The 122,498-nt window shown below is 40.3% G+C and overlaps 1 protein-coding gene, 2 long non-coding RNA genes and 1 pseudogene across 6 annotated transcripts; 2 read left to right on the top strand and 2 right to left on the bottom strand.

The window, feature by feature from the left end:
* Positions 1–23,667: 23,667 nt before the first annotated feature.
* LOC123331365 lies at positions 23,668–28,014 on the bottom strand. The gene is made up of 2 exons (XR_006547953.2): positions 27,950–28,014; positions 23,668–24,035 (listed from the first exon to the last, which is right to left on the bottom strand). It is a non-coding gene; the product is annotated as an uncharacterized LOC123331365 (long non-coding RNA).
* A 2,285-nt stretch (positions 28,015–30,299) lies between these two features.
* Positions 30,300–69,868, top strand: LOC112581638. Its single transcript, XR_006548095.2, has 4 exons — positions 30,300–30,509; positions 64,098–64,230; positions 68,848–69,042; positions 69,739–69,868. It is a non-coding gene; the product is annotated as an uncharacterized LOC112581638 (long non-coding RNA).
* Positions 66,393–66,943, top strand: LOC102406768 (annotated as a pseudogene).
* Positions 68,840–121,787, bottom strand: MINPP1 (multiple inositol-polyphosphate phosphatase 1). 4 transcript variants are annotated; one of them, XM_044935384.2, is made up of 5 exons: positions 120,785–121,785; positions 117,648–117,845; positions 113,914–114,011; positions 105,963–106,096; positions 68,840–69,204 (listed from the first exon to the last, which is right to left on the bottom strand). In XM_044935384.2, the coding sequence occupies exons 1-5, from the start codon at positions 121,419–121,421 to the stop codon at positions 69,126–69,128; spliced, it is 1,146 nt and encodes a 381-aa protein (XP_044791319.1). In that variant the 5' UTR covers positions 121,422–121,785; the 3' UTR covers positions 68,840–69,125. The 4 variants fall into 4 exon arrangements, with proteins under 4 accessions (XP_044791319.1, XP_006073056.1, XP_006073057.1 ...); XM_006072994.4 differs by lacking the exon at positions 68,840–69,204 and adding an exon at positions 82,960–84,569 and having other exon boundaries at positions 120,785–121,779; XM_044935385.2 differs by lacking the exon at positions 68,840–69,204 and adding an exon at positions 84,519–85,315 and having other exon boundaries at positions 120,785–121,784.
* Positions 121,788–122,498: the final 711 nt, after the last annotated feature.

The following is a 122,498-nucleotide window of genomic DNA, read 5'->3' as shown; positions in this document are numbered from 1 at the left end:
AGCCTGTGTTCTGCAACAAGAGATGCCGCTGCATTGAGAAGCCCTGGCACCACAACTAGGGAATAACTCCTGCTCGCTACAGCTAGAGAAAGCCTGGACAGCAGCGAAAACCCAGCACAGCCAATAAATAAATAAAAAAATTTTTTTTAAAGCTGAAACAGAAGGAAGTCAAGTGTAACTGTAAGGGTAACTTCCTGGAAAAGGAATATATGATTGTTTAGACCTGGGGGAGGTTTTGAGATCATTTGTCCAGTTTCCCTCTCCATGTATTTCACAGATGGGCCATGTGGTGCTGAGAGAGGAAAGGTAAATTGTCTGGTCACCATCAGGGGCCGTGCTCAGTCTCAAACCCGGGTCATTTGGCTCCCCAGATGCAGTCAATCACTCAGCCTCTAGATCAGTTATTTCAAAGCCCCCATGATAATTATAAACTGGACTGTTTTATCTTGTTTCAGATTTATTTAATTCTCAGAGTACTTCGGAACAGATATTCTTTCATTGCTTCCAAAGACTTGTGGAAATAGGATGCCTCAGCTCCCTTGGACCCGAACTGCATTAAGATCCTTTAACTTCATAGATCATTAGTGTAGTTGTAATTCAGCCTGACAACCCATTGAAAAGTAAAATAATCATTCTTTTTTATTTTTCCAAGGTCTTTCTTTTAATGGTGATGTTTGGAATTCTCTTTCATCTTACTATGCTCTTTCTTCTGGGAGAGGACACTGCTTCACAAAGATATGAGCAACTAGCACTTAAGTTTTGAAATCTGTGACTCTAGCACATCAGAACTGGAGAAGACTCATTCAGGGAAGGAAGGCAGGGTTGAGATCTGTCTAGTCATCTGGACACAGTCTCCGTAACTTTCTCAGTAGTGTTGCCTGTGAGACTCCACTGGAAGACACTGTGGCCTGCTGGTATCAATTTAAAATCCTTGATGCTGGTCGTGACATTTGCACGAGGATAGTAAGCTTTTCTTCCTATTTTCTTTTTTCCCTTCCAGGACTTGGCTTGGCTTTAATAACTAACTTAATGAGGTTGTGATTACTACTTGGGCTTTTCATTGTTTAGAAACAATGGAGTCAACTTCCCCAAATAAACAAGGGAAACACATATACAAAGTGAGATGTTTATGCCACAGATTCTCCAATACACTTGGCTGCTGCTAAGTCACCCGTCGTGTCCAACTCTGTGCGACTCCATAGACGGCAGCCCACCAGGCTCCCCCGTCCCCGGGATTCTCCAGGCAAGAACACTGGAGTGGGTTGCCATTTCCTTCTCCAATACATGAAAGTCAAAAGTGAAAGTGAAATTGCTCAGTCATCTCTGACTCCTAGCGACCCCATGGACTGCAGCCCACCAGGCTCCTTTGTCCATGGGATTTTCCAGGCAAGAATACTGGAGTGGGGTGCCATTGCCTTGTCCACCAATACACGTTAGGGAAGCTCATCACATTTTGGGGGGTCTAGCTTGGAGGCATCTTCCCTGGGTTGGCCTTTCCAAAGGAATGCAGCTGCACTGCCGCCTAGTGGCTGTAATGCATGCTGCTGCTGCTGCTGCTGCCAAGTTGCTTCAGTCGTGTCCGACTCTGTGCGACCCCATAGACGGCAGCCCACCAGGCTCCCCAGTCCCTGGGATTCTCCAGGCAAGAACACTGGAGTGGGCTGCCATTTCCTCCTCCAATGCATGAAAGTGAAAAGTGAAAGTGAAGTTGCTCAGTCGTGTCTGACTCTTCGCGACCCCATGGACTGAAGCCTACCAGTCTCCTCCGTCCGTGGGATTTTCCAGGCTAGAGTACTGGAGTAGGGTGCCATTGCCTTCTCCGGCTGTAATGCATAAAAGAAACCTAATTGTTGAAACGTCCCTGGTGGATCAGATAGTAAAAGAATCTGCCTGCAGGAAACCCATGTTCCATCCCTGGGTGGGGAAGATCCCCTGGAGAAGGAAATGACAACCTACTCCAGTATTCTTTCCTGGGGAATCCCATGACAGAGGAGCCTGGCAGGCCACAGTCCTTGGGTTGCAAAGAGTCGGACATGGCTGAGCGACTAAGCACTTCCTAAGCCTTCTGGAGAGGTATAGATGGTAGAGAATCTGCCTGCAATGCAGGAGACCTGGGTTCGATCTCTGGGTTGGGAAGATTCCCTGCAGAAGGAAATGGCAACCCACTCCAGTATTGTTGCCTGGAAAATTCCATGGACATAGGAGCCTGGTATGCAGCAGACCATGGGGTCATCAAGAGCTGGGCACAACTGAGCACACACAAGTACCTGTACAATAATAAGAACAGCAATCCCCTTGGGTCAAGAAATCCTTACAGAAAGTTCTTTAGGATTCAAATATTCTTCCCAGTCTTAGGCACAGATAATACCAAGACAAGCAAGACATGGTCCCTGTCTTCAAGAAACAATCAAAAGGAGACAGTCTCTGCCTCCCAACTCCACCCCGATACACTGCAATATATTACTGCATAGGTACATGCTAAGTCACTTCAATCTTGTCTGACTCTTTGGGACCCTATGGACAGTAGCCCTCCAGGTTCCTCTGTCCATGGGATTCTCCAGGCAAGAATACTGGAGTGGGTTGCCATGCCTTCCTCCAGGGGATCTTCCTGACCCAGAGAGTGAGCTCATGTTTCTTACATCTCCTGCATTGGCAGGTGTGTTCTTTATCACTAGTGCCACCTGGGAAGCCCACAGTATATTACTGGGACAGGTACAATGATACATGGATAACTTAGACATTTTAACTTAAAAACACATGCACTTCACTAATCTTTGAGGTAGGGCTAAAGGCTTATATTGTGGTGTGGGTATACTGATGGGAATTCCCAAAACCACTCTCCAAAGGCATCTTCAACAATTTCCAGTTTGGAATTTTATAAATACTAAGGGAGGAAACAATTTGAGAGAAGATTTCTTCAAGATGTCTATATACTCCTCCCCCATCTTTATCTGTTCTCTTGCCTGTCCCTAATTCAGCTGTACACATTTTTAGCAGCTCGTCTTTCCAAAGCATCCATCTGTGCTCATGGAAAACACATCTCTTTGTTCCCCACTCATATACTATTCACTTAAGTCGCATCTAAGTGAATTACTTAGTTACACTAACAGGTACAAGTGGCATAAATGAGTTTGAGAACAAACACAGTGGATCTCAGAAAGCACCCAGCTCCTAGGGAGTGCAAGTGCTGAAGTGTGTGGGTGTCCCATTGTCAAAGAACACTGAGTGTGCTGTGGGCATCCGTCGTTATCTTTCCCTGAAGAAACGGAGAGCACAGATTAAACTGGCCAGTAAATGAAAAGGAAGGATATTGTGGGGGCACAGAGGAGGGGATATCCAGTTCAACTTTGAAAGGAGGGAGAGTGGAGAGAGATGCTAGGTTTTTACTTGGCAAAAATGATACATAAACTGAGACTAGAAAGCCCTCCCCTCCCCAAAGTAGGAGCATGTGTAAATTTGAAAATTTAAAGGCAGAGAGCTGCATGAAATAACATGGTGTGTTCAGGAAATTATAAGTATCTGTATCGCTGACTTTAGGAGAAACAGTAGAGGAGCTGGTGGAAGGGCGGAAGGCTGTAATAGAGGACGTGCCATGTACAATCAGGGAGCAACTTCGCATGTTCTCTTTATGCCCATCAGGGTGCATTAGCCATGTATCTATTCATTAGTCACAGAGACACTTGCTGTGCCCAAGGATGAGAAGGAGGTGAAGGAGATGGATATGTACACAAATAATTCCAAGGGAATGCCTGAAGAAAGATCAAGAAGCAACAGTTAGAACTGGACATGGAACAAAAGACTGGTACCAAATTGGGAAAGGAGTACGTCAAGGCCTATATTGTCACGCTATTTTTTATCTTATATGTAGAGTATATAAGATATAAGTTCAGTAACTGAACTGAAGTTAGGGGGAAACTGTGTGCATACATACACACACACACACACACACACGAGACAAAGGTGATGCCTATGAAGAGATCAGTGGCTCGTGGTAATTTAACCTGCATTTCAAGGCTAAGAGAAAGCCAGATAGGAGAGTGATCTGTCACCCCACCAATGGTCCAGGCTGCCTGGGCTGATGTCCCCAGCTGCATGAAGCTCTCACTTCCTAGCCTGCTATACCCTATGCCTCCTTCAAGTGCCCCAGCCTGTCACTGATGACCCAGGTAGAGTAGAGAAAAGCCACTGACACCCAGACTGCACAACCACTATGACCCAGTCACCAAAAGGCTGCTCACGGAACTTAAGCACCAAAGGAAAAGCCCACACGCTTCCAGGCAGAAGTAGAGCTCTTCGGCCATTTCCTGGGTGGAATCTAGGACACAGATTTTTGTCTCCTCTTTGTATTATTATTATTTTTTTAATTTTATTTTATTTTTAAACTTTACATAACTGTATTAGTTTTGCCAAATATCAAAATGAATCCGCCACAGGTATACATGTGTTCCCCATCCTGAACCCTCCTCCCTCCTCCCTCCCCATTCCATCCCTCTGGGTCATCCCAGTGCACCAGCCCCAAGCATCCAGTATCATGCATCGAACCTGGACTGGCAACTCATTTCATACATGATATTTTACATGTTTCAATGCCATTCTCCCAAATCTTCCCACCCTCTCCCTCTCTCACGGAGTCCATAAGACTGTTCTATACATCAGTGTCTCTTTTGCTGTCTCGTACACAGGGTTATTGTTACCATCTTTCTAAATGTTTATTAATATATATACACATTTTAGAAACTAGAAACATTTAGGGTATTTAGGGAAATTCAATCCAAAATTCAACAAACCTCAGTGAAAACAAGTTGTATTTGTTTAATGGTTTGAGTCTATTAACTAGCTGCATTTTCTGTCTTCAATCAGTACAGTTCAGTTCACTCAGTCATGTCCGACTCTCTGCAACCCCATGAGCTGCAGCACACCAGGCTTCCCTGTCCATCACCAATTCCCGGAGCTTGCTCAAACTCTTGTTCATTGAGTCGGTGATACCATCCAACCATCTCATCCTCTGTCATCCCTTTCTACTCCTGCCTTCAGTCTTTCCAGGCATCAGGGTCTCTTCCAGTGAGTCAGTTCTTTGCATCAATCAGGTGTCCAAAGGATTGGTGTTTCAGCCTCAACATCAGTCCTTCCAATGAACACTCAGGACTGATCTCCTTTAGGATGGACTGGTTGGATCTCCTTGCAGTCCAAGGGACTCTCAAGAGTCTTCTCCAACACCACAGTTCAAAAGCAGCAATTCTTCAGTGCTCAGCTTTCTTTATAGTCTAAATGTTACATCCATACATGACTACTGGAAAAACCATAGGTTTGACTAGATGGACCTTTGTTGGCAAAGTAATGTCTCTGCTTTTTAATATGCTCTCTAGGTTGGTCATAGCTTTTCTTCCAAGGAGCAAGCATCTTTTAATTTCATGACTGCAGTCACCATCTGCAGTGATTTGGGAGCCCAAGAAAATAAAGTCTGTCACTGTTTCCATTGTTTCCCCATATATTAGCCATGAAGTGATAGGACCAGATGCCATGATATTAGTTTTCTGAATGTTGAGGTTTAAGCCAACTTTTTCACTCTCCTCTTTCACTTACAACAAGAGCCTCTTTAGTTCTTTTTTGCTTTCTGCCATAAGGGTGGTGTCATCTGCATATCTGAGGTTATTGATATTTCTCCTGGCAATCTTGAGTCCAGCTTGTTCCTCATCCAGCCCAGCATTTCACATGATGTACTCTGCATAGAAGTTAAATAAGCAGGGTGACAATATACAGTCTTGATGTACTCCTTTCCCGATTTGGAACCAGTCTGTTATTCCATGTTCAGTTCCAACTGTTGCTTCCTGACCAGCATACAGATTTCTCAGGAGGCAGACAAGGTGGTCTGGAATTCCCATCTCTTTAAGAATTTTCCACAGTTTGTTGTGATCCATACAGTCAAAGGCTTTGGCATAGTCAATAAAGCAGAAATAGATGTTTTTGTGGAACTCTTTTGCCTTTTCAATGATCCAACAGATGTTGGCAATTTGATCTCTGGCTCCTCTGCCTTTTCTAAATCCAGCCTGAACATCTGGAAGTTTTTGGTTCATATACTATTGAAGCCTGGCTTGGAGAATTTTGAGCATTACTTTGTAGCATGTGTGGTGAGTGCAATTGTGCAGTAGTTTGAACATTCTTTGGCATTGCCTTTCTTTGGGATTGGAATGAAAACTGACCTTTTCCAGTCCTGTGGCCACTGCTGAGTTTTCCAAATTTGCTGGCATATTGAGTGCAGCACTTTCACAACATCATCTTTTAGGATTTGAAATAGCTCAACTGGAATTCCATCATCTCCACAGCTTTGTTCATAGTGATGCTTCCTAAGGCCTACTTGACTTCAAATTCCACGATGTCTGGTTCTAGGTAAGTGATCACACTATTGTGGTTATCTGGGTCATGAAGATCTTTTTGTACAGTTCTTCTGTGTATTCTTGCCACCTCTTCTTAATATCTTCTGCTTCTGTTAGGTCCATACCATTTCTATGCTTTATTGTGCCCATCTTTACATGAGATATTCCCTTGGTATCTCTAATTTTCTTGAAGAGATCTCTAGTCTTTCCCATTCTATTGTTTTCCTCTATTTCTTTGCATTGATCACTGAGGAAGACTTTTTTATCTCTCCTTACAGGTTCTTTCTTTTTTTTTTTTCTTTCTATTTTTGTGGCATGGAATTTTTATTTTTATTTTATTTTTATTTTTTTAATTTTATTTTATTTTTAAATTTTACATAATTGTATTAGTTTTGCCAAATATCAAAATGAATCCGCCACAGGTATACATGTGGATGTGGAAGATATCTTGATCCATGTGACTTAGAGGCATTAAAATAGTAGAAAAATATCCAACTGAACTTAGTAGAATTTTTAAATCTTTTAAAAATTATTTCTTTATTTTGGGCTCTGCTTCATTGCTTCTTGGGCTTCTCTCTAGTGGCGACGAGTGGGGGCTACCTTTGGTTGTGGTATGCAGGTTTCTCATTGTGCTGCTTCTATTGCGGAGCACAGGTTCAGAGCCCGCAGGCCTCAGCAGTGGTGGCACATGGCTCAGTGGTTTTGGCTCCTGGGCTCTAGGGCACAGGCTAAGTACTTGTGGGCCATGGACTCGGTTGCTCCACGGCATGTGGGATCTTGCCAGCCCAGGGATCAAGCCCATGTCTCTGGCTTTGGTGGGTGGATTCTTCTCCACTGAGCCACCAGGGAAGCCCCAAACTTAGTAGATTTTACGACAATATTTTAAAGGAAGGAAGGCAAGAGGGAAGAAAGGAAAGAGAGAAGGAAAAACAAGAAGAAAGAAAGAAGTGGAAATTGTGATATTTGGCTTAAAATTGAGAAAATATCATAAAACATGACATATTTCAAGAAATTAGAGTTATAATTTGAGAAAAATGTTTATAATTATAGAGGGACAAAGATATTCCATTTAGTAATAATTTATATGGGGTTACATGGTAAATGCTCTCAACATAACTGATAAATATGGTGATGTAGTAAATTCAGATTATAATTATTAGGCAATATCATAGATACTATAAATGGATGGCTAATTTGTAAATGATTGGAATATAATATGTTAAGCATAATTTATTAGTGGGTCACAAACCTTCTGGAAAGATTTATAAATTTGGGCATTCACATCATAGGAAGATAAGCAATAAAAACATCGATATAATCTCCTATTCTTTCCATCTCTTTTATATAAAAGTATAAAAATCCTTAACAGTCACCAACTTATGAGCCTCAGGCCTCCTGAAAGTATTATAAGAAAATTCATATGAATGCTAAGCATTTTCTTAAACCATAATAGTTCTACGTATATATTTCTATTTTTCAAATGTCTTTAGGTGCTGCAGTAAAGAATAAAATACACAATGTTATCAAATTCATTTCCTTATCTTCATATAATATTTTCAATCATCAAATACTAAAAATGCAGCTATAATCATAAGGGTAATCATAGTCTCCTAAAGAAAAATGGGGCAATAGTCCCATTAAAATAAAAAATAAACATTGGCCCAAATTATTATATGTACTACTGAAACAAACTTAGTTTTGAACCTTGAAATCTCCTTATTCTTAAAACACCTTCTTTCCTTCATTAAACCCACTCCACCCATCCCACCACATAACTTTTTTTTTCCTCTCACTTTTACTTTAGAAAGAAGATTCTGTTCTGAATAGGGGAAGCTCTTTTCAAGCCCCAGGGGTTCTCAAAGTTCACTGTGTATTACTAATATAACCATCTGAGGAAACCACACACCTCATTAAACCAAAATCTGGGGATGGGTCAAAGGTGTTGGTAGTTTTCAAAGCTTGTCTTTTTTTTTTTTTTTTTTGGAGTATAGTAGCTTCACAATGTTGTGTTAGTTTCTGCTTACAGCAGAGTGAATCAGCTATGCATACACATCTGTCCCCTCTGTCACCACAGAGCACTGAGTGCCCTGTGCTATACAGTAGGTTCTCACTAGTCATCCATTTAAAAAATAGTAGCCAAGCTTGTCTTTAAGAGAATCACTGGTTCTCAAAATCTAGAGGGTTTGTGTGAAATTACCAACTGCTGCCCCTCCCTCACCCCCAGAGTTTCCCACCTGGTCTAGCGTAGGTTTCATTTCCAATCAATTTCCAGGTGATCCTGATGCTGCTAATCCAGGAGCCACGTTCTGCAGATCATTGTCTTAGGTATGGGTCTTACAACTCACCCACTTGTTTTAATTTTTTATAGGAAATTTTAAAAGTAAGTAGAAAGAGAAGAAATAGCTATGTTGGAGAGATAACCTTGAATAATGTTCTTTAAAATTATCCCACTACAGTGAATAAAATGTCTTATAGGATTAATGAGGAAGGAAGAAGACCTTATCAGAAATTCTCAACACTGACTAATCATTAAAATCACATTGGACGCTTAAAAAAAAAAAATTCAGGTGTCTGTACTTCTCTCTCTCCCTCTAAATCTACAGAGTTCTGGGATGGGGCCCAAAATAGGCTGTGTTAAACCTGGGGGTGATTCCACTTTGCAGCCAGGTAGGGAACAACTGGGTTTCCCTGGTGGTTCAGATGGAAAAGAACCTGCCTGCAATGCGGGAGACCTAGGTTTGATCTTTGGGTTGGGAAGATCCCCTGGAGGAGGGCATGGCAACCCACTCCAATATTCTTGCCTGGAGAATTCCATAGACAGAGGAGCCTGGCAGGCTATAGTCCATGGGGTTGCAAAAGAGTCAGACATGATTGAAGTGACTTAGCATGTACATATGCAGTAATATATTGCAATGTATTGTATTATTCCCTCCTCCTCTCCTTAGGCTGATAATCTCTACTATTATAATACATGTAGCTTCTTATGTGTAACTCACTTGAGTTTTTTGCCCCTTCTAGTAAAGGTTAAGTTTGCATTGTAAAATATTTACCTATTTGACTTACAGTTGAAATGTGAAATTTTGAGATATGTGAATTCTTTGATCTAGCAATCCCATGGATGATGTGAGTATAAGTGAGCAATATGCATGATTTTTATGTTATTCTTTGACTTTTCTTATATTTTCTTAATTTTCTATGAGTATGCATAATTTTTACCTATTAGGAAAAAAGTGCTATTAAAATAATTGCTTTTACACCAGAGGTTAGAGTACAGTTCAGAACCATTCTTAGCTCCTTTGCATCTATTGGATGAGTCTGGGCTTCACCAGAGGTTAGAGTACAGTTCAGAACCATTCTTAGCTCCTTTGCATCTATTGGATGAGTCTGGGCTTCACCAGAGGTTAGAGTACAGTTCAGAACCATTCTTAGCTCCTTTGCATCTATTGGATGAGTCTGGGCTTCACCAGAGGTTAGAGTACAGTTCAGAACCATTCTTAGCTCCTTTGCATCTATTGGATGAGTCTGGGCTTCAGAGTCTTTACTTGAATGAGAGGAACGAGTTTAGTTCCATAAACTCTAACACCATTTACAAGTCTGAGATGTTTTATCTCATTCTCTGTGCCTTTCTGCTGTTGCCAGAGCACTAGGTACATACTTTGTCATGGTGCCACCCATCACAAAGTAACTTCTCCTTTAATTACCTGGTGTCTGCCTTTTCCTGAAGGACTTGGGCATCTTAGAGGAAGGAACAGTCTTGTTGTTCCTCTACTTGCCAGGAGCATTCTGGTTTCAAGAGACAAATATTAAGATATTACTCAAACTGACTTAAGCAAAAAAAAAGGAGGAGGGGAGAAACTAATTAGTATTAGCGCTAAAAAGTCCAGGGGCAATCTAGTTCAGGTGTGACTGGATCTAATATTCAAACGATGGTACCTAGACTCTGTCTCTGCTCTACCTTTGTTTCTGTTGGCCTCCTTGTCAGGCTACAGGCAGCCTCACGTTCTCATAGCTTCAGTTTCCTTTGTAGGGAGTTCTTTATCTTTTTGGTAGTTCCACAGAAGCCCCAGCTTACTTTTCTTGAGGTCCACACACAGCACTATAGCCAGGAGCTTAGAATTGCCAGGTACCCCTTCTGAAACCATAGTTGGTGGTGGTCATGCAGGGACAGAGAGTAGGCTAGTCTCTCCTGAAGGAGCCACATGAAGCAGGAATAGGGAATGAGTGGTTTCCCAAAAGAAAATCAAGATGCTGTCACCATGAAAAGGAGAGATGAATTCTGAGCAAGTAAAAACGATAACTGTACCTCTTTTCATTTGTATCTTTAGCACCTTGCACCTTGTCTGGTATTAACTGGATGCTGCTGCTGCTGCTAAGTTGCTTCAGTTGTGTCCAACTCTGTGCAACCCCATAGACGGCAGCCCACCAGGCTCCCCCGTCCCTGGGATTCTCCAGGCAAGAACACTGGAGTGGGTTGCCATTTCCTCCTCCAATGCATGCAAGTGAAAAGTGAAAGTGAAGTTGCTCAGTTGTGTCCGACTCCTTGCGACCCCATGGACTGCAGCCTACCAGGCCCCTCCGTCCATGGGATTTTCCAGGCAAGAGTACTGGAGTGGGGTGCCATCGCCTTCTCTGATTAACTGGATGCTGCTGCTGCTGCTAAGTCACTTCAGTTGTGTCCAACTCTGTGTGACCCCACAGACGTCAGCCCACCAGGCTCCCCCGTCCCTGGGATTCTTCAGGCAAGAATTCTGGAGTGGGTTGCCATTTCCTTCTCCAATGCATGCAAGTCAAAAGTGAAAGTGAAGTCGCTCAGTCGTAACCGACTCTTAGTGACCCCATGGACTGCAGCCCACCAGGCTCCTCCATTCACGGGATTTTCCAGGCAAGAGTACTGGAGTGAGGTGCCATGAGGACTCACAAAAAGCTTGTAGAATGAAGGACCAATGTAAATTGTCACTTTTTTCTCCACCAAGAAACTTAAATCTCACCAAATTCTGATCCCTTGGGTGGCCTCATGTTTTCTGATTGTAATTGTGGCTCAGTCAGTTTTTCAAATAGTTTTTAATCTTAGCTACTAATAGAAATTTGAAGGTTTTTTATGAAGTCATTTTCCTCTTCAGCCTTTATTACATACTCGTTTTCTAAGAATCAAATGAGAATTTCTATTGGATTAATATAAAATGAGCATGACCATCATAATTCTAAATTCCAATACAGGCAATATTATTAATTGATTTACATTTTGTCTTTGAAAAACTGTTGGAAAATTTTTTCCAGTAGTATGTGGGAAATAGTCCAACTCAAACATAGACTGCTTTACTTAAAGACTGCAAAACGCTTTTGCCAGAAAGGAAGAAGAAAAAAAGAGCAGTAGAAACTCGATTCCTCACAATTCTGCTTTAATATAGATAAGATGCAGGATTTTTTTTTTCCTCTTGTAATTGAACTTCCATATTATTGGGTTTTTTTTAAGTTTAATACAAGCACGTGTAAAACAAAAAAAAATCAAGCAGTACAAAAGAACATGCAACTCTTCTTCTATCCTTGATTACTCATCACAGAGGCAAGCCCTACTAATAGTTTTTTATGTGTCTTTCTAGAGATATTCAATACAATACTTATAAGCATGTCTATATGTACTTAACTCCATAGCTCCCCTTTCCCTTTTTACATAAACGGTAGGGTCCATGTACCCACCATGTTCCTTGTTTTGTTCATTTAATATACCTCAGAGAGAGTTCCATATTAGAAGATGGCTTCAGATTGTTCTTTTTTATTTCTTTTTAAAGAAATGAGCTGGGTTTTTGTAATATATAATTTTATTTATTTATTTTTGGCTGTGCTATGTCTTCGTTGCTGCATGGACTTTCTCCTGTTGCAGTGCGTGGGCTACCCTTGCAGCAGCTGAGTAGTAGTGGTACACGGGCTTAGTTGCTCCTCGGCATGTGGGATCTTCCCAGACCGGGGATCAGACCCGTGTCTCCTGCGTTGGCAGGAGGATTCTTAACCACTGAACCACCAAGGAAGCCCCACCTTGTTCTTTTTAGTGACTGCATAGTATCTTAATATAAGACTATACTGGAATCCTCTCAACTACTCCTCTGCTGATGGGCTTCTAAGTTGTTATGGTCTTTTGCTACCTCATCAATAAGGGCTTTCTGCTTCAGCTGACACAAAGTGTTTTCCTTTTATTAAGACGCATCACTGGGGAACATCCCAAAGAATAAATAAAAATAAGAATAACAAAAACTCTAAAGCCATGGCATCAGCAGGGCTTTCCAGGTGGCCCTATTGGTAAAGAATCTTCCTGCCAATGCTGGAGATGTAAGAGATGCAGGTTTGATCCCTGCATTAGGAAGATCCCCTGGAGGAGGGCATGGCAACTCACTCCAATATTTGTACCTGGAGAATCCCATGGACAGAAGAGCCTGGTAGGCTACAGTCCATAGGGTCACAAAGAGTCAGACACGACAGAAGCGACTTAACACTTCATGCATGGCACTGCAAAGTACCACTTTGTAGTTCTAGGTAAAGTTCTGAATCCCCTAGTTTTCCTGGCAAATGGTACCTCTGTCCTCATACTCTATTTCTACCTACTCCTGTTGGATGATAAGGGGAGGAATATTATGTTCTTCCTGAGGTCATGATCGACCTCCAGTTCTGGAAACCCGCTACTCCCCAGAGTGGAGCCTGACACTCTAGATCCAACCAGATTGAACTCAACTGCTCTTCTGAACTGCATGACCATGTCACTTTGGAGTGTGAACACTGATTGCTGTGTTTTGTTGTTTTTTGGTTCTTTTTGTAAGCAAGTACCTGACTTAAGCTTCAGTTGCCACAGAGAGGCAGCCACTTCAAAGATGGCTATCTGGAATAAACACATTGCCAGTCATGAGTTGATAAAGAGCCAGGCCACCTCCCTTATTGAGGCTCCTTTGTTTTAAAGATCTAAGTTATTTTGGAAGGTATTTGGGGCATTTGTTTTTTCTCTTCATGTGATTTAAATTCCATTCTCATGTTCTAAATTCACCAATAAAGGATGAGCCCTCCAAACGTTAGGCCCTCACGCTTGACCCCGGTAAAAGCAGAATCGCAGGCCCTCACACACACCCTCTCTCTTTTCCTGCCTGGGACCTTCTGGTGTAGCCCCAGGTGTGCTGTGTAATTTCCAGGTACTGTAAATAATAAACCTTTACTTTTTCAGAGTTTCCAGGTCGTTATTGTGCAAAGACATCTTGCCATCACAATGAGAACCACAAGGGCTGGCCCAGCCACACCATTGGTTATGGATAGGCTGAGACCAGCACGTAACATGTGCCAATCAGGGACCGGTGTGTGAAATGACAGGCTAGGTGGGGCAGACCTGGGCAAGCTTCCAGAACAGTGACGGTGGGAGAGTCATCAAAGTGGGACCACTTCCAGAGTGGTAAACTGGGCTCTGCGCTCTCACACACAACTCTTTCCTTGGGAGGCGAACTTATGAGCTGCCACCTCAATCATTTGGAGGGGGTGGGGGCTTTGACCTCTTGGACATGTCTGAGGTCTTTCCACTGAAGCTTACTCAGCTTTCTGTGAGTGGGTTAGAAACTTCACAATGGAGTCACATCATACACACGTTTACCTTGCAAGAATTCTATCATGTGTCCTGAGCAAAAAGAGAAAAGAATTCAACTAATGCAGGGAACAGCCCTCCTATTCTACCCAATGAACATCTGCCCAGAAGTGGATACAGCTGTGCCTAAAACTGGCAATGCTGCTCGTCTGAAAACTTAAGGAAGGCTGTGTGAGTGATTGCAAAGGTTTGATCCAAAAAGTCAAACCGTTTTTCCTGGTGTTGGGTATAACAGTGGAGATAGAAGAAAGGGAGGAATTCATTGAGAGTAACCAGTGAAGAGTTAGGCAATCTATTAAAATTATCTTCAACATTGACCACACTAAACCATGTATTTTTATGGAATTATAGTTGGTTTTGTATTTGAAGGATTTTCAAAGTTACCTTTGACAAGATATGAACTGCCCACTTAACATGGTTGAACTTAAAACACATTAGGTATGACCCACCATCAGAGAAGGCAATGGCACCCCACTCCAGTACTCTTGCCTGGAAAATCCCATGGATGGAGGAGCCTGGTAGGCTGCAGTCCATGAGGTCGCTAAGAGTCGGACACGCCTGAGCGAGTTCACTTTCACTTTTCACTTTCCTGCATTGGAGAAGGAAATGGCAACCCACTCCAGTTTTCTTGCCTGGAGAATCCCAGGGATGGCGGAACCTGGTGGGCTGCCGTCTATGGGGTTGCACAGAGTCGGACACGGCTGAAGCGACTTAGCAGCAGCAGCAGCAGCAGCATGACCCACCATATTTCACTGAAATTTCTCTGAGGCTTATGGAGATGAAGTAGCATGCCAAAATTCACAGGCCAATATCTGTCCAGAATTCAAACCCATGCTGCCAGCAAGGCCAAAAGATGTAGCCTCTGATATGTACTGTGTCCTCTTTTATAATTCCATTACCTACGTAACTAGGAGATTGAGGGTGGCTCTGTGGTAACTAGCCAACTGGGTCTACTGAGGACTAAAGGGTGTCCTAGGATTTAAAATTAGGATTGTCTCAGGCAAATTGTGATGGTTACTTACCTGATTTGGGTTTTGAAAGGCTCTGAGTCACATGATGTGACCGTCCCATTTCATTGATCTTTCTATTTGGAATGTTTACTCTGATATTCTGTGACTGGACCTTGTTCTGAGTGATAGATTGAAGAATAATGCCTTGAAATTTAAAATAGGCCATTAGAATCTATGAGACCTAAGACAAGCCATTTACAATGAACTTTGAGCTCTCTATTCAAGTTTTTATTGAAGTGTTGAACTCTATAAAAATCAGTACTTTGATAATGTATATAATCACTGACTGATTCATATGCTGAATAAATCTGTTCCCATGGTTGGCTAGAGGCCTTGTTCTGTAACAAGGTGAACAAAGCTAGTGACAATGTATTGCAAAATTTTTCCTGTGAGAGGGGAAACCAAAGCAGAAAAAAACTATGTGATATATAGGAAGTTCTTCAAAGTTATACAAATGGCCAATTAGACATGAAATAATGTTTAATATCATTTGCCATCAGGGAAATGCAAGGCAAAACTACAATGAGATATTCCTTCACATCCACGAACATGGCTCTAATAAAAAAGATGGACAATAACAAGTACTGGGAAAGATATGGAGAAATAGGACCCCTCATACTTTGTGGGAATGTAAAACAATGCAACCACTTCAGAAAACAGTCTGGCAGTTCCTTAAATCATTAAGCAAACAGTTAGCATGCAACCTAGCAATTTCACTTCTAGGTATGTACCCAAGAGAAATGGAAACTGATGCTTACACAAAAATTCACATATAAATGTCCATAATAGTGTCATTTGTAAAGCCCAAAGGGTAGAAACTACTCAAATGTCCATCAGCACTGGATAAAGAGGGACTTCTCTGGTGTTCCAGTGGCAAAGACTCTGTGCCCAATGCAGGGAGCCTGGGCTCAATCCCTGGTCAGGGATCTAGATTTCACATATCACAACTAAGAGTTTACATGCCACAACTAAGACCTAGAGCAGCCAAATAAGTAAATAAGAATTTTAAAAATAAGTTAATTAAAAAATAATAAAGAAAAAGTGATCTTTTCATATAATGAAATATTATTTAGCCATAAGAAGAAATGAAGTACTGATACATGCTGCAACATGGATGAGCCTTGAAATGTTATGTTAAGTGAAAGAAGCCAGACTAAAAAGGCCACATACTGTATGACTCTGTTTGTATGAAATATCCAGAATAAGCAAATCTGTAGAGATAAAAAGTAGATTACTGGTTACATGCTGGAGGATGGGAGAATTATGGGGTGATGGTCAATGAGTGCAGAGTTTCTTTAAGGAGCAATGAAATATTCTACATTTGATTTTGGTGGTGCATGTACTGCACAACTCTATAAATATATTAAAATCCATGGAAATGTACACTTTGAATGGGTGAATTTTATGGTATATAAATTATATTTCCAAAATTCATTTTAAAAAGAAAGAAAGAAGAGATTGTCCTAAGCCTTGCTTCTGTTTCACTGTACAGCTAAACCTCCTGACTCAACAAGATTATGTCAAACTCAAGCTCAAAAAGTTGACACCTCATCAGCTCCTCCCTCCTTGTCAGCTGGGGAAGTTCCAAGGATTTTGAGTTTCTTTCACCATGGAGTAAAACTAAATGATGAATCACCTACCCTTCTACTACAGGCAATGACAAGCCTGAATATAACTTGTTTGCTGAGTTTTTCTTATTTTCCAGGGTTTTGGCTGAATCTATAGGAATATCTTTAAAGAACTCTGTCCCATCCAATAAGAATGAGATCCTGATGCTGGGAAAGACTGAGGGCAGGGAAGAAGAGTGCGACAGAGGATGAGATGGTTGGATGGCATCATCGACTCAATGGACATGTGTTTGAGCAAACTCTGGGAGATGGTGAAGGACAGGGAAGCCTAGCATGCTGCAGTCCATGGGGATGCAAAGAGTCGGATGTGACTGAGCAACTGAACAACAAATAGAAAGGAGAGTTTATTTATGATTTTAAAATAATGCTTAATTTATTCTCTATACCTTGAAAGTTAGCAAGAAATAAGTTTGGTCAATCAAGGCTATGCTGCCTGCTTTTTTACAGAAGTCAAGCTTCTTCCTTTGGGCTCAACTGATGCAAGATTTCTGACTACTCATCCTGGGCAAGGCTCAAGATATAACTGTAAAAACACCATCCTCAGTAAAGGGTTTGCTAAGCAAACTGACATTACAAACACACTTTCAAGGACTCATGAAACCAACTTAAGAGAACAAGTTATTTTTAAAGTTCTCCAGAGGGACACAAGTAAACAAAGTATGAATGCCTATTCCCTAGCTGGTGTCTGTCTGAAAACATAGTATGGGAACTAGGAGTTCATTCTTGTTGTAGGTAATTGAAAATATTTTTAAAAACACACCAAAAAACAGTACCTTTTAAAACTTTTAAATAAAAAAAAATGGATAGTCTCAAAGCCATTGAGGTTCCTCTTTTCACTTATGCAGAATGACTTTTCTCCTAATAACTCCAAGTTAATGAACACAGTTATTTAATATTTTTTAAAAAAAGAGTATTTCATGCACAGGCATGGGAGGGGCTGCACGTGTAGTCGATACAAGCGTGGGTGGTGGAGTCGGATTCTCTGGGTTTGAATCCTGACTCTGCCATTTGCTTATGTACTTAACTTCTTTGAGCCTCATTTCCTCATCTAAACAAAAAAGAACAGAGCAATATTACCAGATTTATAGGTTGTCCTGAAGGTTAAGCAAGTTAATATATATGTAAAGAGCTTAGCATCGTGTCAAGGGCTACATGCATTAGCTTCATTGTCATGACTTAGTCAACTGGGCGTTGGGCCTAAAACAACAAATTAATCTTAACAGCTCAACCTCCCTTTTTTTTTTCTTGCACTCCTTGGCAATTTGTAAAAGAAGCCAATAATTAGACCATGGATATGTTTAGCTAATGCTTTCTCATCAGAATTCTAATATAAAGAAAGGTGTCCATGGCCAAATAGGTTAAGGAATGGAATGGATAAGTAGAACTAAGGTTGAGAGTATTTTGTGGGTGGGAGCAGGGAAAAGTTCACAGAATTCCACAGATGATTTTTTTTTTCCTTACTTACTTGGAAAAAATCCTACAAATAAGTTTGAGACCTTCATATCTCCACCCTTTGGGGGAATGTTTATATCTAGTGTGAATCTACCTAAATTAGCATCTCTGAGCTTGTCATGTGACAAATGAGGTAAAACAGTTGCTTCCTATTAGAACAGCTTTTAAAGATTTTAAATATAGTTTCACAACTCCTATTAGACACAGATGTTTTTTATGATGCAAGTACATCTATGTTCAACTTATTAGTATTTTATTTTTGCTTCTTCTCAAAAAATATTCCCAACATGGCTGGCTCATCTTAATGGAGACAAAAATTTCGCATGCCAGTGTGATTAGAGAAGTGAGTTGTGAATCCAGGTGGAAAGCTGGGGTAGGAGGGCCAGATTCTCATTTTGTTTACGGCCCACTTTGCACTTTATAATGCAGTCACATTTCAGGATGGAATGCATATAATTGGTCTCACAATTCCTTTGGGTGTTTTCATTCATCTGTTTATTCTCTATGAAGATGGACTGAGTCAATGTTTACATTGCAATTCTGAAATAACACCATTCTTTTCAACTTCTTAGAAATATGGAAATATCTTTGGTTCAGAACTCAGAATATCTAAGAATGATATATTTCTTCCAGAAAGAAAAAAATTCAGTGTTCTAATTCCCACCCTTGAAAAAACTGGGTGTCCTTCTCAAAGGACAGTGCAAATAAAATTACAAGGGATGCAGATGTAGGGTTAACAATTTGCCCAACAGGCAAAAAGGAATAAGTTATTTTGAAATTTCATAGATCTGAGATAGTGATCTGATGCATTGCTAGCCATTAGAGCTGAAGTACGTTATTATTTTCAAGCCACTCAGACCATGGTGATTGAGTGAAGAGGGAGCACAAATCTGGGCTGGAATCCCTGCTGAAGAGGGTGGGTCTACTTGATTATAGAAATGCATGAATGCTATAGTCAAGGCTTGCTTTATTCCAGAGCTGAGGTCAGGAACCTTTTCCAATAAAGTACCAGAGGATAAATATTTTAGATTTGCAGACCATACAATCTCTGTTGCAATCATGCCATTCTGCCATTATAGTCAAGAGCAGACCTAGACAATATATAAATGACCATGAGTGGGTTTCAGTAAAAGTACTTCAGATCAGATCAGTCACTTAGTCGTGTCCGACTCTTTGTGACCCCATGAATTGCAGCACGCCAGGCCTCCCTGTCCATCACCAACTCCCGGAGTTCACTCAGACTCACGTCCATAGAGTCAGTGATGCCATCCAGCCATCTCATCCTCTGTCGTCCCCTTCTCCTCTTGCCCCCAATCCCTCCCAGCATCAGAGTCTTTTCCAATGAGTCAACTCTTCTCATGAGGTGGCCAAAGTACTGGAGTTTCAGCTTTAGCATCATTCCTTCCAAAGAAATCCCAGGGCTGATCTCCTTCAGTATGGACTGGTTGGATCTCCTTGCAGTCCAAGGGACTCTCAAGAGTCTTCTCCAACACCACAGTTCAAAAGCATCAATTCTTCAGCGCTCAGACTTCTTCATAGTCCAACTCTCACATCCATACATGACCACAGGAAAAACCATAGCCTTGACTAGACGGACTTTTGTTGGCAAAGTAATGTATCTGCTTTTGAACATGCTATCTAGGTTGGTCATAACTTTCCTTCCAAGGAGTAAGCGTCTTTTAATTTCATGGCTGCAGTCACCATCTGCAGTGATTTTGGAGCCCTGAAAAATAAAGTCTGACACTGTTTCCACTGTTTCCCATTCTATTTCCCATGAAGTGGTGGGACCGAATGCCGTGATCTTCGTTTTCTGAATGTTGAGTTTTAAGCCAACTTTTTCACTCTCCACTTTCACTTTCATCAAGAGGCTTTTTAGTTCCTCTTCACTTTCTACCATAAGGGTGGTGTCATCTGCATAGCTGAGGTTATTGATATTTCTCCCGGCAATCTTGATTCCAGCTTGTGTTTCTTCCAGTCCAGCGTTTCTCATGATGTACTCTGCATAGAAGTTAAATAAGCAGGGTGACAATATACAGCCTTGATGTACTCCTTTCCCGATTTGGAACCAGTCTGTTGTTCCATGTCCAGTTCTAACTGTTGCTTCCTGACCTGCATACAAATTTCTCAAGAGGCAGGTCAGCTGGTCTGGTATTCCCATCTCTTGAAGAATTTTCCACAGTTTATTGTGATCCACACAGTCAAAGGCTTTGGCAGTCAATAAAGCAGAAATAGATGTTTTTCTGGAACTCTCTTGCTTTTTCCATGATCCAGCGGATGTTGGCAATTTGATCTCTGGTTCCTCTGCCTTTTCTAAAACCAGCTTGAACATCAGGAAGTTCACAGTTCACATATTGCTGAAGCCTGGCTTGGAGAATTTTGAGCATTACTTTACTAGCATGTGAGATGAGTGCAATTGTGCGGTAGTTTGAGCATTCTTTGGCATTGCCTTTCCTTGGGATTGGAATGAAAACTGACCTTTTCCAGTCCTGTGGCCACTGCTGAGTTTTCCAAATTTGCTGGCATATTGAGTGCAGCACTTTCACAGCATCATCTTTCAGGATTTGGAATAGCTCAACTGGAATTCCATCACCTCCACTAGCTTTGTTCATAGTGATGCTTTCTAAGGCCCACTTGACTTCACATTCCAGGATGTCTGGCTCTAGGTCAGTGATCACACCATCGTGATTATCTGGGTCATGAAGATCTTTTTTGTACAGTTCTTCTGTGTATTCTTGCCATTTCTTCTTAATATCCTCTGCTTCTGTTAGGTCCATACCATTTCTGTCCTTTATCGAGCCCATCTTTGCATGAAATGTTCCTTTGGTATCTCTGATTTTCTTGAAGAGATCTCTAGTCTTTCCCATTCTGTTGTTTTCCTCTATTTCTTAAAAGTACTTACATATACCCAAATTTGACTCTCATATAATTTTTCACATCACAAAACGTTATTATTCTCTTGATCATTTTCAACAATTTGAGACTGTAAAAGCCATTCCTAGTTTGGCCCATACAAAAAGATACAGGCTATATTTTGCCAATTTGTAGTCTGGATTTAAGATAATAACAGTGTAAATTTTAATAATGAATATTAAACTTGAAATGAGTCATGTTTATAGACATTGTACATAGCAGCAAAAAAAGAAAAGAAAAAAGGAAAAAACACTGAGTGAATATTCTTCCACTATTCAAAAGCTTTTATTCAACAGGGAATAAAACATCATTGATGAACAAGTGACACAATGCAGCACACATAGTGCTGAAGCTGGAAGAGGCTTCACTTTGATGAATAGAATTTGTGTGAGGGTGAGAAATAGTTTAACAGTAGAGCACATACCGATGTAATGATAGTACATCTATTGAGAGAAGAGTTAGCAGATTAGAATGCAATCCCATTTCTCAGCCATGCTTAGATTAAACCCACAGGTAAAATACAAATTAAGGCATTAAATAATTTGGCAAAAATCACAAAGGCATTCTGTGAGAATCCATTGGCTCTATGGAATCCATAATAGAGTGTATGAACATTTGATATTACTTGTAAGTTGCAACCTCCTGATAGAAGGCACAGCCCTTAGGTTCAGTTGCTCAGTCGTGTCCAACTCTTTGCAACCCCATGGACTGCACACCAGGCTGTCCATCACCAACTCGCGGAGCTTGCTCAAACTCACGTCCATCGAATCGGTGATGCCATCCAATCAGCTCATCCTCTGTCGTCCCCTTCTCCTTCTGCCTTCAGTCTTTCCCAGCATCAGGGTCTTTTCTAATGAGTCAGTTCTTTGCATCAGGTGGCCAAAGTATTGGAGTTTCAGCTTCAGAATCAGCCCTTCAAATGAATATTCAGGACTAATTTCCTTAAGGATTGACTGGTTTGGTTTCCTTGCAATCCAAGGAACTCTCAGGAGTCTTATCCAACACCACAGTTCAAAAGCATCAATTCTTCAGCATAGAGCCTTCTTTATACTCCAGTTCTCACATCCATACATGACTACTGGAAAAACCATAGCTTTGACTAGACAGACCATTGTTGGCAAACTAATATCTTTGCTTTGTAATATGCTGTTTAGGTTCGTCATAGCTTTTCTTCCAAGGAGCAAGTGTCTTTTGATTTCATGGCTGCAGTCACCCTCTGCAGTGATTTTGGAGCCCAAGAAAATAAAGTCTCTCACTGTTTCCATAGTTTCCACATCTATTTGCCATGAAGTGATGGGATTGGACGCCATGATCTTCACTTTTTGAATGTTGAGTTTTAAGCCAGCTTTTTTACTCTCCTCTTTCATTTACATCAAGAGGCTCTTTAATTCTTCTTTGCTTTCTTCCATAAGGCGGTGCCATCTGCATATCTGAGGTTACCTCCATTCATCCCCAACTTTGCACAGGGCACAGAAGCAGGTTAGAGGCAATGATAGTTGATGAAAATTCCTGAGCACTAGTGAAGAAAGTTCCAAAGTTTTGGTGAGCAGAGAGGTTCCAGGAGACTCAGAGAGAACTTGTTAAACAAGTTCCCTCACCCGCCTTCAAGTGCAATGTGATGAGTTCCACAGGCGAAGGCTTATATTTCACAAGCAGCCCCAGCCTGAGGGAAGCCTGAACCAGGCCAAGTTTCCTGGTGCAGTGTCACAGAAATAGCAATGACACACTGGGCAGACAGCTTCCCAAGGCGGGTGGAGCCCTTGTTTGGATGGACTTGATTGGTGTCTTGGGGGGCTGAGGTGATCGGACACTTTGCTGACATTCAGAGCTTCTGATCTGATGTCTGCTGGGTGATGCAAATGTCTCCTGGAATTTCTTTGAGATGTGCACTGGCATCAGAGGTCCTTCATTTCCTGCTCCAGAGAATCTGATACTCTTGCGACAGTTTTCCCTCGTCTGTGCTTCTATAGTGTCTGTGCTTCTTTACCTTAAACCTCTACTTCCTCGTGAATTCCATTGCTTAGTGGCAACTGCTTGATAGTTTTCCTTGGCTTGTCTTTTCACTTCTGCTGCCAATACTGAATTATTTTCTTTCTCACACTTAAATTTTTGTCTTTCCCAAATCAGGAGCAGTTGCCTGGTTCTAGGTGTGCAGACACTTTGGACCTAAGCTTCCACATGGTCCTTCATTCTGTTGTGAGGGTGAGCCTGGGCAGAGCTCAGGGCCATCCTTATGCCCCTACACTGCTCTTGCTGCTACTAAGTCACTTCAATCGTGTCCGACTCTCTGTGACCCCATAGACGGCAGCCCGCCAGGCTCCCCTGTCCCTGGGATTCTCCAGGCAAGAACACTGGAGTGGGTCGCCGTTTCCTTCTCCAATGCATGAAAGTGAAAAGTGAAAGTGAAAGTGAAGTCGTGTCCGACTCTTCACGACCCCATGGACTGCAGCCCACCAGGCTCCTCCGTCCATGGGAGTTTCCAGGCAAGAGTACTGGGGTGGGGTGCCATTGCCTTCTCCGACACTGCTCTTAGGACAATTGATTCCCGTTCATAACATCGCTTTGTCATTACAACAGGACACATGCACATATGCTTTGATTAATCATTCCTCTTTTTTGTCTCTTTTTACCTCTAATTTTCATTTTAGTCTTCAAATAACAAAATAATATATGACTCTCAGTCAAGAGAGTGATAGCAAGGAATACTGCTAGTGATACACTTTTTATTATTACTTTTTTCTTTTTTTTAACTGGAGTATAGTTGATTTACAATGTTGTGTGAATTACTGCTGTACAGCAAAGTGATTCAGTAAACATATATTGGGTTACCTAAAAAGCTCATTAGATTTTTCCGTACCATCTTCTATCTCCTCCAGTAACCAGCTGAGGAAATGCCAGACTGTTTCCCAAAGTGGCTGCACCCTTTTACAGTCGCAGCAACCATGAGGGAGGGTTCCAGTTGTCCGTCTCCTTGCTGACACTTGTTATTGTTGGTTTTGTTGTAGACATCTCAATACAAAGTGGTGTCTTACTGTAGTTTGGTGATATACTTTTCAGTTAAAAAAAAAAGGAAAGCCATGGAATTAGAATAACGAGCCACCAAATTTGAAATCTTTCAAAATGCACAAAAAGCCCTTAAGACTTGTTGCAGCTCACCAGCTGCTTTGTGTTCTCTAGTTAATCCTCTTTTTCTCAAACCTCAGCTTTCAAATTAAGAAAAAAAGTTATTTTTGAGTTCAGGTGTTTGTTTTTTTTTTTTAATTTATGCTTTGCATAAAAATATTTTCTTCAGTTTGAAAATTCCATATGTATCAAATTTCAGGTTTCTGTTGGTTAAAATTTTCTTTCCGGGCAGTGGTGAGAGGAAGCCTAACCTGGGGACCTTGACATAATATGTGACATTGTAGCTATTCAAAACCATTCAAAGTTCCAAACAACTGGATAATAAATAAAACGTGGCATAGAATAATTAGCAAACTAAAAACTATCTGAGATTAGTTTTTGCTGCTGCTGCTAACTCACTTGAGTAGTGTCCGACTCTATGTGACCCCATAGACGGCAGCCCACCAGGCTCCCCCATCCCTGGGATTCTCCAGGCAAGAATACTGGAGTGGGTTGCCATTTCCTTCTCCAATGCATGAAAGTGAAAAGTGAAAGTGAAGTCGCTCAGTTGTGTCCGACCCTTAGTGACCCCATGGACTGCAGCCCACCAGGCTCCTCCGTCCATGGGATTTTCCAGGCAAGAGCACTGGAGTGCGTTGTCATTGCCTTCTCCAGAGTGGAAAACAAACCTGAGGGTTATTTCTGAAAATCCTAAAGCATCCTCCATGCCTTTGTCTGTGGAAACAGGATTCCTTTGTTGAAGTTATACTTCAGCCCCATATTCCACCACTGATCTCATTTTGGTGGCAAAGGTGGGAGAACTAGTCCTTGACTTTCCCTCACGTCACCACCCTGACTGTTCTAGACCACGAAGTCAGAGCTCAGTGCTGAAAAGGGATATGTATGTGTGTGAGTCGCTCAGTGTGTGTGTGTGTGTGTGTGTGTGTTAGTTGCTCAGTAATCTCTGACTCTTTGCAACCCCCTGGACTATAGCCTGCCAGGCTCCTCTGTCCATGGAATTCTCCAGGCAGGAATACTGGATTGGGTTGCCATTCCCATTTCCTTTTCCAGGGAATCTTCCTGACCCAGGGATCGAATCTGGGTCTCCGGCACTACAGGAGGATTCTTTAACATCTGAGCCTCAAGGTAGCTGTGAAAAGGGATATTGAACATATATTTCTCAGAATTGAGTTTATCCAAGATCAGTCCTATGTTAACATTAGAGATCATGGCTACAGATTAAATGGATATGATTTCCTGGTTTGCCAGATTTTTTTTTCTGGTCAGGATGACTAGATGTTAGAATTTCATTAGCCATTAAGGTAGACTCTGTACTGAAAGAACAAAATTTGGGTATTACACAGAAGCAAGAGCTCTGTGTTCAGTACTCCTGGAAGATAAAGGATATATGTTACTTCTTAAAACTCTCCTACAGTCTCATTATTTTTGCAGAAAAGAACAACTCTATAGAAATCATCAGTAGCAATTTCACTGACAACCTAATTAAATAAAAGGGTATAAGTTATTGTGATGTCAGATGGAGCATGAGCAGAAGAAACATATTATTTGTAATAAAATGAAATGAGCAGAATTGAAACAAAGTTATAGGAAACAGAAATATTTCACACAGAATATCATTAAAACCACATTCCAAAGGAAGCAAAGACTTAATATGTTCTACAATAAGCTATTTAATGTAAACTGCGATAAATAATCTACACTATGATAATTAGCAATTCTGAGGCTAGATGCATAATTACCTGAAAATTTCATTAGTTTTCCATATGTTGGAGCATTTTCAAATTTTAGAGGTAAGATTCAGATCATTTTTAATCTATACATTTAAAATGTGAAATAAGCCTGCTGCTAAGTCACTTTAGAAGTGTCCGACTCTGTGTGACCCCATAGATGGCAGCCCACCAGGCTCCCCTGCCCCTGGGATTCTCCAGGCAAAAACACTGGAGAAATAAGCCTAGAGGGTTACAATAAAAATTTCCATTAGTCTTGAACCCTGGGGTAACTCACAGGATCACAAAAAGAGCCTTCAGAAGCATGGTAGTTCTGAGGAAGAGTCTAAAAACTTGACCCTGTCAACTACAAATTGGCACTTGCCAGGGATGCTTGCCGGGGTTCCCCAGTGGCCCAGCAGATGTTAAGAAATACCTCTCAAATCAACTCACTGTTGTTGGGCTTCCCTGGTGGCTCAGATGGTAAAGAATCTGCCTGCAGTATAGGGCATGGCTACCCACTCCAGTATTCTTGTCTGGAAAATCCCATGGACAGAGGAGCCTGGCAGGCTACAGTCCATGGGATTGCAAAAAGTTGGACACAACTGAACCAACTTTGCATGCACACACATGGGTGCTTGCCACCTATCTCTACAAGGATTAAATAATATGCTGCTGCAGCTGCTGACCTTTAACACCTCCTGAAGGAGTTCAGGGTAGACAGCAGAAATGAGGCACTCTGTGCTCAGGGAAAAATTGGCCACACAGGTCTTCGGATAGTTAGATATTCTCAGGAGCTGATTTTATGAGCTCAGTTCTTGTATTTCCTTATATCTAGAAAAACACTAAAATATTTCATGATGACTACTGTTCCTTGTGACTAGCAGAAGCTTCATGAGACCAGCAGAAACTTTAAGCTAGATCTCTCATTGTGTTTGAATACATGTATATCTCAGTATGTGTCTTTCTTTGTCTTTGGGTAGAATTGCTGAGGTTGATTTGTTAGTGAGCTTTACTTTAAATGGCCTAAAGAAAGGAACAAATTAAAATCAAACCATTCTAAATACAAGAGATATTAAGCTAAATGAATTTCTCAGGGAAATATCCAATATTAAATTAGTACTTAGTATTAATATTTAAGCTTGTTGATCTACTTAATATAGATGTGTCTTAAGAGTCATCAACATAATAATCAGTGTAATACTTTCATTGTGCCTAGGTTTAATATAAGCTATTAATAAATAAGATCTTATTATATCTGTTGCAAAATTGTCATCAAGGGAAGTAACTCAATGTGAAGAAACTTTTAAGGAAAGAAAATGTAAATTAAATAAGAGCTTTAGATAAACTCTATTAAGAATAGCTGGGGATTCCCAGGTGGCTCAGTGGTAAAGAATCTGCCTGCCAATGCAGGAGACACAAGAGACATGGATTCGATTCTTGGATTGAGAACAACCCCTGGAGGAGGAAATGACAAAATACTCCAGCATTCTTGCCTGGAAAATCCCATGGACAGAGGAGCCTGGCAGGCTCACAAAGAGTCAGATACAACTGAGTGATCGACCAGCAGAAACATTCACAAGACCAGCAGAAACAGTCTACAAAAAACGTGTGCTTGGTTCATGTAATACCCCTTCACCAAAATCACATCTATACTGACCTTTCCCCCGTGCCTCTTCGGAGCAGTTTCTCAGAGCTATCTGAAATGTTGTCTCCTAGGCTGCGGTCCTCATTCTGTCCCAAATAAGACTTAACTTGCAACTTGCATGTTGTGTGTTTTTTAAAGTCAAAGATGCTAGGAGCTTTCCTTATTTTTTTGTCATTCTCTAAGACATCACTGCTTGGGAGCAACGTGGCCACTAGCAAGTCTGGGTTTATATACGGTGCTTTTCCTTCTGAACCGAGAAGGAAAAGACTTCCTTCCATATCTCCAACAGAAAAATGCAGGAAAAGGATTGAATTGGTTCCAGGGCTGCTTTGGGGCTAAGCCTACCCTGGGTCCCATGCCTACTCTTAAGGTACAGAAGAGAACTGCTAGACCAACAAAAGCATAGGAATAGGTCTTCAATCTGACTCTAAGCCTAGGATTCTTTTGGGGTGCCCTGTACACAACTCTTTTATGGAGCTTACCCACCATCTCAGCTTGGCATCTGGTCTCATTACTTCATGGCAAATAGATGGGGAAACAATGGAAACAGTGACAGACTTCATTTTCTTGGGCTCCAAAATCACTGCAGGTGGTGACTGCAGCCATGAAAATAAAAGACGCTTGCTCCTTGGAGGAAAAGCTATGGCAAACCTAGACAGGGTATTAAAAACAGAGACATTAACTTTGCCAACAAAGGTCCATCTACTCAAAGCTTTGGCTTTTCCAGTAGTCATGTATGGATGTGAGAGTTGGACCACAAAGAAAGCCGAGCGCCAGAATTCCTGCCTTTGGAGAGAGAAAGAGGGACGTGGATACACCACTTGTACCTGTTAATGTATAACATGCTATAACGTCTAAGCAGTAAGGTATTAAAGAGAAACGTTATAAACATGAAGAGAGCTCTTCAACTTATCCTATTTTTTTTGGCCACACTGTGAGGCTTGCAGCATCTCAGTTCCCCAATCAAGGATTGAACCTGGGTCCTGGCAGTGAAAGCCCAGAATCCTAGCCACTAGGCTATGAGAGAACCCCACAACTTAACCTTCTTTAAATGCATCCATTACACTGCCTATCCCCAGAGTCACTGACCTCAAGCACAAATCAAACCATGCCATGTCCTTGCCCAAACTTTTTCATGGCTCCCTATTGTGTCTTTACACTGCTGCTGCTGCTGCTATTGTTAAGTTGCTTCAGTCGTGTCCGACCCTGTGCGACCCCATAGACGGCAGCCCAACCGGCTCCTCTGTCCCTGGGATTCTCCAGGCAGGAACACTGGAGTGGGTTGCCATTGCCTTCTCCTGTCTCTTTATAGAGGCATTCAAATCCCTTAAGATGTGATTACAAAGCTGTATTTCAAGCCTTAGTTTTCCCTAGTAACCTGACCCAGTGCACCTGATGCTGTAGACATGGCCACCTTCCCCTGAGGGGTCCCCACGCGTGACTCACCATATGCCTTGGTTCACGTTGTTCCTATTTTCCAGAACGACATTCTCCCCTATCTCTACTTGTTGAAACACTGCCATTTTTCAATGCCCAAATGTCACTCCCTCTGCAAAGCTTTCCAAGCTTCTCCCCACAAATCTCTCCTTCCTTCTGTTTAAGTTACAGTTGCCTGTGAGGCGCCGTGTGCCCCTCTGCCCTGAAACACATCGACCGGCTTTGTGCCCAGTATGTGCACATAATTAAATGTTTGTGGAATGGTATTAATATTAAACATGTGAAATGGTACGAAGTTTACTAATCTAGCAGGATTGTATTAAGTTAGTCTTCTTCATTATGTCATTATCTTAGCCCTTCTGTTCTTAATCCAGTCTTCCTAAGTAATCAAAGAGAGTTAATTCTTGGTGTGTGGGGTGGTGGTTGTAATGAACTTCAGCTTGAAATACAGCCTTTCAGCATTTACTGGCAGTGGGAAATTCCATGTTATACTTAGAGTGATTCTGGAAACTGATTTGAAATTGGACATTATTCTTTATTTCAAGGAAACATGAATAAGGCTTGTATTTAAAAAAATTGAACTAAATAAATATGTTATGTTTTCCCTTCACACTCTCCCAACACACAGAAATATCTCTGTGTCAAGTGCAATCCTTCCCTTCACAGAACTCCATGAAATGAATCTCTAGCATCCAACTGACGAAACCATTTTGAAAAGGGCTTTAGAACAGTTTGACTCGGCGCTGAGACCTCAGGTCGAGATGAACCAAGAGAGCCTTGTCCAACTGTTGAATTGCTTTTTATGCACTTCATGCTGCCAGAAGCAGCCAAAGAATGCAGCTCAGTGTGTTTCATTACACACTGTGGGTAGCTGGTATGAGTGAGGTTGACATCAGATACTTGCCAGCGAAGAAATCTGCAGGACATTTCCTAGGCTGCCTCAAAATGGAAGATGTGCAGAAATGCAGGTATATTCAGAATGGGTGGGTTTTTAAAGGCCAGAGTTATCATTTGAAACTGTTCCAGAAAGAGGGGCACATCCACATCTCAATGAGAAGCCCAAGAACCTCTTCTCAGGGCACTCGCGCTCACCGCCTCTGTTGTTTCTATGCTGTGGGCTGGAGGCTGGACGTGGAGAGGGCTCACCGCCGTCACCGTCTTTATGGCACCAAACAGTGCAGGTAAAGGCAGAGCACTCTGTAGATAACTAAGCTCTGGGTGATCAGGGAACCCTGTGTACCCCACAGAGCTGACAGAGAGGACAGCCCAGGGAATTCCGGGACCAAGCAAACAGGACAGACTTCACAGATTTCACAAGGCATGTGACAAGTGAGCTAGATTTGGTAGGATAAGCAAGACGTTGCTAGTGGATGGGGGCAAAGGGCAGCCTGGGCAGATAAGAGTGGTGTGTACAGAGAGGCAGAGCAGCATGAAAAACCTGCTCAGGCAAGGGAATTATTAGTGCTTCAGGGAATTGCCATGGAAACATAAAGCAGAAGGTGGTGAAGGGGCAAGAGGCAAGGCTGGTGAGAAAGGAAAGGCTGAGGTCGTAAGAGATGCAGCCAGTCATGTGGGCCAGGAGCCTCAGCCTTGCTCCATTCAATGAAAGGTATGTAAGCCATCATCTGCACGGCCAGATCTATACTTTGAAAACCTTTCTGTGGGGAAGTAGCTGTCCTGACAACCTTGATTTGCTCCTCCAGAACCACCCTCTCCTCCCTACTCTGTGCCCCAGGAGGTTAACCTCGGCGGACAGCATCCACAGGCTCACTTGCTGTGTTTGACAAGCACTGGTGGGAAACCAAAGGGAGCGGGAGCAGTTAGGTACTGTGTTATTTAGGTTCTCCAGAGAGAACCATGTGTGCAAATACGTAATTATATATATTAATATGTGTGTGTAGTTCCATATATGTATACATGTATGCATATATGTATGTTTATATATGTATATATGTATGTTATTTCATCACTAAGTCGTGTCTGACTCTTTTGCGACCTCCATGGGATTTCCCAGGCAAGAATACTGGAGTGGGTTGCCATTTCCTTCTCCAGGGGATCTTCCTGACCCAGAAATTGAAGCCGTGTCTCCTGCATTGCCAGGCAGATTCTTTCCCACAGAGCCACCTGGGAAGTCCTGTTTATGTGTATGTGTGTAAATATATGCATATATATATATGGGGAGAGAGAGCCTCACATAATTGTGGGGGCCAACAAGTACAAAGTCTACAGGGCAGGCCAGCAGGCAGGAGACCTAGAGAACAGCTGTTACAATCTTGAGTCTGAGGGCAGTCTGGAGGCAGAATCCTTCCTTCAGGCATCTCAGTCTTTTTCCCTCTCAAAGCCTTCAGCGGCTCAGATGAGGTCCACCTACATTATGGAGAGTTATCTGCTTTACTCAGAGTCTACAGATTTAAATTTTAATTACATCTAAACAAAGCAATACCTTCATAGCAGCATCAAGAGTGCTGTTTTAGCCAGAAACAGACTCATAGACTCAGAGAATGAACTTAACGGTTGACTGGAGGAAGAATGGGGGGAAGAGATAGTCAGGGAGTTTATGATGGACATGTACACACTGCTTAAAATGGATAACCAACAAGGATCTACTGTACAGCACAGGAAACTCTGCTCAACGTTATGTGGCAGCCTCTATGGGAGGGGCGTTTGGTGGGAAAATGGATACATGTGTTTACATGGCTGAGTCCCTTTGCTGTCCACCTGAAACCACCACAACACTGTTAGCAGCCTATCAGTTCAGTTCAGTTCAGTCGCTCAGTCGTGTCCGACTCTTTGCGACCCCATCCCAGCACGCCAGGCCTCCCTGTCCATCACCAACTCCCAGAGTTCACCCAGACTCAACGTCCATCGTGTCAGTGATGCCATCCAGTCATCTCATCGTCTGTCGTCCCCTTCTCCTCCTGTCCCCAATCCCTCCCAGCATCAGAGTCTTTTCCAATGAGTCAACTCTTCCCATGAGGTGGCCAAAGTACTGGAGTTTCAGCTTTAGCATCATTCCTTCCAAAGAAATCCCAGGGCTGATCTCCTTCAGAATGGACTGGTTGGATCTCCTTGCAGTCCAAGGGACTCTCAAGAGTCTTCTCCAACACCACAGTTCAAAAGCGTCAATTCTTCGGCGCTCAGCCTTCTTCACAGTCTGACTCTCACATCCATACGTGACCACAGGAAAAACCATAGCCTTGACTAGACGAACCTTTGTTGGCAAAGTAATGTCTCTGCTTTTGAATATGCTATCTAGGTTGGTCATAACTTTCCTTCCAAGGAGTAAGCGTCTTTTAATATCATGGCTGCAGTCACCATCTGCAGTGATTTTGGAGCCTAAAAAAATAAAATCTGACACTGTTTCCACTGTTTCCCATTCTATTTGCCATGAAATGATGGGACCGGATGCCATGATCTTCGTTTTCTGAATGTTGAGCTTTAAGCCAACTTTTTCACTCTCCACTTTCACCTTCATCAAGAGGCTTTTGAGTTCCTCTTCACTTTCTACCATAAGGGTGGTGTCATCTGCATAGCTGAGGTTATTGATATTTCTCCCAGCAATCTTGATTCCAGCTTGTGCTTCTTCCAGTCCAGCGTTTCTCATGATGTACTCTGCATAGAAGTTAAATAAACAGGGTGACAATATACAGCCTTGACGTACTCCTTTTCCTATTTGGAACCAGTCTGTTGTTCCACGTCCAGTTCTAACTGTTGCTTCCTGACCTGCATACAAATTTCTCAAGAGGCAGATCAGGTGGTCTGGTATTCCCATCTCTTTCAGAATTTTCCACAGTTTATTGTGATCCACACAGTCAAAGGCTTTGGCATAGTCAATAAAGCAGAAATAGATGTTTTTCTGGAACTCTCTTGCTTTTTCCATGATCCAGCGGATGTTGGCAATTTGATCTCTGGTTCCTCTGCCTTTTCTAAAACCAGCTTGAACATCAGGAAGTTCACGGTTCACATATTGCTGAAGCCTGGCTTGGAGAATTTTGAGCATTACTTTACTAGCGTGTGAGATGAGTGCAATTGTATGGCAGTTTGAGCATTCTTTGGCATTGCCTTTCTTTGGGGTTGGAATGAAAACTGACCTTTTCCAGTCCTGTGGCCACTGCTGAGTTTTCCAAATTTGCTGGCATATTGAGTGCAGCACTCTCACAGCATCATCTTTCAGGATTTGGAATAGTTCAACTGGAGTTCCATCACCTCCACTAATTTTGTTCGTAGTGATGCTTTCTAAGGCCCACTTGACTTCATATTCCAGGATGTCTGGCTCTAGGTGAGTGATCACACCATCGTGATTATCTGGGTCGTGAAGATCTTTTTTGTACAGTTCTTCTGTGTATTCTTGCCATCTCTTCTTAATATCTTCTGCTTCTGTTAGGTCCATACCATTTCTGCCCTTTATCGAGCCCATCTTTGCATGAAGTGTTCCCTTGGTATCTCTAATTTTCTTGAAGAGATCTCTAGTCTTTCCCATTCTGTTGTTTTCCTCTATTTCTTTGCATTGATCGCTGAAGAAGGCTTTTTTTTATCTCTTCTTGCTATTCTTTGGAACTCTGCATTCAGATGCTTATAATTTCCTTTTCTCCTTTGCTTTTCACTTCTTTTCTTTTCACAGCTGTTTGTAAGGCCTCCCCAGACAGACATTTTGCCTTTTTGCATTTCTTTTCCATGGGGATGGTCTTGATCCCTGTCTCCTGTACAATGTCACAAAGCTCATTCCATAGTTCATCAGGCACTCTATCTATCAGATCTAGGCCCTTAAATCTATTTCTCACTTCCACTGTATAATCACAAGGGATTTGATTTAGGTCATACCTGAATGGTCTAGTGGTTTTCCCTACTTTTCAATTTAAATCTGAATTTGGCAATAAGGAGTTCATGATCTGCCTATACTCCAATATAAAATAAAAAGTCAAGAAAAAAAAAGACTGCTGTTTTACCAAAAACTGAGCACCATGGCCTGGCCAAGTTTTCACACGAAGTTACTGCCTTTGCGCCTCCCTGCCAAGCTGCAGGTTAGTACTGGATGTACTGTTCCAGCTGGCTGGCGCTGACCTTCAGCCGCAGCTCTCTCCCTAACCTTGACACGGGAGTGGGAACTGGCACCCTGTCGTCGCTAGTCCTTATCCTTTCTAAACCCTGTTCACAGCCGTGTAAACAGTCCCTTCACAGCCCATCCTCAAGGACACCTCTTTATTACTGTATTTCTCGGCTGTTAGGATCCTGACAGAGACTCTCTGTCACCGTAGGGTTCATAATGTTGAAAAGCAAACAACTCGCGCCCTGCCCCCCGCCTCACCCGGGGAACGTGTGACTCAATCGGATACAAATCTTCACTGGACTGTAAACTCTACAAGGCTGTGGATCGTTCTGTTCAGGGCTCTGTGTGCCTGTCACACAGTTTGGATGCTCAATAATGTTAACTGAATGCATGAACAGACATGTCTCCAACTTCAGGAAAAAAAAAAACTTTTAAAGTTCATAGAGAAGACAGATACGAATCTATGGGCTAGAAGCCCCCAGAGAGAATCTGTTCGACAGGCATGCAAGGTTCTAAAAAAATGAAAATACTAAAAATAAAGGTGCAAATGAATTCAACGAGAATAAAAGCAATTTTCTCAATAGTTCTAAAGAAAGAAGCTTGGCCACATAGGTAGCTTTTGGATAAGGGAACGTTTCTAAAAGAATATGCACAACAGAAACTTAGAAGGGGCAAGATGTAATATTTAATTAAGGACAAATTCCCCCAAGCCAATATCGCTAATCAGAAAAGTATTGGGGAGACTATAATGCAGGTTGCATGAACATATAATATTAAGTGGACAGAAGGACCATGTCAGCGTGATGCTGGAACAGGAGAGAGAAAGAAGGAGGGCCAAAGGGGGATAACACAATCACTCAAGCACCATTTTACAGTCCCCTTTCCAACAAAGTGTTCAAATGAAGTGTGAAAGGCACTTCCACTATAGAGGGGAACTTATGCTCCAGGTGGAGAAGAAAAAGTAAGGATACTTGGCCATGTAAAAAGAACTCATTTTCTCATCTCCAAGCGATGTATAAGACCAAAGGCTAAAAGAAATGGCGATGTGATTTCAGAGATGTCTTCAAACATGGTCCCTCCACCTGGAATAGTATATGTAGGCTTCTTGCCTACCTGACCTTAGCTTTCCCCCAGAGGAGATCACACCTTCCCTGCAAGTCCTTCTGAACCCTCAAGACTGCTCAGTGCCTTTCCCCTGTTCTCCCACTGTGGTCGTCCTCCAAAGCCCAAGAAGGGTATCATGCTGCTTATCACTATACTCCTGGAATAGCTCCGGGCTATAATCTGCCTGATGGCAGAAGTAGATTATTTCTCTCTAGATTATCTCAGAGGTAACAGTCTCTGCAGAGACTGTTCACCACAGTCTCCCCAGTGCTCAGCCCAGTGCCAGCACTTCACTTTAAACTGTCACAACATTGTTTGTTAATCAGCTATGCTGCTGCTGCTGCTAAGTCTCTTCAGTCGTGTCCGACTCTGTGCGACCCCATAGATGGCAGCCCATCAGGCTCCACCATCCCTGGGGTTCTCCAGGCAAGAACAGTGGAGTGGGTTGCCATTTCCTTCTCCAATGCAGGAAAGTAAAAAGTGAAAGTGAAGTCACTCAGTCGTGTCCGACTCTTTGCGACCCCATGGACTGCAGCCTACCAGGCTCCTCCGTCCATGGGATTTTCCAGGCAAGAGTACTGGAGTGGGGTGCCATTGCCTTCTCCGTAATCAGCTATATCCCAATACAAAATGAAAAGTTTAAAAATATATAACAAAAAATAATAGTAACAACCATAATTACTACACCTAAGATACTGTATTTGTTTCCTAAAGCTGTTGTAACAAAGTCCCACAAACTGGGTCTCACAGTGTTGTCTCAGTTCTGCACAATGGAATTCTGAAATCAAAGTGGTGACAAGACCAGTTTCCCTCTGAGCCTAGAGGGAACCCTTCTCTCTTTCCATCTTCTGGTGGCAGCTGTCAAACCTTGGTGTTCCTTGGCTTGAGGCTGCATCACTCCAATTTTGGCCTCTGTGGTCACATCATTCTCCCTATGTCTTTACATGGCATTTTCCTGTTATCACTTCAGTTGCTCAGTCATGTCTAATTCTTTGCGACCCCATGGACTGCAGCATGCCAGGCTTCCCTGTTCATCACCAACTCTCAGAGCTTGCTCAAACTCATGTCCATCAAGTTGGTGATGCCATCCCAACCATCTCATCCTCTGTTGTCCCCTTCTCCTCCTGCCTTCAATCTTTTCCAGCATCAGGGTCTTTTCAAATAGATACATATTATATTGAATTAGTTAATGTTAGTTTCTCAGTCATGTCTGAGTCTTTGTGACCCCATAGAAGCTGGCTCCTGCCAGGCTCCTCTGTCCATGGAATCCTCTAGGCAAGAATACTGGAGTGGGTTGACATCTCCTTCTCCAGATCTTTCTAACCCAGGGATCAAACCCGGGTCTCCTGAATTGCAGGCAGATTCTTTACCATCTGAGCCACCAGAAAGACTCACCCTAACGACTTCATCTTAGGTTGATTGCATCTGCAAAGACTCTATTTCCAAGGGTCAGGACTTCAATATATACATATATGTATTTTTTGCAGGGGTAGGGAGGAGGACCCAGTTTAACCCCAAATAGATACACTGAGAACTTACCGTGTGCAGGGACTGTTCTCAGTGTTTCACATTAACTCATTTAATCTTTACAGCATCCCTGTGAGACAGGAATGACTGCCATGCCCATTTGACAGACAAAAGTAGAGGGAGGTAAAATAATTTGTCCAAGTCCAAACATAAAATAAATGGAGGAGGCAGCACTTCTTTCCCTTCCCCTTCCTCCTCTCCTTCTCCTTCTTCTCAAGTAATTAGAGAGCTAACTTATGGGAATGACCTACGTAGCACTCCTCAAACTTTAATGTGCCTAAGAATCACCTGGGGATCTTGTAGATTTTGATTCAATAGGTCTAAGGTTTTTCCAACCAGCTTCTAGGTACTGCTGCTGATCTGCAAGCCACACTAGGATTACGAAGAGCGTTTGGTTCCCAGGTCTAGCCAACAACAGAAATGATTGGTTTTTGTTTTGTTTTTTTTTTTCAAGTACTAACTCTCAGGACTCACTTAGGACCTACAGACTCAGAGTGGTGGGGCCTGGGAATCTATATTTTAAAGAAGGAGATTCTGAAAGATGATTCTGATGTTGAGGCAAACTGCTGGCCTAGATGAGCTAAATGTTCATTGAATCATCCCTGTTTATATTGTAGCTGAGATCAAAACATTGGAGCTAAATGATGATAATCAGGCCATTTTAAACTGTTTGAAAGTGAAAAGTGAAAGTGTTAGTTGCTCAATCATGTCCCACTCTTTTCGACCCCATGGACTAGGTAGCCCACCAGGCTCCTCTGTCTGTGGAATTGTCCAGGGTTAAACTGTTTGGGAAACTATATCCCCAAAATATGTCAAACCAGAGGCAATCTCTTAGATTAGTGGTCTGACTCTGCACTAAACAAAATGCATATGAAAAAGGACTTCCCTGGAGGTCCAGTGGTTAAGACTCGTGCTTGTAATGCAGGATGCACGGGTTCGAACCAAGATCCCACATGCCTGCCTTATGGTACAGCCGAAAAAAAAAAAAAATAGATATATGTGAGTGATTTAGATGAGATTCCAGAAAATATGCTTACCAAGTTTTTATATGGTGAAAGGATGGGTGGGAAAACTAATGTGATTGCTACAAGAAAATCAAGATTCAATAGGCTAAGAAACTGAGTTAAAAGTAGTAAGATGTGAAGTAGTCATAATAAGGCAAAGCTCTCCAATAGGGTTTATAAAATGATCTGTGAAAGGAAAAAATGGAGAAAACCTGGTTTGATCATTTTTTTTTACGTAAAAGGAACCTAGAGAGTTTAGTTGCTCACTACTTTAATATAAACCAACAGTACAATGAGACTACCAAAATATCTCAAGTGATCGTAGCCTATATTTCTAGCATTCACAACAAAGAAGGTCACAGCTTCAGGATTCCTGAAGAGTAGAGCTATAGTACTATGTTCATGATGGGGAGCCAAGAATTAAAAACGGCATTAGATTATGCTTTGGGGAGAAAGATCAGTTTGGTAACATGGGCCCTAGAGAATTGATGAAAAGAATGGATACTACCCTGAACTGCAAAAAAAGACAAAAGAAGACTTGAATTCCATCTAAAGATACTTGGGAGCTTGCTGTCTGAAAAAGAATGACCTGTTCTAAGTAGCTTCAAAGAGGAAGGACAATGGATGAAAGTTGCAAGGAGGCAATATTTTAGTTAGCATGGGAGGAAGAACATTCTCAGACTCAATCTAATTCATAGTGAAGTGAGATGCTTGATGAAAGATTCAACTCCATGTTCCAGAAACTGATCAAGGAGCCTGTTATAGAAGAAGATTCTTTTCTCTGTTCCAAGCGCTAGGCTAGATGGCCTCTTAAACGCTTCCAGCTGAAAACAGTTTGGGATTTCAATAATGTGTAGAACAAGATGTAGTCATATATTATCAAGGATTTGTTTCATTTCCCAGAAGGTTTTGTTTTCTCTTCCTCTTTCTCAAAAATAGAAATAACTATGTCCAGATTTAAAACCCTTCTTTTAAGGTGGCTTGATGCTGCTCAAAATAATATCTTGGCATAAGAAGAGTATTCATTTGTTTTATTTAATATATGTTGATTATATTTCGTGTCCTACTCTTGTGACCCTGTGGACTGTAGCCCATTAGGCTCCTCTGTCCATGGGATTCTCCAGGCAAGAATACTGGAGTGGGTTGCCATTTCCTTCTCCAGGGGATCTTCCTGACCCCAGGATCGAACCTGCATCTCCTGCATTGCAGGCAGTCTCCTGGATTGCTGGTAGATTCTTTACCACTGAGCTACCAGGGAAGCCATATGTTGATTAAACACTAACATTGACAACAATTAATCATGACAACAGCTAACACATATAGTCTTTGGTCTTAGCTCATGTTAGTCCATTTAACCTTAACCATAACCCAATAAACTATACAATAGTATTATCCCTATTCCACAGATGAGGAAACTGAGTCACAAAGACAGATACTAAATAACTCCCCTGAGGTCACACAGATAGAGAAGAGCAGAAACAGGATACCAACCCAGAGAGCCTGGCTCTAGGATTACCACTCTTAACCACTATAACAAACCATGACTTTTATGCTACATTATAAGATATTGTCTAAGGGCTGACTATCCATTATGCATAATTTCTAGACACCCACAATACTTTATAGGCTCGCCAAATTGTTTCAATATCTTTTATAATGAAAAGAAAAAAATGAACTTGGGATTGAAGAAAATGTTTAATTATTTTTCTTACAGTTTTCATGCCCATGAAAAGGCATTGTTTAGGTGGAGGCCTGTAGGCCCAAAATGTGTAGGGCCCATGAAAGTCGATAGGCTGTCCTGATGGTCCTACCTGTAGAAATTTTAAAAACATGTTTCTCTTTGCAGGCAGTGTTTTATTTATTTTTTTCTGCCTTCTCCCACATCCTTCCATGCAATTTGGTCCTTTTTATTTAATTTTTTTCAATAGCCTGCCACTGAGTTCAGCTTGTAGCTGGGTAAAACGCTGTGTCCCTTTCCACTTCTATCTGCCGGCCTGGAGCCTGTGTACTAGTTAAAGCTGGAAATCCTGACAGCGGGAGAAACTTGGTGCTGTTTTTCTTAGACTCTTCTGAAAGGCAAATGGCCACACTCGTGCTTTTGGAAAGACGGTACTTTAACTTGGCCTTGTGATGAAACTGGTGGTCCTCTTTCTCTGAGGTGACATGAGGGAAGGAGAGTGATGGAGATGGAATTCAGGAGCAGGAGAGAACATGGTCAAAGGCATGAAAGTAGGGAAACAGAGGAGACATTCATCCAGCAGGGGTGTAGGGGAAGATGGGTGTGCAGGACAGAAATGGTTTATTCCACCTCCTTGCTAGAAGAATTGGACTGCTAGAGAGTATGAGGGAAGGCAGTATGCGTGAGGGCAAGCACAAGACCCATTTTGTACTAGAGACGACAATTCGTCTGGAAAGGGAAAGGATTTCCATAGGGACTGATGCACAGAGCCTTAGGGGTTGGAAGGCAGCCAAACTGCTTGTCAGGAAAGGAACATTTATCCTGCCATGGTAAGTGAGACGGAGGCATGACTGCTCTTTTGCAATGCAGATGTAAAACACTTTCCGGAAATGGAAATATTAATAACACAGGCAAGGAGGAATATCTTCAAGGGAAATTTGATCTGTTTAGGGCATTAAAGATTCGAGAAAGAGGATTTGCAGCTGTGAAAGGCCCTAGTACAGCTGAAAGTTTGAGAGCTGCCTAGAGGTTAACAACTCAAAGAATTAGAGAAGAGGAGGATTTTATAGCATGGTCTTAAAAAATCTCTATTTTTGCTGTCCTCAGCTTTCCAATTTAATTAGCATATGGTCACAGAAATTCCAAGGGGGAGGTGGGGACTGGTGCTATTAGAACTTAACTAGTGCAAAAGGCAAGCATTTCTGAAAGAAACATTTTCTCGGTTGTGGTAACTGCCTTAAGAGGGGCCTTCACCGCAGCCCTGCCTCTTCAGGCTTCTACCCTTTGAAGCGCCTTCCTTGAAATTGTCCAAGTCCCTTTGGAAAGGGACTGGACACCTTTCCAGTCTGGGACCTGGCCACTCACCGGGCCATGTATCTGCTTTCTTCTCTGCAGTGTTCTCTGGCCTCTGCGCCATGCCGGTGGTGTCACTCTGACGCCCCAGGAGCTCTGAAACTTGCACTTACGGGGGCCTCCCAGGGGTTTGTGGCCTGGCTCCAGGTCTGGAAGAGGGCCCTGATCATCCCTGACTAGCACCTAATTTTGTATCTTTTGCTGCTTGTTGGATTTACAGTCCTGTGTTGATGTGTGACAGTGAGCATGGAGTAATGCCAACCAGAGAAGCTCATCTGAGCCTCAGTGTTCAGGGTTTTCACAGGGGCTCCATTATGTAGACATGACTGATTGATTGACTGATCACCCACATAGTTAAACTCAGTCTCTAAATTGGCAGACATTTTCCCCACCCCCACCACCAGGGCCAATGTTGTGACTAATTCTCTTTGGATTTTTATTATGACTGCAGCCCACACCCCAGCAGAGCCATCAGGGAATTTTGACGAATGAGATTTATTACTCAGAGGTCCTGGAGGGTACATGACATGCTAGAGGGTGAGACAAGGTCTTGGGTAGTGAGAGAGGGAGGGAGCACGGGCCTGGGGTTCTGTTTATTAGCATGCAAAGGTGGGGTACATAAGGTTTCATGGGTTCACTCTTTTTTGGCAAAGTTAAGGCAGAAGAGTAAGAATAAGGTGTGGGAATGGCAAGCCACTCCAATATTCTCACCTGGAATACTGAACAGAGCCTGGAGGGCTACAGTCCGTGGGGCCACAAAGAGTCAGACACGATTGAGCAACTAACACACACACACACACACACACACACACACACACACACAGTGTGGGAAGGAGAAAGAAGCAGGCCACTCAAGTTGAGGTAGGAGATAGTGGGCCTCTGGGCTGGACACCTGGTATTTGCCAAGTGGAGTAAAGTTCACGCTTTGTTCTAATCCAGACGCTCCAAGGACAAAGCTAGTGGCAAAAGCTGAGCTCTGCTAAAACAAAGAGATAAGGTGCCCACTCCTGAGGTCAAGGAAGATTTCCCTGTCTGCACATGCTCAGGAAGGCTTCTTGGGGGTCCAAAAGGGAGCGGGCACCACACCATAATAAGTGTGGACATGCACCCATAGGCCACTGCGGTGAGATCCATCTTAGCAAAAAGTTGCTCACACATCTTTGGGAAGGTCCATGGGCCAGTTCGATGTGAAGAAAGAAACAAGGTAACTGGCCAAATGTAATCAAAGATCCAGGAGGATGATCCTATAAAAGTAATTTACATCACTACTTGACTGCACTCCTCATTCAGGATGCCGCACTCCTCTCTGGGTGTGTGTCTCTGTCTACCTTCTGACTTACTGCACTCCTCCTCTTTAGAGAGGATTCCCATACCCTTTCTCTCTGGTGTGTATTTCTGTCTTGCTTCTATCTTAAGTAAACAACCTGTTTTCCTGTGTGATTTCCCATTCATTGTACTATGTCCCTAACAATAAACATTGTACTTCTTTTTACAGTTTTTACCTCCTTGAAACTTTCTTGCTTTCAAACAAAGACAAGAACCAGAGCCACTTGCCTCTAGCCTCTAGCTCCTGCTGGTTTGGTGGCTGAGATTCCTAGTTTTCATCCAGGTTACACAGCATTAATTCCTGGGCAAAGAACTAAGATCTCTCTTCAGAACTGCTCACTGCTCTCCCTCTGAAACCAACGTGGTCAATTACCTAGGTCACCCAGGGTTTTCTAAAGTCAGGAATTCATGGATGTTGAGGTGGTACTCAGCTTGGTTCCTTATCTAGTTTTTTCTATAATAACTTCATCAAACAGCTGGCAATATGTTTATGTCTTTGAAATTGATGCCCCTGCAACCAAAAGCTTAATGTCAGGCACTTACATTATATTCAAAAACTTTAGTATCAGGCATTTACACTACAAATTTTCTCCTTGGGGGGTGTTTTTCATCCATACTGTGGCCTGTGTACTTATCTCCCTTTGGAGAGTACTGCATACAAGTGAAAAACTATGCCATTGTCTTTGTGAAAATTTACACATCAAATTTATTAGTAATAATGATACATTTGTGCAAACTGAGCATGTAGTCAGACATTGACTATTTGATCCATATCTCCTAAATTCCTAAACAAAAACTTTAAAAATTTCCCTTAAAATACAAGAAATTATTGTAAAGAAAATATTTTAACAAACAATAGAACTTATTCTCTCCTTTTACAGAATGGAAAGCAAATTCAAGTGAGTCTACACAGTCTTTTCTTGCTGCAAAGATATATGTTTTTAAAGACATAGATCGAAGAAATTATGAGTTGACCTCAAGAACTTGGACAATCTGCTTGCTGCCTCTTCCAAAATATTTATTTATTTTTAAAAACTTATTTTTTCATATAGATGTTTATTGTTTATATACTTTTGAGGAATCAAGTATTATAGCAACACAGATGATGAAACATTAACTGGAAAAACACTTCCAAGGAGAACAGAAGATAAGGCAATCATTAACCCCAGGAAGAGGTCATTATGGAATCTCTGTTCTTTTTATTTTTATTTCTTGATTTTTTTTTGAGGTGCCCTTTCCTTTCCCTCCTTTTTAAAATTTGAAGCACAGTAGATTTATAATATCATGTTAGTTGCAGGTGTACAACAGCAAAAATATTTCTTTAAATTGTGACACATATTTAAAGATAATTTCTCTGTGTTATCTTGGAGTCCACCTTCTTACAGAAATACTAGTGACTTGATCCAGATAAACTTTGTACTATATTCCTTTTTAAAATTCCTGCCTGTCCTTTGTATCTAAAGTAAACAAGGAACGCACAGTCTAGTGAAGACCAAATAAACAACAACAAAGGCAAACAGAATTCGATAAGCACTCTAACCTAGCACCAAAGTTTTTATGAAGCATACAGAGAAGAGGGAATTATTCAAATCGAGAGTCAGAAAAAAGGGCCACAGGAGAAAGTGCTATTTTAGGTTTGCTGGAAAGCTGAAAGAATTGCATGGAGAAGGCAGTTTTTACAAAGACCTGGTTTCCTAATTGATCAGGCCTACAAAAGAAAGTCTGCCCTCAAACCGAGAGTAGTTAAGAATTCAAGACTTTTTTACCCACTGGGGAGAGTGGGACCTGGGCCAGGGAAACTTGGGTCAGATTCAGTTGGTTGAAAAGAGGTTTCCAGAAATGAGAAAATTCCAAGAATTAACTCTTAAGCTTTACTCCTATTGTTTCACAGAAACTGGAGAGTTGGGGTTTTGAGTCACATGGTATAAGTCGACCAGGAGACTGGGTTCAACCATAGGGGCAATCTATCAGTCAATCACATCTACATAATGGATTCCCAAAAAAACTCTGAATACTTTTTTTTTGGCCACACTGTGCATCATGCAGGATCTTAGTTCCCCCATCAGAGATCAAACCCATGCCTCCTGCAGTAGAAGTGCAGAGTCTTAACTGCTGGACCGCCAGGCAAGTCCCTGAATACTTCTTAAATCAATACATTGTACATCTGAAGCTTTTTCAAAAATTAGAATTTTTAAAAATCTCTACACATGGAGACTCAAATGAACTTGTCTGGTTGACATTACTCCATGTACATTGTCACCCATCGATGCCAAGAGAGTAAAGTATCCTGGCTCCAAAGGAGAGGCCAATGGGTGCTCTGCACTGGGGACCCCTCAAACTCTGCCCATGGGTGCTCTGCACTGGGGACCCCTCAAACTCTGCCCAGTGTGTCTCTTTGACTGATTTTAATCTATATCCTTTACTTCTAATCAACCATAATCATAAGAACTTTCAGTGAGTTCTCTGGGCAAGGTATTAAAAGCTCTCATAGTTGCTACTTTTGAAAATATGAGAAAAGAATTTGCTAACCTACTTTTAAAATCTTCTAAACGAAGAGTTTTGTACATATGTGCTAAAAAGGGGGGAAATTCAGCTTGTACCTATTTGTTTGTAAGAACAACTCATAGACATCAGAAAGATGGAAATTCACGCTAGGTAGTCAGTTAAACATTTGGATATTTTTTAATTATATAATTAAAAAATTATGAGTAAAAGGAGCCAATGGTGCATTTCCCCCCCCCCCCAACTGATCTAAGAATCTTTGTGAGTTATTATTTCATCAGATATATACATGAAGAACCAGGTAGTGAGACACATAAACCAATGGAATAGAATTGAGAGTTAAAAAAAATACATTTACAGTCAGCTGATTTTTGACACGCTTACCACAACAATTCAGTGAAGGAAAGAACAGTGTTTTCAATAAAGTTACTGGGACAACTAGCTATCCACATTCAGAAGATAAAGTTGAACCCCTACCACACACCATCTATAAAAATGAACTCACTGGTTTGAAGACCTAGATGTAATGGCGAAAACTATAAAAGCTTAGAGAAAAACATAAGTATAAAGCTTTGGGTCCTTGGATGAAACACCGGCTTTTTAGATATGACACCAAAAGCACATGCAACCAAAGAAATATAAAAGGTAATTGACTTCATCAAAACAAAACCTTTTGTTCTTCAAAGGTCACTATTAAGAAACGAGAAAGGTAACCCATAAGCTTAAAAACAACTGTAAATCATATATTCAAGAAGGGTCTAGTGTCCAGGATATATAAAGAGCTTATTACTCAACAATAAAAAGATAAATAACTCGACTTAAAAATGAACAAAGAATTTGAACTGACATTTCTCCAAAGATAACTACCAATATGCACATGAAAAGATGCTTAGCATCATTAGTGATTAGGGAAATGTAAATCAAAGCCACTCACATTCATTAAGACAGCTATAACAAAAAGATGAACAATAACAAGTATTGGTGAAGGTATAGAGAAATTGGAACCCTCATTACATTGCTGGTGGGATTGTAAAATGGTGCATCCACTTTGGAAAACCACCTGGCATTTCCTCAAATGGTTAAACATTAAGTTAGTACATGACCCAGCAATTCTACACCTAAGTAAATATCCACACAAAAAAAATTTTTTTTGAAGTCCACACAGAAGTTTGTACATGAATGTTCATAGCAGCATTATTCATAATAGCCAGGAGTAGAAACAACACAAATGTGCATCAGCAAATAAAGATAATGTGGTTTATTTATACACTGCAATATTATATCCAGTCATCAAACAGAATGAAGTACTGATACATGCTACAACATGGATGAATCTTGAAAACACTGTGCTAAGTGAAAGAAACCAGACACTAGAAGCCACATATTGTAAGAATCCACGTATGAGAAATGTCCATAATAGCCAAATCCATGAAGACAGAGAATAGATTAGTGGTTGCCAGGGGTCAGGCCAGAAGGGAATGGGGTTTCTTTTTGAGTTGATGAAAATATTCTAAAATTAGATAGTGGTGATAATTCCATGACTTGCTGAGTGTGCTATAAATCACTGAATTGTATACATTAAAAGGGTGAATTTTATGATATGTGAATGATATCTCAATTTTTTTAAGATTTAAAAAATACAAATACTCTACTAATAATAAACTGGACTAATCCAAAACTCTGAACTGCAGTATCACAGAGTGACAAACTGCTTTTTTTTTTTTTTAAAGAAAGAAGTATATTTAATCATACTGCTTTCTAGCAAAAACAGTTTGGTTTTTTTGACCGTTACTAAGTTTTTAAAATTATTTATTTATTTTTATTTTGTTTTTTGACTGCACCAGGTCGTTGTTGCTTTGCAAGGGCTTTCTCTAGTTGTGGCGAGTGGGGTTTACTCTTCGGACAGTGCGTGGACTCCTCATTGCAGCGGCTTCTCTTGCTGTGGAGCACGGCTCTTGCCCATAGGCCTCAGCAGCTGCAGCATATGAGCTCAGTACTTGTGGTGCAGGGGCTGAGCTTCTCCATGGCACGTGGGATCTTTCCAGACCAGGTACTGAAACTGCGTTCCCTGCATTGGCAGGTGGATTCCTATCCACTGTACCACAAGGGAAGGCCTGTGCTAAGTAAAATGTAATTTAAAAATACCTTTAAAATAGTTTAATCTTTATCTTACCCTTTAAATTGTAATTCTGGCCTATTTCATAGAGTACATAAAATAGTAGTGCAGGAGTATAAAGATAAAATTTCTAAATTGTAAATATACACATATTGGACTTTTTTTATTGGAGTACCATTGCTTTATGATGTTGTATTCTTTTCTGCTGTACAACAAAGTGAATCAGCTATGTGTATACATATAACCCCCCGTCCCTCTTGAGCCCCCAATCCCACCCCTCTAGGTCACCAGAGAGCAGCAAGCTGAGCTCCCTGTGCTATAGAGCAGCTTCCCACTAGCTAGCTATTTCACACATGGTGGTGTCTGTATGCCAGTGCTACTCTCCCAATTCTATCCCACCCTCCCCTAATTCCCCCTCCCATATATTGGATATTAATGCACAAAGTTTTTATTGATGTGGGGCACAATCAACAAAATTATAGATCACTGCTTTGGCATCTTGTCAGATGACAGGAAAAAAAAAAAAACAAAAAACAGCCCCAGGGAAATGGATGTAAGAAAATCAGCAAGAGGTACTGACATATCAAATTTTAGTTTATATTCAGAATACCAAAGGAATTTTTATATATGATTAAAATAAAAACTAATCTGAAAGTCTCTATTGGAAAGTTCTCTGAAATTATCATTTCAAGTCATTTCAATTCTTCATCATATGGTGGTAATTTGGTATTAAGCAAATTTCCATTCTGTGTTGCTCCACGGAAGAGGGTCACACCTTATATACTGTGTACCAAAAATACATTCTTGGAGAATAATAACATTACAGTTCTCTCTTCACTCATGTCCCTGACTGCTAGCCAGGCATTGGCAAGCTTTACCAATTCAGTGGGTACCGCAGACGCTGTCTGGGCTAGCGTCAGACTTCTTTTCTCTGCTTGCCCTGGAAAAAGACAGTGGTGTGCCTGTAGTCTGTGATCTGTCTCTTCAAATGTTCGCCTGACCTCATTATCCAGAGCACTGTATAGAGGTAGTCTGCTACACAGCCCCGAGTCTGTGAAGGAGCAGAAAACTGCCTTGGAAGTGACAAAGCAAAATAGAATGCTCTGTCTAGCCAGGCTTGGAAATACAGTTGCCAGGTTGTTATTGGTCTAATGAAAACGCCTGAGCAATGTGCTGGCCACCACCGTCTGTTCCTGAAACACTGCTGTGAACACTTTTATAGAAGGACCAGAAACTGAGAGGAAAGTCTGCTCCTTTGCTAGCATTCCTGCCCACTAGCTGTTCTTCAGGAAGTGCTTTGTAGTTTATGAGTGATCACAAACCTCAGAGCATGGCTGCACCCATCTTCCCACGTTGCCAGCTAGTTGGCCTATAAAGCACGTGTCTTTCTTTCAGTAGGGCCACATTGTGGGAAGACTGCTCAGGTAACTTGTGTTTGAATTTCTAGTCTTCCACCTATTGACCTTGGAGAACCACTCGACTTCTCTGATCCTTGGTATTCTTATCTGTAAAATGGAGGTGAGGGCCACTACTGCGTATGGCTGTTGTGCAACTGAAATAAGATAATACACCCAAAAACAGCACCGTATCTGACACAGAGTAGGTACTCAACAAGTGTTAGATTTCTTTTGTGCAAGTCAGGGGGACAGGATCTGGCGGTTCCTCCTTATTATCCCACAAGCGCTATCGTGACTTTGTTAATGTTGCTTAACCAACAGACAGTCATGTACACTTCTTGACAGGAAACCATAATTTTTTTTTGAATGGTATTTGAGCTTGGATTCTCTTCAAGGCAGAGCCTGAGACAAGACTAGGATGCACGTTGCACATGTTTATTTGGAAGATGATTCCAGGGACTAGGAATGAGGGTCTGAGGAGAGTTGGGCAGAAAAGGAAGACAGGCCAATTGAAGAGTGTGTTATCAAGGTCACTGCTGTGGACAATGGAGGTGGATTCCACCTGGACCTTCCACAAAGCATGCAGAATGCCCCTGAAGGATGAGACGCACCATCACTTCTCTGTCGGTCCTGTGTTGCAGTGGTTAGGGTTTGTGTTAGTCCACCACCCTTCCAAGTTATCCATGTCTGCCAGCCTATTTTTTAAAAAATACTGATTTATCTATCATCTGCAGAGGGTCTTAGTTATAGCACAGGACATCTTCAATCTTTGTTGTGGCACACAGGATCTTTAGTTGAGACGTATGAACTTTTAGTTGCAGCATGTGGGGTCTACTTTCCTAACCAGGGATTCAATTCAGACCCCTGCATTGGGAGCTTGGAGTCTTAGCCACTGGACACCAGGGGAGTCCCTCCATCAGCCTATTGAGTACACCCATGGGTGCCTTCCTGGGTGTTCATTAGAAGGACTGATGTTGAAGCTGAAACTCCAATACTTTGGATACCTGATGCAAAGAGCTGACTCATTTGAAAATACCTTGACGCTGGGAAAGATTGAGGGCAGGAGGAGAAGGGGACGACAGAGGATGAGACGGTTGGATGGTATCACCGAATCAATGGACATGGGTTTAGGTGGACTCTGGGAGCTGGTGATGGACAGGGAGGCCTGGCGTGTTGCGGTTCATGGGGTCACAAAGAGTCGGACATGACTGAGCGACTGATTGAACTGAATGGGTGCCTTCCTGTACCAAGGATTATTGGGAAGAACTGAGTCAAGGCCTGTGTGGAACGCCCACCCCAGCCAGGACTGGCTAGATAATTTGTGGGATTCCAGGGAAAAATGAAAAGGCTGGCTTCTTTGTTTAAAAATTATTGAGAATTTCAAGACATCTACAGAAGAGCACTAAACCAAGCCCTTCTAAATGAGATGTCCTGTGCAACTACATAGGTCCCGTGCCCCATGAACCCAGCCCTGACCCCATTTGGGGGTGGAATTAGGGACAAAGCCAAGTAAATGTGAGTGGAGGCACCATTGATGCCAGAGGCAATGTGCCAAACTTGAGAGTTTGAACTAAAATTGGTCTAAGCCCATCATGGTGATCTCATTTCCCTTCTAGAGTGATTAGGTTAAGGATGGTCACGTCCTGGCCAATAAAATGTAAGAGCGTTAAAGGATAACACCAAAGGGTATTGGGTAAAGGGAAGTGAGCAAAGCAAAAGTGTTTCTTTTGCTCTTTCCTCTCTCCCTTCTACTAGAGATTCTATCCTGTGAGAATATAGTGCTGGGAGATGCAGCAGCCACCTTGTAGCTCTGAGGAGACATTGCAGCTACTCTGAGCACCGGGTCCTTGGAAGACTTTGTTGAGTTTCTGGACCCACTCTGGAACCACTACTTTAGGACTTACTGCTCAGTAACAATAAACATCCCATGAGTAAAGTCACAGTGGCCAGAAGCATTCCGAACTTCTATAACTCTGAAAAATGTATCTTTTCTTTTTGTCCACACATTTCCCACATTCTCTGAAGCAGAGTAAAGGCTTAATAATAATCTGTAGACTATGCTTTGATCAAGCCAGGGCAGATGAAGAATTAGAGAAGTAAGTTGAATGGGTAGAGGAAAGACAGCTCTAATTTACTTTCTCTATCTGGATAATCTGCGTCTTTTGCCTCTAGCTACTTTTAAATTTTACTTGCTGGGAAGAGTGATAAGAAAGGACACGACAGTTGACTTCTCCATGCCCTCACTGGTGGGAATTTAACCACTACTGGATCTTCTTTTCTAGGGTCAAGCTGTTTAAACTTTCTAGAGAACACTGCTGTGTCTGCCTGCCCTGAATTCCCTTCATCTGCTAGTGAATTCCGTGTTATCTTAGAGAACTGTCCAGACTCTTAGCCTGCATTCTTGCTACCACTTTAGAATCAAGGTACCTGACCCTCCTATGACCAAGGTCTGGGCAAATAACCCAGAGGCCAATTGGACTTTCTCTCCAGGAAAGCTGAATCCTAAGGCAGTGCCCTGAACAGATTAGTTCTTGCTGTCTAAATTTTGAGTGACCCAGGGTCCCTGTCCTTGCCGAAGCTTAAACTTAGAGTCTGTGAGCTACCCTATTTTTTTTTTCTCTCTTTACTTTCTTTTTTTTTGCCTGTTACCTGCAATTTCTACTGCACATCACCAAAGAATCAAAGAACCCAAACTTCAAACCCAGAATTTAAAGGAAATGGAAACCCTAAATGTAGATAACATTATCCAGCAGTGAAATATGTATAAGTGAAATCCCTTCCTTTTACATATTCTCTCACATTAACTGAAAATCTATTTAGCAGCCTAATTGCAAAACTGGCTTCAATTATCTATCTTTCCATGTATTCATGTAACTCTGCAATGTGACTTGGTCACTCCTCCCACTAAAAGATGGAGTCTGTTTCCCCATTATTGACTATGGAATGGATTGGCTTTGGGATTTGCTCTGGACAACAGAATGTGGTCAAAGCAGTGAAGCATCTGTTCAAAGGTTAGGCCTCGAAAGGCTGTGCTTGCTTCTGATTGACCTCCTGTGGCCCTGTGACTGCCACGTGAACAAGCCCAGGCTAACCTCCTGTAGGATGTGAGGCCCCATGGAGCAGAACTGATGGATTCCAGCCAGGCCCATCTTAGACCAGAACACCACTGACACTCAGCCTATGAATAAGCCAGTCCAAAAATCAGAAAAGCTGCCTACACGTCTACAAATGCATGCGTGAGTCCATCCACAACCGGAAGAACCATTCAGATGATTAACAACCCCCTGAGCAACAATAAATGGTCATTGTTTTAACCCACTGAGTTTTCAGCGAGTTTTTATACAGTAATAGCTAATTGATACTACCTATAAATAAAGCCTAAGGCACTGCACTGGTATTTAACCAATTATTATGTGCTTAATAAGTACCTAGCACTATGCTCATACATTAGTGCTTATTGAGATTCTCGTGGTAATCCCATCGGTTTATTTATTTATTTGTTTGCTCATTTGTTTAAAAAAAAAATGTGGCCCCTCTCTACCTGCACATTCTAGAGAGGCAAATATTTAGATAGTCATGAGGACTATACTATCAAATGTTAATTAGAAAATTTATCTGGTAACAGAATTTTTTTTTAAATCGGGCATTAGCACAGTCCATCACTTTGCCAAAATCAGGAGATTCTGTTTTAACAAGGTGTTGTGAGTGATAACTGTGGATCTTGGGCCGTGATTATTCCTACCATCGTTCTCCCTTCTTTATTTAGCACATGTCTGAAAAATTGAATGGAATATTTATCTGCCAAGGGCAAGACTTATGGTTCTAGTGAAGACTGGAGTAACTTCAGGTTTGTGAGCCAAACCACAGAACACCCTGAGCGGTACAGATTCAGAAAGCTTGAGTCAGCTCTGTGATCACTTTTGGAAAATTCTAAAACTGTCTATCCATGTAGAGCCAATGTTTAACAAAGGGATTTGGTAGAAACAACTAGGTTTCAATGAAGCAATTCATTTCATGGACTAGAAGGATAGATTTCAGTAATGGGTGTGTTTGATTTTCTCAGGCTTTGAAATAAATTTTTGAAAAGCTGTGTTTTAATCTGGTGCCTAAAGCCAGTAGTTGTAGAGGACAGCAGTTCATTTAAATAGATGAAAAGTAGAAATATATTTAACATAGGCCCATCATTTTTACTATACAAGGTATTTTCTAACAAAATGGAATTTTGAAATCACTGCTGCTTCTGCTGCTGCTAAGTCACTTCAGTCATGTCCGACTCTGTGCGACCCCATAGACAGCAGCCCACCAGGCTCCCCAGTCCCTGGGATTCTCCAAGCAAGAATACTGGAGTGGGTTGCCATTTCCTTCTCCAATGCATGAAAGTGAAAAGTGAAAGTGAGGTCACTCAGTCGTGTCCGACTCTGTGCGACACCATGGACTTCAGCCCACCAGCCTCCTCCATCCATGGGATTCTCCAGGCAAGAGTACTGGAGTGGGGTGCCATTGCCTTCTCCGGTTTCCAGGTTAGCAGGTCTAAATGTTCACTCCACCTAATCAAAACCAGTCTTTCCATGTTTTGTTTTCTTCCATATTTAGAAACAATTAAGCAAAACTCAAGGCTTCTCAGTGTAGCCTTAAGAAACTCAAATTACTTAGCCCTCCCAGCAAAGTTCAGGTTTCAAAATAGGATCATTAAGGGAGGAGAAGCTAAATCTCTTCCAAATCCAATTACAATTTTACCTGATTATTGATCTCAGATTCCAAATGTTAAAGACAGAGTTCACTCTCACTTCTTGCAACTGGTTTTGTGTCACCCTTTAAGCTTCAGAGCAAACATAAGGATGCCAAGAGTCCTGGACATTTTGATTCTCTGTGTTTGTTGTCTTAGACTGCCTTGCTATATTTCATTCGCAAGCTTTTGATGAAGCAAAGTTTTAATCTTGATTTATGTGTCCTTAGCACTTTTTATCAAGATTGGAAAGGGAAGAGAAAAAAAAATAACTTCCTAGTTTTTCTCTGGAGGAATATAATTTCTTACAAGTATTTCTAAATGGGTCAAATGCATTTTATGAATCCATTTCATTCCCAAATGCTATCTTTTGAGAAGATGTAAAATAGAAAGAGAGAAGAGAATATTCTTGGTTCTCCATCCCTTAGAAGCTTCTAGTTCTTAAGACATTTATTTCAATGTAATCTATTCATAAATGTACTTTTATTGTTTAGTATCAATGAATACTGGAAGGAGGAACTCCCCAGTGAGGATATCCTCAAAATCCTCAAGGAAACAAATTTAGATGGGAATAAAATCCACGAAACAATAGAAAGTTTGAAACTAGGACATGCTAGAACTAGGATCAACTAGGAATGTTAAAATGAAAATATAGTGTTGAAATAAAAATTGAATAGATGAGCTTCATATCAGCTTCCTTACTGCTGAAGAATGAATGGGTAAACTGGAAGGTCAAACAAAGTTTATCTCCCAGAATGAAGTTCAAAAAGGTAAAGAGAATGCAAAGTTGAAGAAAAGTTCAGAGAGAACACATCTATATATTTAGTACAGTGTCAGAAGCAGAGAATAGAAGAAATAGTGAAAAGATAATATTGAAGAGATACTAGGAAGAACAACCCAAAGCTAAAGGGGAAGAAATGAACTCTCAAATAGAAAATTCCTATCAAGTGTATGCTACTGCTAAGTCACTTCAGTCGTGTCTGACTCTGTGCGATCCCATAGATGGCAGCCCACCAGGCTCCCCCGTCCCTGGGATTCTCCAGGCAAGAACACTGGAGTGGGTTGCCATTTCCTTCTCCAATGCAGGAAGAGGGAAAAGTGAAAGTGAAGTCGCTCAGTCGTGTCCGACTCTTAGCGACCCCATGGACTACAGCCTACCAGGCTCCTCCATCCATGGGGTTTTCCAGGCAAGAGTACTGGAGTGGGGTGCCATAGCAGAATAATAATAACACACCTGTAGGCATATCATGTAGAATTCCAGAGCATCAGAGATAAAGTGAACATTCTAAAAGCTATCCGAGCGAAAAGACATAATAATACAAGAAAGGAATGACAATGAAATTATCAACAACACTGGAGACCTTCAGTCAATATGCTAAAGGAAAATAATTTTGGACTCAGAATTCTATATCTAGCCAAGTGGAAAGACAAAATAGATATTTTAATACATACAAATATTTGAAAAATTTACTATCCAAAGACTCTCACTGAAAAAACTACACTAGGGTGTACTCTTGCAAGAAAAAAAAAAAGTGAATCTAAAGGAAGGGTGCAAAAAGTCACAGTGAGCAAATAAATCAACAAAAATATAGTAGTAAATCAAAATGAATAATGTTTGAAAAATTATGTGTTTAAAAACAAGCTGGGACCAAAATTTCAGAGAGTAGTAACATGGAAGTTGGGAAGAATAGTGTTCAGTTCGGTTCAGTCGCTCAGTCGTGTCTGACTCTTTGCAGCCCCATGAATCACAGCACGCCAGGCCTCCCTGTCCATCACCAACTCCCAGAGTTCACCCAAACTCACATCCATCGAGTCAGTGATGCCATCCAGCCATCTCATCCTCTGTCGTCCCTTTCTCCTCCTGCCCCCAATCCCTCCCAGCATCAGAGTCTTTTCCAATGAGTCAACTCTCCGCATGAAGTGGCCAAAGTATTGGAGTTTCAGCTTTAGCATCAATCCTTCCAAGGAACACCCAAAGAATAGTGTAGAGAGAAATAAAAGTAAGTCAAGTGTCTTTTTTTGTTTGGAGAATAGAGATTTTGATTAAATTATGTGTTTAAATAAAGCAACCACTTACATGCACACATGCATACACATATATAAAACAGTAGAAGTGGGAAATGTGGAAAAAAGCAAATGCAGTCAACACAATAAAAGATAGGACTAGAGAAGAAGAAATGGAAAAAAAAAAAAAGGGAGAGTCAAGAGAAAAAGACTTTGCCTTAGTGACATTGTCTGAACTCCTGGAATAAACCTTGCCTGACTCTATATGCACTCCTGGACTTCTTACTTACTTGAGTCGTTCAGTCACCCTTTTGGCTAAAATTAGATTAGATGTGTTTTTACCACATGAATTCATCCCAAAGCATCTTAATTAATTCAGTCTTCATATTCATCACCCGTATTTTTGCTTCACTTGCCTTCTTTTTCATGCTGAATTAAACACTCACACTTTACCACAGTGTGTTAAAATTTATTTCTGAAAACTTACAGGATATAAATAATGAAAAAAAAAATCACCCATTGCTAGGTTCCTCATTTCTCTGGCTTTTCAATATTTCAACTTTGCCATTCCCTAGCCCTGCAGAGAGATGCCATCTATTTTTCCATCTCAGAGTCTGGGACACACGATCTTCTGTTGGAAAAGGATTTTTAAGAAAAAAATCAACTTCTTCCACCAAAATTAAGCAAAAATGAAACACAAGTTATGCCATTTATACAGTATTTTCATACTCAGTTTGACCTGAGATGATAACTTGGGGACAATTAAATAGCCATAAAATAAATCAACCTCAGAGAGCCGATTTCACAGGTCTAACATTCCTCAGAGTTCCAAGTAGAGTTTCTAATCAGTTTTATTCACATAGGAAAGTACTTCCAGTCATACTTTTCTTCCTGCTGCACTCACAGGCCAGGATTTTCTCCTGACTGTGTGCAAAATAAAAAATACCCCTTACTGGATCACTCTTTCTCTGTTTATAGAGAACCTGAAAGGGAAAGTGTTAGTTGCTCAGAGGTGTCCGACTCTTTACGACCCCATGGACAGTAGCCCACCAGGCTCCTCTGTCCATGGAATTCTCCAGGCAAGATACTGGAGTGGGTAGCCATTCCCATCTCTAGGGGATCTTCCTGACCCAGGGATTGAACCCAGGTCTCCTGCACTGCAGGCAGATTCTTTACTGTTTGAGCTACCAGGGAAGCCCCTTGTGTATGAATTTCTCACACTTTGTCTGTTCATCAGCTGTTAGATAGTTAGATTGTTTCCACTTTGGGGCTATCATGAATAATGCTTCTATGAACATTCACGTATAAGTTTTGTGCAGACATACCATTCCAATTTTCAAGATGCTTTTTGAGAAACTTCCAAACTGTTCTCCAAAATTACCGTACCGTCTTAAAATCCTACCATAATGTGAGTTTCAATTTCTGCACATCCTCACCTATACTTGCTATTGTCTTTTTTATTATAGCCACTTAGTGTTTAAGAGGTATTTCATTGTGGTTTTGATTTATACTACCTAATGACATGTACTGTTGAGCATGTTTCTGTGAACAATCAGACTGAAAGTAGTGTAGAGATACAGCCAGGTCTCAGAAACAACTGGAGCCAGGGTCACAAATGCAGCCAAGACCCCCCTCTCTCTTTCCTTATCACCTGCTCTGCTTTTCCTGGCAGGTGAGCTGAGTGTTCGTCTCTTTCATCAGAGACAAACTTCTTCCACGTGGCTCCTGTAAGTTCCTACCATCAGACAGGGTCTGATTCCTTTTCTCAGGAAGCTCTGATTCATCTGCCTTGGGTCAGACACTCAGGACTAGATCAGTTAATAGTGAACAGGAAATCAACACAAGACAAAAACATGGCAGCTCCCAAAGGAATCACACGACTGAAAAAGGATGCGTGGTTCTCAAGAATGCCTGTACCGTGCTCAGTTGCTTCAGTCCTGTCCAACTCTTTGAAACCCCATGGACTGTAGCCCACCAGGCTCCTCTGTCCATGGGATTTCCCAAGCAAGAATACTGGAGTGGGTTGCGTTTTCCTTTTCCAGAGTGTCTTCTTGACCTATGGATCAAACCCATGTCTCCTGCATTGGCAGGTAGATTCTTTACCACTGAGACACAAATAGGGAAATGTTATTTCCAATAGAAAGAGGAGAAACTGATAATACGAAATACTATGTGTCCGTGTCACTACTGACTTTGAAGAGCAAAAGGTACTAGATTTTTAGTCTCTCAAAGTTTTATAATGGCCTTTGGTCAAAAGCCTTAAATTTTTTACTCACCTGAACTATTGCCAAATATAAAGGAATGTATAGTTATACTCTTACTGTATATTAGTGATATTCTTGATGTTGGTTGTCTACTTAAACAGCAATATTCCGGGGCCAATGTAACGTTATAACAAAGTTTTTGAAGGAAATGCTACTGCGATAAATGACAGCAGTGTTCTGTGTGTATCGCAACTTCCACTGACTTCACCAAAAAGGCTTCTGATGAAACGAACTCACAGGTTACAGTCAGGCAGCCCGCAGGCCTGACTTCACTTTATAACATTTATTGTTTGACTCACACGATAATTTTTTTTAAGGTGAGTTAGTCTCCTACACTAAAAAATCTGGAAACTTCACACAGAAATCTGAATTTTTAGCTTCTCTTGGAAAATGAAAGGCCCTTCCCTTCCACTCCCATTCCTCTGCACGCATGTGGTTTGTAACCACTGATTCAATTTTTTTTCCCATCTCTAGTCATCAATTGTCTCTGAGGAAGCATATATCAAGTTTCTAAGTCATAGTTACTCATGGCCTTGCTGACCTATAAGGTGATAGGACATAAATGAGGGTTTTGCTTCACAGCTGAATGAGACAAAAATCTCTTCCATAGGTATTTAAAGCTTGTGATCATTTTAGTTTCAGGCTCTTGTATTATAGGAAGGAAAATTATAGAGACAACATAAAATCTCTTCACAAAACCGGGAGTCTGTGTTCATTTTTGGTCTTCTCTCAAAACGGACAACTCCTAGTTTTAATTGCTTACTACTACTCCAGTGTTCTTGCCTGGAGAATCCCAGGGACGGGGAGCCTGGTGGGTTGCCGTCTATGGGGTCGCACAGAGTCGGACACGACTGAAGCGACTTAGCAGCAGCAGCAGCAGCGGCAGAGGATTATATTTATCTAATACTATTCTGTAGTTTCATTATCAATTGTCATAAACCATCTTTAGTAAATAAAATATAGTTATAATAATATAAATATAGTTAACAATACTGTATTTCATATTTGAATGTTGCTATGAAGGTATATCTTTAAAGTTCTCATCAAAAGAAAAAAAGGTTTTGTAACTATGCAAGGTGATGGATGTTAAACTGAACTGTGGTGATCATTTTGCAATATATACAAATGTGGGATCATATGTTGTACGACTGAAATCAATATAATGTTATATGTCAATTATATCTCATAAATTAAAAAAAAAATCTTTTTAGCTTGAAGTACTCTAAACAATTCTGGTTCTAATCTAAGGCCATCTGGTTGTCATCTTACTCTAATTGATGGCAGGAAGTTTATAATCTTGCCCTTTACCTTAATCAACCCAATGAAAGATGGCACTCTGCCGGGGTCCAGCCCCGGCTGATCCAGGGTATTCAAAGGAGAGATGGAGTAGGCGACCTACCTATTTAAATATTTATCAAAGATATAAAGAGTAATAGAATGAGGATAGCTCAGTAGGAAAATTCAGTAGAGAAAAGAGGCTGAGTAGCTTGGTTTACGCGGGAGACCAATAAAACTTCAAGACAAGAAGTTTGCACCACTTATGTAGGCTGCAGGCATCCTTCCATTCTCCTGAAGGAGAGGAGACACTGAGGCCTCCCCAGTAGGATCTTAGAAGCCCAGGCATAATTAGTAAGCATGGCGGGTTCCGCGCTCCAGATGGAGACTCAGCCAGAATTTGAGAGAGAGAGCAACATGGGGAGACCAAGTTTCGGTGAACAAGGCCCACACTTTATTTTCCAAAGTAGTTTTTATACATTAAGTTATGCATAGAGGATAATGGGGGAAGGGGTAGAGTCATGCAGTAAGCCAGGCTTTCTTCCTGCAAACTTATCATATGCAAAAGTTTAGGTGATTCGCATCATCTTCTGGCCCGGAGGCCTGTTAACATTTTAAGAAACTTATTTTTCTCTAAAGGTGATTATTCCAAAGTCAGGCACCAGCCTCCAAAAAAGCATTGGACAAAGCTGCATTCCTATAGGGCAAAGGTGAGGTGGGCTCAGTCAAGAAAAGAATTAACTCAAGGGTCCCAAGGTTACAAACATTGAGGCTACTACTTACATTTCTATACACCCATTATATCAATCAATACACTGCCAAGGACACAGTAGGTAAGGGGTATGGAGACTTAGCAGCAAACATTGGCCCAATAAGTGAAAAACCCTTCACCAATACAATTTATAATCAATCTTTTAACTACTCAAAGGAATCTGTGTTTAGACAGTTTAGAACATCTCCTGCCTCTCACAGTTGGGAGGCTCTGAACAATCACATGTGGCCAGAAAAACCTATTCAGGCAGGCTAGAGGATTTCCAAAGGAGTTTGTAGGTTGAAACACTGTCACACCCAGGAATTATTAACTGGAGCTGTAAGCTAACTCTTTTTTCAGAGAGAGGTAGTGGGGGACAGCCCCCCGTAAAGTCAGAGGTGTAGGTGAAGGCACAAAGCAGAAAGTAGGCAGGCTCTGGTTTTGGGGGTAGATGCTCAAGAATTTCCAGGGGGACTCCTGAGGCTTGATCCCGCCTTTGCGTATGCTGAGCCTCCTTCCTCATGACCTTTGCCATGGGTGGAGTTCCTCACGCTGGCTCCCAGCAGTGATAGAATTCCAGTTGAGCTATTCCAGATCCTGAAAGATGATGCTGTGGAAAGTGCTGCACTCAATATGCAATATGCAATATGCACTCAATATGCAACATGCCAGCTCCCAGCAGCACTCTGTGTTATTAGTATTTCAATTCAGTTTCTTAAGACTCAAGAGGCTAAGGTATTGGGCCGTCTTATCCACTGACTGCCTGAGGTAGACCATGGGCCATGCTACCCAGATCCCTCTGAGGAACGAGTAGTTTATTCCCTCAGATGTTGGGTGTGCTGCTGGAAGATGTGTTCAGCTGTCAATCCTATTGAAACTGACTTCCTCACAGTCATGTCTTCTCCGAGGGCAGTCCACATCTGAAGAATTCTTGCTTGAGATATAAAATCCTGCCCCTCTTTTCCCAGTGTGGGATATCTAAAGGACCATTCCAGCCCCAAGGCTCCCAAGGCCTTCAATGGGAGTTCAGCTTCTGTTTAATCTTGCTTCCCTGCGTCTTTCCACAGGCGTTGACCTCAAGCTCCCTCTAGGAACCTTTGCACCCTAATCTCCAGCGTGGAGCTGGCTTTGCGGAGGCCATCTTGTGAAACTGTTAGGAAGAGGCTGGCTATGAATGAGGGTAGTGCTTCAGAGAGGAAGCGAAGAAATTAGGAAGGCTGAAGCACAGGATTCCTATATGGGAGACGAGGCAAAATAGCAAGTGGGGCAAGTGTCTGAAAGCCCAGCAGGAAAGACTCCATTGATTCTCAACCAGAGCTCCCAGAGAGCAGAAACCAAGCAGTCCTGGTTATCCTTCTCCTGTTTCCTATTAAAGTACTCATGAGCACAAAGAAGATGAAAGTCACACTGGCGTTACCAACTAGGAATGCTCCCCAGCTATCTGCCAGATATCAGGAAGGATGTTTTCGTAGCAAAGCCTAGAATGAGAAGCTAGGGGGATGCACCTTAGAGGAGTTCTAAGTAAGGAAAAGTGAGAAGGTGAATACGGGCAGAACTACTGACTGCTAGAGATGACTGGCCCCATGAGGGCAGAGGAATCAATCCTGAAGGTCAGAAGTCCTCTCTTGTAAGGACCAGGGGATCTGTCCTTTAGAGTGAATGGATTCAGAATAAAAAGAAATCCGCAGGCTAACAAAGACGGGCTAGGTGGCTTGCCCATCCAGTCCTCCAATCTGAGATGCAAACAGAGGATTCTAACACTCACCGTTGCCCCATGATTACAGGCATTCACCAGAGCTGAATATAGTTCTCCCTTTTCAAGGATAATCAATATTTAAAACGTGGTAGGGGAAGCCTATGAAACATTATATAACATAAATGATAGAGAATTTGGCCCTTGAGGTTTTCAGAATAACATGTGTTTGGAAAATATTTCTACAGGAGACCTAATTGATTTTAAAAACCATCAGCTTTGCATTCTGAATAAGATTAAGGAAAACATGGATGTTTGAAATAAAAGATGAACTATGAAATAGATATAACAAACTTACTTTTTTAAAAGGAGCTAATTGAAATGGAATCAGAAATCAAAAACTGTATCAGATGGGACTATTGTTAAAAAAAAAAAGTTAGAATATAATCACATAATTAGTCACACTCCAACAGAGAAGAAAACTGAAGCAGTGATTTGGAGAATTAGCTTGAGAAGAAGGAAGCCATAGAAAAAATACAAGGAAGTAACCTATTTTTTTTCTGAGTAGTCTGATTTTCATCTGTTTATTTGTTCATTGTTTTCATCTGCTTTCTACCTAAAAGATCCACTGACTGGAAATTCAGAATTTATTCTCACTGTGCTCTCACCCCCTTGATTTTATAACTATCCATCAAACGTCACTTTGTGGCATCTGTTTTCCTCACCATGCACAGAAGAGAATGTTGAACGGTTATCTTCAGAATGGCCAATCAGCAGTGCCACCCCCCTGGATATCTATTATCTTAACTCTGTGGTTCTCAGAACACTGGGAGGGAGTGTTCTCAAGGTTACTCAAGATTAAAAAAAAAGGAAAATGGAAATGCTGAGAGTGAAAATGTGATAAATAGGTAGGGCAGAGACTAGATAATAATTCCAGATAAAAATTATTCCTTTTGCTTATGGCAGAAAAAACCATAAGCAATAAATTAACAGAAACAGATTATTAAAAATTAATTAATTAATAGAAAACTTTGCTGATACGAAGATGTGTCACAGTGCATGGAATTCAAGAGCCCATCATATACCCAAACATGAAAGGCAAGAAAAAAGTGAGCACCTAGACATGTCCTATTAAAATTTTTAGTTTCAAAAAATTTTGAAGTGTGCTACATATAGGAGAAAGACATGATGTACAAGAAAAACTGTAAGCATAAAATGAGATGTATTCTTTACCTCTCATGTAGAGATGAAATCATAGACAGGAAGGAGGGCTGTAGAAAGAACAAGGGAGTCAAAGTTTGAACTATTACAGTAATTGCTTGTCACAGCAAGTCCTGGATCCAGGACTGGAGTTACACTTGCTATCTCTGGTCATTTCTCAGGCTCCTTTGAGCTGCTCATCCTTCCCCTCTGCTCTGCCAAGAATGAATGACCTTTCACCAATGCTGTGGTCAGCTAGTACACATTGTATCTTCACAATCAGGTTCAGTAAGGACCAGGCCACATCAGGTTGACCATCCTGAACTCATCCGTCATCACCCCTTTGAGGCACCTGATCTGTTGGATCATCTGTAGTGAGTTTTGTTTTCAGTCTGTGGCCGTAAACAAGCACACTAGTTTGCTATTGCTGCTATAACAAATTAGTACACACTTAAAATTAGTGGCTTAAAACAACTCAACTTTATTATTTTACAGTTTTGTGGATGCTGGAAGTCTGAGATGGGTTTCACTGGGATAAATCAAGGTGTCAGGAGGGCTGCGGTCTCTTTCGAGGGCTCTATAGGAGAATCTGTTTCCCTGTTCTTTCCAGCTTTTCAAGGCTGCCCGCATCCCTTGGAACATGGCCCCCTTTCGTCTTCAAAACTAACTAACAGCAGTTGGCTGAGTTCTCATCACATTGCATCGCTCTGACCTTCCCTTCTGCCTTCTTCTTCTACATTTAAGAACTCTTGTGATTATATTGGGCCCACCTGAATAATCCAGGGTATACTCTTTCTTAAGGTCAATTTGTTAATAACCTCAGCTCTATCTGCTACCTTAATTCCCCTTTGCCATATGACCTAATGGGTTTTAGGAATTAGAACATAGCCATCTTTGGAGTTCCACTATTCTTTCTACTACAACAGGCTTCTCTGGTTTTGCTTCTGGCTACCTTAACTATGTGGCTTCCCAGATGGCTCAGTGGTAAAGAAACTGCCTGCCAATGCAGGAGATGTGGGAGACTTGGGTTTGATCCCTGGGTCAGGAAGATCCCCTGGAAGAGGAAATGGCAACCCATTCCAGTATTCTTGCCTGAAAAATCCCATTGACAGAGGACAGGCCACAGCCCATGGGGTGGCAAAGAGTTGGACACGACTCAGTGACTGAGCACACACACCTTAACTATGCATCAGCACTTCCAGAGAAGATTGGTGATATAAAAAAGGTAAATGTTAACACTCATTTATAAGAGTTTGATGAAGGAGGGGGCAACACATGGCTAAAATATAGAACTAAGATTAAATCAGATAAAACATGTGAAATCCTCTACCCCAGACTTGACCCAGAACCTGTTGATTAAGTGGAATCTGAAGTTGATACCCCAGTTCCTTTCAAAGCATGGCTCCTAGAGTTTGGTTCTTCATCCACTTTTACACAGGAGTCACTATTTCACAAAATTCTCGCTACCATCTTTCTCTTCTCCTCCCCATCATCCCAAAAATATTTTTTTACTTCTCCTTTGAATACATTCAGCATGGAAAGGCTGCCATGGACATTGTGTTTGCTTTATTGCTGTGGAACAAGAGTCTATAATCTTGATCATCACTTTTCTGGATTTTCTTTTGTACTTCTCTGGTGGCTCATATGGTAAAGAATCTGTCTGCAATACGGGAGCCCCAGGTTCAATCCTTGGGTTGGGAAGATCCCCTGGAGAAGGGAATGGCAATCCACTCCAGTATGCTTGCCTGGAAAGTTACACGGACAAAGGAGCCTGGTGGGCTACAGTCCATTGGGTTTCACAGTCAGACACGACTGAGCGACTAACATACACAGCAATGTATCAAAGTGGTTGTTTCTCTGTGGTCCTGCCAATAAAATGTTGTCAAACTTTTGCACGTTTGTCATCTGATAGATGAGAAGTGATACCAACATAGTTATAGTTTTCACATCTCTTATTTTGAATAAGCTTGACCATCTTATCATATTTAAGGGTCATGGAAAATACATTTTAATTTCAATGTATTTGTTGCTTGTAGCATTTTCTCACTTTTTAAAGTTGGAGAGAACAGGATGGGTATGATTAGGTATGAAACCAGTTTATATTGAGCCAAAGGTAATGGCCAATATGTTTCTTAGGGAAAGATCTATGAAGCTTTACTTGAAATATTGCATGGAGGAAACTGTATCCATCAGATTTTAACATGAATTCATATAGTGAATTTCCTTACAGTATCCTGCCCTCACCAGAGTGCTCTTCTTTAGCTATGTATCAGATGCACAAACAGAATTTTTTTTGAAAAAGAAAAGAAATAGATGCTTTGACCCACTAATGGACATTTGGACCCGGAGACTCTGGAGTCCTGGTAGGTTATGTTTTTTTTTGTTTTTAGTTTTCTGGAGGTCTTTTTTGTTTGTTTGTTTCTTTGAACTGAGAAGATGATTCTGTGCAGAAGAATGTACTTGTTCAATAATTATTTTTTGGGTGTCTTCCAACTGCCAGGGAATGAACTGGCTGGCAGATACAAGGAACACAACTGTGATAAAATCAGACACAGCCTCTGTCCTCAGAGACTGGAAAAATATAAACCAAAGATATTGAACAGATTCACATGAAGTGTCACCAGTGCTCTGAAAGGACAGGGGGTTGAGACAGAGTAACCGGAAGGAATGCTTCTGGACAGTATGGTCAGGGATGATCTACCTGACGAGGGAACACTCAAGCTGATATGCAGAAGCAAAATGGGCTTTGGGGCCGTGTACCTAAACTTTTAAGGGCTACCGGAAACATCTGAACAGAATTCACATAAAGTCCTTTGCTCAGTGCCTGGTTCATAGTAAATGCCAGCTGCTATGATGATGATGCAAATGATTTTCTGCTCAGCCAGATCTTCTTCCTCTAAGGTCCATTCCTGACTTAGTTGCTCAGTTGTGTCCAACTCTTTACGATCCCATGGCCTGTAGGCTGCCAGGCTCATCTGTCCTTTATGCCAATAACTTATTGAGTTACAGTTCATTTATTATGAGTTTGTTGTTACTACTGTTGAACACTAAGTCATGTCCGACTCTTCGCCATCCCACAGACTGCAGCACACCAGGCTCCTCTGTCCTTCACTGTCTTCCACAGTTTGCTCAAATTCATGTCCATTGAGTTGGTAATGCTATCTAACCATCCTATCCTCTATCACCCTCTTCTCCTCCTGCCTTCAATCTTTCCCAGCATCAGGGCTCTTCACATCAGGTGGCCAAAGTATTGGAGCTTCAGCCTCAGCAACAGTCCTTCAGATGAATATTCAGGGTTGATTTCCTTTAGGATTGCCTGGTTTGATCTTGTAGTCCAAGGAATTCTCAAGAGTCTTCTTCAGCACCACAATTCAAAAGTATCTATTCTTCAATTATGAGTTTAATATTAAATAATACAGGATGCCCCTTTGGGTGTGAATTTCAAATAAACCACATATAATTATTTAGTAAGTGTATCCATGCAGTATTTGGAATATGTGTATTAATCACGCTTAGTTGTGTCTGATTCTTTGTAACCCCATGGACTGTAGCCTGCCAGGCTCCTCTGTCCATGGAATTCTCCAGGCAAGAAAACTGGAATGGCTTGCCATTTCCTTCTCCAGGGAAATCTTCCTGACCCAGGGATCAAACCCTGGTTTCCCGCATTCCAGGCAGATTCTTTATCAACTGAGCCACCAGGGAAGCCCATTTGGAACATAGTTATATTTAAAAAATTATCTGTTTTTGTATGAAATTCTAATTTAATTTGGTGCCCTGTATTTTTATTCACCAGATCAGGCAATCCTACTTGTTATAGGTCTTTACCTATGCTGTTTCTCATAACCCCTTAAAAAATTATGCAAAGTAAGAATGCTAATTTTATAAATAAGGTACCTGATATTTAGAGAGAGACAGTAATATTAACACCCTGAAGATCATACTGGCATGTGGTAGAATCAGGATGTGAAGCTAAGTGTGTTCAAACATGAAGGCCCTGTTTTCATACTTCTCAAGAAAATCAGTAATTGTCACAACCGTTTTGTCCAGGGCTGAATCAAACTCGAGTTTTATAATGTGAGGTTAAGGGGCATGCTTTTGCAATTCCCAAAACACAGCTCTTCACTGTGCTGAGACTTGGCACCATCGGCCCCTTCTCACCATGTGAGTGCTACTCATGCTTCATGACTCAGCTCAGAGGTTGCCTCACTGAGGAAGCTTCTTGGGTCATCAGAGCTGATCATTCTATGGATCTTCTCGGCACTTGTGCAGTACACTGCAATGATCTTCTTAAGGCTCTGTCTCCCTCAGAAGGCCATGAGTTTCCTGAGGTGGGCACCATGTCGTTTTTCCAGTGCCCAGCATGGAAGCAGAGCTTCAGTAAATGCCCAAAGGCTGAAGCCCAAATCCTGGGCATCCAATTTATATAAATTCTGCCTAAAACACATATGAGATTACTGACTTGTTAGACAATGGATCTCCTGACTGTTTTTGAAAAATGACATCAGAAAATGGAGATTAGAAACTAACTTAAGGTGCGAACATGGCGCTGCGCGCGGTGCAGAGCGTGCGGGCCGCGGTGGGCACCCAGCGCGCCCTGCTCGCCGCGGCCCTGGGGACTGCGAGTGGATGCCGTCCGGGAGCTGCGCACCGGCCCTGATCTGCTGTCGGTGCGGAAATTCACAGAAAAACACGAATGGGTAACAACAGAAAATGGTGTCGGAACAGTGGGAATCAGCAATTTTGCACAGGAAGCTTTGGGAGATGTTGTTTACTGTAGTCTGCCTGAAGTTGGGACAAAGTTGAACAAACAAGAGGAGTTTGGTGCTTTGGAAAGTGTGAAAGCTGCTAGTGAACTCTATTCTCCTCTATCAGGAGAAGTAACTGAAATTAATAAAGCTCTAGCAGAAAATCCAGGACTTGTCAACAAGTCTTGTTACGAAGATGGTTGGCTGATCAAGATGACATTCAGTAACCCTTCAGAACTAGATGAACTAATGAGTGAAGAAGCATATGAGAAATACATAAAATCTATTGAGGAGTGAAACTGGAACCCCTAAATAAACTACTTTGAAACAACTTAATCTAGCATAGTTGTCTTAAATTAGTGGTGGACAGATATTTAGAAAGCAACTTTTAGCAAAAGAAACCACTTGTAACAATGTTTCCTGAAGAAAATACCCCTTAACTTTCTAATGACTTCAGATAAACACTGCATCTTGTTCCACAGCATCCTGTGATTTTTAGGCTAGGCTCCAGTTATAATATTCAGAATTCCTGAAATTATCTCTGGTAAAACTAATTACAAAAATTATGTAATTCAAGGATAACATGGTTATCTTAAACCTTATATGACTTGTAACTTGCTTACAGCTATCCTTGGATTTGGGTCAAAATTATCTTTCCACTAGAAATAACTGCCAGTGGAGAAAAGTTTGTTAGTTGTATAGTGTCCAGTGAAGAATATTACTATCGTAATTTTGCAATACACTGTGTTTGCTGGTGCTATTTTTATACAGTGAAGCAACAGCCTTGCAGGAGAATAAACAATTTAATAATTAAAAAAAAAAAGTAATTTAACTGAATAATGTGAATCTTTATAGAGGCACATTTATTCACTCCATAAGTTGTAAATGATTCTATTTGAATTGTTATAGTCCAACAGCTAAATATATGTTCATAATACAGTCTACTAAATTTCTACATTTTAAATATCTTATGAAATATATTGATAGTAATTAGACATGTCCATAGACCATTTTTCAAGACTTTAATATCTTAGTTTTCTAAGGGTATTTTTTTCAACAACAAAAATAAATATAGCATTAGTATAGTAATAATAATTATAAAAGAAACTAACCTATCTGCTGCTGCTGCTGCTACTAAGTCACTTCAGTCTTGTCCGACTCTGTGTGACCCCATAGACAGCAGCCCACCAGGCTCCTCTGTCCCTGGGATTCTCCAGACAAGAATACTGGAGTGGGTTGCCATTTTCTCCAATGCATGCATGCATGGTAAGTTGCTTCAGTCGTGTCCAACTCTGTGTGACCCCAAGGACAGCAGCCCACCAGGCTCCCCTGTTGATAGGATTCCCAGGCAAGAATACTGGAGTGGGTTGCCATTTCCTTCTCCAACCTATCTAGATATAGACAAGAAAACCGTATCTGTTACTTTACTATTTAACTCGAGAAGAACCTTATCAATTACGCTTTTTTTTAATGATCCTATTTTGCTGTCACCTTTGACATAGTTTTAAGCTGTTTTGTTGCACAGTTATCTTGAATGGAACATCTAAGAATGAATCAGCTTTAGTTAACATTCATAAATATCTGAAAAAGCAGGAGGGAGGAGTAAAGCAAAGATTAGTCTCATTCCTAGCTTGACAAGGTTCAAATTCGTCATTTAAAAAAGCCAATTTTATGTGAAAAATGAAGTCATTTTACATGCTAAAGATACATGTGCTTGGCATATAAGGATGTTATTTCTTAATATATTCCCTTGAATATATTCCAGATACTTTTTAAAAAGGTCTTTTAAAAATGAATTATAATTGTGGTGAATATGGGGCTTCTTGATGTCATTCCTCCTTTGTGGACAGACTCAGTGATCTCCAAAGGCTCCCAATTACATTATTGAAAAGAAATACAGTACTCTTGTCCCTTGGCTGACCTGCTCATCATCTCAAACTGAAACACATATTTAGTGCCAACAAAGAGCTACTTCATTGAGAACAGAAATACATCCATTCCCTCTGGCTTTGAGTTGGCCTAATATGTCCAGGTTCTGTAGCTTTTTTTCTGAAATATTCCAGACAAGAATAATGATGGGTTGATGCCCTTTCCAAAATGATATGTAAATACTATAAAAGGCATCTACTTATACTAGTCAATAAGTGTTTTAGGAATGATAGACAAATTCAAATTTAGATAATTTCTGTTAAGACAAATAATGACCAGATCCAAATGACAACTCTTCTTTGGCAGAAGCCCATTGGGAAAACCTTGAATTTATTCTTTTATGCTGAGGAAGTGACTGATGCAACCTAGGGTGTGACTTCATGTACTGGACACAGCTTTATGTCACAAGGAATTCTGTCTAATGGTGGAATCCCAAACATCAACCACGCAGTCTAAGCAGCATCTTGGGAGCCGAAGCGAACTCCTCCTAGGTCGACGGAGGTAAGCACACTGCTGGCTCTTCCTCCGTACACGTGGGGGAAGGAGAGAGATGCAGGTAACAGGTAAGAACACTGACTGCGGAGTCAGACTGCTGGAATTTGTCTCCCAGATCTAAGGCTTCCTGACCTTGGACAAGTTTGCTCTGAGCCTCGTTTCTTCCAACTATAAAAGAGAAAATGATAACAGTTATCTACCTCATAGATTACTGTGAGGATCAGTGAGACAGGTGGATGATTCAGCTCAAGGCCCAGCAAGGTAAGCACACAATCCGTTCGTGCTTTCCTGCCTGTCAGAATGATGGAAATCAGTGGAACAGTCCACTGGCACGCAGGTAGACAACGTTTCAGCTTCTGACCACAACTTCCTCTGGATTGATTTCCATGAATAATGTAAATCATATTTGAAAGGAGCAGAGATTACAAAAAGGAAGAGATGGCAGGGACTCAGGATTTTAAATGCCTCTATTCTTTCTGTTCTTTCCCCTTGGCCTCCTTTCCACCTTAGTTTCTTGAAGGAAACAAAAACAGACGCACAAAAAACAGGTCAGGAAAATACATGTTAAAAGACTTTGGCCTAAATCCCTATACAGACGAGAGTAAGCTGAGCTGGCCTTTGGGGAAGATCTGTTTCACGTGGCTAGAGGCAGGCCTAGGGCCTAAAAGCAAAGGAGCTCCTTGCAACCCTTTCCTCCCTAAGCCCATACCCAGGATTCTCTGGATCTGACTACTCTAACAGCATGGAAAGGTGGATGTGGGAAGAACGAGTAAGTCAGCAGAGAAGCAACACATTCAAGAGACCACGCATCCCTCACCTGGTGCTCACCCGGTCCAGGCTTTCTCAGCAGGTGAGTGTGAGCCCCAGGATTCCTGGCCTAGATAAATACTCATTGAAGAGAGAGAAAAAGTCAGAAGAGAATGTTATTCGCTCAGTCGTGTCTGACTTTTTGTGATCCTATGGACTACAGCCCGCCAGGCTCCTCTATCTTTTGGATTTCCCAGGCAAGGATACTGGAGTGGGTTGCCATTTCCTTCTCCAGGGGATCTTCCAGACCGAGGGACTGAACCTGGGTCTCCTGCATTGCAGGCAGATTCCTTACTATCTGAACCACCAGGGAAACCCTCAGAAGACAGAGTCAAGAACAATCACCACAGCTGGCTCAGAACTTTAACTTGTTCTATTCTCTTCATTTGTAAGCTCCTATTATGTGCTGGGCACTTATTCCAGATGCTGAAACCCATGCATCCCAGTTTAGAAGTCAATGATAACCAAAAAGAGCATTCAAGCCCTAGACCCTGTGCACCTCAAACTTGCCCTTTTCCTCAGAACTTGACTCCTTCCCTTCATGTTAATGATTTTGCCCTCTATCTTGCAGCTTCCTGAGGACAGGGTGTGAAAGAGGGGAAGAGAGGGACCAGAAGACAGGTTTGAGGTTCCAGAGCTGGCAAATAACAGAGGATATCAAGAGAGGAGATATGTTTTTGATTGCTTTTCCTAGTTTCACTTTTGTCAGTATCAAGGTCAAAAGCAGTGGTCCTGCTGACCCCAGTGGGTTCTGTTCTCCCAAAGCCTCTTTAGATTTTAACTCAAGACACAAAGACTCAGGCCTTCCCTCTCAGTTCCAAGTTATTACAAACCTCACATTTCTGTCACTGGACTGTCCTTTGGCCCCAAATAGAAAATTAAGTTTTGATCTTGATTGGGCTTGCACCAGACCAGAAGAGATTCAGGTAGATAGTCTGTACTTGTTTGCTTTAGGAAATGATTTGCTTGACATCCCAAGCAGGAAGGTTTTCATACAAGAGTAGCTGAGACCAATAATAATCCACTCAAGTGTCATGAGCCGAAGTGAGACCAGGTTCTAGAAACAACAAAAAGATGCTCCACCAGACACTTCCTTTCCAGACTAGTCCCAGTCATCAGCTATACTATGTTGGTCCCCAAATGGAGCTGCAGAATCCATGGAAAGCTCAGGACAAACTCCACTAAATCATCATAGAGCTTGGTTTTTTTTGAGCTGCTCCTTAAGATTCCTATTCATTTATCCCCATGATCTATAAAAAATAAATTGACTTATATTAACATGCTTATATTTTAACTTGGGGAAATTGAAATTCCACTAACCAGGACACTTTGTATTTGAAAACAAAGAACAGAATTCAAAGAGGGTAAAAATCCTCTAGACTTTATGATGTAAGTGTTTTCTTGTTTGTTCTATCATGAACATACTCTCTCTGGAACTCTCTTCATTTCCCAGGTGAGAATAAAAAGGTGTAATGTGAAGAACCTAAGTGACCCTCTTCAAGTCATATAGCTTGTCAGTTGCAGAGGTCACACTAGACTGCAGGACTGGACTTCTGTCTAGGGCTTTTGTTTTGTTCTCAAACACAAGACAACCTTTCTATTGTACATAGACCAAAAATATTCTAAATGAGATGGGAAATTATTTACTGGTTAAAACAAAGGATTTCAAAAGATGGAAAAAACAAAACTGTGGTACAGCCATTTCTAGGAGACATGGCCTAGGAGGAAGCAGCAGGCTGCAGCAGGTCAGGGACCAGGGGACAGTGGATTGAGGAGTCAGGAGGACAGTGCCTGTGCCTATGAATTGCTTGATGATATAGGAGATCCCTGAATATCATTATGAGACATGGATTTGGGCTGGGCATCTATACTACAGCAACTGCAAAACCACTAAACCGAGGTAAGGATAGAAAGATTGAAAAAAAGAAAAAGAGGAAAGGAAGAAAAAGACATAAATAAACACAACTTCTACGCTAAAGCCAAAGGCATTTCAAATGAAAAGAAATCTAATTTAGAAAAGAAAAACAAACAATAAAATCAATAACAAGAACATGAATTCATCCTGGATAAATAATTTTATGTTATAGGATGACAAAAACTTTATAATAGATATTTAGAATGCCCAAAGAGACAAACTGAAGGTTAACTTTCATTTTAAAAGAACAACAAAAGATGAAACAAGAAGAAATAAAGCAGGTGAATATGAAAAATAACCACTTAGAAGTACTGGAAATTATTTTTAAGTAGTCTTGAAGTTTTTAAAAAGTAGTAATCAAATTAAAAAACAGAACAAAAGGACCTCACCATATTGGGTAAACTCTAGGCTAGACACTAGTACAGAAATTAGAAAGCAGCAGCAAGGGGCAAAGGGTTGAAAAATATATAAAAAGGCTGTGAAGAGACCTGGAGGATCAATTTACAGGTGAATAGATTGAAAGGGTCCAACATACATCTAACAGGAGTTTCAGAAGAGGAACTCATTATTTCTTGTAGCTCTTCCATAAATGCCCAGAAAGGGAGGAATAGCATCTCTCCCTCATTTGGCCAAGCCAGGTATATACTACCTGCACATATCCATTCAATCAGGTTGGCAATGTGCTGTCAGTTTTTGCCCACCCCAAATGCATGCAAATGTTGCCAGAGGGCAGGATGCACTGTAACCCAGACCACTGGAGACATTTCTGATCCATTTAATACCACCTCCTCAAGCATCCTATAAATGCAACACTAAAGCTGGAAAATTTCCCCTACAATTTGGTTTTAAACCTGATGGCTAATGCTACTAATTCAGCAGAGGAATATTCCCACTTAGTTGCTTTCAGCTCTTAAGGATCTCACCTCAATTATTTCCGATTCCTAGTGGCCTATGTTTTAGTTATGTCCTAAAACACAGGCCATTTAGTTAAGACCCCACCTCTGGAGTCTCAATTCTTCTGCAAAATAAAAGTCCTCACCTTTGAATGGGGGAGCCTACAGCTCTGCACTTCAACCATGTAAAATGCAACCATTTCAATACGTTCTTCCTGTGGTTATTTTGATGTAATGGCCCGGGGGGCAGAACATGCTGTCCAGACATCCCTCCCTAAAGGCAGTGCCTTTAGTCTTATCCAGTTTGCTGCTGAGCTGTAATTCCTTTTCTGTGCTAGTACTTAGAACCCATAACAAAGCCATGTAACAACCAAGTGTTTGCTCATTTTTTTTTTCCCACTTTTGATTTCCCACCATTTCCGTTAATATATCTAGCTATTTGCCCTTTGGAGCCTTGTCCGCGTGTCCCAGTACTCATGCAATGCCTGGCGTTCCATAAACCTAGCCAGGTCACCCTCTGTCGAAGTAGCTTGCCAGCCTGGGATTTTCCCTGTGAATAATGGGCTTTCCCCTAGCATGGCCCCTTTATTCATTCCTGCGTTGTTTCCAGTTTACTGCCTGGCTTGCCAATTATTGGAGGATGGAAGGAATGCAGTGTCCACCAAACAGAAGGCATCTTGAGAACAAAATGCCAGGCAGGCAGCTCTATGTAATTAATGGGTCATTTTACTTTACCTGTAGGGTAACTTACAGGGTGGAAAGGGATCAGGTGGATAATCCAGAAACATTCACAGCTGTACTCTGCATCATCGGGAGACCATTGGGATAATTGTATAGTTAACCTAGGATATGAGGTAGGTACTTGGAAACAGGACAAGCATTCCTAAGTCAAGATTCATGAATGGGAAACTAATCTCCTGGGCACCAGGAATTTATCAGCGAAGGTTTTCATCATTGCTTGGGGACTAACAGAGAATAGAGGCCACCTGGTCCTGATCATTATTAAACAATACCTATTAACTATCTGATACAAAGCCCTTAATGACAGAGAAGTGGTTCACTTTACAGTATAGTACTGGGTAGGGTCAGTGGAGGGAGAAACAGAAAGGGCCCAAGATGGCATCAGTTATGCTAACCACCATAGAGGGATTAAGTTTTATCTTCAGATCCTCAGATTGGGAAATATTTTCGGGCAATATTTGTATGTAACAAGATTCTCAGTTCAGTTCAGTTCAGTCGCTCAGTCATGTCTGACTCTTTTTGACCCCATGAACTGCAGCATGTCAGGCCTCCCTGTGCATCACCAACTCCCAAACCCACGTCCACCGAGTCGGTGATGCCATCCAGCCATCTCATCCTCTGTCATCCCCTTTTCCTCCTGCCCCCAATCTCTCCCAGCATCAGAGTCTTTTCCAATGAGTCAACTCTTCGCATGAGGTGGCCAAAGTACTGGAGTTGCAGCTTTAGCATCATTCCCTCCAAAGAAATCCCAGGACTGATCTCCTTTAGAATGGACTGGTTGGATCTCCTTGCAGTCCATGGGACTCTCAAGAGTCTTCTCCAACACCACAGTTCAAAAGCATCAATTCTTCAGCACTCAGCTTTCTTCACAGTCCAACTCTCACATCCCTACATGACTACTGGAAAAACCATAGCCTTGACTAGATGCACCTTTGTTGGCAAAGTAATGTCCCTGCTTTTTATATGCTGTCTAGGTTGGTCATAACTTTCCTTCCAAGAAGCATCTTTTAATTTCATGGTTGCAATCACCATCTGCAGTGATTTTAGAGCCCCCCAAAATAAAGTCTGACACTGTTTCCACTGTTTCCCCATCTATTTCCCATGAAGTGCTGGGACCAGATGCCATGATCTTCGTTTTCTGAATGTTGAACTTGAAGCCAATTTTTTCACTCTCCTCTTTCACTTTCATCAAGAGGCTCTTTAGCTCCTCTTCACTTTCTGCCATAAGAGTGGTGTCATCTGCATATCTGAGGTTATTGATGTTTCTCCCGGCAATCTTGATTCCAGCTTGTGCTTCTTCCAGTCCAGCGTTTCTCATGATGTACTCTGCATGTAAGTTAAATAAGCAGGGTGACAATATACAGCCTTGACATACTCCTTTTCCTATTTGGAACCAGTCTGTTGTTCCATGTCCAGTTCTAACTGTTGCCTCCTGATCTGCCGGGGTCCAGCCCCAGCTGATCCAGGGTATTCGAAGGAGAGACAGCATCGGCGATTTATTTAAATATTAATTAGAGATACAAAGAGTAATAGCATGAGGATAGCTCAGTAGGAAAATTCAGTGGATAAAAGAGGCTGAGTAGCTTGGTTTACGCGGAAAATCAATATAACCTGTGACACCAGGTTAGCTCTGACCACGGAGGCCGCAGGCGCCCTCTCGAACAGCAGAAGGTGCCCCACCTTAGACACCTTCTCCAGTGGGTCTTAGAAGCCCAGGCAAATAAATGGTCGCAGAGGACCTCCACGTTCCAGATGGAAACTTCAGCTGGAATATGAAAAGAAAGAATGACATGGGGAGACCAAGCTTTGGTGAGCAAGGCCCACAGCTTTATTTTCAACAGGGGCTTTAATACCCTAAGTTGCACATAGAGGATAATAGGGGATGTGAAATCATACAAAGTCAGCAGTCTTTGATCCTCATCGAAACCAGGGTTTCTTTCCTGCAAATTTATCGTATACAAATGGTTTAGGTGATTTACATCATCTTCTGGCCAGAAGGCCTATTAACATTTTATGACTCTTGACAAAGGTGTGTCAACCGTAAGACTTATTTTTTCTAAGAGTAATTATTTTAAGGTTTGGCGCCATACTCCGGAGGTGTTAGATAAAGTTGCATTCCTATAGGGCAGAGGTGCAGTGGGTTTACAACAAAGGAATTTATTACCTTAAGGGTCTAAAGTTGCTAACACCAAGGCCACTACTTATTTTTTCTACATACCAACTATATTAATTAATACACATTCAAGGATACAATACAGGGGATGTGGAAACTTGGCAGCAAGCATTGGCTCATCAATGAAATCCTTTACTAGTTTTATCCTGACAGTTTCTAACTGAGAGGCTCTAAGCTATTTGAATACGAGACTGAGAGACTGTAAACAATCGTATGCATAGCTGTAGGAGTCCAGGTAAACTTGTCAGGCAAGTTAGAGAGCTATCTGAGGGGTTTAGATTTAAACACTCCTAATGCCCAGGAACTTATTAACTGGAGCTGTAAGTTAACTCTTTATCAGAGAGAGCGAGATGGTGGTGGGGGACAGCCCCCAGTAAAGTCAGAGGTGAGAGCACAAAGCAATAAAGTAGGCAGACTCTGGTTTTTTTGGGGTAGATGCTTGAGAATATCCAGGGGGACTCCTGAGGCTCTATCCCGCCTTTGCGTATGCCGAGCCTCCTTCCTCATGACCTTTGCCATGAGTGGAGCGTCTCTCTCCGGCTCCCGGCACTGATCTGCATATAGGTTTCTCAAGAGGCAGGTCAGGTGGTCTGGTATTCCCATCTCTTTCAGAATTTTCCACAGTTTATTGTGATCCACACAGTCAAAGGCTGTGGCATAGTCAATAAAGCAAAAATAAGATGTTTTTCTGGAACTGTCTTGTTTTTTCGATGATCCAGTGGATGTTGGCAATTTGATCTCTGGTTCCTCTGCCTTTTCTAAAACCAGCTTGAACATCAGAAAGTTTACGGTTCATGTATTGCTGAAGCCTGGCTTGGAGAATTTTGAGCATTACTTTACTAGCGTGTGAGATGAGTGTAATTGTGTGGTAGTTTGAGCATTCTTTGGTATTGCCTTTCTTTGTGATTGGAATGAAAACTGACCTTTTCCTGTCCTGTGGCCAGTGCTGAGTTTTCCAAATTTGCTGGCATATTGAGTGCAGCACTTTCACAGCATCATCTTTCAGGATTTGAAAGAGCTCAACTGGAATTCCATCACCTCCACTAGCTTTGTTCGTAGTGATGCTTTCTAAGGTCCACTTGATTTCACATTCCAGAATGTCTGGCTCTAGGTGAGTGATCACACCATCGTGATTATCTGGGTCGTGAAGCTCTTTTTTGTACAGTTGTTCTGTGTATTCTTGCCACCTCTTCTGCTTCTGTTAGGTCCATACCATTTCTGTCCTTTATCGAGCCCATCTTTGCATGAAATGTTCCCTTGGTTTCTCTGATTTTCTTGAAGAGATCTCTAGTCTTTCCCATTCTGTTGTTTTCCTCTATTTCTTTGCGTTGATCGCTGAAGAAGGCTTTCTTATCTCTTCTTGCTATTCCTTAACTCTGCATTCAGATGCTTATATCTCTCCTTTTCTCCTTTACAAGATTCTACTGACATACAACTGGTCATGTGGTGTTTGCTGTGAAACACATTGTTATTGCAATGATGGTTATTACATGATGAAGTGGGGCAGAGACCATAAACATGGCACGACACACATGCAACTTGTAGCAAAGCCTTGCCTTTTTCATTCCCTAGCATTCCTCATCATGGATACCGGCCAAAGCATCTGCCAGCTGCCACTGTTCAACGTGTGCTCAATGAGCCTGGCTTTATGGACTCCAGGGATGGGTCAAGGGCATGAGGCTTAGGAACTGCTTTAAAGCAGTGGAAAGGAAAATAAGTAGACAATATAATTGTAGTTAGCATTATCCTGTAATTCATACAATTTAGAATCTCCAATAAGGTCTGAATGTGTTATACTTGGAAATGCTACAAATGCAATTCTAAGGGATGGATTGCAATACAGCTACTAACCTGCCCCACCCTCCTGATTAACTCAGAAAGCCCTGTATACCAGGTGCATGGTACAGTGAGCTGAGCCTGGAGATATAAATTGATTTGTCCTGGAAATGGTTACATACAAAGCTCTGCTTAGACTTTTGTCTTCTTTCCATTTCCTGCTAAGCATACAACTTTTTTGACCTAAGCAATTATAGCTAATGGCCACAGAGAAGGACAGAAGGTGGCAGCATCTTCAAAAGCACTTTTTCCCCCAGTGGTGGGCAGTGTCAAGAGACTGAAGTGGTTTACAATCAGTTGCATTACTTAAAACAATCTGCATGCCAAAGTGCCCCAAATGAATGAAGTCAAAATTCCACCGTTACCACTGATACAGCATTTGAAGAGCATAAAGTGTAAAACAAAACAGTACTTTCATCCTCCATTTCAATTCCCTCATCTGCAAAACAGACTTCATACTATGAACTTCATAGTCTATCAGATCAGATCAGATCAGTCGCTCAGTCGTGTCCGACTCTTCGCGACCCAATGAAGATTAAATGGAGTAACAGGTAAAGTACTTCTATACACTACTTGGCAGGTGTAGATATTTCCTGTACTCAAGAGCAAGTACTATTTCACACAAATAATTTATTTTATAGATAACCAGCTAACATCAAGTACATGGCTGAGCATTGAGAATTACAATGAGTTTTCTCTTAAGACTAGCTTTACACATTCTGTTTAGGCAAATACAAACAAATGCATATACCTATATTGTAAAACTGTGTTAGTCACTCAGTTGTGTCTGACACTTAGTGACCCCATGGGCTGTAGCCCATCAGGCTCCTCTGTCCATGGAATTCTCCAGACAAGAATACTGGAGTGGGTTACCATTTCCTTCTCTATGGGCTCTTACCAACCCAGGGATTGAAGCTGGGTCTCCCGTACTGCAAGCAGATTCTTTACCATCTGAGCCACCAGAGGAGCCTATCAATAGTAGTCCTTTTTAAATATTTAGTAACCAAAGAGCTTTTAGACCTGTCTTTAAAAAAAAAAAGTCTTTTGAAGCTCATGCAGGCCCATAGGGTAGAGAACTGTCTTCTAGTCATAATTGTTTTTTTTTTAAGAGCTAGGCCTAGACTTGAAAAGGAAGTTCTAGTTAATTGCCTACCTCCAGCAGTGACTGAGGCAAAAACTAGTAACATGGTTTGAAGAAGTCCCATAATGCTCTCCTCCATTTCCCTTCCTAGAAAGACCTGAAGCATTGCAACCAGATCCAAGTGGATTTAGAATCCCAGCTACTTCTGATTTCCTATCTACATCTGGGAGCTTCACCCATTGTTTTTCTCGGCAAGGAAAATGCAGATTGTTTCTCATTTCAGACTTCTGCCCAAGGAGTTCAGTATTTTTCCTCAGACTCTTCTCAGTCATCTAGTACAGGAGCAATCAAAGCTGTGAAACGCAACTGTAGTTTCCTACCATGGATAGAACTTAGGAGGCTACACAACTCTACCTAAAATGGTCAAATTAGGAAACCAGGCCCTCAGCAAGTCTCCATGATGCAAAGAGTGACAGATAATTTCAAGGAGTAATGCTGCAGACGGAAGGAAAAAAAGCAGTTTTTTGTCTTCCAAAGACTAGTCTTAGCTTCTCAGGAAAGCAAGGAAAAGAAAAACACTTATAAGAAAAAGAAATTAAGGGCTGCTCAAAGGAAGAGAAACTACAGCTAGAGCATGATTGATGTTCTTCCTATCTCCAATTAGGCATGTTTGTTATCAGCAGAACTCTCTCATCTGTGTGTATCCCAAGATACGGTTCACAAGTATACATTTTTATAATTTACATCAAAGCTGGGATTTTTTTTCCAGGATAAGATTGTTCACTGAAAAAGTTTCTAAAAGCACCCAAATTATTAACATTCAGAACCAATACTGGTAGAATGAACTCTAATGAAAAAAACAATCAATAAATCCCAACTTAATTCTCCATATTGTTTGTTGTTCTTTAGTTGCTAAATCATGTTTGACTCTTTTGCAACCCCACAGACTAGCCTGCCAGGCTCTTCTATTCATAGGATTTCCCAGGGAAGAACGCTAGAGTGGGTTGTCATTTCCTTCTCCAGGGGATCTTCCCGAACCAGGGATTGAGCCCATGTCTCCCTACATTGGCAGGCAGATTCTTTACCACTGGGAACCCCAATTTTCACATTAGCTACTTCATAAATAATGTAAAATATGTTAGCAAAATGTTCTCATTATATACTAGGAGTACTATTAAACATTGAAGGCTATCATTCTAATGAATAATTATTTGTTCTGCCAGCGCAACAACAAACAAGTGTGAGCATAAACTGCTTGGGTCTAAAGAATGGCTCAGCATCTGGGAATAGTACAGGGATGGTGTTAAACTGAGGCCAGTTTTAGAAATAATACATTTAAGAATCCTTCTATCTTAAAATGTATTACTCCAGTAATGATAAAATGAAGTTTGAACATTAACTGCCTCCTAATCTGCCAGGTATGAAGCCCAAACTGCAATTCTTTTAACTAGAATAATATGACATCTTTTTTCCTGCTGTGGAATTTTCTCAAAAATACTCATTCCTTCTTTTTCTTCTCTCTCCTCACACACATACACATACACCAATTAAAAAATAGCTTAATAGACTGATGTGAAGGTGCTTAACGGCAGGTTAAGCTGATAGGTGAGTGGAAGGAAATGCTTAAGTAAGTGACAGAAGAATAGAGAACTCAGTGATCTGTGATTCTATGAGAATTAAGAGACTGGGTAAGTTCAGGAGAAGAGCTAGATAAAAGGCAAATTACATTGTAATGCAAATATTTATTTTCAGTTTACATTTGGCAGAACAGTCCAGATTCCAAGGATCATTAGTGAACTGTATGAAATACCACCTTAAAGAAATACATTCCAAAAATTTATACTTACAAATTCTGGTTTGGTTGTATGTAACTCCCAGATATTTAAGGTCATGTATCAATTCTGCAGTTTACAAAAGGAAAGCACTCAAAGATATAAAATTTGACTTTTTCCTGAAAAAAATGAAGCTCCTTTTCCAAGCTGAACTCTGCTTTCAGTGTTAAAATTAAGATCAAGATTATATACAAAGACAGTTTCAAGTGCAGGATTATGTGCTGGAGAGCAGAAACTTCAAAATGATAAAATGACTATAAAAAAAGAGTAAAGACAAATGCACTGCACACATCAAGTTGTAGACTATGGACAGAAAAATGACTAATGTTCATAGGCTATTTATTAATTGACCAAAATCTCAGAACCGATAGTGATTACATTTTGGCTTAACTGAGTAAAGTGGTCACCTATCATGAATGAATTCTTGTTGGCCAAAGGTTATTTTTCAACATTCAACTTTTTATATATCCTATCCTAGATAAGACCTTTTGCTCTTCTCATAAGATTCTTCAGTTTCGGGTACTTCCTAAGTGAGAATAATAGCACCAGAATAATGTCACAGCCTCTGTAACATTAACGAAAATGGACCACACTCACCCTCTATCCTGAAATAGTTTACATACCAAAGACTACAATGATAACTATATGGTTCTACTTAACAATAAATAATAAATAAAACAATTTCTATAAAACTTCAATAGTCTACGAAAACTTCATAAATCAAATTATTTAATGTTCCAGACATCAAGTAAATTTGTTGTAAGGTCTTTTAAGATAACCCCCTTGAAAGAAAAACTAGGCTTATTCAACTTTAACAGAAGTCTGAGTTTAGTGTTTGTACATAAAAAGTACATGACTCATGAACTGATATTGTTGATTTGTGATAAATGATCAAAAAGTCTTGAAAAACAAATACAGCAATTAAATAAATTATTCAAGAATGATACGCACAGTGAAGTCCTTTTTATAGAAAAGTTTAAATTCCCACAATACTATAAAATTTCAGAGTCAAGCATGCAGTAGAATGGTGAATACTGAACTTCATATGTTGGTGGTTACCTATAGGCAGGCAGTGAGGGAAAAGCATCAGGAAGACATATAAAAGTCTTCAATTCTTCTTATTTGATCTAAACCAAATGATACAATGTTAATTTTGCTAAAACAGTATGATGGGCATGAATGCTCATTATACTGTTCTCTTGTCTGCCTTAGACAAATCCTTAAAAAAGAAAATGATTAAAATCAGACATTTGTAGGAATAATCAGCAGTGTATTGATGCACCAGTAGTATTTAGCAGCTAATTATCTATTCTGTGAACATCACTCAGTTGAAGATCAATGGCGCCGGAGAATTGATGCTTTTGAACTGTAGTGTTGGAGGACTCTTGAGAGTCCCTTGGACTGCAAGGAGATCCAACCAATCCATTCTGAAGGAGATCAGCCCTGGGATTTCTTTGGAAGGAATGATGCTAAAGCTGAAACTCCAGTACTTTGGCCACCTCATGCGAAGAGTTGACTCATTGGAAAAGACTCTGATGCTGGGAGGGATTGGGGGCAGGAGGAGAAGGGGACGACAGAGGATGAGATGGCTGGATGGCATCACTGACTCTATGGACGTGAGTCTCACTGAACTCCGGGAGTTGGTGATGGACAGGGACGCCTGGTGTGCTGCGATTCATGGGGTCGCAAAGAGTCGGACATGACTGAGCGACTGATCTGATCTGATCTACAGATCAATGATCTATGCATCTTCTTTTATAATTTTAATATACAGTTGTAACACTTTAGATTTTGAACAAAATGGATTTCCATTCTTAATAAGTGAAAACCTAAGAAATTTTTTATTCTTTAATTGGAGGAAAACTGCTTTACAATGTTGTGTTGGTTTCTGCCATACAACAATGCAATTCAGCCATAATTTCATATAAATATATTTACTTTCTTCTTGAGCCTTCCTCGCCAGAAATTTTTATTGGAAGAAAATGTCCTTATATTGCCTGATTCGTCAAAGCTACCTGAAATGCTATCCTTTTACCATCAATTACTGATTGTGTAATTAAAAGACACTTACTCCTTAGAAGGAAAGTTATGACCAACCTAGACAGCATATTAAAAAGCAGAGACATTACTTTGCCAACAAAGGTCTGTCTAGTAAAGGCTATGGTTTTTCCAGTGGTCATATATGGATGTGAGAGTTGGACCATAAAGAAAGCTGAGTGCAGAAGAACTGATGCTTTTGAACTGTGGTGTTGGAGAAGACTCTTGAGAATCCCTTGGACTGCAAGGAGATCCAACCAGTCCATCCTAAAGGAGATCAGTCCTGGGTGTTTATTGGAAGGAATGATGCTAAAGCTGAAACTCCAATACTTTGGCCACCTCATGCAAAGAGCTGAGTCATTTGAAAAGACCCTGATGCTGGGAAAGATTGAGGGCAAGAGGAGAAGGGGACGACAGAGGATGAGATGGTTGTATGACATCACCGACTCGATGGACATGGGTTTGGGTGGACTCCGGGAGTTGGTGATGGACAGGGAGGCCTGGCATGCTGCGGTTCATGGGGTCACAAAAAGTTGGACACAACTGAGCGAATGAACTGAACTGAACTGATTGTGTATCAATATGGAAAGCAGAAAAAAACCTGGTAGTAAAGTTATAAGAATTATGTTTATTATTATAGAAACTACTTTTATGATATTTGATAGAACTCACAACTATTGCTTTGAAATGGGTTCATATCTGTGAAAGGTCTTCCCTTGTGGCTCAGATGGTAAAGAATCTGCCTGTAATGCAGGAGGAGCCAGGTTCAATCCCTGGGTCGGGAAAATCCCTGGAGAAGGGAATGGCAATGCACTCCAGTATTCTTGCCTGGAGAATCCCATGGACAGAGGAGCCTGGTGGGCTACAGTCCATGAGGTCACAAAGAGTCAGACACGACTGAGTGACTAAGCAGCAGCATATGTGAAACTGAAAGCCCACCAGTATGAAGTCAGTCTTTACAAAAATAAAGAACAAAAAAGAAATTAAACCCTCAAAAGCTGTATCTCACATAACAGTAAAATATACAAATACAAGAAAAGTGACAATTTTTTAAAACACATAAAGCAATGGATTTAAGTTTGATTCTATTCTTCTGTCTTGTTGCTAATGGTCCTCTTTGTTCTTCCAGTTATATATGTGAAACAGGTATGATAATAATTAAATAACGGCCTTTCAAGACTTAATAAGAGGTTAAAGGGAATTACTGAAATTGTGTTCAAATACTTTATAAATAGTCTTAACAAAGACATTTTATTATACTTTTGTCTTCCTTCAGTGAAGGTATTCTTTTAAATCATACTGTTTCTTAATATTGTTTCAAATTCTCAACTAGAGATGTTAATTTCTTCCAAAGTGATACTCCCAGTGAATCATAATAGCTCTGATTAAGAAGAAAATACTAGAACTGTGCTACCTGAGGAAAAAAGAAATGGCAGCACAGCTGGTAAAGTTCCTAGACTTAGTCCAGTCGCGTTATGGATTGTCCAAATGACAAAATATTTTGTCACTCCAAAACTTCTGTGTATCATTTTGAAATCATGTTCTATCTCAGTGTGAGATTTCTTACGTAAGTAGGAAGAATTTAATTTCTGTAAATGTATGTAGTACCAGTTATCTCAGAACAGATTTCCCATGAGAGCTGCTTCAGTGAAAGATCATTTCTTACATATCCATGTCCAGACTCAAAAAGAAACATTTTTCTTTGAAAAAACAGAAATATCCAAGAAATGTTAAAGCTTTCTGTACCCAGGGACTGCCCACCTATTCCAAGCATGGACTCACTCCCTGGAGATTGCTGATGAATTAAAAATGTTTGGCAGTTACTCATAGCTCATCAGATGTGTTCACCTTTGGTAGTTCACATTCTTCACTGGTATGACAACTCTGAAGGATGTCCTTATAGTGGTTCTTCAGATCTTCATACAAAGAAACAGTTTCTTGTGAGTGAGCCAATGGTAACACTTTTTCATTCAGTAACATCTGCACTCGGAATTCTTCTTTAGGAGTCTTAGCATTTTTACAATGGTAAAGCACAAATATCAGGTTTGAAGCATAGGGTACAATGTGACCACTTCGGAACTTCCGATGCATTTGCTCCTTGTAATTGTAAGCTGTTAGGGGTTCCTTGTCTTTGAAGTAGCCCATGAGAGAAAGCAGTGGAAGAAGGGTCTCTGCATGGCCAAACTGGAGGATGACTGGAGAGGAAACTGGTTGAGAACTTAAAAGAGAAATAAAGAAAAAGATACATATAAAACATTTTCTACATACATAGCAATTTAACATAATAACCACACTTAGAATTAACACACAACTTTCTCATCTTTTTAAAATCTTTATATAAACAACAGTATGGCTAAATTCTGTGTGGCAGAGAACTGAACTTTATGCACTAAAATTACATTTTAAAATTTTGGATCACTGCATATTGTAAATCTATCTAAAACACATACATTATTCTTTAAGCTTAAAGACAGCTGAGTCTTTACTGCTAGATAAGGGAACTTCAAGTTGATATGGATTTCAAAACTGTATTGCCTTTCTGTGAATGAATCTGAGCACCTGGCCCTTAGTAAATATTGATTACTCTCTGGAGCTCGTCTGAATGAATTTCAAATGTTATTTCATCTCTAGGGAATTAGGACACTATTCAGTAAATTTCTTGGTTAAAACCAAGTCTGAACAGTGAATGGTAATGCATATTATTCTTCAATGTTTTATGAGACCTGACTTGGTCACCAAATGTGAGAGAGTCAGAAAAAGGTAAAGACACAACCTATTCTAGCTGATAAACTAGGTCTGTGGTTGGGAATGGAGTTTATACACTGCCAGAAACAATAGCTTTCAACACATGAGCTAGGTCACCTTTTTATTTTCTTTCAAGTTTTCTATGATTTTTCTCTGATAAAGACTTCTTTTAAAAGTAGCAGGAGGGCTTCCCTGGTGGCTCAGTGGTAAAGAATCGACCTGCCAATGCAGGAGACACGGGTTAGATCCCTGATCTGGGCAAGATTCCACATGCTGCAGAGCAACAAAGTCAGTGCATCACAACTGACCTAGAGCCCAGAAGCCACAACCACCGAGACCACATGCCACAGCTACTGAAGCCCATGTGCCCAAGGGCCTGTGCTCTGCAACAAGAGAAGCCACATCAATGAGAAGCCTTCATATTGCAACTAAAGAATAGTCCCTACTTGATGCAGCTTGAGAAAAGCCTGGGCAGAAAAGAAGACCTAGCTCAGCCAAAAATAAATAAATAAATAATTTTTTTAAAACAGCAGCAAATTACTATTTAGCCTTTTCTCCAACTTTTATAAAAAGACTATGGTTTTGTTCTCAAATATAATTTGTAAGCCCATTCAAACAGAAAATCCAAGGAAGACATATGAGGCTGATTCACTTTGATGTACAGCAGAGACTAACACAACACTATAAAACAACTATACTCAATTAAAAAAAAAAAACTCTATTCAAACACAGTTAACCAAACATCAGGTTACAGATTTTCTGGGAGGACAGCAATATTTGCAGCAGTTTCTGAATCCTCCTGATTCCTCACATAAAAATGGATGCAGCAAATGGATAGCAGATCCAAAACCCAAGGGAAACAGTCACAACTATTTTATGTTTTTCTACCAAATCTTCGAAAGGCCATGTGCACTTATATTTACAGCAATCTCAATTCATACCACCCATTCTCAGGTGCTGAATAACCACATGTGGCTGGTGGCTACTGTGTGGAAAAGCAGTGGAGTAAACGGGCTTACCTACATACTTGGGTTCCAAAGTCAATCAAAGAGAAAATAGGGAAAAAAAGAAGATAAAAGACAAACAACAAAAACACATATGAAACAAAAAAAAACGTGTGCTGGGGATAGGGGACAGACCAACAGGGCTATGTACAAATGATGAGTTCAAAGTCCTATTAACTTCACACATACAAGCTACAGAAGAAATTAAATCTAGATTGTTACCCAAATTTAAGTTTTAAACCTAAGATTCCTTAGCTTTATATAAAGTGAAATAAATCCCATTTTCTCTTTTGACTGCCTACTTTCAGTCACATATTAAAATCAGCTATTTCTGAGAAGAAAGCTAAGAAAAACTGTGCTTTAAAAATCCTTATTGGGAGTTTTATGGGATATCAAGTTTATATATAATTAGATTCACATAGGAAGCCAAATCAATACAAATAAATGACTGTCTTGTGCCATATGATGCATCTAAATTAAAGAAAATATTTTACAATTTCAAGAAATTTTCAACAGAAAGGAAAAACACAATTTAAAAAATAAGTGCCCTAAATATTATCTTATTACAGATAATAATCTCCATTAATAATAATAATCTCCAATAATAATAATAATCTCCATTACAAAAGGATGAAATATATTAAAAACAGTATTTTTAAAAGTCTGGTTAAATCCATAAATACAATAGTGATAATGAAAGATAAGGGTAACTACATATTAGAGGGTCAAAACTAAGGTAGCCTTCCTCAAAACAATGTGAAAACTAAAATCATCAGCTTACTTAGAGATTAAATGTGCTTGCAGAAAATAGTAAGCAACTTATAATTCTTTGTAGATTACATATTTTTATAATAATGCCAATATAAAGGAGAAATGAGCACAATTTCACTCATAATTATTTTCTGCCTACCTTACCCTTTGTGCCTTAGGGTCGTGCACACACAGCAGATGCTGTTGCTCCTTCAGAAAAAGAAGTTGGCTGATGCCCCTTGTATTTACACACAAAAAGCACTGGACAAAAGTGGATGTGCCCAATTTTCTGCAACATAGTCATTATACTCTATGCCTTGAATTCAGTTTGCTGAGTAATAGAGTGTATGCAACTACATTTTTATTGTAGCACAGAAGAAAGGGAATATGTCAAAAAAAATGACAACTTTTAACTTCAGAGAAGCTGTATCTAGGTCAAATGTTTCAACTCCAATGAATAAGTAATAGCTATCTGGAACACTGTACTGAAGTTGTATGCAGATCCAATGGATACAATTTCCTAAACACTTTTTTCTTTATAGATGAACACCTTTGCCTTGCCAACCAATCTCCCCCTCTTTATCTCTCATTTCCCAGACATAATTAAAATCACTTTGCCCATTTCTAAGATACCTAATTACAAAATACAGCACTAGTCTGTATCAGGATGGTGCCTGACTTCTTGTTTTTTGATAGCAATATCACCCCTTGTTGGGTGTATTACAAACAACACAAACACATGTACCTATGTGTGTGGGTATGTGTGTATCATATAATCACTTGAAACAAACCACTTTAAGAATTATGTGTAAATCATTCCTAAATGTATGTACACAAATCTTTATTGAACACAGAATAAGAAGGTTCTTCATTGGTTTAGTCTGTGTGTTCTGTGTGCTAAGTCGATTCAGTCGTGTCTCACTCTTTGCGATCCCATTGACTATAGCCTGCCAGGCTCCTCTGCCCATGGAATTCTCCAGGCAAGAATAATGGAGTTGCCACGCCCTCCTTCAAGGGAGAACCCGGGTCTCCTGGCTTGCAGGTGGATTCTTCACCATCTGAGGTACCAGGGAAGCCTTGGTTTGGTTTATATCTTTTTTAAAAGTGGCAAGGAAGAGTATTAAAAATCTGGCTTAGAGAAATTTTATCTCACAGAGAAAGAGCTTTTTTATTTTATAAAAAATAGAAAAGAATGCCTTATGAAACTTTGTAAAATATGCTACTATCAACATGAACATAAACTAAAACTCTAAAGTGGTCTAAAATTCTCTTTAACCACCTCCATATTTTCATACTGTTCATGGGGTTCTCAAGGCAGGAATACTGAAGTGGTTTGCCATTCCCTTGTCCAGTGGACAACGATTTGTCAGAACTCTCCACCATGACCCATCCACCTTGGGTGGCCCTACACAGTTTCATTGAGTTAGACAAGGCTGTGGTCCATGTGATCAGATAGGTTAGTTTTCTGTGATTATGGTTTTCATTCTGTCTGCTCTCTGATGGAGAAGGATAAGAGGCTTATGGAAGCTTCCTGATGGGAGAGACTGACTGAGGGGGAAACTGGGTCTTCTTCTGATGGGCAGGGCCATGCTCAGTAAATCTTTAATTCAATTTTCTGTTGATGGGCAGGGCTGTGTTCCCTTCCTGTTGTCTGACCTGAGGCCAAACTATGGTGGAGGTAATGAAGATAATGGCGACCTCCTTCACAAGGTCCCATGCACACATTGCTGCACTCAGTGCCCCCAACCCTGCAGCAGGCCACCGCCAACCCATGCCTCTGCCAGAGACTCCTGGACACTCATGGGCAAGTCTGGGTCAGCCTCTTGTGGAGTCACCGCTCCTTTTTCTTGGGTCCTGGTGCACACAAGCTTTTGTTTGTGCCCTCCAAGAGTCTGTTTCCCCAGTCCTGTGTAAGTTCTGGCGGCTCTATGGTGGGTTAATGGCAACCTTCTTCAAGACGGCTTATGCCATACCCAGGTCTATTGCATCCAGAGCCTGTGCCGCTGTGGCAGTCCACCGCTGACCCATACCTCCATAGGAGGTATGAACTCAAACACACTTCTGGCTCAGGCTCTGTGGGGTCTCTGGGTCCTGGTGCGCACAAGGTTTGTTTGAGCCCTCCAAGCATCTCTGGCAGGTATGGGATTTGATCCTAGACATGATTTTGCCTCTCCTACCATCTTGCTGGGGCTTCTCCTTCGCTCTTGGACATGGGGTATCTTTCCTTGGTGGGATCCAACATTTGATGCTTTGAATTGATGCTTTTGAATTGTGGTGTTGGAGAAGACTCTTGAGAGTCCCTTGGACTGCAAGGAGATCCAACCAGTCCATCCTAAAGGACATCAGTCCTGGGTATTCATTGTAAGGACTGATGCTGAAGCTGAAACTCCAATACTCTGGCCACCTGATACAAAGAACTGACTCACTGGAAAAGACCCTGATGCTGGGAAAGATTGAAGGCAGGAGGAGAAGGGGACGGCAGAGGGTGAGTTGGTTGGATGGCATCACCGACTCAATGGACATGAGTTTGAGTAAACTCTGGGAGTTGGTGATGGACAGGGAAGCCTGGCGTGCTGCAGTCCATGGGGTTGCAAAGAGTCAGACATGACTGAGTGACTGAACTGAACCTCCATATTTTAAATAATTCTAAAACTCTTTCTTCTTGATTCTATTTCAAAATAAATTCAGAGCTCACAAAATTTATAGGTTGGATTTTAAGGGTAAGAAGCAGAATTTAACACATTCCTAAATAAGTTACAAGATAAAAAAAAAAAAGGTTAAGTAATTTTTTCATTACCTCAAAAAGTATTCCCAATAGATAAAAGCTCAGCATATAAATCACGAGATTCAAACAAAACTTTTTCTTCACTATTTGTTTTTCTTAGCTGGAATTCAACTTGGTAATCCTTAATGGTTCAAGTGCTAAAACTAGAATAAATATAATCCTTCATGTAATCTTCAAGGCTCCCTAAAATAGCAGAAGTAAAACATCTAACTCATAATTATGAGGTATATAATTCAAAAGAACTTACCTAATAATTTTTCAGTCCTCTTAGACTACATACTTCAAATCAAGGGCCTACTTACGGCTAAGAATGTGAGAATGCTTTTCTCCACTTATAAACAATGACTAAACAATATGTGGCTCTCATATTTTGGGCTTCCCAGTGTCTCTGTGGTAAAGAATCCGCCTGCCAATGCAGGAGCCAGAGACATGAGTTTGATCCCTGGGTTGGAAAGATCCCCTTGTGGAGGAAATGGCAACACACTCCAATATTTCTGCCTCACACACATGCATGCAAGCAATATTTAAACTGATTTCTTCTTGTTTGAAACTCAATTGCGAAAATATCAAACTCTGGGTATAAAAAAACCTAGAACTTTCAGTTTTCAGTCTGTAAGGAGCTTAGAAACTGTCGTTCCACCCTAACAACAAAGAGCCAAACAAAATGAAAACTCAACGGTTCATCTTAGACCCATTAGAGAGGTGAGGTCACAGGTCAAACTGCTGCCCCCTAAATTGGAGAGATAGGCAGACATAGAGAACCATAATTTACAGGAGCAGAAACCTCCACAGGAACCTATGCCAGGGTCAGAAAACTTAAAACTGTAATCTGACAAATTGCTAGAGGCTTTGTATAGACAAGTCTAAGAGTTAAAAATTTCAAGGGACCAGTCATAGGGGATGTGAACTCTGCCAGATCCTCACAGTGAACCCCCTCTAAGCTATCTGCTAGAAACTGATTTACTTATTTAAGTACAAGCCCAACTGCTGTTTGAAAGAACTAAAACCCCAGCTTCTTCTTAAATATATCCAAGTTTCAAGGATGCCATGGGAAATTTTCTGGGTTTTATTCCCAAGCTTATTTAAAGCAAATTTGGTTTATAATTAAGTCCAAAACACTGGCACCAGCCAATGGGTTACAGCATGCGTAATTATGTCTGAATGGGGGAATACAGAAGTGTGTGTGTGTGTGTGTGTGTGTGTGTGTGTGTGTGTGTGTGTGTGTGTATGTGAGCCTGCCCGTCTAGGGGTTGGAGGGTTAGAAAGACCAGAAAGAACAAGAGAACATAATGCATGGGAAGACAACAGGGGAAAGAATGTGAAAAAAAAAATAAAATCACTTCTCAATTTACTCAATTCCTAATGTAAGGCCACATAATTTTGTCAGAAAATTGCAGAGAGCATAAAGACTGCTACATTCCATTCTACCTGTGGTCCCATATAGTTTTCTTTGCATCATATGGCCATTCAATAAGCAGAGTTGTGAGGTTCAGGATGCCATGACAGAAAGAACTAGCTTTTTATCTTTAACTAAAAACTGCAGTCTTTTGGTAGGAGGATGTAAAATTTTTTTAAAGGAGGAACTGCCAAGGCAATCAGTAATGACATGTATTCAATACTCACTGCATCTATAGTTTTATAATTATTGGGGACATGAAACCATTTGAAAATCTAAAGGAATGAGATTTCATCCCAGAGAAATGCTCAAACCCATAAAAACTTGAATACAGTTTTGGGAGTTCAGACTCGACACATCCTAAGAATCCCTCTGCTGTATATTACAATCTGACATCCTGAGGAACAGTGCGTCTAAAATTCTGTTCCATATTAGCTTTTATCTCCTGCAACATGTGTATTTCAGAGAAGTCGAATAATTTTGTCCTAATGAGCTCTACATTTAAAATGTCTAAATAGATTAATTTACATTTTAAATTTACACACAACACCAAATTAAGGAAAATGCAGATCGTTTATAATTTGCTTTGAACATTTCTATTTTTCTTGAATCGTGTAGTTTCTGTTCTTTACATTCTGACTTCATCCTCCAATCCTCCAACATAAGACTTCTATTAGTTACATTTCTCATATTAACATATCCCTGACTTGTAATGATATTCTTTAGAACTTGCAGCACAATGTCTCAAAAAAAAAAAAAACCAAACAAAAAAAAAGGCATCTAATGTACCTTTAATTCTGCCCTATCCCTCTGATAAAAATGCATTAAATTTGAGATATCACATTTTCCAAAAAGTGAAAAAAACACTTTTAAGAGAGATTCATTTTAGGTTTAAAAAATTAAAAACCCTAGAAAATGTAAACTATCAATACAAATACAGGAAAACAAATAACTTAAATGAATTATATGTAGAAACACACAGTTGGAATTCTAATATTTTAGGGCTGAAATCTGGTCATGACTTCTCATTTTAGAAATAGGGAAAGGACAAGTGAATTACCTAATGTTATCTAGCAAGTAAGAATGCAGTTCTCCAAATTTCAGCCCTCTTTTTACTTACTTAAGTTGGTAAGGAGATTTTATCAAATCTTCCATTAAAAAGGAAAGTTAAGTTGAACTCTAAAATTATGTTGTTGAATGAGGTTTGATGACTATGCATGTATGCATGTGTTCAAAGTAGATTAAACACCCAGGAAAAAGTTCAACCAGAAAAACAACTAATAATTGCATGTTTTCTCCTAAATGTACTCAGCTTAGGTTTTTCTAAGCTCTTAGTTCATGTTTCACACTCAACTAATGTTACACAAAGTGTATTTTTAAACATAATCTGAGAATATCAAATAGAGCTTTAGACTCGTGTAATTCCCACAATTATGTAAGTGCACAAATAAGCAACATGAACTGCCAGAGATATGAGATGCTTTGGGAAGAAAATTACAAGGAAAAAGAATTTAATCCTATTTTACATCTGATTGAAGCATCAGCTCCAATGTGTCATTTGGAAAAGTATCAAATTTGACATTTTAACACAAATATAGAATGAAATGATTCAAGCGTAAAGTTTTTTCTCAAGAAAAACACATAGAAATAACTTTTGCTTTCATCCAAGATGTAGTAACAGGGACTGGATTTACCTTCCTGCCTTAAACTACTATAAAGCCAGACAAAAGATATGAAAAGGCAGTTTCCAGATATACAACAATAGTGAGAATAAGAGCGAGGGGAGGCAAATCCCCACAGCTCCCCCATGTTAACTGCCTAGTTTCCAGGCTGCAGCACAGGGCATGGGAACCCAAACAGAGTATGTCAGTCTTCCTGAGAAGATGAGATAGAACTGGAAATTCATGGAGGCCCAACTGACTAGAATTTGCAGGCTAGGATACCAGAGAAGAGAGATGTATAGTAACTCCTCTCAAGATTTCAGCTAGTACTGATCAAATCACTGTCTGTGAGAAAACTATCCAAATCCAGGCAAAAAGCACTGAACACAAAGAATTGGAAAGAATCCCCAAAGCTCAAACAAGGCCAGGAATAGTTTGTGTTCACACAAGCCATTATAGGAAAATCTCAAAATATACAGGGTACCAGACAGATGCTCAGGAGGAACTGACTCAAAAGTGTTGCAAAATTAGCCCATAAAAGACATTATTATAAAAACAAAAAAGGCAAACCACAGTTTAGGAGAATATACTTGTAAAGTATAAATCTGAGAAAGACTCTGTATCTAGAGTATACATTAAAGAACTCTTAAAGCAACAATAATAAAAATGATAAATAACCCAATTAAAAAATGGCAAAAGATTTGAACAGACACTTAACCAAAGTAAACACATGGATGGTAAATAAGCTCAGTATCACTAGCTGTATGGCTGTTAGCATGACTGGTATTATCTTGAGCTCTTAACAGCTTTTCCTGTCTCTGCCAGGGCTGTAATGTGTAGTACTGAATCACTTCTCAGATAATCACGATGGTATGGTCACTCACTGAGAGCCAGACATCCTGGAATGTGAAGTCAAGTGGGTCTTAGGAAGCATCACTACGAACAAAGCTAGTGGAGGTGATGGAATTCCAGTTGAGCTGTTTCAAATCCTCAAAGATGATGCTGTGAAAGTGCTGCACTCAATATGCCAGCAAATTTGGAAAACTCAGCAGTGACCACAGGACTGGAAAAGGTCAGTTTTCATTCCAATCCCAAAGAACAGCAACGCCAAAGAATGCTCAAACTACCGCACAATTGCACTCATCTCATATGCTAGTAAAGTAATGTTCAAAATTCTCCAAGCCAGGCTTCAGCAACATGTGAACCGTGAACTTCCAGATATTCAGGCTGGTTTTAGAAAGGGCAGGGGAACCAGAGACCAAGTTGCCAACATCCGCTGGATCATCGAAAAAGCAAGAGAGTTCCAGAAAAACATCCACTTCTGCTTTATTGACTATGCCAAAGCCTTTGACTGTGTGGATCACAATAAACTGTGGAAAATTCTTCAAGAGATGGGAATACCAGATCACCTGACCTGCCTCTTGAGAAACCTGTATGCAGGTCAGGAAGCAACAGTTAGAACTGGACATGGAACAACAGACTGCTTCCAAATAGGAAAAGGAGTACGTCAAGGCTGTATATTGTCACCCTGCTTATTTAACTTATATGCAGAGTACATCATGAGAAATGCTGGGCTGGACGAAGCACAAGCTGGAATCAAGATTGCCGGGAGAAGTATCAATAACCTCAGATATGCAGATGACACCACCCTTATGGCAGAAAGTGAAGAACTAAAGAGCCTCTTGATGAAAGTGAAAAAGGAGAGTGAAAAAGCTGGCTTAAAGCTCAACATTCAGAAAACTAAGATCATGGCATCCGGTCCCATCACTTCATGGCAAATAGATGGGAAAACAGTGGCTGACTTTATTTTTCTGGGCTCCAAAATCACTGCAGATGGTGACTGCAGCCATGAAATTAAAAGACGCTTACTCCTTGGAAGGAAAGTTATGACGAACCTAGATAGCATTTTCAATAGAAGAGACATTATTTTGTTGACCTTTGTCAACAAAGGTCCGTCTAGTCAAGGCTATGGTTTTTCCAGTGATCATGTATGGATGTGAGAGTTGGACTATAAAGAAAGCTGAGCACAGAAGAATTGATGCTTTTGAATTGTAGTGTTGGAGAAGACTCTTGAGAATCCCTTGGACTGCAAGGAGATCCAACCAGTCCATCCTAAAGGAGATCAGTCCTGGGTATTCATTGGAAGGACTGATGTTGAAGCTGAAACTCCAATACTTTGGCCACCTGATGCAAAGAGCTGACTCATTGGAAGAGACCTGATGCTGGGAAAGATTGAGGGCAGGAGGAGAAGGGGACAACAGAGGATGAGATGGTTGGATGTCATCACCGACTAAATGGACATGGGTTTGGGTGGACTCCAGGAGTTGGTGATGGACAGGGTAGCCTGGTGTGCTGCGGTTCGTGGGGTCACAAAGAGTCAGACACGACTGAGTGACTGAATTGATTGACTGACTGAATCACTTCTCTGCCATTGAGGGTTTTGTCGTTTAAGATATTGTTTAATAATCATGAGGACCAGGTGGCCTCAATGCTCTGTTAGTCCCCAAACAATAAAAACTTTCACTGATGTATTTCCAGTGTCCAGGAGACTAGTTACCCTATCTGTTAGTCTTCACTTAGAAATATGCATCCTATATCCAAGCCTGTACCCTCATATCCTAGGTTAACTGTAAAACTGTCCCAATGCCCAATTAGCAGTGCCAAGTATAGCTGATAATGCTTTCATTGTCTGCCTGATCCTGATCCCACCTTGTAAGTTATTCTATAATAAATTGATTCACTGATTACATGAAGCTGCACTCCTTTTATTTCACTTTCAAGATGACTTCTCAGTTTGGTTGGCATTTTTCATTCCATCCGTCCTCCAACACTAATTTTTAGGGAAATGAAACTAAAACTACAATGAAGTGCTCCAACACACCCATGATAATGGCTAAAATTAAAAGTATTAAATACCTACCATACCAAGTGTTGGCCAGGAAATAGAATAACTGTAACTCACACACTGGTGGGGAGAGTTTGGCAGTTTCTAAAGAAGTTAAACATGCACCTACATATGACGCAGCTATTCCATCTCTGGGTATTGTTGTTGTTTTCAGTCATTCAGACCTGTCCAACTTACCAGGCTTCCCGGTCCTTCACTATCTCCTGTTGTTTGCTCAAACTCATGTCCATTGAGTTGGTGATGTCATCCAACCATCTCGTCTTCTGTCATCCCCTTCTCCTCCTGCCCTCAATCTTTCCCAGCATCAGAGTCTTTTCCAAAGAGTCAGCTCTTTGCATCAGGTGGCCCAAGTACTAAAGCTCCAGCTTCAGCATCAGTCCTTCCAGTGCATTAATTACCCAAAAGAACTGAAAGCATGTGTTCATACAAAGACCACAAATGTTCACAGCAGCCTTATTTATAGTAGCCTCAAACTGTAAATGACCCAAATGCCTACCATAAAGAGAATGGATAAACAAATTGGATAAACAAATCCATTATATCCATATAATAGAACACTAAGTAAAATACTTAAAATTAAAAGATGCATGCTCCTTGGAAGAAAAGCTATGATAAACCTAGCAGAGACATCACTTTGCTGACAAAACTCCGTATAGTCAAAACTATGGTTTTCTCAGTAGTCATGTGTGGATGTGAGAGCTGGATGACAAAGAAGGCTGAGCACCCAAGAATTGATGCTTTCAAACTGTGGTGCTGGAGAAAGCTGCTGAGAGTCCCTTGGACAGCATGGAGATCAAACCAGTCAATCCTAAAGGAAATCAGTCCTGAATACTCATTGGAAGGACTGATGTTGAAGCTGGCCACCTGATGCGAAGAACTGACTCAGTGGAAAAGATTGATGCTGGGAAAGATTGAGGGCAGGAAGAGAAGGAGGCGACAGAGGATGAGATGGCTGGATGGCAACATCAACTCAATGGAAATGAGTGTGAGCAAACTCCAGGAGACAGTGAAGGACAGGGAAGCCTGGCGTGCTGCAGGTCATAGAGTTGCAAAGAGTCAGACATGACTGAGCGACTGAACAAGTAAAATACTAAATGAAATGGAATTATTAAATTATTGTCTCGTTCATTTGACTGATGTCAAATGTCTGAGTCATATGACTGATACTCAGAATCTTATAACCATTATGCTACATGAAAGAAGCCAAACCCCCCAAAAAAGTACACATACATCCTATAAGGTTCCCTCATATAAAATTCTAGAAAACACAAAATAATCTTAGTGACAGAAAGCAGATCAGTGGATCAGCCTGGGAATGAGGGGTGGGAACTGTATTAGAAAGAGTCACAAAGAAATTTTTGCATGCAATGGATAGTTCATTATCTTGATTATGGTGATAGTTTCATGGCTGTATAAATAGGTAAAAACTTATCAAGTTGTGTACTTTAAATATGTGCTGTTTATTTCACATCAATTTTACTTCATAAAGTTAAGTGTTAAGGGTTGATATGACCAACCTCAAAGACTCCTGCTCCCATAAAGGCTTTACCAACCCCCAATGGTTCAAATCAATTCTTCTTCAGTATTGTTTTTTACCCGTTTTAGTGCTTTTAGATAGATACGCTCCAAAACAGGACAAGTGCCTTGAGACAATAATTTAAATGTCTTCATCTTTGTATATACCTTCCATTGCCTACATAATTAGCTGTATTGAATTTGAGTAGAAGTAAAACTAAAATCAGGGAAGCACTTAGGAGGTAACTGCTAGAATAAAAAAGAGAGACGATATTAGTTTGAGTTGAGGTGGAAGAAGTGGGGGGGAAGAAAAGTAAAAGAACCTGATGTGAAGAAAAAATAACAACAACAAAATAGCACATTATGGTGAGTAGATGTAGAAGGTGAGGGAGACAGAGTCAAGAATAATACATAGATTTGTGGCTTAGATGCCTAGGAGGATAAATGACTATAAACTGGATATTCCTTCATTATACACTAAGCACCAACTGCATCGCAGGCATGTTCCAGACACTGAGGACAGACCAGGGAAATAAAGTTCTAGCCATCACAGACCTACAGTCCACTGAAAGTCAAAACATGTCTTTCCAAAAGACAAATGGACAGCTGAATTTGAATTCAAAGCATAGCCAGGCTAGTTATATTAACTTTTACCTTGTTTTAGCCAGTATCTTTCAACAACTAGCACTAGAAGAGTCTGTGCTACCTAGTTAAACTCATGGAACAACAACTTCGGAACAGTAACAAGTTCTGAGACTTTAGAATCTGCATACACTTCTAAGAACTTCAAAAGACAAAGCTCCCTGGTTACAATGGGCTAAGTAATCGCTGGGTGCCACTATACTTTTATTTCAATACTGCCATCTTAGGTTAACACGTGGAACTACACAATCTTCAAAAGTCATACCCTTATTCAATAGTGAATGCAAAGATTGAACAAAGATTAATGAGAGCTATTTAATGACTGTAACATATATTTACAATAATTAATTCGCATATCTGAGAGTATCTCTGACAAAATGGAAGATCTCATGAGTTAAGCAATTATACAGTTCGGAATATAAACCTTTCTTTGAAAAACTAGGAAGTGACTTGCTGAATCTCAATTAAAAATAAAAATATACTAACAGACAATGGGGAATGGGAAAGTAGAATAAAATGCAGATAAATCTTACTTAGTCAGGAAGTTTAACCTGCTTTTCTAACCACAGCTGTTTAAACAGCACTAGCTGTTTAAATGTGCTTAAATACTAAAGTTACTGGTTTTAACTTTAATCCCACGACTGCAGTGATGGTTTAAGAAGGAAAATAAGGTCAAGATCCCAGTAAGTGTCAAGGACCATGGATCTGGAGGACTGGTTATATTTAACCAAAATGTTGATACTTATCAATTAACATTATTTACAATCTCCAATTTTGCTGTGAAGTAAAATCACACTATTAGAATTATGTTGAAAAGTATTCAGAAACATTGAAGAATACCTTTGATTTAACATTACTATAAAAAGATAACAACAAAAAAAGATCACAACCTGTGTACACAGTACCATTTCAATACGGGGTGGAGGAGGGATGGAGAAAGCAAAAATAGCCTCAGAACTCTAGAAATGAGTGAAGACATTTCTTCAGATAATATCAAGGATAAATACTGTTTCTGTATATATGTATACAAATACATATATAAGCACACTCACTTAGTATAAACTCTAAATGCAAATACAAAAAAACATTAAGTAAAATAATATTTTGATAGAACAGTTCATAAAATATACAAATATAAAATATTCTGTTAAAACCTTATTACACCACACTGGTGTGTGATGTTAGTAGTGGAGGAGGCCATGTCTGTGAGGGAAGGGATAGAACATGGGAACTTTGTATTTCCACCCATTTTTGTTGTAAACCTAAAAGTGCTCTAAAAAATAAAGTCTATTAGTTTTGGGGGTTTTAAACCTATTATTCTCTCTGTACTGAGCATATATTGGTTTTCTTGAGAAGTATCCTAAATTTTGGCACTGCTAATAAAATTGGTTAGTATCACTCTGTTTTCTGGAAAGCAATCTGACAGAAGTCTCTAAATTCAATTTTTCCCTTTACCTGTTTAAGATTTCATCTTGATGCAGTTAAACAAATTTAAAAATCCGTAATCAGTCTTTTAGTATAGAGAAAACCAGGACCTGAAAAGTATCTGCCAGTTTCTTCACAATAAGTGCTGACTTTCTCTCCTTAGCTAGAAAAGGAGGCAGTGGCCAAAAAAATTTTGTCTTACAAGGTCAAATTCTCCTTCCTTTAACTTTTATACTGTTTTACCCAGTCTCCTACACTGCAGGCAGATTCTTTCCCAACTGAACCACAAGGGAATAACCATACTGTTTTACAATCTTACATAAATAGTTGTATCACAACCCATGGCTTTTTTATACATTTCTATTTTCTCTATATTGTTACAAGTCACAAGTACAATGACTTTGTCCAGCTCATATGATACTGCCTGACATATATCACAGGAGATGTTTAAAATACTGTTGAATGAATCTTCTTTTCAATTCACTAATACAAGAGTAATCCTCCAAAAGGAGTAAAAATGTTCTGTATCCTGCTGATGGAAAGGGACTTAATTTAAGGAATGAGCTCAAGAACATGAAAATTTGAAGAGGTTAACTACTAGAAAGTATCTGTTTCTAATATTTGAATCATGGCAGCAGGGAGAGGAAAGGTATGTGAATGTCTGACAAAGACATTAAGGACATGTTTGACCAGAGACCTCTCACATACAGTAACAATACCATATCTGTATCCTACATTATACTAAGTGTTTTAATAGAAATTATCTCACTTGATTAAAAACCCTGTGAGTCAGGACAATAATTCCCCTTTTCAGAAGTGAGGAATCTGCAGCATCAATAGAGTAGAACCAGGACTCAAAACCAAATCTAAGCATCTGCCTACTACATCCCATGGCTTCTATATTACCACATCTTATTCAACAAGACATCCATGACATGAAAATTAGTCTCATTAGCTTCTGAGTAGATAAAAAAACACAACTAGCTATTACCTAACATAATGGAATAGTCAGTCCATTGCAATTTTTTTCCCCACTGTACTTCACTTGTGGGTAAGATAAGCAAAGCATAACAAAATAAACTAAACCTGGAATTTCATTTTAATATAAATCACATATAAAGTATATGTTTAAAAAGATTCTTTTTAAACAATTTTACTTTCCCACCAAAAATGCATAAGGTTTCCAATTGCTCCACACCTTATCAACACTTAAGAAAAATTAAAAAAATTTTTTCTTATTTTAGCCAGTGAATAGGAAAAATACTTTTAGTCCTTTCCTCCTCTGTTTCTCGTTTCCTCTCACATTCCTAATGTTTCTGACCCCTCTGGTTACCATATCTGCAGGGTTTTTCCCACACTAGGCAACACTCTGTGATACCAGGTGGCTGTTCTAGGCATTATCTCCCACAGGCTAAGGGCTCAGTCCCACGAGACTGCCCCTACTTCAGGTGCCAACTGTAAGTAGCAGGTCTTCACCTAGGTCTCCCACAACTTCTATCCAATATGGCCACAGATAGAAGGCTCTCATGATCCCCTTAGGTTTAATTTGCTAGACTGGCTCACAGAAGTCAGGAAAATACTAATTTGCACTTACCAGTTTACTATAAAAGGGTATCATAAAAGACATAGATGAACATCCAGATGGAAAAGGAGTACAGGGAAAGGTAAGTGGGAAGGGGCACAGAGCTTCCATGTCCTCTCCAGACATGCCTCTTTCTCAACTCTTCTACTTGTTCACCACCCCAGAAGTCCCGTGAACCTTGCAGGCATGACTGATCATTAACTCCATTTCCAGCCCTTCTCCCCTCTCAAGAGAACTGTGGGGAATGGTGGTGGTGACTGGGAGCAGTGGGAGGATGAGGCTGAGAATTCCAAGCTTCTAATCACAGCTTGTTATTTCCAGTGAACAGCCATCATCCTGGAGCCATCCAGTCATCTCAGAACAAAAGACATTCTTACCACCTAACATGGTACAATGGTTTCAGGAGCCCAATGTCAAGAACCCGGGGCAGAGACCAACATATATATTTTTTCTCTTATTTTACAGCCAACTTAGGAGTATAAGCAGTATTTCATTGTGATTTTGGAGAAAGCAATGGCAACCTACTTCAGTACTCTAGCCTGGAAAATCCCATGGACGGAGGAGCCTGGCAGACTGCAGTCCATGGGGTCGCTAAGAGTCGGACACGACTGAGTGACTTCACTTTCACTTTTCACTTTAACGCATCGGAGAAGGAAATGGCAACCCACTCCAGTGTTCTTGCCTGGAGAATCCCAGGGACGGGGGAGCCTGATGGGCTGCCATATACGGGGTCGCACAGAGTCAGACACGACTGAAACGACTTAGCAGCAGCAGCACTATGATTTTAATATCTAACAATATTATCAGATAGTTTATTAGTATCTTTTCACATGCTTATTTGCTATCCACGTATCTTTCTTTAGTAAAGTATCTGTTCAAATTTTTGGCCCTTTTCAAAATTGGATTATGTGTCACCTTATCAGTGAGATGTAACTTTTTAAATATATTTTGGATTCAAATCCTTAATCACATATATATAGTTTGCAACTATTTTCTCCAAGTCTGTTGCTTGTCTTCTCAGTTTCCAAATAGCGCTTTTCTTTTTGAAGCACAAAGATTTTTAATTTTGATGAAGTTCATTTCAATTTTTTTAAATGGATTATGCATTTGTTTCTGTATCTAAGAAGTCATTGCCTAATCCAAGATGGTGAAGACCTACTACTATGTTTTCTTCAAAGAGTTTCATAGTTTTAGCTTTTAAATCCAGGTCCTTGATCCTACATTTTGTTTGTTTCTCTTTAAAAACTGTAGTACAACTATACTAGTTTCAAGTGTATAACCGGATTCAATATTTTTAAAGATTATACTCTAAATTATTACAAAATAATGGCTATGTTTTCCTGTGCTGCACAATATATCCTTGCTGCTTGATCCTACATTTTTTTCTAGAAGTTTTCTAATTCTAGATTTTACACAAGTCTATAATCCCTTTTTCTGTGTCATATGGGGAAGGGTCTGAGTGTCATTTTTTTAACATATGGGTTTCCAACTGTTCCAGCACCATTTGTTGAAAGGACGCCAATACATTACCTTGGCATCTGTGCAAAAAACTGACCATATATATCAGAATTTACTTCTTGACTTGATTATATTGGTCTATTTGTTTATGGCTACAATTTTATAATAAGTTTTAAAGTCAGGTATTTATTAAGTCCTTTTGCTTTTTCAAAATTGTTTTAGCTCTTCTAGAGCCTCTGCATTTCTGTATAGATTTTAGAATAAGCTTCTCAATTTCTACAAAGAGATCCACTGCAATTATGACAGGGATTGCAGTCAGTCTACAGATGATCAATCTGAATCTTCCAATCTATAAAGATAGTATATCTCTGGATTATTTTGGGTTATCTTTAATTTCTCTCTGTAATGCTTTGCAGTTTTCAGTGTACAGAAATGCTCATTTTAAAAATACCAACAATAAATATCTTACTTAAGCTTTGAATCTGGTAACAAGTTGTAACAGCAAATTTTGCAGAAGTTATTTAAGAATCTTTCAGACACAATTTTAAGTTTTCCATACCTCACATTCATCAATGAGATAAACACTAAACAATGAAAAAACAGCAAAGGTCTGTTAATCTCATAAAGTTTAAGGGTTTTAAAACATTCATAAAACCAAGTAGGAAAGAAATTAATACCTATCTCAAAGAGGGAACTTGCCTTGACTATTTTGTTTCTATCAAAAAAGTGTTTGGTAGCAGAAACTAAGTACAGCTCTTTCTCCACTTATGATGGGGTTACATCTCAACAAACACTTCATTAAACTGAAAACATCCAGTCAGAAACCTACCAAACATCATAGCTTACCTTTTGTTGTTGTTCAATTGCTCAGTCGTGTCTGACTCTTTGTGACCCCATGAACTGCAGCACACCAGGCTTCCCTGTCCTGCTATTTCCTGGAGTCTGCTCAAATCTACCCTACTTTAAATGCGTTCAAAATGCTAACATTAGCCTACAGTTGAGCAGAATCACCTAAGACAGAGCCTACTTTATAATAAAGTGCTGAATATCTCACATTAAACACTGTACTGAAAATGAAATACAGCACAGCTGTGTGGGTCTAGAATGGTTTTAAGAATACTGGCAGTGTTTTGCTTGTGACGAGTTACTGACTGAGAGCTGCAGCTGACTGCCGATGCCCAGCAGTATGAGAGTATCACACTGCAGATAGCTGGCCTGGGAAAAGCACAGCTTCTACTGAATGTGTATCATGTTTGCACCATCATAAAGTCAAAAACTTTTAAGTCAAACCATCATCATAAATCATGAATTAGGAACCACGTGTACTAAATCTGGTTTTCTTCCCTAACTCCCATCTAACCCAAAGAAATTTCACCAACTAAGGTCATCCACACACACATACACAATTTCTCTATATATCTATATGTATATAAAACAATACCACAAACTCAATCAAATGTACCATCTTCAGTCTTTCTGTCACAATCTTTTACTACAAGATTTTCATTTCCAACTGTGAATATACAAGCTTTCATGGAGTCATATTTGTCAAACAGTTTAGATTCTACCAAAGGTTCAAATTGTGAAAAGTATTTTTAAACTCTGAGAAGTACGAATGTTAAAGAGACTTTTTGATGAGAAACTCTCATTTAAAATAAAAACTTAGAAAAATTCATATCAGAAATCATGTACAATTTCACTATTTAAAATATAGCAAAAATTAGAAACTACCCAAACGCTCAGTGACAAGATGATATAAACTATGGTATTTACTTACTGAATATTGAATATTACTGAATACTGTACTCTAGTAAAAATGAATAAACTATAGAATATGTAGTTTATTCATTGAAACTGAAAGATGATGCTGTGAAAGTGTTGCACTCAATATGCCAGCAAATTTGGAAAATTCAGCAGTGGCCACAGGACTGGAAAAGGTGAGTCTTCATTCCAATCCCAAAGAAAGGCAATGCCAAAGAATGCTCAAACTACCGCACAATTGCACCCATCTCAAACGCTAGCAAAGTAATCCTCAAAATTCTCCAAGCTGGGCTTCAGCAATACGTGAACCGTGAACTTCCTGATGTTCAAGCTGGTTTTAGAAAAGGCAGAGGAACCAGAGATCAAATTGCCAACATCTGCTGGATCATGGAAAAAGCAAGAGGGTTCCAGAAAAACATCTATTTCTGCTTTATTGACTATGCCAAAGCCTTTGACTGTGTGGATCACAATAAACTGCGGAAAATTCTGAAAGAGATGGGAATGCCAGACCACCTGATCTGCCTCTTGAGAAATCTGTATGCAGGTCAGGAAGCAACAGTTAGAACTGGACATGGAACAACAGACTGCTTCCAAATAGGAAAAGGAGTACATCAAGGCTGTATATTGTCAACCTGTTTATTTAACTTATATGCAGAGCACATCATGAGAAACGCTGGACTGGAAGAAACACAAGCTGGAATCAAGATTGCTGGGAGAAATATCAATCATCAAGATATGCAGATGATACCACCCTTATGGCAGAAAGCGAAGAGGAACTAAAGAGCCTCTGGATGAAAGTGAAAAAGGAGAGTGAAAAAGTTGGCTTCAAGCTCAACATTCAGAAAACTAAGATCATGGCATCTGGTCCCATCACTTCATGGGAAATAGATGGGGAAACAGTGGAAACAGTATCAGACTTTATTTTTGGGGGCTCCAAAATCACTACAGATGGTGACTGCTGCCATGAAATTAAAAGACGCTTACTCCTTGGAAGGAAAGTTATGACCAACCTAGATAGCATATTCAAAAGCAGAGACATTACTTTGCCAACAAAGGTCTGTCTAGTCAAGGCTATGGTTTTTCCAGTGGTCATGTATGGATGTAAGTTGGACTGTGAAGAAGGCTGAGCGCCGAAGAATTGATGCTTTTGAACTGTGGTGTTGGAGAAGACTCTTGAGAGTCCCTTGGACTGCAAGGAGATCCAACCAGTCCATTCTGAAGGAGATCAGCCCTGGGATTTCTTTGGAAGGAATGATGCTAAAGCTGAAACTCCAGTACTTTGGCCACCTCATGAGAAGAGTTGACTCATTGGAAAAGACTCTGATGCTGGGAGGGATTGGGGGCCAGAGGAGAAGGGGACGACAGAGGATGAGATGGCTGGATGGCATCACTGACTCTATGGACGTGAGTCTCAGTGAACTCCGGGAGTTGGTGATGGACAGGGAGGCCTGGCGTGCTGCGATTCATGGGGTCACAAAGAGTCAGACACGAATGAGCGACTGATCTGATAGAATATGTAACAACATGATAAATATTATAAATGTAATGTTGGAGGGGGAAAGAAACAATCCCAAAACACAGTAAGCATATGTCTCTAAGCAAAACTAAGTATGTCATTTGGGCACAGATACATTCACAATAAAAAAAATTTTACAGAGACTAAGGAATAATATGAACCAAATGGGGTATAGTCTGCAAAGGGGATAGGAAGTAAATAGGGCCAGGGGAGTGTGGAAAATGAAATCATGGAGAAATACATAAATAGACAAATACATAAAAAGACTAATGCGCCAGTTCTTGGGTTGAATGGAGGGTGTACATGCTTTATAACTTACATAGGTCATCTAATTCTTTTGTAAGTATAATTATTTTTTAATAACATAAAAGCAAAATCTATTTTTAAAAATCACCCATTATAAAACATTTTCCAGAAGCTTAATTGGGCTTTAATCCTGTTTTAAAAAGTTTTTAAAAGTTTTTACCGTTGTTTCTGTTTAACTGCTTTGTCCAAGTGCTGAAAGATATCCTGAAACAGGGTGCAGCTGGATCGACTGTTAATAGAATACCCATATCCTCTTTTCCAATATTGTTTCAGATCATTTAAATATTCTAAAACCTAAAAATAAAAATTTCAAAAATCATTACATTTTTATTAACAGATTTTCTGATTTAATAATGATCTCTCAGAAAAGGTTACATTGTTTAATCACTATTCTACACAAAGTACAGGAGAATCTTAGCAGTTACAAAGTTTTTATTTACCACTTCAAGTATTTAAGGGTGAGACCCAGAGATTTACGCTGATTCACAAACCTGAATGGGAATGTAGAGACTGACATGAAAGAGCAAGTCAGCAGTATTCACAGCCAACAATCCCAGCATCCTTAACAGTTCAGAAGAGTGGGATAAAGACAGGCGCATGCCTCCCTTCTCTTCTAAAATTATATTAAGATCATAGCAAAGATAGAAACAGAAAAAAGAAAACAAATAGAAAAATATTCATTAGAGCACAGAAAGTTGCTCACAGTGAGTCAGGAATTTTAAAGAATTTTAGGAAGGTAGAAACCAGATAGAAAATGAGTTACTTTAATTCAAACAACCAAAAACAGTAATAAAAATAGCAATAAAAGTAGACCAAGATTATGGAAAATTGGTACTAGAAGGAATGTATTAATATATTAAAACATTCTAAAGGACAAACTGACAAAAGACACACATCTCTAAGACCTATTAATTCCATTTATTATAATAATCACAGAGGAACATGAGAGACAATGTACAAGAATATCTTAGAATAGCAATGCTTATAGGAACCAAAAAAAAAAAAAAATCCTGGAAATACCTAAACTTCATTAAGAGGTAGATAATTAAACTATAATATACACATACTATGGATACTATGAGATTATTTATAGATCTACATGAACTGATGTTGAAAGATCTCCAAGACATAATGCTGAATGAGAACAGCTGGTTAAGAATAATAAATACTTGCTGGCCTCACCGCAGGCAATAGATCAGAGCACCAACTGCTGTTAAAGTGTGCAAGCATGATCAGTTGCTCAGTCATGTCCGACTCTTTGTGACCCTATGGACTATAGCCCACCAAGCTCCTCTGTCCGTGGGATTATCTCAGCAAGAATACTGGAGATGCCATTTTGTCTTTCAGGGGATCTTTTCGACCTAGGAATCAAACCTGTGTCTCCTGTAGCTCCTGCACTGGCAGGTGGATTCTCTACCCCTGAGCCACCTGGGAAGCCCATTTTAGTGTGATGGGGCAATATCAGGCATTTCTGAACCTGTCATGGCCAGAGTATTCTTACTCTACTGGGTTTATTTTTATGTAGCCCAGTGTATGTTGTTTAACTATTGTTGGTAAGGAGAGAAGAGCAAGATGGAGGGAAGGATGGGACACAGATACATATAGAAGATGGTCATATGTGAGCCAGCGAAAAAGGTCTGGAACAGATCTTTCTCTTACAGCTCTCAGAGGAGACTAGGCCTGCTGACATCTTAAGTGTGGACTAGTAGTGGAATATATTAATCTTCTTTTTTCATTTTCCTGAGAGGTAATTGAAAGCTATAATTTATGCAGTTATTTTCAATGTTTGGAGCCTTATGCCTTTCACAGATTTATTAAAAATGCTGGATCTCTTTTGAGTTTTGAAATCTTGGACACATTCCATAATTTAGTTGAGATTTACTTCATTATCTGCTGAGAGTTCCAGCACCTCCTCCGAATTGTGCAAAGTCCTCAAAAATACCCTTACCACACAGACAGTGTTCAATAAATGCCAATTGTTTTGTGAATTTCTGTATTTTTGTAAGACATTTGTTAAAGAAAAAAAGTAGAATAAATACAGTACAATACCATTTACTACCAAAATACACACATACATTAAAAGATTGAAAAGTACACATTAAACTGACAAGAAGGGTAGATTTTCTGTGGAGACCTCTTAACTTGGAGATGGTGATTAAGGTAGCCTTTATCTGAATGTTAAAACTTGTAATTCATGTATCATTTGATCTAACACCAAAAGTGGAGGATAAAAAGTTGCAATCCAAAAGAGGTACAAGAGAAGACTATGTAGCCGATATGAGCCATTCTTCCCAGAAAAGTCCCTAGAGAAATTAAGTGCTAGCTGTAAGTTTAAAACCAAGAGCAAGGACAGGCCAGTGCCATGTACTAAAAACAAAACTCAACAAATACTAAAAGTGAAAGTGAAGTCACTCAGTCGTGTCCAACTCTTTGCAACCCTGTGGACTCTAGCCTACAAGGCTCCTCTGTCCATGGGATTCTCCAGGCAAGAATACTGGAGTGGGTTGCTAAAGAGGTAATTAAATAAAGAAGTTAACAAAAGGACAAAGTAAAAAAATTTTTAATGAAAATAAAAAGAATTAGACAAAGTTTTGCCAAATCTTTTCAAGAAATGAAACAAAAATAGTATCAGAAATGAAAAAGAAGAGGCACTCTGAAACTGACACAGGGAAAAGAATGTCAGGCAGAATGCAGCAGTCTTGCTGAGTCAAGAAGTCAGTACTCAGAGTTTAGTAAGTCTGAAGTGACTGGGATTAGAAGGTTAGAGAAGAGAGGAAGAAGGTACACAGAAAAAGAACTCCAGAAGTCACGGGGGCGGTGGGGGGAATCCCCTTGATTATGTCGCTAACGTTATGGCATTTGTAAGCTGGTCACTGCAGAGCTGGCACAAGGCTAGGAGATGCTCACGTTGCAAGCAGCTTAAGTAGAGAGCTTCCACAGACACCAAGAGATCCAGGATTTCAATCTGGACACCAAAGGCATACTTTAACAGTAAAGATGTGTATAAGTAAAGTCTTATGTCTGAGTTTTGTAAGGTCAGGTCTCGAGTATGAAACTCAGGACGAATGAAGCTTCAAAAGGATCAAACTGATCCACAAGTAACTTAACTGCAGAATAAAACAAAATTCAACACTTAAAAGACAAAATCCAGGTATTCAACACCGTAACGTTCACAGTGTCCATTATCTAATAAATAATTACTAGAAATACAGGAATAAACAAGAAACATAACATTAAGTAGGAGAAAAATCAGTCAATACAAGAATCTATCTTAAGAAAAAAGCACAATTCAATACTAGAAAATGTACTAATGTAATTAACTATGCTAGAAGATTAAAGAAGAAAAAATAATCATCTTCCTAGATGCCAGAAATCCAGCACATTCTTCATTTTAAAAACAATAAACAAATAGAAAGTTTTAGTCGACAAGAAACAGAAATTTTCTTGGTAAGGATAACTACTGGTGACTATGCCAAACATATTTGATAATGAAAAACTGAACGTGCTCTTACCTAGAAAATATAAAGATATGTCTGCTCTCTTCTCTCAGAAATCACTCTAAACAACAAGAATCAGAAAGAGAAAGGCAAATGCTCCTTTCAAAGAGATTAGAAATCCTGAGCCACCACCATAAATGAGGACGGAGTGCCAAATGCAGTAAAAATCAAACACAACATCTCAGATAAAACCAGCAGAAGACAGATCCTCAAAGCACACAGTACACTTGCGGAAGTAAATCCAGCAATCCTTGCTCAAAACAATGAAGTCTAACAGGAGCCTCCCTGGACAGTGTGTAACACCATTACAGGAAACATACTGACCATCCATCTCTACATGAAGTGTACTGCAAAGAATCTCGGAGAAAAACTCTAAATTGTAAGGAACACTATTTATCTCTGAACCAATAGGCTCATCCCCATTGGCCACTTGAGAAGTAAAAGCTGAACTCATTGCAAAGATGAGTAATTAAAAAGGTGCTAGTGTCTATACAAACATACAAATTAAAAACAAGACAGCTACACAGATAAAACAGCCAGAAAAAAGCCCACTCACCCTAGAAATTCTACAGAGCAGATGAAAACTATAATTAAATATAGTATCATGAATTCTAAAGACTTAAGAAAATAAAATAATCATTTAAAAAAGAAAGTACAAAATGAGAAAAAAAAAGATACGGGAAGAAGCCTAAAGATAGAAATATACACTGGAACAGCTCCAAAAATAGTTTGGCTTCTACAAAGAACCCATATGAATGAAGAGGAAAGGGAATACCAATGAGGGAGGCCAAAACTGTAGATGAATTACTGCCATCACCAGGTAGAGCACAGAACTTAACATATTATGAAAATTTTATAAAAGAATAGGTATTGCAAATCCATTCATCCTCTCTGAACTTTGGAAATACATTCACCCTATAAAAAGAAGAATTTGGATTATATTAGCTGGTGCAGGAGGGCCTAGAGGAGCTATTCCACGTTCAAGGTCAGGAGGGCTGGTGCTGAGGAGATACCCCTCGTCCAAGGTAAGGAGCAGCTGTGAAGAGATACCTACGTCCAAGATAAGAGAAACCCAAGTAAGACGGTAGGTGTTGCAAGAGGGCATCAGAGGGCAGACACACTGAAACCATACTCACAGAAAACCAGTCAATCTAATCACAGTAGGACCACAGCCTTCTTTAACTCAATGAAACTAAGCCATGCCCGTGGGGCCACCCAAGACAGGCAGGTCATGGTGGAGAGGTCTGACAAAATGTGGTCCACTGGAGAAGGGAATGGCAAACCACTTCAATATTCTTGCCTTGAGAACCCCATGAACAGTATGAAAAGGCAAAATGATAGGATACTGACAGGAACTAACTCCCCAGGTCAGTACGTGCCCAATATGCTACTGGAGATCAGAGGAGAAATAACTCCAGAAAGAATGAAGGGATGGAGCCAAAGCAAAAACAATACCCACCTGTGGATGTGACTGGTGATAGAAGCAAGGTCCAATGCTGTAAAGAGCAATATTGCATAGGAACCTGGAATGTCAGGTCCATGAATCAAGGCAAATTGGAAGTGGTCAAACAAGAGATGGCAAGAGTGAACGTCGACATTCTAGGAATCAGCAAACTCAAATGGACTGGAATGGGTGAATTTAACTCAGATGACCATTATATCTACTACTGCGGGCAGGAATCCCTCAGAAGAAATGGAGTAGCCATCATGGTCAACAAAAGAGTCCGAAATGCAGTACTTGGATGCAATCTCAAAAACGACAGAATGATCGCTGTTCGTTTCCATGGCAAACCATTCAATATCACAGTAATCCAAGTCTATGCCCCAACCAGTAATGCTGAAGAAGCTGAAGTTGAACAGTTCTATGAAGACCTACAAGACCTTTTAGAACTAACACCCCAAAAAGATGTCCTTTTCATTATAGGGGACTGGAATGCAAAAGTAGGAAGTCAAGAAACACCTGGAGTAACAGGCAAATTTGGCCTTGGAGTAGGAAATGAAGCAGGGCAAAGACTAATAGAATTTTGCCAAGAAAATGCACTGGTCATAGCAAACACCCTCTTCCAACAACACAAGAGAAAACTCTACACATGGACATCACCAGATGGTCAACATCGAAATCAGATTGATTATATTCTTTGCAGCCGAAGATGGAGAAGCTCTATACAGTCAGCAAAAACAAGACCAGGAGCTGACTGTGGCTCAGATCATTAACTCCTTATTACCAAATTCAGACTTAAATTGAAGAAAGTAGGGAAAACCACTAGACCATTCAGGTATGACCTAAATCAAATCCCTTATGATTATACAGTGGAAGTAAGAAATAGATTTAAGGGCCTAGATCTGATAGATAGAGTGCCTGATGAACTATGGAATGAGGTTCGTGACATTGTACAGGAGACAGGGATCAAGACCATCCTCATGGAAAAGAAATGCAAAAAAGCAAAATGGCTGTCTGGGGAGGCCTTACAAATAGCTGTGAAAAGAAGAGAAGCGAAAAGCAAAAGAGAAATGGAAAGATATAAGCATCTGAATGCAGAGTTCCAAAGAATAGCAACAAGAGATAAGAAAGCCTTCCTCAGCAATCAATGCAAAGAAATAGAGGAAAACAACAGAATGGGAAAGACTAGAGATCTCGTCAAGAAAACTAGAGATACCAAGGGAACATTTCATGCAAAGATGGGCTCGATAAAGGACAGAAATGGTAAGGACCTAATAGAAGCAGAAGATATTAAGAAGAGGTGGCAAGAATACATAGAACAACTGTACAAAAAAAGAGCTTCATGACCCAGATAATCATGATGGTGTGATCACTCACCTAGAGCCAGACATCCTGGAATGTGAAGTCCAGTGGGCCTTAGAAAGCATCACTATGAACAAAGCTAGTGGAGGTGATGAAATTCCAATTGAGCTATTTTAAATCCTCAAAGATGATGCTGTGAAAGTGCTGCACTCAATATGCCAGCAAATTTGGAAACCTCAGCAGCGGCCACAGGACTGGAAAAGGTCAGTTTTCATTCCAATCCCAAAGAAAGGCAATGCCAAAGAATGCTCAAACTACTGCACAATTGCACTCATCTCATATGCTACTAAAGTAATGCTCAAAATTCTCCAAGACAGGCTTCAGCAATACGTGAACCATGAACTTCCAGATGTTCAAGCTGGTTTTAGAAAAGGCAGAGGAACCAGACATCAAATTGCCAACATCTGCTGGATCATGGAAAAAGCAAGAGAGTTCCAGAAAAACATCTATTTCTGCTTTATTGACTATGCCAAAGCCTTTGACTGTGTGGGTCACAATAAACTGTGGAAAATTCTTCAAGAGATGGGAATACTAGACCACCTGACCTGCCTCTTGAAAAAGTTAGAAGCAACAGTTAGAACTGGACATGGAACAACAGACTGGTTCCAAATAGGAAAAGGAGTATGTCAAGGCTGTATATTGTCACCCTGCTTATTTAACTTATATGCAGAGTACATCATGAGAAACGCTGGGCTGGAAGAAGCACAAGCTGGAATCAAGATTGCCAGCAGAAATATCAATAATCTCAGATATGCAGATGACACCACCCTTACGGCAGAAAGTGAAGAAGAAAAAGCCTCTTGATGAAAGTGAAAGGGGAGAGTGAAAAAGTTGGCTTAAAGCTCAACATTCAGAAAATGAAGATCATGGCATCTGGTCCCATCACTTCATGGGAAATAGATGGGGAAACAGTGGAAAAAGTTTCAGACTTTATTTTGGGGGGCTCCAAAATCACTGCAGATGGTGACTGCAGCCATGAATTTAAAAGACCCTTACTCCTTGGAAGGAAAGTTATGACCAACCTAGATAGCATATTCAAAAGCAGAGACATTACTTTGCCAACAAAGGTCCGTCTAGTCAAGGCTATGGTTTTTCCAGTAGTCACGTATGGATGTGAGAATTGGACTGTGAAGAAGGCTGAGCACTGAAGAATTGATGCTTTTGAACTGTGGTGTTGGAGAAGACTCTTGAGAGTCCCTTGGACTGCAAGGAGATCCAACCAGTCCATTCTGAAGGAGATCAGCCCTGGGATTTCTTTGGAAGGAATGATGCTAAAGCTGAAACTCCAGTACTTTGGCCACCTCATGCGAAGAGTTGACTCATTGGAAAAGACTCTGATGCTGGGAGGGATTGGGGGCAGGAGGAGAAGGGGACGACAGAGGATGAGATGGCTGGATGGCATCACTGACTCTATGGACGTGAGTCTGAGTGAACTCCGGGAGTTGGTGATGGACAGGGAGGCCTGGCGTGCTGCGATTCATGGGGTCGCAAAGAGTCGGACACGACTGAGTGACTGAGCTGAACTGAGCTCTACAATCCTTTACGGCAGTAAAATTTGATGATGGGTTAAGTAGGTTTTTAAACAGGTGGATCTAGAAATCAAATCACAATGAAGAATGTTTCCCAGAGTTTTATGAACACAACCTATTTACAAACAGATAGGTCCTATCTGAACAATTAATCTTTGTTAAGAAAATTATGAGATAGTCCAAGACACTTAATGTTCCCTACTCTTTTTTGAAAAGCTGCTTCAAATAACAACAATGAAAACCATGCAAAGAAGGCAAAGAAACTCCAAAAGTAATACATACCTTTGCATCGTCTATGTCAAAAACATCACACCAAGGAGATTTAACACCTTTAATTGCCAGGTCAAAGGAACAGGTGAAAAAAGCTACCTGAATTAAATCTGAGGAAAAAAGAAAGAGTAAAATTTGTGGGTTACTATTTTATGCAGTATTCCAAAGGCTGAATATCTACAGAATGCCAATGATTTACTACATAAATCATAGTTTGATTCTGTTAATTTTAGAGGGTTGGAAGAGGGGAGATAAAGTTACAAAAGGTTTTAATCCCCAACTTGAAAATTAGCATTAACAAGGGACATTTATTGAACAGTTCTTTTAAGTACACAACAATTTACTTTATAACTATTAAGAATAAAGTACAGAGAAGGATATAAAAAAGAGAGAAGAAAAAGGGCAGAGTTAAGCGAGGAGTCAGGAGGAAGGTGAAACAAAGGGTCAAGAAGGAGAGAAAGAGGGAAAAATCATACTATGAGACCTGACTCTGCCACTAAGTATCTTGGGTAACTCATTCTAGGCTCCCTGGATCTCTACACAAAATAGGCAAAGCATTTATCCTTTGTTAAGCAATAGTAAAGAATATATAATTAATATATCTATAAACATAAAGGGTACCTATATTCAATGAGAAAAAACAGAATAATCCAACAGAACATGGCCATGGTTTATAAAGAGGCAATTCACAGTAGGAATGAAATAACTAATAAACATATGAAAGGATGTTCAACCTTACAAGTAAACAAAGAAACACAAAATAAAGCTAGATATCATTTTTCATTAATCGAATTGGTAAAAGTCAAAATGACTAATAATATCCACTATTGGATGAATTAGGGGAAATGAGCATTCTCATATATTGCTGATATAAATTTTTCTACACTTTCAGAGAACAATTTGGTAGTATATGTCAAGATGTAAAATATTCATGCTCCTTAATCCAATAAATCTACCTATATTTGTTTATCTTATAAACTCTCAAGTGCATAAAGCAGACTATAAGGATGTTCACTGTTGCATTATTTGAAAGAGTTAAAAACTAAGAAACACTTCAGTAGAAAAGTAATTTCCTATACAAAGAATCTGGACTGTATTAGCTTCAGCCTTTCTGACCAGTAAAATTTAATGATAGGGTAAATAACTTTTAACTAGTATTGACCTAAAAATGTATCATATATATTTTTGAAATAACACAATTTAAAAAAATTACTCAGCTACATTTCTAAATAAGAATAAATTACAAAAAATACATTCAACTTCACCTTTCTATGTAAAAACAAAGGTATTTAAATAGCTAAAGTATTTTCAAGCAGCTCTCTGCGCCAGGTACTGTGTTAATGCTTTGCATGAATAAATCTAATACAATCCTTCCAATAATCCTATGAGGCAGGCACAATTCCTATATCTGTTTTACACAGAAAGAAACCATGACATAGTTATTAAGGAACTAGTGATGTATAAAGATCAGAGAGTTATTCAAAAGTATATCAAAGTCAAGAATCAAATGCAAACAGTCCAATTCCAGAACCCATGATTTTAACCATTATGCTAATATTGCCTCCAAAAAGTTGCTCTCACCCAATCAGTAAAATACAAATTTGTTGTTGTTTTCAGTTGCTAAGCCGTGTCTTACTCTTCTGCAACCCCACAGACCATAGCCCACCAGGCTCTTCTGTCCATGGGATTCCCCAGGCAAGAACACTGGAGCGGGTTTCCATTTCCTTCTCCAGGGGATCTTCCCGACCCAGGGATCAAACCCATGTTTCCTGCATTGACAGGCAGATTCTTTACCACTGACCCACCAGAGAAGTCCAAAACACAAAAATCCTTGTCAATTCAGAGGCTAGAAACAGTTTTTTTGAAAAAAATCTTAAACAATCTTAAATGTCCACTAACAGAATAATGGCTAGATACCGGTAGTTATATAATGTAATTCTATACATAAGTATAAATGTAGAACTAGAATTATATGCATTAAATAAAAAAATGCAAAGTTGAATTAAAATCAAATTTCAGACTAATATCATAGTTTGACATCATTCCTAGAAGTTTAAAAATCTGAAAATTATATCCCATTTAGGTACATAAATATAAACATTAAAAACTGACATGGGATGACTTAAATGCTCAATTCATAACAACAGTTACCTGTGGGGAGAAAAGGAAAGGAATGAGATCCTGGAGAGGGCCTTGCTTGCTTGCTTGCTAAGTCACTTAAGTCGTGTCCGACTCTGTGCGACCCCATAGACAGTAGCCCACCAGGCTCCCCCGTCCCTGGGATTCTCCAGGCAAGAACACTGGAGTGGGTTGCCATTTCCTTCTCCAATGCATGAAAGTGAAAAGTGAAAGTGAAGTCACTCAGTCGTGTCCGACTCTTAGAGACCCCATGGACTACAGCCTACCAGGCTCCTCCGTCCATGGGATTTTCTAGGCAAGAGTACTGGAGTGGGGGTGCCATTGACTTCTCCGGGAGAGGGCCTAAGGGCCCTCAATTTATTTACAGCAACTAACTGAAGCATAATTTTAAAATCTGATCAAATTAAGTTATGGGTATATAGATACTCATTATATTATCCTTTATGTACTATGTACTTGAATTATTTCCCAAATAAGTAATTTTTAAAGCTCTGCAAATGACTCCAATGCATAGCCAGTTGAAGAAAGAGAAAAAACTCAATTTTAAATGCTACTAAGCATCTTCACGTTTCTGATCCTTTGGCATTCCAGGTGGTGCAGTGGTAAAGAATCTGCCTGCCAATGCAGGAACTGCAGGAGACTGGGGTTTGATTTCTGGGTTGGGAAAATCCTCTGGAGGAGGGTATGGCAACCCACTCCAGTAATCCTGCCCAGAGAATTCCATGGACAGAGGAGCTTGGCAGGCTACAGTCCATGGTGTCACAAAGAGTTGGACATGACTGAGCATGCACTCACATAAAGCATTTAGACACCAGATCAACAGATGCTAGTCTACTTTATTTGTTCCCAACATCTCCTACTTCTAGTCCTTGGAAATTTATTCACACTATAAAGAAATCACACTCTATATATAGATTGATCAGTATCTGCTATATGGATTACACATTCTTAGAAAACGGGAAATTTTTTTATTATTTTTCTTAATTTCTCATTGCTAGGTGAGCATGTATCCTGGTTTTCCACCTGCTCTCCTGGCACAATTATTAATAGTGTTTCCTTTTACCCAGGTTGCATGATAAATTGCAGCCAACCCATCCACTGCAACAGCTTATGACAGATATGTCGGTTCACTTTCTCAAAATCTCTAGGATAAAAGCCTCAAAGGAAAAAAAAAAATTACACTTCTTTTCTAAAACTTTATCCCTTTCAAACATTAACATGTACTTCTGAACTGCTTTAAAAGCCAAAGAATTTTTATATGATTTTCCATTTGTATTACTTTAGGAGGAAATAATTCAGAAAAGATAATTTCTGTTTTGGGGTTGAAGGTTCACATAACTTTGCCCTCAAAAAAAAAAAAAAAAATCCAGTATACATCAAGAATTTTGTGTATTAACTTACATAAAACTCAAAGAAAAATCTGAACCTAAAAATAGTAAGCATGAGATATAAATCTTCTTCACCTAGAACACATTATTTTCTCAGTGTAAAATCAACTGCAGTCCTTTAAAAGGAATAACTTTATGCTTCCATATTTTTCCATATTTACAGTTTAAAAATCACTTAAATTATTTCAGAGTTCAAATGCAACATAACAGGTACATTACCTGCATTTAAGTTGTTGACTGGCACTTGCAAAATATCTGCAACTTTTTTTAAAATGTTCTGCATTTCTGGTCCAGTTTTGAAGGCTTCTACATGATAAAGAGCAGTAGCATTCCTTTCCACTTGAGTTAAAAACTTCTCACAATGATCAAAGAACCTCATTAATTTATCATTAATTCTTGGAGGTCCACACTCCATATCTGAAAGGAGAAAAAAATATTGTGTGTATACATATGTGTGTGTGTATATATATACATATATACATATATATATGTATATATACATCCATTGATAGGAATGACAATTTCAAATTATTGAAAATTTTGTTTCAAGTATAAAGAGGAACACTAAAAACCTATTCACACCTCAACATATCTGAAATAAGTAAACACACTGCTTATGAAGGACATGGGGCAGAACTATCTCCCACTTGTAAAGATAGTTAGTTCATGAGAGGTTGAAAAAAAGACGCTGAAAAAGACTAAAGAAACAGAGAACATCAAAGGTAAAATAAAATGTTAGAGCAATACTACACTATGAAATAAACTGAAATGAATGTTTTCTTAAAGAAAATAAAAAATGATTTGACATGAATGTCATAAGAAGTACAAAAATGTATTACATAGGTACTGTTTCTATCAGGCATAGAAAATTTGAAAAATCAAACTAAAAATTAGCAAAGCTTCTAATAACTAGGTGAGAGAGAATTCAAGATAAACTCTGTTTTATTACTTTAATCCAAAGTCTAAATAAAGAGTATTTTATTTTCTCAATTAACTTTCTCAAATCTGTGTTACTTTACAAAAAGACTGCTTTGGACAAAAACTATTGACAACAACATAAGATATATTAAAGTTTCAGGTATTATGTATTTCATTGTGCTAGATGTTTCTGATTTGGTTTATTTTCTAACTGGAGCTCCTACATAACTTTCCATTAAGAATTTTATATGTTACATTATTTCCCCAATTAACGAACAAATACATACTAGAAAAGCATTCATAATCATGCTCCAACTACTGGGGTGCCTTTTACGTTTTCTCAGTCATATTTAAAATACACAGATTTTCAGTCATCATTTCTCCAAAAATTTACTATGACAAGAACACTAAGTACTAATAGTACATAATACTGTTTCTGTAATTAAAATGAGAAAATTATGTCTTGTTATACCATTTTGTTTTGGATGTGTCTGTTGAAAGATCTCTATGTGAATGTATTCATTTCAAATCCTGAAATGAATAATTAAGCCCACTGAATTGGCAACTGGATTCCAGTTTTTAAGAAACATCTTGACTGAGAAAATAAGTCATCTTTATCATCTTTTTCTGTGGCCTCAAAATTTCCTAAGTGGACCTGGATAATTCACCCCTGCTATTATCTAATTACCGCTGTTCTTTAAACAGAAACAAAGGCATTGTTCTGTTTCTGTAAGGATACAAAATCCAATTCAGTGGCTTCCCTCCAAACCCCAGATGTACAAAACAGGCAAAACAATTGTCTGTAGATAATAATAATGCAGCTAAGCAAAAGGTTTAATCTCTGAGACTGAAAATGGTGAGGGGCAGCTTATCCTGAACTATTTTGACCCAGGGCGAGCAAAAGCTAATTCTCACAATGCCATTTAAGGGCAAAAAATCATTCATCCCAGAAGGTCCAGTAGTTCCTTTCTGGTATATACTAGTGTATACCAACATTCAGCTAACTTTAAAAAATTGTGGGAAATTTTTACTCATATTAATGGAAAAAGTGTAGCTATTTAATTAAAAAGCACAATTCAACAAGTGACTAAACACAAGTCAGCAAAATAAGTTACCCACAGAGCATTAACATGACAGTGTCAATGGAAGAAACCCTTGGAGATGGCTGAACAGCTGAAGAGAGGATGCTATTTGAGAAATGACAAACCAATCTACTTCTAATTTATTTTTCACTTGGGCTTTTTAAAGCTAAACGATGCCTCACCTCAACTTTGACCTTAAAGCTGATCAAGAAGTATTAACACTTGTTCATCTCTCTGGCACAAAAATGTCATGTTTTCATTCTTATCCTTAAGTTATAGGACAAATAGAAGGTGTACATATAGTGCAACGGTTAAGAGATCAAGTTCTAAATCATTTTCCCTGGGTCCATACCCAGTCATCTGAAATTAGGCAAATAATTGCTTCTATGTCTCAACCTCCTCATCTGTTAAGATGGGCAAAAATGCCATCAACTTCAGAGAGCTGTTGTAAAGATTATGTGAAATAAGTGTGAGGCATGCCTGGCACACAGCAAGCATTAAGTGTTTGCTATTATTATTGTTGTTGTCTATGACTATTAAAACACTTTCTAAGGAAAAAAGCATCATTCCGGAGAAAACAGAAGGCCTAGATTCTGGGCCTGACTCTTAGTCCTTAAACTAAGAAAGGACAATCAGCAAGGGATATTCTTGGGCTCAGCATCATGACCTGTGAAATAAGAACAATGCTAGATGATCTCCCAAACTTTGCAAAAGCATAAGTAATGGAATAAATTAGTAAAGTACTGTGCCATGACCATGGACCACAGCTACAAAGAGAGTAACTCTACAGTACATGCAAGAACAAAAGAGAAAAAAACAGAGCAGTAAAGAAAATCCGAGGGCAGCTTCCTAAAATAGGTTGTAGGTCTAGAACTGGTATCTGAAAAAGTTGTTAATGAAAAAAATAAAACAACATCCAAATAGTATCAGAGGTAAAGCCTGAGGAAAAAAACTCATAGATTGTATTAAATTAAAAAAAAAAAAAAAAAAAAAAAAAAAAGGTGTGCCCAACTGTGGAACTCGCTGTCAGAAAGAGGAAAGGGACAAGGGTTGGTGCTCAGAGAGAGAAATTCATTTTGGGAATGGATGATCAAAAACTGCCCTGGCCTGTCTCTTTTACTACTGGATCCCCCCAACGTCTACTACAGCTTCCTGTACGTAGAAGGTAACCAAATTCATCCCTGATAAAAGAATAAATGAACATCATGGATGTATGTATGAGAAGTCAAGAGCTGAACAACCCAAAGGATGGGCGCGGGGTGGGCGGAAAAGGACGAGGAGGCTGGGGTCAGAGGGAAGTGAGGAGAGGCTGGAGTCGGGGAAGTCCAGGATCTGGGGGCGACCCAGGGTGGTCACCTGAGACGTCGGGTGGCGGTAACCCCGGGTGGTAGTGCTGCCAGAGCCCTTGGAGGAAGGCGGCGCCGCTGTCCACGCAGCGGTGCTTGGAGCTGGTGACTAGCTGCAGGCGGCCGTAGTTCTCTCGGCTGAAGAGGGCAGGGAAAAGGGAGGCCAGGCGCAGGGCCAGCTGTCGCATGTCCTGCCGCCCCTTCTCCACCAGCTGCCCGTCCATCCAGTCAGCGTACCACAGCGGCCAGTCGGCCAGTGCAGCGCCCAGGTCGCCGCGGCCGGCAGCGCGAGTCCGGTCATCCTCGGCCCCGCGGGCCTGCAGCAGCCCGTGCAGCTGCCGCAGCTTGCGGATCTGTTTGGTCGTCGGGTAGCGGGTGCCATGGCGGATGAGGGCGACCAGTTGCACCGGGGTGCAGGTCTCCTCTAACAACTCCGGGTCCCGCCGCGGAACTTCGGGGTCCGGCAGCAGCCCGGGGTTGGCATCCTCGTAGCGAGTCTTGGTGCCAAAGTAGGGGCTGAGCGCGGAAACCACACTGTTCTCCGGCTCCAGGAGGGAGCAGCGAGAGAGCGACGAGACCAGCGCCACAGCTAGGACCGCGACGGGCGTTGCGGAGACCCTGACGAGGCTGCACGGGCCGCGGGGCATGGTGCGCTGCGACCCGCGGAGGGTGACGTACCGGCTGGGTCGCCAACTTCCGGTTCCGGTGGGCAGGGGGCGGGCCTGAAGGGCGCTTCCGGCCGGTGCCCCCGGTATTCACAGAGAGTTCTCAGCACTTCGGCTCTGAAGAGGTAGCCGTGGCTGGCGGAGCACCTAGAGGACAGGTGGGATGCTACGAGGAGCCCAGTGGACTCGTGGCTCAGGTGAAGCCGGCAGAAATCTCCGAGGAGTTTTGGAGACCTGTGGCTAAGGTGGAGCCTACATCTCCTGGCCCTGGAACGTGGGCGAATTTCCTCATAGCTGGCGCCTCAGGGACTGACTCAAAGACTCCCCCACTGTTTTCATTCTCTTGGTTGTGAATGAACCCGGATTCAGGCTTAGTCTCCAAAGCTGCCAAAACAGGACACGTTTTAACAGCTGACTCTTGTGTCATCATTCTTAATTGTACTCTGTTTTTCAAAATGTAGTTTGAACCAGCTGCATCAAATCTGCCTGAAGCCTTTGATGAAAATGTACATTCGTGGATCCTGCCCCCAAATACCTCCTAAGCCCAAGGTTTTCCCGCGTTTGAGTTGCCCTTTTACAGCAGGCAGAGAAGAACCTGGAAAGAGGCTCAGTTCTCCAGGAAATGTAATTCCTGAATTTTGGTATTTTCTTGACATGGAGCGGCAAAGCTGACATCAGCGAGACAGCATCTCAGAAGTACTGGCTTGATACCGAAGGTTTAGCAAGTAGAGACAGCAATCCTAACAACTCGGGAGCGTTGAGTCATGGTCCAATAGATTTACTCCATTATTAAGTATGAGCTAATCTTTGTGAAGCAAACGAGGTCTGTATTTACCACCACTTTGAGTCCAGACTCTTCCTCCCACATAATTACATTTTTGTAGGTTATTGCTCAGAATCTCACTCCAGAAGTCATAAATCTGAACAGTACCTTGGTTTCTCCACTTGTTAGTCTCTCAGTCGTGTCTGACTCTCTGCAATCCCATGGTCTGTAGCCTGCCAGGCTCCTCTGTTCATGGAATTCTCCAGGCAAGAACATTGGAGTGGGTTGCCATTTCC

Source organism: Bubalus bubalis, chromosome 23, assembly GCF_019923935.1.
Source record: "Bubalus bubalis isolate 160015118507 breed Murrah chromosome 23, NDDB_SH_1, whole genome shotgun sequence".
Taxonomy (NCBI): domain Eukaryota; kingdom Metazoa; phylum Chordata; class Mammalia; order Artiodactyla; family Bovidae; genus Bubalus; species Bubalus bubalis.
The sequence above is the reverse complement of the archived record's forward strand: the minus strand, read 5'-3'. Positions and strand labels throughout refer to the sequence as shown.

Excerpts from the sequence above, each read along its gene's own strand:
- MINPP1 (XM_006072994.4), bottom strand. The coding sequence starts at position 121,421 with ATGCCCCGCGGCCCGTGCAGCCTCGTCAGGGTCTCCGCAACGCCCGTC. Across the intron at positions 114,012-117,647 it reads AGTCAACAACTTAAATGCAG|ATTTAATTCAGGTAGCTTTT; the intron begins GTAATGTACCTG and ends TTTTTTCCTCAG. Across the intron at positions 106,097-113,913 it reads TTGACATAGACGATGCAAAG|GTTTTAGAATATTTAAATGA; the intron begins GTATGTATTACT and ends TTTTATTTTTAG.